The sequence below is a fragment of the Sus scrofa genome, chromosome 12 (genome assembly GCF_000003025.6).
Source record: "Sus scrofa isolate TJ Tabasco breed Duroc chromosome 12, Sscrofa11.1, whole genome shotgun sequence".
NCBI classification, from domain to species: Eukaryota; Metazoa; Chordata; class Mammalia; order Artiodactyla; family Suidae; genus Sus; species Sus scrofa.
Genome location: NC_010454.4, coordinates 24,148,297 through 24,279,690, shown reverse-complemented (window position 1 = coordinate 24,279,690; position 131,394 = coordinate 24,148,297). Strand labels below are relative to the sequence as shown.

At 51.4% G+C, this 131,394-nt stretch overlaps 4 protein-coding genes and 1 long non-coding RNA gene across 10 annotated transcripts; 2 read left to right on the top strand and 3 right to left on the bottom strand.

Moving 5' to 3' along the window:
* Window positions 45,223-55,429, bottom strand: CDK5RAP3 (CDK5 regulatory subunit associated protein 3). Of its 2 annotated transcripts, XM_021067091.1 has the most exons (14): window positions 55,304-55,429; window positions 55,035-55,080; window positions 52,835-52,966; window positions 52,452-52,552; window positions 51,787-51,835; window positions 51,307-51,485; window positions 50,703-50,839; window positions 50,351-50,495; window positions 49,612-49,722; window positions 49,099-49,177; window positions 48,434-48,522; window positions 46,184-46,389; window positions 45,623-45,794; window positions 45,223-45,532 (listed from the first exon to the last, which is right to left on the bottom strand). In XM_021067091.1, the coding sequence occupies exons 1-14, from the start codon at window positions 55,307-55,309 to the stop codon at window positions 45,467-45,469; spliced, it is 1,518 nt and encodes a 505-aa protein (XP_020922750.1). In that variant the 5' UTR covers window positions 55,310-55,429; the 3' UTR covers window positions 45,223-45,466. The 2 variants fall into 2 exon arrangements, 1 of the variants encoding a protein (XP_020922750.1); XR_002337148.1 differs by having other exon boundaries at window positions 45,623-46,389; window positions 55,304-55,427.
* PRR15L (proline rich 15 like) lies at window positions 69,586-75,880 on the top strand. 2 transcript variants are annotated; one of them, XM_021067089.1, is made up of 2 exons: window positions 69,586-69,836; window positions 74,735-75,880. In XM_021067089.1, the coding sequence occupies exon 2, from the start codon at window positions 74,751-74,753 to the stop codon at window positions 75,051-75,053; it is 303 nt and encodes a 100-aa protein (XP_020922748.1). In that variant the 5' UTR covers window positions 69,586-69,836; window positions 74,735-74,750; the 3' UTR covers window positions 75,054-75,880. The 2 variants fall into 2 exon arrangements, with proteins under 2 accessions (XP_020922748.1, XP_020922749.1); XM_021067090.1 differs by lacking the exon at window positions 69,586-69,836 and adding an exon at window positions 70,959-72,027.
* Window positions 78,272-86,843, bottom strand: PNPO (pyridoxamine 5'-phosphate oxidase). 3 transcript variants are annotated; one of them, XM_021067085.1, is made up of 7 exons: window positions 86,571-86,840; window positions 85,260-85,384; window positions 83,540-83,639; window positions 81,855-81,908; window positions 81,487-81,615; window positions 81,094-81,164; window positions 78,272-80,885 (listed from the first exon to the last, which is right to left on the bottom strand). In XM_021067085.1, the coding sequence occupies exons 1-7, from the start codon at window positions 86,706-86,708 to the stop codon at window positions 80,717-80,719; spliced, it is 786 nt and encodes a 261-aa protein (XP_020922744.1). In that variant the 5' UTR covers window positions 86,709-86,840; the 3' UTR covers window positions 78,272-80,716. The 3 variants fall into 3 exon arrangements, with proteins under 3 accessions (XP_020922744.1, XP_020922746.1, XP_020922745.1); XM_021067087.1 differs by lacking the exon at window positions 86,571-86,840 and adding an exon at window positions 86,235-86,453; XM_021067086.1 differs by lacking the exon at window positions 81,487-81,615 and having other exon boundaries at window positions 86,571-86,843.
* Window positions 86,887-106,758, top strand: LOC102162548. Of its 2 annotated transcripts, XR_002337147.1 has the most exons (5): window positions 86,971-87,026; window positions 87,788-87,915; window positions 88,016-88,241; window positions 105,489-105,598; window positions 106,414-106,758. It is a non-coding gene; the product is annotated as an uncharacterized LOC102162548 (long non-coding RNA). The 2 variants fall into 2 exon arrangements; XR_002337146.1 differs by lacking the exons at window positions 87,788-87,915; window positions 88,016-88,241 and having other exon boundaries at window positions 86,887-87,026.
* Window positions 93,793-125,604, bottom strand: SP2 (Sp2 transcription factor). The gene is given in 9 exon segments (XM_021067084.1): window positions 93,793-95,038; window positions 97,166-97,359; window positions 97,559-97,733; window positions 99,405-99,717; window positions 107,009-107,148; window positions 107,151-107,982; window positions 109,039-109,115; window positions 123,862-123,974; window positions 125,498-125,604. Coding segments are annotated over 8 exon segments (1,839 nt in total). The 5' UTR covers window positions 123,869-123,974; window positions 125,498-125,604; the 3' UTR covers window positions 93,793-94,937.

The following is a 131,394-nucleotide window of genomic DNA, read 5'->3' as shown; positions in this document are numbered from 1 at the left end:
TCTCTCCGCGTTCTAGAAGCTCCCCTTTTTCTCTTTCTCTGACACATACACTTTTCTTCGTCATGTGCAGAAGACCCAGAGAGTGTCTAATAGTCCGACATACACCCCTCGTTTCCCTTGACCCCCCGGCTAACTGCAGCTGCAGGTCCACGCCCCGCCCTGGCTCCGCCCCTTGGCGCCCGCAGCCGAGGGGAGCGTGGTCCCAGGACCGAATCCACGATCCTTTAGCGACATCTGGAGGGAAAATCGGGAAACGCGCTCCCTGCGGGTCCGCCTTTCCTTTACTAACTCCGCCCCCAGGGCGGGACCGACCCCTTCTCAAGGGAGTTAATCGCTGGCCTCTTACCCCAGCGGCTGGCGTTTCCCTAGTAACCACCCGGCGCGACCTGCAGGCGAGCTCCTAGCCAGCTAGAGCTCACAAATTTCTGCCAGCGACCGCTGAAAGCAAGTGCTGAGCCCTGGGTGTTAAATAGAGGCAGTCCCTGCGGGTTATCACGTCTTACATTACAAAACTCTGCAGGATTGAATATTTATAATGGGCATGACTACTTCTGTAATTAGAGAAAATGATAAAGATATAGTTAGGTAAACAAATCAGTTGTAAATACTGTGTTCCAGTAAAAAAATGCAAAAAGGCCACATCGGAAGGGGAGAAAAGAGTATTCAATTAAATGGTGTAGAGTTTAAGGGCCAGTGTGACGACGGGAAATGAGAAAATTTCCAGAAATACTTGAGCAAATGTTCGGCCTCGTCCGGTATCCGGCTCCATCCACCGCCTCTAAACGACCGACCGCAAGAACCAAATCCGAGGGGCAAATTCGCTTCCTAGCAACCTGGACGCCCCAGCCTGGGCCGCACAATTCCAGTTGTGCAGGGACCAGGATGGGAAGGCCCGGCGCTCCACACAAACTGACTCACCGAATGCTATGGACTATGCACTGCTATCCCCATTTTACGGACCGGCACACCGAGGCTCTGAAAGACTAAAAAGTATTTGCAACAGTTTCCGCAAAGGCGGGCTCAGGAGGAGGAACTGCTGGAGGGAGGTGGCTTTCCCTCGCCCCTTCGCCTAGGGCAGTCCGAAGCCCTCCCCACACAGGGACTGTACCGGGTTAAAAGGAATGAGCCGAAGGGGCAAGGCAATGCGGAAGGGCGACCAGGGAGATGTCCTCGCCCGCTGTGGCCAAAGGACTGTGGAACTGCGAAGAAGCAACCGACCCACCCCCGCGGCAGAGCTAGGGCAGCGCAAAGAGGGCTGCACTGAACCGCTGGGGGACCCAGGGAGCGCGGGCAGAAGGGGCGCGGCTCCTTCCCAGGGACGCCAGGTTTGCAGGGGTGGCTCTCCCCGGGCTGAGACCGAGGGCCCGCTGCGTGCCAGGCTCCCTCTCTGTGCCCCCAGCCCCGCGGAGCCGCCAGAACGGCGGGTCTGGCCGTCTGCCTTGAGCTCTGCCCGCTGGCCCCCCGCCTCTCCCAGACGCCTAGTGAGCGAGAGCGAAGGCGCCGTCCGCCGGGGGCCGGATTTCGGGAAGTGCCGTCGGTGGTTGCTGGCAGGAGCGGCCCTGGGGCCTGGCTTCCCGTCTGCTCTCAACCCCGGGGCTCCTGCCCGTCTTGCCCTCGTGGGCAGAAGCGGGTCTCGAGTATCTGTGGGGAAGGGGCTTCAGGACGTCCCCTTTTCTCCTGCCGAATTGGCACCGGGGCATTTCAGAAACGGAGACACCATGGGCCAGAGGGCTCACACTGTAGCATCAGCGGGACTCGGGTGCAGGGGGGCACGCTAGCCACCCCTAGACCCGGCCAGGGACACAGAAGCAGTACCGCCAGGCCTCAGACCCCCCTTATACCCTTTTGAGCCGGTGGCCCCCTCTCTGGTTCCGCCCCCCCCCCCCCCCGCTTTCCGGCCATTGGCTGGCAGGAAGGCGGAGCTGGTCGGATAGGCCAGTACCCAGACAGTGATGGATGGCTCCCCGCTGCCTGGACCACCGCCGGAGTGTATCTGCTCCGTGGCTCTGTTTGGCTAAGGCAGGAGCAGCGAGGCCTGGGAGTGGGTTGGGGGATGAGCTGGAGACCGGCTTAAGGCTCAGACTTTCTGTGCTCTCAATCTCCCTTGAAACTCTACAGAGAAAAAAAATCTTTTTTTTTTTTGTTTTGTCTTTTTAGGGCCGCACTCACAGCCTATGAAGGTTAGGGGTCGAATCAGAGCTACAGCTGCCGGCCTACATCACAGCCACAGCAACAGCAGATCCAAGCAGCGTCTGCGACCTACACCACAGCTCATGGCAACGCCAAATCCTTAATCCACTGAGTGAGGCCAGGGATCGAACCTGCAACATCATGGATCCTAGTGGGATTCGTTAACCACTGAGCCATGACAGGAACTCCCAGAGAAAAAAGTCTTACCCTAATGTCCCGTGGATATCCTTAACTCCAGAACCTGATGTAGGCAAAATTCAGTAGTTTCCCCAATGTAGTTTGCACACAACCCAGTGGACCTTCCTTTCCTTCCAAACTGGGTCTCGTTCTTTTAACAGTATTCATGCATTCCTTTTGTTTGCTCATTTGTTCGTTCTTTCATTCAAGTATTTGAGTATTTGCCAGGAGCCAGGCAGGAGGGAAAGAAAGGGAGACTGGTTAGAAAGTGATTGGGCCCAGCTGGGGCAGTGGGATGGGGTGGGTTGAAAGGAGAGAAGGGATTTGAGAAATATTTCAAGGTAGAAATACCTTTTAAAATCAAACCGCAGGGAGTTCCTGTCGTGGCTCAATGGTTAACGAATCCTTCTAGGAACCATGAGGTTGTGGGTTCGATCCCTGGCCTCACTCAGTGGGTTAAGGATACAGCGTTGCCATGAGCTGTGGTGTAGGTCGCAGATGCGGCTCAGATCTCGAATTGCTGTGGCTGTGGTGTAGGCCGGTGGCTACAGCTCCGATTCGACCCCTAGCCTGGGAACCTCCATATGCCTCGGGAGCGGCCCTAGAAAGGCAAAAAAAAAAAAAAGACAAAATAAAAAAATTAATAAATAAAATTAAATTGTGTTTTTTACCATGACCTGAGAGGTGATAAAAATTCACAGCGTTTGAGACTTTCCCTTGTGGCTCAGCAGTTAATGATGGACTCCCCATCTTTCCCCCTTATAGGGTACATCATCATCCCTGCCCATGCTCACTCCCAACAGCCCTACCCAGTAACAGTTCTGATGGATTCCAAATGAAGGTTTTGCTCTCTTAGGGGGACCGAAGGTAGACCAGACTTTATCAAAAACTGTAAGTCAGGAGTTCCCGTCATGGCTCAGCAGAAACAAATCTGACGAACCAACCAAAAAAAACCACGGAGCTTGTACTTAAGACATGTGTTCTTTCCTATAGGTAAGTCATACTTCAATAAAAAAGAAAAATAAATTAATCAAACAGCTGCCAAATTTTACTCGATTGTCAACATTTGTGTGGTCCTCATTTGTTTCTCATGTCTATATGGAAAATATGAGGAGGATCCAAAGAAATGGGTGACTGTGAAACACATGTGGACTTTCCGCTGTATGTACAGATGAGTGCCATCCCTCTAAATGGATGGCACCCTTGTGGTGCAGCAGGTTAAGGATCGACGATTGTCACTGCAGCGGCTGGGGTCCCTGCTGTGGTGTGGGTTGGATACCTGGCCTGGGAACTTCCACATGCCTTGGGTGCCGCCCCCTAAAAATGGACTCATTGGTAAGAAAAGCAGTATTGATAAAAAATAATAATAGCAGAAGTAAAATAAAGCTTCTTTTGGAATAAATTATTTCTTTTCTTTTTTTTTTTTTTGTCTTTTTGCCTTTTCTAGGACCAGTCCTGCGGCATATGGAGGTTCCCAGGCTAGGGGTTGAATCGGAGCTATAGCTGCTGGCCTACGCCAGAGCCACAGACAACGCAGGATCCGAGCTGCGTCTGCAGCCTACACCACAGCTCACGCCAACGCCAGTTCCTCAAGCCACTGAGCAAGGCCAGGGATCGAACCTGCAACCTCACGGTTCCTAGAAGGATTCATTAACCACTGGGCCACAACGGGAACTCCCTGGAATAAATTATTTCAATAGACATTTACTAACTGTCTGTTCTGAACCAGACACTTTAATGGGAGTTGATGGAGGCTTCTAAGACGCAGTCACTCTGGGGATCCGATTGCACCACAGTGGGAACTCCAAGATGTAGTTTCTGAGCCAAGGAGATCATAACTGGCCTGGGAACCAAGTTGTATCAGAAAATAAAGACATTGAAAAAAAGAAAAGAAAAGAAAGACATTGACAGAGGAGGTGGTGTGTTACACAGTATTTGGCAGAAGGAAAGTCAAAGACACTACAAAGGGAGAAATAGGGTAACCAAAGAGCCAGAGAATCTGTGTGAGGAATTGCAGGTAGGCACAGGTAGCAGGAATGGCGGTTGCGTACCTCTGTCGGGGAGGCTGGGGTGTATTGAGACTTGAAGCTTCTCCCTGTACAAGTTGTGGCCGGATAAAGGCCATGGTCAAAGGTCTACTTTGTGCTCCTTAGAAATCCTATTGCATTCAAAACAACCTAACCGGAGGGGATGCTGTTAGCCCTATTTTCACAACTGAGAGCCCAGGAATTTGGATTATTTGCCTTGGGGCACTGGTGAGAATTTTTTTTTTTTTTTTTTTTTTTTTTTTAAACCTGGGCTCTTCTGACTCCATTGCCCAATGCTCTTTGTCCCAGCCACGGAGTTGTTGTGTATTCTAAAGGTAATAAGGCATCATTAAAGATTTGCAAGCAAAGTGATATCAACGTTGGATTTGGAGCAAGGAACCCTGCCAGCAATGCGAGATGTAGATTGAAGAGGGAAATAAGAATTTAGGGTCAGACCCATAGAAGGCAGGCATTTGCATTACAGTCACTTTCTATTCTTTCTCTAAACAGTGCCATCCAGCTTGATTGTACATCTTGTCACCAAACAGCTTGCAAAAATCGAGTCCACTCAGAGTTTGCAGAGTGAGTGCTTTTGAATTAATTCAGATAATTGCAGGCAATCATTCCACAACAGGGCTTCTAAAGGGACCACTTTCTTAGGGGCCATGATTTGACAATTATGTTCTGAAAAGTAGGTTAAAAAGTAATAAGCCAGTGGTTACCGGTGGAGAGAGGGAAGGGTGAGGGGCAAAGGAGGGGGAGGGGATCAAAAGGTAAAACTACTATGTATAAAATAAATTCTCTGGGTATGGCATAGGGAATATAGCCCATATATTCATATATAGCATATATATTCATATATAGCCATATATTCATGTATAGTCTTTCAGATTAGGGATCAGATCTGAGCCACAGTCGCAACCTTTGTGGCAGCTGTGGCAACAACACTGGATCCTTAGCCCACTGTGGCAAGCTGGGGATTGAACCTGTGTCCCAACGCTCCAGAGACATCGACAGTTTCTTTGTGCCACAGTGGGAACTCCTAGGCAAAATTTTATAATAACTATAAATGGAGTATAATCTTTACACCTGAAATTTCCATAATATTGTACACCTAACTATATCACACTAAAAAATTTTAAAGTAATAAATCCACTTTGTAGCTTATATATTTGGTGCCCTCTTGTCACCCCTCACCTACTCCCATCCTACTCCCATTCTAAAAAATAGGTACATACAAATCAAATGAAAGAAAAATAGCAAGAGATATCTAATTCCTTTTGACTAGGCCCACAATTTCTCTTTGTCTAGATACCTGATTTTTTTGTTGTTGTTTGTTTGTTTTTTCTTCTCTCTCTCTCTCTTTTTTTTTTTTTGCTTTTTAGGGCCACACCTGAGGCATATGGAAGTTTGCAGGCTAGGAGTCAAATTGGAGCTATAGATGCCAGCCACAGCCACAGCCATAGCAACTCCAAATCTGAGCCGAGTCTGTAACCTACACCACAGCTCACGGCAAGGACGGATTCCTGACCCACTGACGGAGGCCAGGGATCGAACCTGCATCCTCATGGATACTAGCTGGATTCGTTTCTGCTGCTCCACAATGGGAACTCCCCAGACACCTGATTTTTAAGGCATTGAAAATACATTATTCCTGTGGTTGCAAAGAGCCCTCACCCAGGAAACTTGAGGATAGAAGAAAACTCTGGAAGTCATGGAGGCTATGCCCCTGCCCCCCAGGAAACAGCTTCTTTGTGATTGACAAGGGCTCCTGGGTTGGGTGTGTTGGGGACATATGGGGACATGTGTGGACATATCTGGAGACGTGGGATCACTGATGGAATGATTGGAAGAGGCTGGGCTCTGCCGTTTCTGCGTTTGGATGGATTAGGGATCAGTCCTTCCACTATGGAGGGTCCAGCCTGGTGCTGGGAAGGGTAGAGGGCTCCTGGAACAGTCTCTCATAAGAAATGGCTGGGAATGACCAGAATTAAAAACTTGGTTATGGGGAAGCAGGCGAGATTGTAAAAACTTCGCAAACCAAAAACATCTCCAGCGTTCTCTGAATGACTGCAAGTAAAACGGTTCTCACACGTCTGTCCAGAAGGTGGCGCCGTAAGACAAGTCCCGCTCCCTTCCTTCCTTCCTTCCCGGCTGCTCGGGATCAGGAGGGGTTGGTGGAAAAGCCTTCAGGAACCAGACCTAAAAGATGTCTCTACCACCTACCTGAGGCCGTTACTCCCACAGGGCTAAGCATTGGAGTCCTTTCTTAGAGATCCCCGTGACCACAGAGGTGGAGCAGAACCTTGCGGGAGGAGGAGGACCTTGGTGGGTGGGAGACCCCAGGAACTAGGGGCAATCGTGCTGGGGCCCTAATATCAAGAAAACCAGACTTCCTCCCTTCCGACACCTCAGATTATTTTTTCTTTTTCCGGTTGCACCTGGGGCATATGGAAGTTCCAGGGCCAGGGGTCGAATTGGAGCTGCAGCTGCCGGCCTACACCACATCACACCAAATCCCAGCCTCATCTGTGACCTATACTGCAGCTCACGGCACCAGATCCTTTACCCACTGAGCGAGGCCAGGTATCCAACCTGAATCCTCAGGGACAGTATGTCAGGTTCTTAACCCGCTAAGCCTCAACAGGAACTCCCCCAACACCTCAGATTGGGCCCCATTCCCCTGGTAGCTGGAGGTTGGGGAAGGGGACCGAGGGGCCCAGGCATTGAAGAAAGATTATACTTTGGGTTAGGAAAAGGAAGTTGCGTGGTTCTGGGAGAACAAGATTCCCTCAGCTGGAGAAAGTGGAGCTCAAAGGATGACTTACCACTGTCACGTGGCTAACAAGTGACAGAGCTAGGACAGCAATGAGAGTTTCCTATGACCCCAGAATCTCTGCAGAGCATCAGAATCTAACGTTCATTCACCAAAGTCCCATAGGAAAGAGTGCCTTCCTGGGCCATAAAAAACAAACAACAAACAGAAAACCCCCAGAGCTTCTCAATTCAAACCCCAGTTCACATTTTCTTTGCATGTTCTCAGATTTATGGAGGAATAATTTACATACACTAAAAATCAAGAAATTTGTCTGCACTGACCTCTGTCTATAGACAGTCTGTACAGTGTCCAGGTGTACCAACTCCAATAGTGTTTTAAAAATAATTATATTAATAAATGAGTGTCATCAACTGCATTTATTTTCAAACAAAGGAAGGAGAATTTATACACAAAACACAGAATAGAGAGTTCCCTTGTGAGGCAGCAGGTTAAGGATCCAGACCGTCACTGCAGTGGCTTGGGTTGCTGCTGTGACACAGGTTCGATCCCTGGCTGGGAATGTCTGCATGCCATGGCGAGGCCAAAAAAAAAAGGCAATAAAAGCGATCTATTACAGCTTTAAACATACAGCGTAACTTTTTTTTTGTCTTTTTAGGGCCACATCTGCAGCGTATGGAAATTCCCAGGCTAGGGGTCGAATTGAAGCTGCAGCTGCCGGCCTACGTCATAGCCACAGCAACACCAGATCCAAGCGCATCTGCCACCTACACCACAGCTCATGGCAACTCTAGATCCTTAGCACACAGAATGAGGCCAGGGATTGAACCCAAGTCCTCATGCATGCTAGTCGGGTTTGTTAGCACTGAGCCACCCTGGGGAACCCCCAGAATAGCTTGTTTCACAGGTTTCTTTTTTTTTTTTTTTTGGTCTTTTTACCATTTCTTGGACCGCTCCCGCGGCATATGGAAGTTCCTAGGCTAGGGGTTGAATCGCAGCTGTAGCCGCCAGCCACAGCAACGCGGGATCCGAGCCATGTCTGCGACCTCACCAGAGCTCACAGCAACGCCGGATCCTTAACCCACTGAGCAAGGGCAGGGATCGAACCTGCAACCTCATGGTTCCTAGTTGGATTCGTTAACCATTGCACCACGACGGGAACTCCACAGGTTTCTTCAAATAGGATTTATGTAAATAACTCACACTTGTCCAGTTCTATAAAGGAATTCTGTTTTCTCCACATATATAATTGTATTTGCACTCCCTACTGCTGTGAGGTAGGCAGGTGTGTCAGCCCCACTTGGCAGGTGGAAAAACTGAAGCTTGCTCTCTGGTCCTGGGAGTGGAAACAGTGCAGTCTGAAACTACGTGGGCTTCACTTTTTTTTTTTTTTTTTTTTTTTTTTTTGTCCTTTTAGGGCCGCACTTGCGGCATATGGAAGTTCCCAGGCTAGGGGCCTACACCACAGCCACAGCAACGCCAGATCTAAGCCGCGTCTGCGACCTACACCACAGCTCACAGCAACACTGGCTCCTTAACCCACTGAGTAAGGCCAGGGATTGAACCCGCAACCTCATGGTTCCTAGTTGGATTCGTTTCCGCTGCGCCCCGACGGGAGCTCTGACGTGGGCTTCACTTTGAAGAAAAAGGACTCTCTTCCATTTGGGCACTGCTCTGGACGCAACGGGCCTGCCTTCTTATTTGTTCCCTGGTGAACCCAGAATGTTTGCCAGAGTCAGCACGATGGAGCATCATGACTGACAAAATGGCTGGGATTAAGCTAATGGGTACGCGGGTGGGTGTGTGAGTGGAGGAAGGTGATGGAGAATCAGACACATTTCCCCGGATTCCAGGAGAAGCTTTGGAGGCAGTATTGAACTGGATCCGAGAAGGGAAGAGGGCTTGCAGAACCCTGTGCGCGCCCCCCGTGCCCCCCACCCCCAGCTCAGGAGGATCAGGATGTAGGGCATTTCCTTGCTCGCCACAAGGATGAAGCAAGTGTTTATGAAGGCTGCAGAAGCATGCCAGGATGCTGGTCCAGGCACTGAATGGAGATTAACACTGCTCCATCCTGAAAAACTGCAGGAAAAAAAAAGTATAGGTCTCTAGCTCTGTACCCACTTTCCCCGGGGGATGCATTTGGTGTCTCCTCCGAGGTCTAGCTGAATAAATTGAGAGATGCTAAGGTGCAGCGGTGGGAAAGAGACAAAGAGGGGCTAGACAGTAAAGGAAGAAGTGGCAGGGGAGAGACAGGGGCTCAGAGACAGCCCCGGGCTTGGGAAGGCTCTTGTTTGCTTTGCGGAGTGCGTGCATGCATGTGTGTGTGCATGCGTGTGTGCGTGCACAAGCGTGCCTTCCAAGATGAGGCCCTCCAGAGGATGCTTAGTTTAAAGCTGAGACCCTGGGCAGCAGCAGGGAGTGGGGAATTGGGGTGTTCCAGGGCAGATCGCTCAAAGGAGCTATTTGTAGACAGAGGCCCAGAGTCCGCTGTATATAAACTGCTTAAAGCTCTGGGTGACAGGAGAAATGAGCTTCCCTGATGACAGTATTTCTCCTCCTCCACTTTCTGCCTCTCTTCTTCTTGCATTCTCTTTAAACCTACCGAATCCCTTAGGCAGCTGGGATCAACATAAGCCAGAGACTGATCCGTGTACAAGGGAAATAGGGGAGCCTGAAAACAGCAGAACCTGGGAGAGGAATCCGTGTACAGGGCAAATGAGGGGAGCCTGAAAACAGCTGAATCTAGGGAGATGGAACTGCCTAGTGAGAGAGCAAGGGGGTTCTGGAAACTGCCGAACCCAGGGAGGCCAATTTGTGTACCGGGGAAACATGGGGGAACCTGGAAACAGCAGGATCTGGGGAGCCAGTTCGTGTACAGGGGGGCAGAGAGAGAGAGAAGCCTGAAAACAGTTGAATCTGGGGAGGTAGCTTCGTGTGCAGGGGGAGCAAGGGGAGGCTGGAAACTGCACAATCTGGGGAGATGGGCAGTGTACAGACGAAGCGGGGCAGCCTGAAAACAGGGGATGGATCTGTGCGGGATTACAGGGAGGGGACAGGGGGAGCCTGGGGAATCTGATGGGGCAGACGGGGACACAGCCAAGCACAAGAGTGGTCAGAGAGGTGGTGGTGTGGAATGAGGGGCACAAAGGACCCCCCCTTCCCTAGTAGGTCTGCGTTCGACTCTTTCGCAGCCCTTTCTGCATAGGGCAGGGTCGGGGAGTAGATCTCCAGTGGAGACCAAAGATTCCACAGGGCAAGGAGAGAAGCATTGGGAGTTCCCACTGTGGCTCAGTGGAAATGGATCTGACGAGCATCCATGAAGACTGGGATTCGATCCCTGGCCTCGCTCAGTGGGTTAAGGATCCGGCGTTGCCATGAGCTGTGGTGTAGGTCACAGACATGGCTTGGATCTGGTGTTGCTGGGGCTGTGGCGTAGGCTGGTGGCAACAGCTCCGATTCGACCCCTAGCCTGGGAATCTCCATATGCTGTGGATGTGGCTCTAAAAAGACAAAAAATAAAAAGAAGAGAAGGGTTTTGTGGGCAGTTGCTGCCTTGGTCCTAAAATGAGCAAAGCCTGGAATTCCCTAGGGGAGCGGAGGGGTGTGAGGAGGTGGGAACAAGGAGGCTGAAGGAGCCACGCTGCCCCCATCTTGGCGCTTCTGCCCCAGCCCTCTCTGAGAGGGACAGGCCTCTTTCTCCCTGTCCACCAACCAGCCTGACCTCTCCCCTGAGCTGTTCACTTCTGAGTGACACACAAAGACAGACCTGCAGACAGTTCACTGAGGGAGGCCCCACAAAAGCTCCCTCTCCTCCCGCCACCCCCAGAGGGCCCCTGGGCTAGCCAGCTAAGGGGAGCTGTCACTCCAGTGGAGCGCCTTCAGGTGACAAGCCTTCAGGAGACAGGGTGATGACGGGCTTGGAAAGGCCTAGATTTTTGGGATTCTGCCTGTGCCTCTTGGAAACCAGTTTCCCAGGCAGTTGCCTCTGAGAGGGGAAAGGGAGGGGCACCAGTGGCTCCATGGCCTGCTGCCACTCTGCTAGCGGTGGGATCTTGGGACAGTTATGGTCCCTCTCTGGTTTGGGGTTTGTTTGTTTGGTTTTTTTTTTTTTTGGTCTTTTTAGGGCTGCACCTGAGGCATATGGAGGGTCCTAGGCTAGAGGTTAAATGGGAGCTACAGCCACAGCCATAGCCACTGCAACGCAAGATCCGAGCCACATCTGTGACTTACACCACAGCTCATGGCAATGCCCCTACCCACTGAGCAAAGCCATGGATCAAATATGTATCCTCATGGATGCTTGTCAGATTCGTTTCTGCTGAGCCACGATGGGAAGGCCTGGTCCCTGTCTGGGACTCAGTTTTCTCATCTGTAAAATAAAGGATTGGTTTAGGTCTCTGAAGGCCCCGTGGCTCTAACATGAGGATTCCTAGTTGACTCAGGAACGAGTCCAGAGTAGCTTTTCTTCTCATTCACTGATTCTGCTCAGGCCTTCACAGGCAAACAAGGGGGCGGGGGTGGGGAAAGCTGGCATTTGGGATGTTGTGGGAATGTTTAAACAACCTTTCCTTGGCCTGGATGAGAACTTTCGCACTTCTTGTTACTCCGAGGGTCTCCCTCTCTTTAAACGAAATTCTTTTTTGCTCCAACCATCTTGGATTTCCTGGCTTATGATTTAGCCTGGCATGTGGAATCTGTACCCTGTCCCACCTGTTTTGCCTCGCTTCCGTGCTGGCCTCACCCCAGCCCCTAGGTCCTCGTTTGGCTGTGACCTCTGTCATTACCCTGTTTCTCCTGAAGCCAGGGATGTTTGGGAAGGCAGCTATGTTTGGGGTCTTGCAATGAAGCCTCAAAGTCTCAGGGAGAGGACCCTCCTCCCTCAAGAGAGACCTCCAAGTACCCCTGGCCCTGAGGCCTCACAACCACACCTTGCCCACTGCCACGCCTGGAGACGGCACATGTGCACCACTTACAAGGCTGCCTGCTGGGAGTTGTAGCCGAGACCCCCTGTAGACCTGTAGGCCACCGGACCTGGAAGCCTGGAGAGCACACTGTGTGTGTGACGTGGAGGGGGGTCAAAGAAACATGCGCCTAACTCAGGCCAGGCCTGCAACTTTTTTTTTTGTCTTTTGTCTTTTTAGGGCCAGGCTAGGGGTCCAATCAGAGAGAGCTACAGCTGCTGGCCTATGCCACAGCCACGTGGGATCTGTGCCACGTCTGCCACCTACACCACAGCTCATGGCAACACCGGATCCTTAACCCACTGAGCGAGGCCAGGGATTGAACCCGAAAGCTTATGGACACTAGTCAGGTTCGTTAACCACTGAGCCATACAGGAACTCCCCAGGCCTGCATCATTTGAGTAGCCACTTGGGCTACTCCTTCTCCTTAGTCTGAGACACCATTGGGTTTGAGGCAGGACTTGGACTGATGCTCTGGTTGCTCCAGAAACCCTCCTCACCTGCGATCTGTACAGAGCAAATCATTCCTAGTATTTTCAGAATCAGGAATGGAAGAGTCCTGCCCAGGTGGAGGGGGACTAGGGTTGCTTGCCTCACTGCTCTTTTGGGGATGGGAGGGCAAGTGACCTGCCTCAACATAACCAGGAAGGGGAAGGAGGAGGAGTCCCCAGGGGGAGAGTGCTGGGAGCTGGACTCCGGGAGTCCAGTGCCACCAAAGGTGGCCTCAGGTACACAGAACATCTGCCCAAGTGGAGCCGGTCATTCCAAAACTAGGGAACGCACCGCCTTTCTCTCACTCTGCTTTCCCCCGGCACCCGGATGCACCTGAGTTCTTACTGAGCCCCTGGGATGTGGGAGCTGGAGGGGTAGTGGGCTGGCCAGAGGAGGGTGGGTTCCGCCGGGTGTTAGGGAGGAGGGGGGAGGGGATCTGATTAGAACCCGGGCCGTATGGCAAACGCTGCAGAGATGGAGGTAATCACTGAGCGGGCGAGACAGCGCGCTCGGCGACAGCAGGCGGCCCGGCCGTCGCCATGGCAACCGCGGCCTCCGGGGCGCGCGGCTCGGCGCTGCTCCGCGGCCGCGGCGGAACATCTGCTTTGCACTGGGCTGCTGGGAGCCAGGGGGCGCGGGCGCGGCTGCTCCCCCCACCCGGCAAAAAAGAAACAAATTAGGCCAACTGTCCAATGAGGGGCCGCAAATGTATTTATTAATGCAAGGGAAAGGTTGTTCCGGAGCGCAGTTTGATTAATGTTTGAGTCTTCAGCTTGTCAGTCTGGTTTTGTCTCCCGCAAAAGGGGAAAGGGAGGGGTGGGGTGGGGGGCTGGAAGGGGAGTGGGGAGGAGAGAGACAACAAAGCGGGAGGGGATGTTAATAGCCAAATAGGCTCTTTTTCATGTTTCCCTCAGCCTGCCACCCTTGATGGATGGCTCAGACAGAGACCGGAGCGCATCAGGGAGACGCGAGCCCCTCCGGAGAGCTGGGGGGAGGGGGAGGATGGACGAAGGGGGCTGCTGGGCCCGGCTGGGGGCTGCGGGGAGGGAACTCCCGAAGGGCTGCAAGGAAAGGAATGGCCCCTGGAAACGGGCAACTCCTGGAGAAACAGGAAGGAGGAAAATTTCGCAAGCTGTTTCCAAGTCTCCCCCTTTTGCAACCTCAGGATCCCCTGAGACAGCACCGGAGGGTGGAGAGTGAGGGTATATGTCCCCTCTAATCGGGAGGGCCGAGAAGCTTCCACCCGTGGGGTTAGGGATGGGAGAAGGGCAGTTGGCACCAAATCCTTCTTTCTCGCCTCCACTGTTCTCCCTTTGCGATCACCCCTCTGGCATATTTGCTCCATCTTCCCTCCTTTTCTTTGTCTCTTCTCCTATTGTTTCTTTCCTCCATCTTCCCCTCCTCTCTTGGTGACATCAGCTGGCTGTGACAGGGTCTGCCTTGCTGAGATGTCTTCTGTGAACACAGTCTGAATACATACAATGCGCCCTATTTTGTCTCTTCATCTCTGGAGAGGGAACCAAGGGCTCCATTGGAACCCCAAACTTGAGCTGAATTGTGAGAAAACACAACCCCATCCCATCTCCGTCCTCCCCACCAAATCCTCCTCAACCCCTGCCCATGAGAAATGCTGGGTGGAAGCTGAAAACGGCAGATTTCTGGCCAGGCCTGAGATTCAGAAACACAGGAGTGGGTCTGTAAGTGTAAACCATTCTGAGATTAAAGCTTTCCTCTTGAGTATCCTTTGCCAAAATAAAGTAAAATACAATAAAATAACTCCCTTTTAAGCCCAGGCCAAATTCAAATGTGACTTTGCAGCTCGTTTCATCTTCTTTACGAGAAAGGACTGAGTGCCTACACCCAAAGAGCTTTGCAAGAACGAAGCTATTAAACAAAAAGCTGTTTGAGTACATCAGAACCCCACTTTCCTTGGGAGCTCCTTATTTATTATCATCAGCATCACGATTATTACTATTTAAAATCTTGGGGTGGAAGGATGACCTTCTTTGTGGCTGTAGTATGGTGGTGACGAGCCAGCCTCCAGAATCAGACTCACTAGCTGGATGACCACAGGCAAATTATTGAGCTTCTCTGAGCTCGTTTCCTCATCAGTAAAATGGGGGTTATAACAGTCCCTAGATCACGGGGTTGTGGAAGGGGTCATTTAGATAATCCGCATGAAGTGTAGAGCACTGTGTCTGCTGGTTATTATGTGCTCGATACATGTAGGCTGTTATATTATTATTTGGTTATAGACCCTTTGCAAACAAATACCACCATCACCAACACTGAACATACATTGCATTCCAACTATATAAATGGTATTATATTAAAGATCAGGAGTTCCATCTGTGACACAATAGGATTGGTGGCATCTCTGCAGTGCCAGGAAGTAGGTTCCATCCCCGACCCCACACAGTAGGTTAAAGGATCTGAAGCTGCCACAGCTGTGGTGTAGGTCGAAACTGTGGCTCAGATCTGATCCCTGGCCCAGGAACTCCGTATGCTGCGGGGAGGCCAGAAAAGAAATAATCATAATGATAATAATAATGGAAATAAACATGATGTTTGCCCTTGAAGAGCTCACGATCTTTCTTACTAGAAAGAGTAGATACATTAAAATTACAAATCACCTAACAAATCATGTGCCAAGTGCCGAAAAGGTAGTACAGATGCCAAATGCTTTTTTTTTTTAAGGCCGCATCAGTGGCATATGGATGTTCCCAGGCTAGGGGTTGAATCAGAGCTGTAGCCGCTGGCCTTTGCCACAACCATAGCAATGCCAGATCCGAGCCGTGTCTTCGACCTACACCACAGCCCGTGGCAACGCCAGATCCTTGACCCACTGAGCAGGCCAGGAATCGAAACTGCGTCCTCATGGAGGCTAGTCAGATGTGTGCCCCCTGAGCCACAACAGGAACTCCGAGATGCCAAATACTTTTAACTCTCAGCTCTGAGAGAGGTTGGAGGTCTTGGAGCCTGGGCCCCTCCTGGGCATGGAACCCAGGTCTCTAAGCAAGTGAGAGGCAGATGGAAGGGTGTGGAAGGGGAGGAGATGGCAAGAGCAAAGGCCAAGAAGGAGGCTTGGTCATGGCTGCGAGACTTTGGTTGTATCTAAAACGGAAACTTGGAGTTCCTGTCGTGGCACAGGGAAAATGAATCTGACTAGGAACTATGAGGTTGTGGGTTTGATCCCTGGCCTTGCTCAGTGGGTTAAGGATACAGCGTTGCCGTGAGCTATGGTGTAGGTCACAGACATGGCTTGGAACCAGCGTTGCTGTGGCCTTGGTGTAGGCCGGCAGCTGCAGCCCGTCTGACCTCTAGCCTGGGAACCTCCATATGCTTCGGGTGCGGCCCTAAAAAGCAAAAATAAAATAAAATTAAAAAATAAAATAAAATGGAAACTTGAGGAGTTCCCTCATGGCACAGCAGGTTAAGGACCAGGCATTGTCACTGCTGCAGCTCAGGTTGCTGCTGTGATGTGGGTTCGATGGGGAATTTCCACATGCTGTGGCATGCCCCCCCCAAAAAAATAAATAAAATAAAATGGAAGTGTGAGAGAGTATTAAACAGACATGTGGGGAGATATGTACGTGTGTATGTGTGCGCACATACACACATATATATGCGTATTTTAAGGGAAGATTAATCTGGTGATACTACAGAGAATGACTCAATGGGAGAGAGACTGGAGACCAGGGAGAAGGTCTTGGACCAGAATGGAGAGAAAAGAAGAAATGTGAGCAATGCGAGGAAGTCTGATGACAGGCTGGATGAGGACAGAAGACAGGGAGAAGGAGAGCACTAAGCACTAAGGCTTTGAACCTGGGTGCAGGGAAGGACATTTATAGAAACATGATTTGTGTCATTAACTTGAGTTCTGATTGCGTCATTAACTTGAGTTCTAGTTGGAGCCCAAGTCGCCTTAGTTTAGCAGATCCCTGTACCGCCGCCGCCGGCTGCCCCTGGGCTTGGTGATGCACGTTCATATTTATGGGCTGTCCATTATGGAGGGAGAAGGTGGGAAGTCAGTGTTATCCATCCTCCATCAGTGTGACACGTGTTTTGAGTTGTTGGGAATTGATTACCTTGTACATCTTCGTTTGCCCACCTACCTCCCTCATGACTGACCTTAGAGGTTAAGGGTTCATCCTATGGCAAGTATAAATAGCCCTTTGGGGGGGCAAAACCTGGGGCTCTGCTCCAGCAGCCCAGGACTTTTAACAAATGGGCCAAGAAGAATGTGTCTATTGTAGAGGCCTGAGAGCTGAGACTTGAAGATGGTGAGCAGTTTGGACCATATCGAGTCGTGAGGCAAATTTATAAGCCAGTGCTCAGCGAGTCATTCCTCTCTTTGAGGATATCCAAGTCCAAAGTCATCTCACCAGTTGGCTGCACTTGTTACAAATGCTTCCATTGCTTAAAACATTTGCGAAGGCTCCATGGGAATTACCTTCAGAGTGTGCAGCACATTTGTTTTGCTGTCCTCCGAGGTACCAGATCTTCATCCTTGGAAGGCAGGATGCTTTGTCTATTTTTCTTAGGATGGCATTTTTCAAAAAAAAAGTTTCCAAATTGCTTTCAGCAGTGTGTTGCAGTAAAAGAGCCTCCTGCAAAGAGCTTGACTCCTGAATGCCATGGATGACCCTAGACTGGCTCCCGGACTGGGGGTGAAGGGAGGGGGGTGGGGAATAACTGTAAAGGACATTGCTGAGGAAGTCGATGGGATCAGAATATGGACTGTGATTTACGCAGTACACTGGGAGCGCAATGATAAATTTCTGGATTTTGATAACTTATAAAGTTGTTTATATGAGAATGCTTTATTCTTAAGAAATACGTACTCAGTATTTATGGGAGTTCCTGTGTTGTGGCACAACAGAAATGAATCCGATTAGCAACCATGAGGTTGTGGGTTCGATCCCTGGACCCTCTCAGTGGGTTAAGGATCCGGTATTGCTGTGAACTGTGGTGTAGGTCGAAGACGCGGCTCGGATCCGGCGTTGCTGTGGCTGTGGTGTAGGCTGGCAGCTGTAGCTCTGATGGGACCCTAGCCTGGGAACCTCCATGTGCCACAGGTGCAGCCCTAAAAATGAATAAATAAATAAATAAAAGTATTTATGGGTAAAGAAACATGAGGTCTCCCCCTTACCCCCAGAAAGCTCAGGGAAAATACACATGTGTAAACCTGTGGCTAGAGAGGGAGAAAGCGAATGGAGATAAATATAAAGAGCGGGTGCGTCCGGGTAAAGGGCAAATGGGAGTCTTTGTACTATTGTAGATATTCTTCTGTACTTAAAATCCATCAAAATTAAAAGTTATCACAGGAATTCCCTGGTGCACAGTGGGTTCATGATCTGGTGTTGTCACTGCTGTGGCACAAGTTCAGTCCCTGGCTCGGGAACTTCCACATGCCACGGGCAAGCCCCCCACCCAAAAAAGTTATCACAAAACCAAAAAACCAACCATATCCTCTGTTTGAAGGAGAGACTCATTTAGGTGTTGATTCTTTCAAAACAGTCCATGCCCTCTGGGGCTGGGATGACGACATGGAAGACAAGCCCCTCAGATCTGTGGCTGGTACAGAGCTGGTTAATGCTTTGTGTGGTGGGCGCGAGATTTAATACCCCAGTAGGATGGGAACTTTGGCTCAAATGGAACACAGTGAAAGACATTAATGCTCTATCAGTGTTAGTTAAATTGTGTGAGAATTGAATGAGATAAAATTTTAAAAGGTCAAATGATAAAGTTTCATATTTATCACTAAAAGCATCAACTCAGGGTGGCACATACCAAAACAAACAAGTTTAGATGACTGCAACCTCAATATGCTGGTATGATAGAGAGGCTACTACAATCTGAAGTGGCCACACAAAATGAGAGATTCTGAGCTGCATTAATAGAAATACAGTATTCAGGAGTTCCTATCCTGGCTCAGTGGTAACGAACCTGACTAGTATCCATGAGGACATGGGTTCAATCCCGCGCCTTGCTCAGTGGGTTAAGGATCTGGCATGCTGTGAGCTGTGTTATAAGTTGCAGAAGTGGCTCCGATCCTGTGTTGCTGTGGCTGTGGCTTAGGCCAGCAACAGTAGCTCTGATTCAACCCCTAGACTGGGAACTTCCATATGCAGCAGGTGGGGCTCTAAAAAGCAAAACAAACAAACAAACAAATAGGACAGAAGGATGGGAATTACAGGGAGACTTAAGATGAAAAAGAATTTTCTAAGCATGAAAATAGCCTGAAAATGGAAAAGGTTTCCTTTGTGAAGTAGTGCGTTCCCTGTCATTGGAAGTATTCGAAGAAAGATATTATCAGGGCTACTGTAATAAGAATTCTTGCAGCAAGAAGGACTCTGGGTTAGAGGGGCCTCTCTAGTCCCTTGAATTCTGGAATTCTAGGCCATCATGTGTCTATCTAGAAAACAAACAAACAAACCCACCAATCTCATTACTCTGTGGCCTTTATTATATCATGTTTAGAGAAACTGCCCACAAACCCAGTGCTTGTATAAAGCTTGGGAAGCCTGGACAAGAAGCCTCCACATTTTGAATTCTGCCTCTCTGCCCCTGCCTCTCTTCCATCCCCGATCTGGGTCTTGCTTGCCTCCACCCAGAACTTTTCGCATCTTGCCTACAGAATGGGCCGTCCCTTGGGAGATTTGTAACAATGACAATTTTAGGCCATGTATCAGCCTCCTTTTTTTTTTTTTTTTTTTTGTCTTTTTGCCACTACTTGGGCTGCTCCTGTGGCATATGGAGGTTCCCAGGCTAGGGGTCGAATCGGAGCTGTAGCCGCCAGCCTACACCACAGCCACAGCAATGCGGGATCCCAAGCCACATCTGCAACCTACACCACAGCTCATGGCAACGCCAGATCCTTAACCCATTGAGCAAGGCCAGGGATCGAATCCACAACCTCATGGTTCCTAGTCGGATTCATTAACCACTGCGCCACGAAGGGAAATCCCTGTATCAGCCTCCTTATCTGGGCTGACTCTAACCCACATCTCCAGTCGCTTTCAGAACACAATTCCTGCATTTGAGGAATTTTCCTGGGCTTCCAGCACTCCTGCCTCAGGTGGCGGAAAGCAGGGCGGAGGTGGGTGAGTTCCAAACCCCAAGTGGCCTCAGTCCACCCTGTGGAGGGACTGCAAATCTTAAAACCAAAGGAAGGTAGAAAACAGAAATAAGGTGTTCCCGTCGTGGCGCAGCAGAAACGAATCCGACTAGGAGCCACGAGGTTGCGGTTCGATCCCTGGCCTTGCTCAGTGGGTTAAGGATCCAGCGTTGCTGTGAGCTGTGGTGTAGGTCACAGAGGCCGCTAGGATCTAGTGTTGCTGTGGCTGTGGTGCAGACCGGCAGCTACAGCTCTGATTGGACCCCTAGACTGGGAACCTCCATATGCCCTGGGTGCGGCCCTAAAAGGACAAAAAGACAAAAAAGAAAAAAAAGAAAGAAAGAACACAGAGATAAGAAATAGGCTCCCTTCTCTGCTATAGTCTCCCACCGACCCCAATTCTTTTCTGTTTTAATCACAGGAAGAATGATTAGTCAGCCGAGGAAGGACAGGGGAAGAAAGCAGATGAGTTTTATCTGGCTGGGGTCTGCCTGAACCGCAGCCATGTGACTACCTGGCTGACCTGGGGTCTCCATCATGTCCCTGCCTGTCCACAAGACGGATCAGGTTGCCTTGCTACCACTCTCTCTCTCTCTCCTCTCTCTCTCTCTCTCTCTCTCACACACACACACACACACACACACACACACACACACTCCGCCTCATTCCAGGAGAGGGTTGCTAGGATAATTATACCCTACTTGTTTCTCTCTCTCCTCTCCTACTCCTTAGGTCCAAGACATTTTTTGCTTTCTTTGAGGACTAAAAAACTTCTTCCACACTGTGGCAAACTGGAATCTGGAAAGTTCCCTCCAGCAGAAATAGTGAGGTTAGCGTCTCAGACACCATCCCTAATTTTCACCCAATGTTAACGGGGAACCTCTTACTTTATTCTTCATTTCAGCCACACACAGCCTTTCCCCAGGACTCAGGCGCTCTCTTATCCACATAGCTGCTCATCTCGGGGGGGGGGGGGGGGGGGGGGGCTTGCTCGCGCTTGCTCTCTCTCTCCCTCTCTCTCTCTCTCTCTCTCATATTCAGCATTGGAGTAAACAGGCCAGGGTTTGAATCCTTGTATCCATTGCGAGCTCTGTGACCTTGGGCGAGGTATAAACATCTTAGGGCATCAATTATTCTACCTGTAAAATGGGACTAATTATACCTACTCCGCAGACTCGCTGTAAAAAATCAACCAAATAATTTGCGTAAAGGTCTTAGCCCGTGAGTGGCCAGATCCTCAGGCTCACATTTTTCTGTGCTCAACGGACAAAAGTTGGTGGCAAAGGGTAGGGAAACAAACCCGGAAGGAGACTCAAAAGAAGAGAAAGGGATGGATTGGATGTGTTCACAGGCGGGAGGGCTGGCGGAGAAGGAAAAAGACGCCTGGGAGAAGGAGAGGAAAAAAGCCAGCTCCGTGGAGACGGACCTGCAGGGGAGAGAAAGGTGGAATGGACAGAGCGAGACAGAGCCAGAGACAGACACGGACGGACAGATGGGAAAGGAAGACAGAAGACAAAGATCGGAGGGAAAACCCAGCTGGCATGAGACAGACATGAGGTGCTGGAGAAGAGCAACAGAAGGAAGAGAGGCAGCCGAGGGGGGGAGGTGATCCAAATGAGATGGGGACCCAGGGGCAGGACAGACAGACTGAGAGCGAGCGGGGAGAGCATAAGACGGACAGACAGATGGCGGGGACGCGAGGGTGCCCTGGGTTGCCTGCATTCTGCTGTGTTTACCAGCTAATTGAGTTAAATTGTTGTCAGAGCTGTAATTAAAGGGTAGAGAGAGCTCTCTGGCAGGCCCGAAACAGATGGAGGGGGCTTTAATTGGTAATTAAATTCTTCCCTGGCAGCTGAGGAAGGAGCCTGTGCTTCAGCCTCACAAGGCCACGGGTGGCCTCGCCCCCCTCCTCCTGGCCCCTCTCAGGGGCTCTTCGGGGAGGGGGCTGCGCTCGGCACACCAGCAGCCTGGCAGGCGGGAAGGCCTGGTAACGGCAGGAGAATGCCAAAGCAACCCTTCCCGCCCCGGGGTTGGCTCAGCTCCCACGGGCTAATGCAAGCACCCCCACCCCCGAGCCTGCCCGACCCCTCCTGACCTCCCTGCTCCCACCCACCAAACCAACCCTGACCCGACGAATTCCTGCGTGGCCCCTACTGCTTCACTAGGGAGCTCGGGGAAGAATGATGGGCTCGGCTCCCACCCCGCCCCCCACCCCTCCCGCATGCCGATCGGCTTGGGGAGGGTTAGTTGGTTTAGCCAGGGACCCAGGCAGACCCATCTGTTGGCATGGCTCCCATGCGCCTCTCAGCATCTGCCCCCTCCCCACTGCCCTCCCTTCCAGGAGGCATCGTGCAACGATGCTAGGCTACCAGGCACATCCCTGTCTGGCGCTGACTCTGCGCGCATCCGCGACTCCCCCGCGCCCCCTCTCCCCCACTCTCCAGCAGTAACTAAGACAGGATGGGATCAGCAGCCTTGATGGGCAGATTGGTTAGACTTTCTAAGATGTAAGCATTTAGACTAATCAGCTTTCAACTCCAAATCTCAGTCTGACCTGCCCTGCATTGGAGAGGGACCCTTGGGATGGCGTATTTCTCCGAAACCCGAATGTTCTCGACGTGTTCCACTTCAAAGAAAGAGATAAGTAAAAAGGGAGCAAAGAGGCAAGGCTTTTAAAAAGAAAGCTGAAAGGGGAGGTTAGGCAGAAATAAAATCCAAGGCAGACAATGTGGAATTATTGTAAAATGCATGGCTGACTGTGAGTCAGTCATACAGCAGCCGCTCTTACAAAAGCAAGCTCCCCGCCGGATGCATAAATAAAGAACCTGGGGGTCATTCTCTCATTACAGCTCAGCTGATCAGACAAAAGTTCTTTGTCTTGCTCTGGACTCCATGGAGCCCAGAGAGTCATGGGAAGGGCCATAGAAATGACAAAAAAAAGGTTCAGCTCTGTGGATTTGCACTCAGGTCATTGAGGCCCACCCTGCTGTCTTACCTTCAGCCCTGCACGTGCTGTTCCCTGCTGGGAACCACGTTCTGCACCCTCACTCTCATTTCTTTCTTTTTTTTTTTTTTTTTTTTTTGTCCTTTTGTCTTTTCTAGGGCTGCTCCCGCGGCATATGGAGGTTCCCAGGCTAGAGGTCTCATTGGAGCTGTAGCCGCCAGCCTACACCACAGCCACAGCAATGCCAGATCTGAGCCGCATCTGTGACCTACACCACAGCTCGTGGCAATGCCAGATCCCTAACCCACCAAGCAAGGCAGGGCTCAAACCCACAACCTCGTGGTTCCTAGTCGGATTCATTAACCACTGAGCCATGATGGGAACTCCCCCATGCTCGTTTCTTTATGATGCCATCCCTCGCCCCCTCTCCCCAATCCCAACATCTTCCTTATCCCAACATCTCCCCTATCCCACATCCCAGCATTGCTGGTTTAATTCCGACTCCCTCACAAGGCTCTAGGCCTAAAGGCCAAAGATCAAGTCCATTTGTTCATTGCTGTCTCTCCAGCACCAAAGGACCTGGCAATTAGTAGGTGCTTAATTAATTTTTGTGGAATGAAGTGATAAACACAGCAGAGATTTAGGTTAGCTCAGAGATTTAGGTTAGCTGTAGGAAAGAACTTTTTTCTTTTCTTTTTTTTTTTCTTTTTAGGGCTGCCCCTGAGGCCTATGGAAGTTCCCAGGCAAGGGGCTGAATCGGAGCTGCAGCTATCAGCCTACGGCCACAGCCACAGCAAGGTGGGATCCGAGTGGCACCTGTGACCTACACCACATCTTGTGGCAATGCTGGCTCCTTAACCCACTGAGCAAGGCCAGGAATGGAACCTGCATCTTCACGGATACTAGTCAGGTTCTTAACCTGCTGAGCCACAAGGGGAACTCCAGGAGGAACTTTTAAAATCTGTCTCTGTTTGCTAAGGGAGAATGAGGAAACCTCCTTTAGAAAGAGCAAAAGGGCAGAGTCTGACTGGTGGTCAGCCCTGATTGTAGCTCTCTGTCTTCACAGCAGGCAGCTTCTTGAGAGTGAATCAAACACCAGAACCGCCCCCCTGCCCTTGGAGATTTTTAAATGAGGAAGTCTGGGGACAGGGGCAAGATATTGTATGGTTTAAGTCTTCCCAGGGAATTCTGATGACTGGCAGATTTAGAAACCACGAGCTGAAATACCAGCGTTCTTTCGGCTACGAACATTTGTTTTTCTTTTCTTTCGCTTGCCCCCACCTCCCCACCAGAATGAATCAGTCTGGCTTCTTCTAATAGGCCTGAAAGCAGGCAAGCTTTGGGAATATCGACTTCTGCATCCTTCACGGAAGCTAGGCAGGAGGGGGGCTGATTGTCAAGTGGGCCCTTTCACGGGAAGCAGCGTGAGTTTTGGTCCCTCCTGACCACCCTCTACTTTCTCTGTTGAAAAGAGTAAAATTTTTTGAGGGGAGGGCGCCTTTTTAGGGCTGCATCCAAGGCACATGGACGTTGCCAGGTTAGGGGTCGTATTGGAGCTGCAGCTTCCGACCACAGCTGCAGGAACTCGAGATCTGAACTAAGCCGAGTCTGTGACCTACACCACAGCCTATGGCAACGCCGGATCCTTAACCCATGGAGCGAGCCCAAGGCTTGAAACCCCATCCTCATGGATGCTAGTCAGGTTCTCAAGTCGCTGAGCTACAACAGGAACTCCGAAAAGACTAAAATTTGAAATGACTGTGATGTTAACCCTAGTTGAGCAGCCCCATTCCACAAAGTGGTACCAAAATGCAAAAACTGTCAAGACCAGGGACTGCAGGAGCTCAGGGTTGAGGCCTGTATTTGAATTCTGGTCTCCGCCTCTGCTGTTGGCAGCATCCCCAGTGCATGTGGGATGCTGCCAACATTGCACTTCCCCCAGGTGCTCCAGCTCTCTCTGTACCTGCATGGACCCTAGTGGCACGTCACTTCCCTTCATCCAGGAGATAAGGACAGTGGTGGGGAGGTGAGGCAAGGAGAGGAGGCGGATGCTGTGCCCTCCCCTAAAGCAGTCTCATCCTCCAGCCTCCTAGGAAGAGACCTCTCGGTATGAAACTGCTTCAGAGTCCACCAAAGCCTTGGGACCTGCTGCATGAGGCAATTCCTGGAGTTGCTTCCTGATTCATCAAAGACAACTTGCCCACTCAGCCAAGTTTTTTTTTGCCCTTTAGGGCCACACTCTCAGCATATGGAAGTTTCCAGGCTAGGGATCCAATCGGAGCTACAGCTGCCAGCCTATGCTGCAGCCATAGCAATGCCAGATCCAAGCCACGTCCTATGACCTACACCACAGCTCACGGCAACGCCAGATCGCTAACCTGTTGAGCGAAGCTAGGAATCGAACCTGCAACCTCATGGTTCCTAGTCGAATTCATTCCCACTTCGCCACAACAGGAACTCCCCCAGACAAGTCTTCATTAGCCAAATCCAGCTGTAAAATACTATCCTCTTTTCTGTTCTTCTTTCTCCCTTCTGTACGCCTCTGTGGCCTATAACTGAGACACACAGAATTTAGAGCTGGAAGGAATCTGAGACTTCCGGTGTGATAGTTTTCAAGTTCTGGATGGGGGTGAAGTTTGATGGGGAGGGGGCACTCCTGCTTCAACCAGAGCAATTCTGTTTTTCTCTGTTTTAAGACCCAAGACGTTAGAGTTCTGGTCAGTGGTGTGCTGGTAAAGGTTTAATAGATGGTTCCCACCAGGGTGGTGATGGAGAAGCTCTGATTTGTAGCACTTGCCAATTTCTGTGGTGTAAATACTCCCACCAAAGTCTCTTTTGAGCTACAGGCTGGAAGTCACCTAGTGCAAAGTTGGGAAATGCACTTAACAGGCTCTTGGGAACTCTTCTTTTTTAAAAATTGTTTTGTTTTGTTTTGTGCTTTTTAGGGCCACCCCTGTAGCATAAGAAGATTCCTAGGCAAGGGGTCAAATCAGAGCTGTAGCCACTGGCCTACACCACAGCCACAGCAACGCCAGATCCGAGTCGCGTCTGTGACCTATACCACAACTCATGGCAAAGCCTGATCCTCAACCCAATGAGCGAGACCAGGGATCAAACCTGCGTCCTTGTGGATGCCAGTCAGATTTGTTTCTACTGAGTCACAAAGGGAACTCCTTTTTTGGGTTTGTTTTTGTTTTGTTTTGCTGTATGATTTTTAGGGAGGTTCTTGGGAACTCTTGAGAGGCCAGTGCAAGCCGGCAAGTCACAGCACTAGTTCTGGGCCTTCTATTTAAAATAAGTGTGAAGACCATTGTCTAGCATTACTTTTTTTTTCTTTTTCGGCTGCACCTGCAGCCTATGGAAGTTCTTGAGCCAGGGATCAAATCCGAGCCACAGCCGCAACCTATGCCACAGCTTGGGCAACGCCAGATCCTTAACCCATTGCACTAGGCTGGGGATGGAACCCAAGTCACCTCAGAGACAACATCAGGTCCTTAACCCCCTGCAACACAGCAGAAACTCCTAGCACTACCTTTTAAGATGAGGCAGCTGAGGTACCGAAAGAGTAAAAGAGTTGCCGAGGGTCATACAGCTAACCAGGACCAAAATCCAAGCCTCCTAAGGGACCCCACAAATCCTACTCAGCCTGAAATCAGCAGCTGGGAGGGAAACCAGAAATCACCTCAGGCAGCACCCAGGCAGTGGCTCTGGGGATGGACAATGTCAAAACAGTGGCCAAAGGTCCTTGCAGGCAACCTCTGCTGGGTACCCAGCAAGACTAAGCTCCTCCTTAGTCTTCATGGGAGTGAAAAAAAAACCCCAATCAAAACCCCTCAAACTCAGAGTTCCTGTCATGGCGCAGCAGAAATGAGTCCGACTAGGAACCATGAGGCTGTGGGTTCGATCCCTGGCCTTGCTCAGTGGGTTAAGGATCCGGCTTTGCCATGAGATGTGGAGATGTGGTGTAGGTCGCAGATATGGCTCAGATCCCACATTGCTGTGGCTGTGGTGTAGGCTGGCAGCTGTAGCTCCGATTGGACCCCTGGCCTGGGAACCTCCATATGCTGTGGGAGAGGCCCTAAAAACAAACAAACAAAACAAAACCCCTCAAACTCAAAGAGCCCTATTTTCAACAAACCTCATTCAAGTCCTCAGGGAGTGAATTGCTCCCCACTCCTGGCCAGGATGACACAGGGAGCACCCTCACTCCCTGTCCCCAAGTCAGTCTAACTCCCAAACCTACTGAAAGCCTTTGGGGGAGTTCCCGTCGTGGCGCAACAGAAATGAGTCCGACTGGGAACCATGAGGTTGCGGGTTCGGTCCCTGCCCTTGCTCAGTGGGTTAACGATCCGGCGTTGCCGTGAGCTGTGGTGTAGGTTGCAGACGCGGCTCGGATCCCGCGTTGCTGTGGCTCTGGCGTAGGCTGGTGGCTACAGCTCCGATTCGACCCCTAGCCTGGGAACCTCCATATGCCGCGAGAGCGGCCCAAGAAAATGGCAAAAAGACAAAAAAAAAAAAAAAAAAAGAAAGCCTTTGGGCAAGGCGCTGTGTATGTTGAGGGTAGAACTGAGGGAGAACAAGCCCTTTCAGACAAGCTCAGGAATGATTCTTTTAGCAGTTGTTTTATTGTTGTTTTTGTTGTTGTTCTTACTGAGTAAGAAGCAAGGATGGAGTGTGGTGTGATGCCAAGCAAAGGGATTTGGTCTTCTAGAGCCCTGGATTTTAGCTCCAGCTCTGCTACTCATTTAAGTGTGTCTCTTGCCCTCTCTAGGCATCGTTTTCCCCATCTGCACAATGAAAAGTTAGAATTGATGCTTTCCAGGATCTCTGGCTTTTAAAATTCCATGAATTGGAAGTTCCCATTGTGGCTCCACAGTAATGAGCCTGATTAGTATGCATGAGGATGCAGGTTCGATCCCTGGCCTCACTCAGTGGGTTAAGGATCTAGTGTTGCCATGAGCAACGGTATGGGTCTGGCATTGCTGTGGCTGCAGTGTTGGCTGGCAGCTGTAGCTCTGATTGACTCCTAGCCTGGGAACTTCCATATGCCACGGGTGTGGCCCCAAGAAGCAAAAAAATGAAATAAAGTAAAATTCCATGAATCACGAAGGGGACAGCGTGTAGACCAGCCAATCTTGTTTCTTCTCCCCTGTCCCCACCAGTTGTCCCACAAAGGCTTCCGTCCCTCCAGTTTCCCAGGGCTTAGATAGGAGACTCAGGGTCTCCTGGGACTGCCTTGGGGCTGCCCCAGCCAGGCAGCTGGTCTCCTGTTTCCTAGAGAGTCTTTGTGTCTGAGTTTCTTCCTGAGGAGCTGGGGTCACGGTGCCAAGGAGAAGGAATGAGAGGTGTGTGTTGGGGGGGCGGGGGATCATCTTTTTCCCCATCCTCTGACCACCCCATCTGGTTGCCAGTAGAGGGGAGGGAGGGTGCAGGGGCGGGTAGTGGCAACAGAATCCTGTGGTCCCCAAGCCTGTCCTGTAGCTTCTCACTCCACTGTTCCCTCCACAGAAGGGTGACACCCACCAAAGGTCATTATCACCAACCTGGCCCCACTGCTGCCTGATAGAGCCCAGCCCTCCCCCGCCAGATCTCATTAAGGGGTCGCTGCATATGCTTCCCAGCCGCCCCCCATCCATCTTTGGCCACGGTTGACAGACTGGGCCCGGGAGGGCTGATGTCCGGCAGGTGACAGGGTTAATGGCAGAAGAGGGCAGAGGCCAGAGGCCAGCCAGCTCACAGTGGCAGGAGGGCAGCCTGGGGAGGCCTGGGCCCATTCCAGCTGGGCAGCCCCTCAAATTACAGCACCTGGGGGAGCGATGAGTCCTGGATCCATCCGTCCCCGGAGAGGCAAGGTGGGCCGTGTCGGCTGTCTTGGGAGCAGATGGTGGGTGGAGAGACTGTTAGCCTGGGAAGAGGAGGAGTAAGAAGCTTAGAGGGGGGACAAGAGCTGGAGAGAGAGGGAAAAGAATCCCATCTATGTGGGCTCAGTGAAAAAAAATTGCCTTTTGGGAGTTCCCGTTGTGGCGCAGTAACGAACTTGACTAGGATCCATGAGGACGCGGGTTCGATCCCTGGCCTCACTCAGTGGGTTAAGGATCTGGTGTTGCCATGAGCTGTGGTGTAGGTCGCAGATGTGGCTCGGATCCCGCGTTGCTGTGGCTGTGGTGTAGGCCGGCAGCTACAGCTCTGATTCAAGCCCAACATGGGACCCTCCATATGCTGCGGGTATGGCCCTAAACAAATTAAAAATAAAATAAAACAAATATTTTGCTGAGGTGAATGAAGTCAGGCGAGGGTTTTGGAGCAGATGCCTGTAACCCCCTCTCTTTCCCCTTCTCTGCTGCTGGTAACTGTGGCCCCAGGTTCCAGAGTCACATGAGTTCAAATCCTATTTAAATCCTTCCTGTGTGAGCCCGGTGAATTGCTTAACCTCTCTGAGCCTGATTTCCTCCCTCCAGGCAGGGTAGATCTAGTATTCTCCAGCTCCTGTGGGGGCGACATGACAGGCTGCATGGAAAAAAACACAGCAAAACTGGGCCAACGGGAGTGTTCGAAAAATTTCAGCTGCTCTTGATGGTTGACTATTGTTGCAGTATTGCCACCCCCTCAGTGGCCTCTCCCCCATCCCCAGGCTTTTCCCAGGCCTTCTGCCTCAGGACCTCCCCTCCTTTGACCTCCTACATGCCCAGGATCACCTCCTGGCCTGCTCTACTCACTCCCCGGGGGCTGCTGAATGCAGCTGCCCCCTCACAGCTCCCAGAGGAGAGGCCCCACAGGGGCAAGGGTTCATCCCTCCGGGCCTTTGAAGCCCAGGGAGGGGAGGGGCTGCCCTGTGCTCCTGACCCAGCTGCGGGGGGGGCGGGGGGGGTAAGCTCAGCCCCCACCCCCCCACCTCCCACCGTGGGAGGAAAACCAAGGAACAATGGGCAGTGGAGGCCTGGCTCCCACGCTGGCCAGCTGGCAGTCAGGCGAGGGAGTGAGGCGGGGGTGCGAGCATGCCCACCCCACAGCAAGCAGGAAGTCCTTTAGGAGAGCTGGTGGTAGCTGGGGTTCCCCCACAGGGGCCCTGGATGTCGAGGGTATCCTAGGGAGAGGAGGAGAGGGATCCTTGCAATGCCACCTCCTGGATGGAAGCTGTCCGAAGGCCCCCCCACCCCGCCCACTCCTGAGGGGATGCTGGAAGACCCGCCCCCTCAGTTCCAGGGACTCCCGTAAGTGCGCCCAGATCTCAGGGTAGGCAAAGACACCCCCTAGCACGTCTCCCTCTGCCCTCCTTCCTGAGCCTGGATGGAGTGGCTCCCCCAGTGCTGATGGCCTCCATTAGGCCCTCAATCTTGCGAGGATAATGCATGGCCCCGGCTGGACTGGGGGAGGAGGCCCCTCCGGCAGGGGAGCCAGGAAGCCGGATGCAGGGGCCTGAGCAGAATACCAAGCAGCCAGCCTCGGCCTCAGGCCACTCTTTGTGGCCAGCAAACCTGGGCCGGGCCTGGACAAGCATGGGGGCTGCTGGCGGGGGTCCTGTCCTCACCCTACACAGCCCCTGGCCACCTCTGAACTCTCATGCCTGCTCCTCCAACTCCCTATGGTGGCTGAATCTCAGGGCTAAGGGGGGGCTTCTCTGTGGGCGCCTCGCCTTCTTTGGGCTTGGCAGCCCTTTGTGGCACCAGAACCCTAGGTAGCAGGAAACAGCAGCATCTGCCCCACTCAGCTGGACCAGAGCCCTGCTCGGCTCGGAGCCTCTGTGGATGACCCAGCAAGACCAGAATAAAACCCACCTTGAAAAGGGCGGAAGGTGCAGAACTTGAGACTAATCTCCCCTGTCAGGGCCCAGCCGCAACTGTCAAATGAAATCAACTCTCAGGCCTCCTTCCTTTCTTTTTGTTTTCTTTTCCTTTTTGTTTAAGGCTATACCTGTGGCATATGGAGGTTCCCAGGCTAAGAGTCCAATCGGAGCCGCCGCTGCTGGGCTATGCCACAGCCACAGACCATGGGATCCCAGCCACATGTGTGATCTACACCACAGCTCTCAGCAAGCTGGATCCTTAACCCACTGAGTGAGGCCAGGGATCAAACCCGAATCCTCACAGACACTGTGTTGGGTTCTTAACCTACCAAGCCACAGTGGGAACTCCTCTCAGGCCTTCTTCCAAAGGGACCATTGCTATGATGCGGCCTGCTTGTTGCTAAATTCAGTTCCCTGAGGATGTGGCCCGCCCGCTTCCTGTGGATGGCAGGCCCCTAGTCTCAGTTCATCCCACCTGACCTCCCCTTTCGCCTTCTGTTGGGAAAGCCTTTTCTGCCACCGTGTGTGACTGCTGTGCACTTGACAGTGTCCTACCACTGCCATGAGCATGTCTGACTCTCTCCCCCACTGCCAGGTTGGGAGGACAGGTAAGTTCGTGCCCTGGAGTCAGACAAACTGAGGTTGCAAACCAGCATCCCTGCTTACCAGCTATGTGACCTAGACCAAGCTTTTCTGGGAGCCTGAGTTTCTTTATTTACTAAGTGGGGATTAAACTAGTATTATTATTATTTTCTTTCTTTTTTTAAATTTTTTTCATTTTTTAGGGCCGTACCCACAGCATATGGAGGTACCCAGGCTAGGGGGTCCAATCGGAGCTGCAGTTGCTGGCCTATGCCACAGCCACAGCAACGCCAGATCCGAGACATGTCTGTGAGCTATCCCATAGCTCACGGCCACACCAGATCCCCGACCCGCTGAGCAAGGCCAGGGGTCGAACCCACATTCTCATGGTTACTAGTTGGATTTGTTTCCGCTGCGCCACAACAGGAACTCCTAAGCTAATATTATTATATGTTGGTTAGGAGAATTTGTTGAAGAAGATAACACATAACAAAAGGCATTTAGCACAGTGCCTGACACATTGTAAATGCTTAAAAACGGCAAAGGGAAAAGACCTTTTAAAAGAAATCCCTATTGTAGGAGTTCCCTGGTGCACAGTGGGTTAAAGATCCGGCAGTGTCACTGCAGCAGCTCAGGTCGCTGTGGTGGCATGAGTTCGATTTTGCCTCGGGAGTTTCCACATGCCACAGGCCCAGGAAAAAAAAAAAAAAAATCCCTATTTTATAGATGAAGAAATGAGGTCCCAGAAAGTGAGCGATTGGGCTGGATGGTGCTGAAGAGACGTCTCCAGACACTCAGGTAAATGCTCTCTCCACCACCAAACCCAACAGGAGCCTTTCTGCCTGGGCTCAGCTGGTTCTTTCTCACCCTCCTGCCCCACCCCTCAGCCATGCTCCCCAGGTTCTCCTGCTTTCAACACTGGGGCACCAGCCCCACTCAAACGGTGAGTTCTCCCTGCATGGGAAAGGCTGACGCTTCCTTCCTGTCAGGACAGAGTGGAGCTGTTTGCAACAATGGGAGCAGCCATCAGAACTCAAGGTCCATAATTTACCAGTGATCAGACGTAGGGGAGGTGCCAGGACAGTTATATTAATAACTGTGTCATTAAAAACCAGCAAGTCATGTTCTCATAAAGCATGGGTTGGTTGGGGTGGTTGGGTTTGTTTATTTATTTATTTTTCCCTGTAGGAGCAAACAGGGCCACCGAGGGAGAACATTAAATTATCTCTTGCAATGATTCCAGTAATAAGTCGGGCAGGTTAGGAGAGCTGTCGGCAACTCCCACCAGACCTCCTGTGACCTTTCTCAGCTCCTATCTTTCACGAGGCCTGGGTTTATGAGGGGCCAATTACTCCCCTCTGACTTAGCTGTATCCCTTGTTTAGAGCTGCTGTCTATCTAAGCAAAATGTGCATTTCTTTTTTTCTTTCCATCAGCCAAGCAAGTGAGAGTGACCATATATTTTTCCTCTCCAGAAACCAGAACAGGCTGTGTGACATGGAAAAGAGAGGGAACTTGTAGGGACAAAGCTTTGAATATTTGAAATGAGCTGTTCTGGAAAATCCATGGAGACCCAATAAGACTCACATCAATAACCCTCGTAACTAACATTTCTGTAGTGTGGACAAGGAGCTCGTTTCCTCCTGAACACTTTGCGTATGTTAAACATTTGATCTTCCTAACAGCCCTGGGCTGTGGGTACTATTATTATCCCATGCTACACCTGAGCAAAGTGAGGTCTGGCAGCTGGTAGGTGGTGGAGCTGGGATTGAGTCCCAAGCCATTCTGTCTTTCCAGCCTGTGGTTCCATCAGCTGTGCTGCCTCCAATGCTCCTCTCTGGGGTTGGTGCCTCCCGATTTCTAGCTGTCTCAGAGGCACATTCCTGGCTTGAACTAAGCAGATGATTCCTGAAGCCTGAGAACTCCTTCCTGCCTCATGGTCACTGTTCTGGTACCCCAAGCTGGGCAGACTCTACACGCGGCTCAGCACAGACAGCCTTTCCCACTTCCCAAGCCAGGATTTTTATGTTCTAACTACTTCAGGATCAGATTGGACCAAGCCCCTGTTGCCAGGAGTTTAACTCATCTCTAAGATGCCCAGATTCCCAAGGGTGGGGTCCTAAGCCGGGTGACCCAGCCTGCCATCGGGCACCGACAGGAAGGCGCAGGGAGTCTTTTAATTTTACATTAGAAGAGGAGGTTCCCTCCCCCTCCCCCGCCTCAGCTCCCTTCCAATCACAGCGGAGACCCCAGAGGGGGCTTGACCTCTGGCCTCCGGGGAGGTCAGCCGGGGTGACCCTGCCTGTGTGCAGGATCCCGTGAGAGAGGCCCAGCTGCAGGCCCCGGAGGGCTGGAAGCGCACCCGGAAACGAGCTGGGGTCACCGGGGGCGGCCGGGCTGAGGGAGGGGCTTCCCTGGCCCTTTGTGAGCTGATGGGCCGGGGGAGATTAGTTCCACAGGCAGCCCCTGGGTCTCCAGAGAAAGGGGCTATTATGGAGCGACTCAAAATACGGGGCCCAGCCCACCCACCTCCCTTTTATCACCATGGAGATGAGGGAGGCTGTGGGGGAGGGGAGGGGTTAAGAGAGCAAAGGAGGGAGGGAGCCTGCGAGGCAGGTGAACCCGGGCCCAGGGTCCAGAGGGGGTGGGAGTGGAAGCGGCGGGGGGGCGGGCGGTGCGGGGAGGGCAGCGGGAAGGGCGCTGAGCCTTCCTCTACCCGAGTGGCTGGTGGGTTCTCTCTGTCACGGCTGCCTTTCCACATCCTGCCCGTGGGGTCGCAGACACTGCCCACGGTCCCCAGGGCAAAGAAGGGCTTTCCCACTGGCCCGCAGCCGCTGGGCTGTGACCTTTGACGGTGAGGGGTCCAGCCATCTGGGATTACACTGCGAAATGGCCACATGGAAGGCAGCTGGCGAACAGCTGCTAGGCCTTGTCCGGCTTCTGGACACACCAAGTGCCCCCCAGTCTTTGGCTCTCAGAGTCATCCCACCCACTCTCTGGTCCAGAGCAGCGTCCCTACCAGATATTGACCCAGTGTCGGCCCTCAGTAATGGTGACTGTCCTACCTGTGCCCTGTGGGGCACTTTTGGTTGTCAGAAAGGGCTTCCTTTTTTTTTTTTTTTTTTTTTTTTTTCTGTCTTTTTGTCTCTTTAGAGCCTCACCCATGGCATATGGAGGTTCCCAGACTAGGGATCAAATCAGAACTGTAGCCACCAGCCTATACCACAGTCATGGCAACACAGGATCCAAGCCTCATCTGCAACCCACATCACAGCTCACGGCAACACCAGATCCTTAACCCACTGAGCAGGGCCAGGGATCAAATCCACAACCTCATGGTTCCTAGTCGGGTTTGCTAACTGCTGAGCCACGACGGGGAACTCCAGAAAGGGCTTCTTATACCAGGCGGAAACCTGCCTCATTCTCACCTCCATGCACAGGCCTAGTTCTTCGCTCTGGGGCTGCACAGCAGAATAAGGTAGGCAAGTAATAACTATTGTGGAAAGAAAGGATAAAAGTCTGACACTTCTTAAAATGAAATCTTTGGAGAGTTCCTGTCGTGGCTCAGTGGTTAACAAATCCGACTAGGAACCATGAGGTTTTGGGTTCGATCCCTGGCCTCGCTCAGTGGGTTGAGGATCTGGCTTTGCCATGAGCTGTGGTGTAGGTCATAGACGCAGCTCGGATCTATCTAGCGTTGCTGTGGCTCTGGCGTAGGCTGGCGGCTACAGCTCCGATTAGACCCCTAGCCTGGGAACCTCCATATGCCGAGGGAGCGACCCAAGAAATGGCAAAAAGACAAAAAAAAAAAAAGAAAGAAATATTTGGAAAAAGCTGCTGAGAAGGTAATTATGTTGGGATACAAATATATATATATAATCTGTAGTTTAAAAATATCCAAAGCTAGGAATTCCCACTGTGGCTCAGCGGTAACAAAACTGACTGGTATCCAAGAGGACGCAGATTAGATCTCTGGCCTCGCTCAGTGGGTTAAAGATCTGGTGTTGCTGTGAGCTGTGGTATAGGTCACAGACACGGCTCAGAGCCTGTGTTGCTGTGGTTGTGGTGTAGGTCAGCAGCTGCAACTCCAATTCTACCCTAGCCTGGGACTTCCATGCTGAGCTCTAAAAGCATCAAAAAAAAAAAAAAAAAAAGAAAAAAAAACCAAAGTGGTTCCACTATGCAGTGGTTAGCTGGCAGTGGTGGATTGCTTTGGAGGTGCAGGTTCAATCCCTGGCCTGGTATAGTGGGTTAAAGGATCTAGCTTTGCCATAGCCATGGCGTAGGTCTAAGCTGTGGCTTGGATTCAGTCCTTGGCCCAGGAATTTCCATATGCCATGAGTGCAGCCATTTAAAAAAAAAAAAAAAATCCAGAGTAACTGGAAGTACTGGGATGGGAAGCCATTCCAACCATGAACACTGGGTGGGCAGAAGAAAGGGCATTTCAAGATGCCAGCACCCACAGTGCTATCCTAATGTCAACACAGGGCCTTTGCATGTTTCAGTAACGTAGGCATTTGGAGAATACCAAGCCCAATGGACAGAGATGGAGCCCAGAGTCAGAATTTGCCAGGGGACTATGGCTGATCTTTGGCTCTTAGTATCCCTACTGCAAGCTGGAGAAATGTCCTCCATCCCAAACAGGATGCTCTTGAAAAGAAGGGCTAGCTCCTAGCATTGGCCAGAGGCCAGTGTTTTGTTTTGTTTTGTTTTTAGGACCACACTCGTGGCATATGGAGATTCCCAGGCTAGGGGTCAAATCGGAGCTATAGCTGCCAGCCTACACCACAGCTCACGGCACCATGGGATCCTAAACCCACTGAGCGAGGCCAGGGATTGAACCCTCATCCTTAGGCACCCTTGTTGGGTTCGTTAACCGCTGAGCCATGAAGGGAACTCCAGGTCAGGTGTTCTTATCAGAGATGTAAGCAGAAAGGGGGTGCCTTCTTTGAGATCTAGAGGTTTCTCAGTAGAAAGATGTATGATTCCATAGTTGGGAGACACTCAAGGATTAAGGTGTCCAATTCAAGGAGTCCTCCAATTGGCAAGATGACAAGCTCCAGCCTGCACCCCAGGGGCCTACCTGGGAAGCCTCTGACCCTTTTAGGACCTTACTTACCAAGGAGGGGGAGGCTGTGAGTCATGAGGCCGGGTGGGGCAGGAGGGAGACTCCATCATGCAGGAAGAACTTGGGGCACCTGAGTTATCTCTTAATCCCTCTCCACACTGTACTGCCCAGGGAGGCTCTCAGAGGCAGCTTCCCAGGCATATTTATTTCTTTTTATTTATTTATTTATTTATTTATTTATTTATTTCATTTTATTTGTTGTCTTTTTGCCTTTTCTGGGGCTGCTCCCGCAGCATATGGAGGTTCCAAGGCTAGGTGTCAAATCGGAGCTATAGCCGCTGGCCTACACCACAGCCACAGCAATGCCGGATCCTTAACCCATTGAGCAAGGCCAGGGATCAAACCTGAGTCCTCATGGATGCTAGTCAGATTCGTTTCCGCTGAGCCACAATGGGAACTCCCTGGGCAGATATTTAGAACAGGTGTAGTTCGGGTGCATGAGGCATCAGAGATAAGCTGAGGCTTGTGGTCATGCTAACAGAGCCCACGTCCTAGGCTTGAGAACAGTTATTTCAAAATACCAGGCTTCAGCAGATGCTGGAGACGGCCCTGATTCTCACATTAGAAAGAAAAAGGAGATGAGTCCATGGCTCCCTGCTTAAGCTGTGCCAAAACCTCAGCTGTCAAGAAAGGCAGGCGTGCCTGCTGCGGTCTCTTCCCATTCAGCACTGGGGCTCCTGCCCAAATGCTCATGTCCAGATTGTATTTATGACTGTTTTAAGAAGGAGTGACAGAGCCTTTTAATATCCCTGACAGCCCGGGATGTTTTAATAGATGGCGGAGCTGGGCTGCAGGAGTTAAGAGAAGAGAGGGGAGTCGCCGAGCGAGCTGTCAGGCCTGGTTTCTATGACAGGCCTACTGATCCACTGGGCGACAAAATAAAATACGGGGCCGTGTCTCTCCTCAGCCCCGTCAGGTTGACAGACAGTCTGTCACTGCGGTGTGTCATCTTTCACCTCCTGATCACTCAGGCACCTGCCTTTAACGGGGAGTCCCTGGAGGATTTCTACCCAACCCACCTCCCAGGCCCCCATGTCTCCATCTCAACCGCGCTCCGGCTGGTGTTATATCCTATTTTCTTCATTTCAGTCAGAGCCCTTCTACCTACAGAGTTCTGCCTCACTTGTTGCTGTTTGTTAGAGGTGCTGATTGGTCTGACGGGGTGGCTTTATAATCTGTAAGATCGATGGAAGGAGTGGTGAGGAATGTTGCACAATGATGCGAATCCACTTAACACCACTGAATTGCACCTGCATGAAGGGTTAAAAAGCGGTAAATTTTATGTTCTGAGCTGGCTCAGATATCTTCTCTCTCTCTCCTCTCCTCCTCTCTCACACACACACACACACACCCACACACACACACCACACAGGCGCACCACACTCTGATGGAGTAAGAAACAGAGAGATGCCCTGGATCTTTGACCTCTCTTTTTTTTTTTTTTTCTTTTTTAGTCTTTTTAGGGCCGCACCCACAGCACATGGACGTTCCCAGGCTATCAGGTGAATCAGAGTTATAGGGGCTGCTCTGCACCACAGTTACAGCAATGCAGGATCCAAGACACATCTGCAACCTACAGTACAGCTCAGGGCAACACCAGATCCTTAACCCACTGAGTGAGACCAGGGATCAAACCTGTGTCCTGATGGATACTAGTCAGGTTCCACTGCTGAGCCATGACAGAACACCTGATTTTATTATTATTTTTCAAGCCATGCTCATAGCAGGTGGAAGTTCCTGGGCCAGAAATGGAACCCGCACCACAGCAGAGACCCAAGCCAAAGCAGTAACAAAGCAGTAACTCGATCCTTAACCACTGAGCCATCGGGGAACTCCTCTTTGATCCCATCTAACTTGGGTGTTCCACCCTGTAAGCCTATACTCTATATAAACTGTAGCAAGGGTCTCTACTCCATAAAAAGTCTGCCATCCGCCTCCTGCTTCTTAGCCTCTTCCCACCTCCCTCAGGCCAAGGTCATTTTTGGAGATGAACTTCTTTCTCTCTCTCTTTTTTTTTTTTTGGTCTTTTCTAGGGCTGCACCGGCAGCATATGGAGGTTCCCAGGCTAGGGGTCTAACTGGAGCTGTAGCCGCCGGCCTATGCCACAGCCACAGCAATGAGGGATCCGAGCCGAGTCTGCAACCAACAGCACAGCTCACGGCAACTCCAGATCGTTAACCCACTGAGCAAGGGCAGGGACTGAACCTGCAACCTCATGGTTCCTAGTCGGATTCGTTAACCACTGAGCCACAACGGGAACTCCATGGAGATGAACTTAGACGCGTGTTTCCAGTCCCAGGTTGGGAGCTGAGGCCCCTTTGGTCACATCATCAGCAGATCCTGACAGGTGAGACCTCAGGGGTTCTCTCACTCCTTTTTGGTGGGGAAAAGAAGGGCAGCAAATGTGGAGCCATGACCTTGCTCTTTCTCAAGTGGCTGAAAGAAATCCAAAAGTGGGCACAGAGACCTCCCTTCCCTACGTGTTAGGTTGTGCTGGATCTGCTTCCCCCACATTTGGGGCTCCCCTCCCTCTTATCCATGATGACGACAACGATGGTTAAGGGGCAGCACTTATGCTCCTCGATCCCAGCCCCCAGGGCTGCAGCTACAGGCAAGAGCCTCCACCCCACCCTCACCAGCCCAAGGCTCTGCGTTCGAGTCCTCTGCCAGGAGAGAGTTAAGGGCTTGGGTTTAATTTGCCCGTTAATCACAGTTAAAAGAAGTAATGAGCGTCTCCCCAAAGCCTGGGTGTTTCTCTGCAGATTAAGCAGCAATTTGCATAGCCCCTTTATTCATCCCCGCCTCCCCCTGTGGGGCGCTTGTCCTTTCAGACACAGCCAAGCGCAGCCTGCGGCGGGCGAGCGCTTTGACAAATGGCTTTGCTGCGCGCGGTTTGGGCGAGATCGAGGGAGGGGGAGGCCGGGAGGGAGAGGGCAGCTCCCGACACTAATGGATGGCTGGGGCGTTAAATAGTGCAGAACTTTTTATTAGACACACAGAAGAAGTTTAAATATTCAAACTGGTTTTCTCTGGAGCCTGGGGAATGAGAGGGGGTGGCAGGCAGGATAGGTAAGAGTTTACTCCGGGCTGATGGACCCAGAAGGGCCCTGCCCACCTCCTGAGTTGAAGGGCATCTGGAGGACACGGAGATCCGTGGTCAGCTGGCACCCCGGGCTCCATAGACCTGGAGCTGGCTTGACACCCTCCTGCTGGGCCCTGGGATCTGCCGGGCAGCCTGGGGGCAGCTCCTGGGGCCTGGTTACTCGGGGGTGCAGGACGGCTTGTTCAGAGCCCTGCATGTGGGCAGCATTCAGTAAGCCTTGGTGATCCCGGTGCGGCAGCCGACCCAGCCCAGCCGGGGCTGTGAAGCATGAAATCTCCAAGAGGCAGGACTGCAGCGCCTCCTCTCTGGAGGAGCCCTCGCCCAAACAGGGAAAGAGGAGAGACAGGCCCAGAAGGTCCTTGGGGAGGCCGTCTTACTGGACAGCTGTGGATTGGATTTTAGTCTGACCGTGGTTCATTTTATTTTTTTATTTTTCTATGGCCACCCCTGTGGCATATGGAAGTTCCTGGGCCAGGGATTGAATCTGAGCCGCAGCTGCAACCTATGCTGCAGCTGCAGCAACTGTCAGATCCTTTAACCCACTGCAATGGGCCAGGGATCCAACCCATACCTCTGCAGCGACCCAAGCCACTGCAGTCACTCTTAACCCATTGTGCCAGGGTGGGAACTCCCCATTGGTTTATTTTATTTTTATTTATTTATATTTATTTACTTATTTTTTTAGGGCTGCACCTGCAGCATATGGAAGTTCTCAGGCCAGGGGGCAAATTGAATCGAATTGTTGCCACAGCCAGAGCAATGAGGGATCTGAGCTGCATCTGTGACTTACGCTATGTGGCAGCTTGTGGCAACACCGGATCCTTAACCCACTGAGTAAGGCCAGGGATCAAACCCTCATCCTCGTGGATATTAGTCGGGTTTTAATCTGCTGAGCCACAACAGGAACTCCCCCATTGATTCTTCTTTTTTTTTTTGGTCTTTTTGTCTTTTTTTTTCTAGGGCCACACCCACGGCATATGGAGGTTTCCAGGCTAGGGGTCTAATTGGAGCTGTAGCCGCCAGCCTACACCAGAGCCACAGCAACGCAGGATCCTTAACCCACTGAGCGAGGCCAGGGATTGAACCCAAAACCTTGTCAGATTCGTTAACCACTGAGCCACGACAGGAACTCCTCCCCAACTGATTCATTTTAAAAGCCTACTTAAACCCAATTTTCTTCCAAAACTTCTACTGCTTGGTGGGACTCTTCCTTTTTTGCTAAGTCATGAGCCACGTGATGGAAATATTTTAGAGGTCAAAGTCAATTGAGAAATCAAGACAACTGAAGTTCAGAAAAGTTTGAGATTCCAAAGGGGACACAAAGATGAGTAAGACGCAGTCCCTGCCTTTATGCAACTCACTTTGGGGCCCAGAGTGTGGGAAGCCTGTTATATAGCCGATTGGTGTGCCCCAAAAGGCATCTACAAGGCAGCTTCAGGATGCTGCTAAGGAGGAAGGGACTCCTTCTGCCTGGGAGCCAGAAATGTCCACAGAGATGCTTTGGGGCCTCATCTAAGCTGGGTCAGAAAGGCCAGGAGGGGCCAAGAGGTGGGTGGGGGGCAGGCAGGTTTAGTGTCTTTTAAGTGGACACCCAGCCTGGAAAGGCAGATGGAGGACTGAATATCAGGGGCTGGCCTGCTACACTAGGAATGTGGGAAGCTGAGGGGCCCTCAGAGTAGGGGAATGGTGAGGGCGACAAAGCCCAGAGCACTTGGAAAAGGTGGATTAGAGCTGAGCCAGCAGACTTCGGGCATGCTGATAGACAGATAGGAGCAACCAGAGAGGGATGGGGTTCGGAATGAAGATGACAATGGGGCTGGTTTGGGACGCATGGGATATCTGGGACATGTGGAACCAGGACCGGAACACAGGTTTCTAACCTCGGTCCAGAATCTTTCTAGTCCAGTTCCCCCTCACAAGCTGACAGCTGAGTGAGTCTTCCTGTGCCAGGCACGGTCTAGGTGCTGTGCACGTTCACCACAGCTGCCTACCCTGAGGTTGGTAGTATCTTTGTATGTCTCACTGCAAGAGGAAATGAGGTGTCAAGAGGTCTAGGGACTCACCCAAGATCACACGAGTAGCAAGGGCAGAGCTGGGATTTGACCAGGAAGTCTAGATCTAGAGAAGATGCTAATTTCCACATTGCTTTGCCTGTCTTCCTGTTGCTCTTATTAGATTGTGTGTGTGTGTGTGTGTGTGTGTGTTATGGGAATGGGGAGGAGGGGAAAATAAACAAATGGCAATTGAAAGTTGAAATAGAACTTGGTAACAGGACAAGCAGGTATGGATGCAAAGGCAGCAAGAGCCACAGGACCCGTGTTTCTATGGGGTAAACTGTGTAAGCAACACCTGGGGAATTAATGAGGAAGACAGAAGCGAGTGAGTAGGTTTAGCTCCTGCTCTCTAAGGCCTGGGATCTGCTTTTCTTTGGTCCTTAGGTCCAGGCCAGTTCTCTGGAGCAGATAATTCTTTAGATGAGTGAGGAGATTTTCGGTCTGAATGATGCAGATAATTCCCTGCCCTGCACTGGCCTTGGGAAACTAGTTCTAGGTGTGTCCGACACCACAGCTCCCTGGTAAGCCCTTAGTGGGCAGCCAGAACCCAGATGAGTTCCCACTGTGACTCAGTGGGTTAAGAACCTGACATAGTGTTTGTGAGGATGCTGGTTTGATCCCTGGTCTCGCTCAGTAGGTTTTGGATCTGGTTTGCCAAGAGCTGTGGTGTAGGTCATAGACACAGCTCGGATCTGGCATTGCTGTGGCTGTGGTGTAGGGCCTACAGCTCTGATTCGACCCCTAGCCCAGGAATTTCATATGCAATGAGTGAGGCCCTTAAAAAAAAAAAAAAATTTACGAAACCCAGATGGACAATCATTAGCACTGCCCTTAGCCCACATTCATGGTCAACCAACACCAGCTGGCCTGCAAAGGAATCCTACATTTTGAGAACCACACTTGGAAAGGACACGGTAGAATCCATGCAGGAAGAAAGGCTTCACTGAGCAGAGAGATGGCAAGTGGGCTTGGGCAGTGGCTGGATTTAGCTGGGTGAGAGGACTTTGGAAAGGTGGCTCTTTGCTTATCTGAAGCAGGTAATGACTAACTAGTCTTAGGTAAGGAGTGAGAGCCTTAACTCATCTCTGGAAAGAGGTGGCATAAAAGTTAACACAAAAGTAGCATGTGCTCAGAGTTCCCATCGTGGCTCAGTGGAAATGAACCTGACTAGCATGCATGAAGATGCAGGTTCAATCCCTGGCCTTGCTCAGTGGGTTAAGGATCTGTTGTTGCTGTGAGCTGTGGTGTAGGTCGCAGACGCAGCTTGGATCCTGTGTTGCCTCAGCTGTGGTGTAGGCCGGTGGCTACAGCTCCGATTTGACCCCTAGCCTGGGAACGTCCATATGCCAGTATGGCCCTAAAAAGACAAAAAACAAAAACAAACAAAAAAAAAAAACAGTAGTATGTGCTCTGGAGTTCCTTGGTGGCACAGTAGGTTCAGGATCCAGTGTTGTTACTGCAGTGACTCAGGTCGCTGTTGTGGCATGGATTCACTCCCTGGCCTGGGAACTTCTGCATACCAAAGGCCCAGCAAAAAAAAATAAAATTAGAAAAAAAGCAGAGTGTGCTCTTGGCAATATAATTTGTATCAAACTACTGATTCTGAGGGTGTGATCTGAGCACATCTCCTCTCTCTCTCTCCCTGCCTGAATATTTTTTGGTTGTTTTTCCTCTTTTTGTGTGTGTGGCTTTTTTGGGCAGTTGCAGAAACCTGACAGCAGAGCTTGGTCTTCAAGCTCCACAATGGAAGTTCGAACTGGATGAAGTGAACTTGTCACTGTTTCACAAACCAAAAATGAGAGTTCATTGCAAAATAAAACTTTAAAATTAAAAAAAAAAAGAAGAGCTCACATTTGTCCAGCCAGCGCTTCCTCTGTGCCAGGCACTGTTCTAAGAGTCCTGCACATATGAACTCAGCTACTCCTCCCAACAACCTCTGAGGCGATCCTGAGAAAAATAAGCAGGAGCCCAGATGCAATCAGAGGGATGCTCCGGGAAGTCTGGGGGCAGATCTGGAAAGACACAGAGCTGCCTTCCTGTGGGACTGACAGCCAGGCGGGATCTCCAGGGCCTTAGGGTGGTCAGGAAGCAAGGCACAGGGTCAAAGGCCAGTGGGGCTAAAGATTCTGGAAAACAAACCCAAGGTCATGGGGTAAAAGCTTTTAAGAAACCAGTTACATACATAATTCCCTTTGTGGCTCAGTAGTTAACGAACCCGAGGACGCAGGTTCAATCCCTGGCCTCGCTCAGTGGGTTAAGGATCCTGCATTGCTGTGAGCTGTGGTATAGGTCGCAGACTTGGCTCAGATCTGATGTCGCTGTGGCTAGGGTGTAGGCCGGCAGCCGTAGCTCTGATGTGAGCCCTAGCCTGCGAACCTCCATATGCCGAGGGTTCGGACCTAAAAAGCCAAAAAAAAAAAAAAAAAAAAAAAAAAAGAAAAGAAACCAGTTACATGAACCTTGCACCAGATAAGCTGTGAAACGGGTCCGGTCCTTCTAGCAAGAACGCTTACTTACCAAGGAGGCCAAAATCTGCCGAGAAAACCTACCTAAACCCGCTTCTGGTTCTGCAAAGATGGCCAAACCTCAGTGCATCTGACATCCCCCATTGGCCTTGGGCAGGGCAGAGAAGGCAGGCAAGGCACTGCTCTGTGAGGGCAGGAGAGAACCCAGCTTGCCAGGGTCACATGACCACAGGGCTTGTCCCCAAAGCCCGTGTAACAGCAGTGACTGGCCGGGGAGACACTGGAGTGGGCAAGGGCAGCACGCCTCGGTGAGCTGACGGCGGCTGCAAAGGGGCAGGCCGGCAGGCCACGGGAGCCAGCGGCCAAACAGGTGGGGCAGGAGACAGCAGAGAGAAGGGGACCAGAGACACAGACAGCACCCGGGGCCGAGAGCCATCACAGCAGCCGAGGGCAGGACGCAGCCCACTCAGCCCCCTTCGTGCCCTCCTATTCCAAGGACAGTTTTACCTCACCATTCCACACCAAGATTTTTCCTTTTTCGGTCCTAGACTTCCAGTCCCCCCAAAAGGAGGTGAACAGGCCAAGATTGGGGGGAAGCGATGGGCTGACATTAATTGATAGGAGCGGCTCCGAGCAGTTCATGCCGCCTTATCTCTCTCTCCTCTGGATAGCGTGTGTCCGCCGGAGTCCGCGGGGTCGGTGATTAATAGGGGCCATCACTCACTGTCCAGGACGGCTGAAAGGCAGCAGGGAGGGGGCGGCCCTCCCCAGAACTGAGATAACAAGCAGCAGGAATAATGAGTGGTGTCACTCCACTTTTCATTTTGATGGAAAGTCATTACGGGAGTCAACGCCAGCGACAAAGAGCCATGAATCAACTGCTCTGCTATGAAATTAAAATCGAATTGCCGGCCACCCCCAACCCCTACCCTTCCTGGGAAACGGGGATGGGTAGGTGGCCGGGGAGAGGGGTGCTGGCTTGGGGTGGGCGCTACCCAATCACAGAGCGGGTACTTGGGGTCGGAAGTGGACGGGCAGCTGGCAAAGGTGACAACTCCTCTTTCCACCTTGTTTATCAGACCCTTCCTCCCCAAACCGCATTTTTCCCTCTGCCTGGAGGTAAGCTGTGATTAAAAGGAAAATACAGCTTTGCTGGCTCCAAAGAGGCTGCTACTTGAAGGCTCCCCTTGGGCTCCTGGTCTGAGTGGGGCAGTCTGGGCCTGGGCTAGGAAGAGAAAGCTCCCGGTCCACGCAGCTACCCCAGAACCCCTTGCTGAGGCCTTTACAGATGCTTATCTGGGGCCCTTCCTGGCACTAGAAGCAAAGAGAAAAGTACCCAAGCGGGCGCTCCGCAGGATCCAGAACCCCACGCCAATGCACGCCCAGCCAACCCCGGGCCCCGAGAAGGTCATGCTCAGTAGTGAAGCAGGAGTCCCTTCCTCTTTTATTAAGTGCAACTAGAGAATGAGAAGGAGCAGAAGCTGTGGTTTCAGGCTGATGGGCCACAGGACCACTCAAGACAGCTTCTTGCAGAGTACAGAGCGCCCAGGACACCATCCGGTGATGGTTCCATCCTGGGGTCTGAGCCCTTGCCAGGAGGGGCCCCTGGCTGTCCCCCCTCTGTCCTGAAGGCTGAGAAGACAGGCAGGAAGAATGGGGAGCGTGTCACAGAGAGGTTCCCATCAGGTTCACAGGGCGCCCGTTGTACCTCTTGGAAATGTCAGCTTCGATCTGAAAGACAGCGATACCGAGTGAGCGGGAAGCAGAGGCCGAGGGGCCTCGCTCTGCAGACTCTGGGCAGGTCTGCCTCTCCTGTCTCACCAGCTTCTGCAGCTCCTTCGTCTTCTCCAGCAGCAGGTCCAGCTTGGGCTCCAGAGCCGCCTGCTCCTGAAGCGCTTCCTGCTGCTTCTGCACCATCAGTTCTTTTTTCAAGGCCAGCAGCTGGGACTGCTTTAGCTTCTGCTGGAGGAGCTCCGTCACTCGGTCCACGTACCTGGGCAGGGCGCTCGGTAAGTGGTGTGGCTATGCAAGCTGAGCAGCCCCGGCCAACTGCTGCAAAAGGGGAGGCTTGGGAGACCAAGTCTCTCCTTGGCTTCTCAGCCTCCAGCCTCCAGCCTCCTTCAGTCCTTTCCTGGAAGGAACAGCACTCCCGCGTCCCTGTCTCCTCTGGGAAGCAGACCCTGACCGTGCACATCAGACCCCCCCGCTGCTGCCATCGTGCCCCAGGAGAACCCCCTTCCCAGCTGGGAGGGTGCAGTTGCGGGAGGCAAGGGTGAGGTCTGTGGGTTCATGGAGAGGAGGAAGCAAGGAGTCAGGGCTGCCAAGAAGGCAGCACTCTGCAGCATGCCCTCGGAGAGCCCAACATCAAGGGGAAAGGCAGACCTTGGTGAAGCCAGGATCATAAACAGGTGTTGCATTCGAAGGTTGGTGAGGCGGCCGATCAGATCCTGCAGAGCCGACACCATGCTCACTGTCTTCGCTTTGGTCTGGCCCTGCAGGATGGCTGGAGCCAGCTGGAACTGGCTCACGGACAGGATGTCGGCCTCCTCGCTCATCTCCACGGCTCTCTGCGACAGGAAGCTCTCGAGCTGAGGACAGAAGAGGATGTGCTTCACCCTGAGAAAAGGACTCGGAAGCGAGGCCCTCAGACTGCTCTGAATGAAGAATCAGGGTAGACTCTGGTGGAGGAGCCGTTATTTCCTCGGAATGTTTTGTTTTTTGTTTTTTTTCTGGCCGGCCTGCAGCCTGTGGAGAGCCTGGGCTCGGGGGTCAGATCTGAGCTGGAGCTGCAAAGCACAGCTGGATCCTTAACCTGCTGTGCTGGGCTGGGGATCGGACCTGCCTCCCAGAGCTCCTGAGATGCCGCCAATGCTGTTGCGCTGCAGCGGGAACTCCTCCTCTGAACATTCTTATCAGTAGAATCTCACCAGCGAGAACCGGGGAATGGGGGGTGCTTTCAGCCCCTCATTGCCATCTCAGGCCGCACCTGGCCCTGGACCCCCTCTCCTTTCCCCTAGCCTGTAGGTCAGAGAACTATAGTCTCAAGGGTTCTCTCTGCCCCAGGGAAGGTATTTTCTCTCCATGGGAAGCACGAGATTGAGGGAGTAGGAATCCAGGTCTGAGAAGCCCTGGGTTAAGAAAAGCGTGGGCTAGAGTTCCCGTTGTGGTGCAGCGGAAACGAATCCGACTAGGAACCATGAGGTTGCGGGTTTGATCCCTGGCCTCGCTCAGTGGGTTAAGGATCTGGCTTTGCCGTGAGCTGTGATGTAGTTCGCAGACACGGCTCAGATCTGGCATTGCTGCGGTTCTGGCAAAGGCCAGTGGCTGTAGCTCCGATGTGACCCTCAACCTGGGACCCTCTATACGCCACGATTGCGGCCCTAAAATACAACCAAAAAAAAAAAAAAAGAAGACGAAGGAAAGAAAAGGCTGGGCAGACTCTGAGAGCCAGTCACGTATCCTGTCCCTCTTATTAACCAAAGATACTTATCCCTTTTGTCCTCCTATCCCGTTGAGGCTGGAGGTGGCGGGGTGCTGGGGAGACAGAGGGGGGCCAGACGGGTGAGGACAAGGCCCTCCATGAGGCCCTCCCAGCCAGACAGCCCCCAGGAAGCGGGCAGACCCAGAGGCTGACAAAGACAGGCCCCCAGCTTCCCAGTCGCACACGGAAGGTCAGGAACCCTGGCTCCTTGTGCTTAGGCTGCTGGGCACCTTGGCCAAAGGGACGACACTGAAACACAAACGGGGACACATCCCTCCAAACCTCCAGAGGAAAAGCCAAGCTGCCGACGCTCTTCAGCTCTCTGAGCTCCTCCACTCGGCCACAGTGGCCGCCTCCTTTGTCACATGTGCAGGGCACACTCCTGCATCCATGCTTCGGCCTGGCAAACTCCTCCCCCAGACGCGGGCCTGGCTCCCTCTACACCCCCTGCCAGCCTGGACTTACTGGTCACCTTCCCAACAAGGCCTTCCCTGACCACCAGCATAAAGACACAGTTCCTCCCGGCAACCCCCATCCACCTCCCTGGCTTTTTTTCTCTGTGGCACTTAGTCAACACCTAATATACTGTATATTCTACTTGTCTGTCTTATTTCTTGTCTGCCTTCCCCACTTGAAGATAAGCTCCACGAGGTCAGGGACTTTGACTTTCTTTTTTTGCTTTTTAGGGTCGCCCCCAGGGCATATGGAAGTTCCCAGGCTAGGGTTCGAATTGGAGCTGCAGCTACTGGCCTAGGCCAGAGCCACAGCAACTTGGGATCTGAGCTGCATCTGCAACCTATACCACAGATCATGGAAATGCCGGATTCTCAAGCCACTGAGCGAGACCAGGGATGGAACCCACATTCTCATGGATCCTAGTTGGGTTCATTACCGCTGAGCCACAATGGGAACTCCACCTTTGACTGTCTTGTTCACTGCTCAGGTCCCACAGCCAGGAAGTATGGGATAAACACTGTTGAATGATTTGGCAGGAAGGGGGCATCCTAATACCTAAGCCTCTGTTCCAGAATGAGGACAGTGCTTAGCACCCTTCGCTCAAACAGAAAGGGTCAGGTCAGGTGTCTGGAGCAGTGCTGTCTCTGCTGGTGCCAGGCGCCCCCCACTCCCAAACACCCAGAGGACGAAGGTACCTCCATGAGCTCATCAATGAACTGATTCCGGGTCTCAGGGTATTCAAGAAGGGTCAGAGCATCTGAGCCCCTAGCAACACCTTCTGGAGCTGCAAGGAAGAGAGAGAAGCGGTAAAGCTGCTGCAGGCTGGGGAAGAAGACCCTCAAGTTTGGGAAGTCCTGGTGGGTTATTCTGGATGCGGACACTGCACTAAAGCCACTTCCTGTTTCAACCCAAGCCCAAGGGTTACCCTTTCTCATTTGCCTTGGCCCCCTAATCAGGCACTAGGGCCAACCCCAGTCCCTGAGGAGGACCGGGGAGCTGAGTGCCAAAGAAGGAAAGTGGGTGTGAAGTCTCATCCTGCACTGCCCTCTAGTGGCTAAGATCGCAGCTACAGCTGCTCGGCTTCTGGGGAGCTGAGTCAGTTCTGGCTTCAGAGCCAGTCAGAGCCTCTTAGAAGCCCCCCCAGAGAAAGGCAGAGCCACATTCAGTATCCAAAACGCTGAGAGTTTCTAAACCTAATTTAAGAACTTCTCTCTGCACTCACATCATCAACAAGATTTTGAAAAAAACAAAAACAAAAACAGGTAAACATCCAGAAACCCAATCTTGGCAGCACGTGTTTTCTTTGTTTCTAGAGACACGGGTCACCCTCTGCCAGGGCTGCAGGGAGTGGCTCACTCACCCTGGGTTCCGGCTTCCAGTACTGTGATCTGCAGAGCAGTGGCGTCGTCTCCCCAGTCTATCTCATCACCCCCAGCTTCCTGGGTGGAGAGCAAAGAACCTCAGCAGTGTTGGGAGAACTTTCCCCGGCAAAAGGAGCCAGAATATGCCAAAACCCTTTTTAAGTTCAGTGACGGCACAGTTCAACTGTACGAAGCACTTGCAGCAGCCCTGACGGAGGTGGCAAAGACGGCAGTGTGGGCTCGTGCATGCTGCTGCCCTCAGCCCTGCTTTGTAGCTACCCCCTGCCTCTCCCTCCACACCTGCCCCACATGCCAGAAGAAAGAGGTCAAAATTCTCATAGGTCCCTTTGGAAACTGCCCCCCGCCCCTCCCATACACACACCAGACCTCACCTGGTCCAAGAGCTATGAACTTCAAGTGATGCCTTTCAAGACAGAGACCACACTTTTCTTATCACCAAGGCAGCTGTCACAGAAAGTCATCAGAGAGATGGACTGAGAGAGCAGCCTCACCTTTGAGTCTGACTCCAGGGAGATGCCCCAGTCAATTTCAGCCGCCTGGGCAGAGATGCCAGAGTCGGGCCCTTCAGAGGCCACCTCCACCCCAAAGTCGCCCCAGTCAATCTAGAAAGAGGAAAAAGAGTTGGCTCAGAGAAGATGGGGAAGGAGGTGCCTACCCGAGGCCTCGGCTGCTTCAGGAGGGAGCTCGGGCGCACTGTTTAAATGTGATGGCCTCTGCAAAGCTTCCCAAAGGAGAGCCCGTCTCCAGAGAGCTCCTGAGACTGAAGTGTTCCCAGTTCAAAGGTGACCAGCTTGCCGAGGCTTTTCAGCGTGCATCTATTCTCTGGTCTCAAGAAAGCCAGGGAGTTCCTGTGATGGCTCAGCAGGTTACGAACCCGACCAGTATCTATGAAGATGCAGGTTCAATCCCTGGCCTCACGCAGTGGGTTAAGGATCTGGTGTTGCCGTGAGCTGTGGTGTAGGTCCCAGACGCGGCTAGGATCTTGCATTACTGTGGCTGTGGCTGTGGCCAGCAACTGCAGCTCCAATTCGACCCCTAGCTTGGGAATTTCCATATGCTGCAAGTGCAGCTCTGAAAAAAAAAAAAAGCCAGGGAAATAAGGGAGTAGGTCCTTCCCCCTAGTCTTTTTCACAGGAACACCCCTTTCTTCCATCTGGACTCTGAAATCAAATCAGGAAGTTCTGGACCATGCATCAGGGGAGGAGGCGGCTCTCACTCGGCCCATCTTACCGCGTCTTCTTCCACCTGCTCCGGGGGCTCCTCGAGGTATGGCCGCTCCACCACCGAGGGCTCGGTGCCCGTCCTCCACTCGTACACGGTGCCGTTCCCCCGTGTCTGCACAAACCGCAGCATGGGCAGCACCTGCTCCTCGGGGCTGCAACAGAGCAGGCCGCTGACCCTCCTGGCACCCTCTCAGGATGCCAGCACTGGGCTTGGCCTGGGCCCACAGGCCACATGGGCCAGGTTCCCACAGGGTCAAGTGTCTAGGAGGAAGCTCTAAGGTCATGTGGGGAAGGGCACACAGTCAGGGGGGGAAGAACTGTCCCCGTCACCGCTGGGGAGAAACTGAGGCCCCCGTTACCTTTCACACACAAACCCCACGCAGGCCTGGTACAGGTCGATGGCTTCCCCCAGGGACTGGGCTGCCGCCCCAATCTCGGCCAGCTGGCTCGGCAGGTCCTTCACCAGGGCCAGGAGTTCTCTTCGGACGTTGTCCCCCTGCAGAGGATCCAAGAGGTGGGCTTTGACAGAAGTGGTGGGAAGCAGAGGCCAACAGATTCCAGAAGATGCCCGAAGACCCGAGATAGGCAAGAAACTGGCCTGGGAAGGGCACAGCCAGGCTGCGGAGGAGCTTCTCAGAAGGAAGCTGTGGCGGAGGTCCTGTCGTGGCTCAGTGGTTAACGAGTCTGACTAGGAACCATGAAGTTGCGGGTTGGATCCCTGGCCTCGCTCAGTGGGTTAAGGATCAGGCGTTGCACGTGAGCTGTGGTGTAGGTCGCAGATGCGGCTTGGATCTGGCATTGCTGTGTCTGTGGCGTAGGCCGGCGGCTACAGCTCTGATTAGACCCCTAGCCTGGGAACCTCCATATGCCATGGGAGCGGCCCTAGAAAAGGCAAAAAGACAAAAAAAAAAAAAAAAAAAAAGAAGGAAGCTGTTGGGCCCAGAAGAGGCCCCTTCTGCTCACCGTGATGCCATACTGCTTGCACGAGTGGTAGAACTGCTCCCGCATCTCGGCGGCCCCCGCCTGGCCCTCCTCTTCCTTGCGGCTGTATTCTTGCTGCAGCTGCTGGCACTTGGCGATCTGTTTCTTCAGTGAGGGGATCTCGTAGTTGACGTTCCGAACCAGGAGGCTGGAGAGTTCCACTGAGAAGGGCCCAGGGCGTTCAGCCCAGACCCCCGCACCACAAGGCAGGCACGCCACAGGGACACGCACCCACATACCCCATGTGCCCCAGAGCCCAGGGCCCACCTCCCAGCTCCTCCCCAAGGAGGGAACTCCAGAATTCCCTCTTCATGGAATTCATTTTCTCACCTCACAAGCATCTACAGCACAGCCTCTGCCCACACCCCCCACATGAACTGTGCCTCCCTGAAGCCCACTGTCTCAGAACTCAGGGAGTGGGCTTCCCCGGGACGCTGGGACTCCCGGGCTGGGCCACCTTACCTAGGTAGGTGTTGTCCTTCTCATACAAGGCTACGATCTCCTGCCAATCCTAAGGAAAGAAAGAGGAAGTGAGCCAGAACAGTGCTCAGCAGCCACATCCTAGCTCAATTCCCCAACAGAGGAGGCTCGCCCAGTGTCCGTAGAGCATCGGATGCAAACTCCAGAGTTCCTGTCGTGGCTCAGGGGAAATGAATCTGACTAGCATCCATGAGGACGCAGGTTCAATCTCTGGCCTCACTCAGTGGGTTAAGGATCCGGTGTTGCCGTGAGCTGTGATGTAGGTGGCAGACGTGGCTCAGATCTGGCATTGCTGTGGCTGAGGTGGAGGACAGAGGCTACAGCTCCAGTGTGGCCCCTGGCCTGGGAGCCTCCATATGCCATGGGTGCAGCCCTAAAAAGACAAAAGGACAAAAACAAAAAAACCCTGCAAACTCCGTGCCTCTTTCACAACACTGGCTGGACCACCCACTTTAAGACTATGGTGCCAAAGAGCAACTCCCAAGGCGGTAGGTCTGAAAGCGTAAACCCAGGGCTAGGATCTACTTTGGGCATAAACCATTCGGATGGAGGGAAAGTTGGGGGAAAAGTCCAAGGAGGCATCTCCACTGGATCCTCAGCAAGACCAGATGGGCTCTGACCCCGGGGTCACCATCGCCCACACTTGCCTTCATCCGCTGTGAAGAGTACCGGCCAAAAATATTTTTGGTGGAGGCTTCGGTGCCTTTGAGAAGCTCCACAATCCTTAGGCAGTGGAAGTAGTGAATGTCTGGAAAGCAAGGAGGGGCAAAGACTTTGCGAACTGCCGTCTCTTCCCCACCCACTCTGGCCAACGCACACGGAGGACTCCTGTATGTGCCAGGAACGTTAGCGGGCGTAGCGCTCCCCTTCATCATTTCGTGTGGGGAGGAACCAGCATCTGTACCCCAAACAAAACTCTCCTTTTCTTTAGGGCTCAGCCCTATGGCTCAGCAAAAGGGAGCAACTCAACAGACACATGCCACCCTGGGAAAGAGGGGGGGGTCCAGGAACGTAGCCCCAAAGCGCTCACAGGATCCAGAGAGCAGCTGGGCGATCTCTTCGCTCTCTGGCATGTCCTGGATGGCAGCGTTGATCTTCTCTCGGATGGTCAACACCTGACTCTGCCATTTCAGGTTGCAGTGCCTTCTGTCCACCAGCCAGTCTATGTGAGAAAAACCCCAGTCACAGCATGCCCATCCACGTGGCCAAGATGCCACCACTGATTCAAACAAACTACCCTAAGACATGGGCTAAAAGCTGTATTCATACTGGTTAAGGTGTGGAGGTCACAGGAAGATGGGAATGAAGACAGGCCCAAAGGGATGCTTGGGGCTAAACAGATTCCAAAACCTGACTTTATCCGCAGTGTGACTTTTATAGAGCAGTTGCCTTGACAACAGGATAAAGAAAAACTTGAGGAGTTCCCGTTGTGGCTCAGTGGTAAGGAACCTGACTAGTTCCCATGAAAAATCAGGTTCCATCCCTGGCCCCACTCAGTGGGTTAAGGATCTAGTGTTGCTGTAAGCTGTGGCATAGGTTGCAGGCAATGCTGTAACTATAGCTCTAATGAGATCCCTAGCCTGGGAACGTTCATATGCCACATGTGAGGCTCTTAAAAAAAAAAAAGAAAAAGAAAAATTTTAAATTGGTCTTGCCATCAGTGACATTTTGGGAGTTCCTGTCATGGCTCAGGGATAACAAACCCAACTAATATCCATGAAGACACAGGTTCGATCCCTGGCCCCGCTTAACTAGTGGGTTAAGGATCCAGTATTGCCGTGAGCTGTGGTGTAGGCCGGCAGCCACAGCTCCAATTAGACCCCTAGCCTGGGAACCCTCATATGCCACAGGTGTGGCCAAAGAAACCAAAAACCAAACCAAAACAAAAAAATGTGCCACTTTGGGCCACTCTAAACTCTCCATAATATTTTTGCTTCCATGAGTGATTGTATCTTTCCTATCAACAGAGGTTGCTATTTAACTTCCACTTCCTCAGGGCTGGGATTAACCATGACAAAAAAAAAAATACAATATGGTTATGCCAAACCAGATGAATGAAGAACTGCAAAGCCCCTAACACCTATAGTGTCCTAAGGACTAAATAACAGCAGTCTAATCATACCAGTGAAGTACCATCCTGCACATATGAATACTAAGGTAACTGACCTCCTAGATTCTGGGCCCAGATTCGTGTTTTTAGTAGCGGGTATAGGTGGATGACAGCCAAGCACATTTCTTCAGTAGGCAGGAGCTAAGAGCTAGACTCTGGGGTCAGATGGACTTGGCTGCTATTTAGCAACTTTCTTGGGCAAAGTCCCTCAATCGCTCTGTGCCTCAGTTTCCCTACATGTAAAATGAAGATGCTAGAGACACTGAGTACAAAGGGGAATGAAGGTAAAACACCTAGCACATGGCAAGGGCTCAATGAATGGTGGTGATCTTCATGTTCATAACATCAAGCACACAAAACAGCACCTGGTAGAGCGCAAACCCTCGATACACAGTTGTTGTCTCATCAGTCCCTTTCACAAACAATAACAAGCACATACATCAAGAGCATACATGTGCCGGAGTTTCCGTTGTGGCGCAGCCAAAACAAATCCGACTAGGAACCATGAGGTTGTGGGTTCGATCCCTGACCTCACTCAGTGAGTTAAGGATCCGGTGTTGGCATGAGCTGTGGTGTAGGCTGCAGACGTGGCTCGGATCTGGCGTTGCTGTGGCTGTGGTGTAGGCTGGCAGCTGTAGCTCGGATTGGACCCCTAGCCTGGGAACCTCCACATGCCATTCAAACGGCCCTCAAAAAAAAAAAAAAAAAAAAAAAGGAAAATAGTAAAAATAAAAAAGGAGAGAAAGCTTTTTTTTCTGGCATAATACAAAAAGCATAGATGCTGGTGCCTGACAGACTTAGGTTCTAATTTCAGATCTGACATCTCAGTAGGTGACCATCTTCAAGGTAAGCCCTTCGCCTCTCTGCGCCTGAATGATCTGATTGGCAACACATGTTACAAACGTTAAGGTAGAAGACGCAGATTGAGTACAGACTTTATGAACGGTTCCTTCCTGCTCCTCTTAGCGAGGCAGGTCTGGGCACAGACGCGGGCACAGAGCAGGGCGAGCGGTCAGCGTCTGAACAGGGACCTTGGGATGTCTGGGCTCCAGCTGTTGGTGATGGGGCAAAGGGCCAGGCCTCCCCCTGACAGCCGGTTGAGCGGGGTGACCCCTCCTACCGAGCAGCTTGCTGGTCTGGATGTCGATGGGCACGTGCTGATGGTCCTAGCGGGAAAGATCGCGGGGGAACCGGGCGTGAGCGCTGGAAGGGAACCTGCCGCTTGCTCCATTTCGCCCGCGCAACCGCCACCCTGCGGAGCCACCACGCAGGAGTCGGGGAGGGCTGAGCCCATGAGAGAGCCGGGGAAGCAGATCAGGGAAGGATGGGCTGAACTGAGTCCAGGGGTCCCAAACCAGCCCCCCATTTTTCCAACTCCTGTCTTCAAACCTGCATCTTTCCTCCACTTCCGCTTCCGGCCAGCGACCGGGGCCCGCCCCGCCTACCACCAATCCAGATCTAGCGTGGCCGAGCTTCAGTTTAGGCACAGACAGGGCTGCTCCGGCCACGTCACCGCCTTCCTCTGAGCCAATCGGGGCGCGCACACCACCGGCCTCAAGCCCCACCCACCCCGGGGCTCCGAGTGGCTGAGCCCGGGAGGGGCGGGAGAAGAGGAGACGGCCAATAGGAGACGCGAGGCGGGCTCACGGCCAGGGAAGGGTGGGGGAGTCAGGAAAGGGCTGCAGCGGCGTCGCGATCCCAGTAGGCGGCGCTCTAGAGCGGCTCCAGGCGCTTCCGGCCAACAAGACAAGGAAGCCTCCCGGCAAGGAAGCCTCCCCGCAACATTAACGCGTCTGCGGGCAGGGTCCTAGCGCCGCCCAGGGTGACCCGGAGGCTGTTGCAAATCCCTTGCCGTCTTGCCTTGCTTTACTGTCCATCGATGGTTTGTAGGTCTCTTGTGCCACGTGTCGCACATTGCTTTCTCCTTCAGTTCATCAAATAGACAACTGTTGGGCAGCTGCTGCTTGTGTGGTTAGGGCTGATAACGGGAGGGAGGGAGGAAGTTCAAGGGAGGCTTGTTATCCCAAAGATAACACCTAAATTGAGTGTTAAAAGAAGAGCTGCAGAAAGGGTGATGTGGGAGGGGTGTTCTGGGTGGAGGAGACTATGCAGGCCACAAACCATAAGAGGGGTGCAGGGGACAACAAACAGGCAAGACGGGCAAAATGATTGTCAGCGACCAGAGCAAAATGAAAATGCAGAGCCCCTTGTTTAAAAATATAGACAATTTTCCAGCGTTGTTGTGAGCTGTGGTGTAGGTCGCAGACGTGGACTCAGATCTGGCGTTGCTGTGGCTCTGGCGCAGGCCAGCAGCAACAGCTCCGATTCGACCCCTAGCCTGGGAACCTCCATATACCGCTGGAGCGGCCCCAGAAAAGGCAAAAAGCCAAAAAAAAAAAAAAGAAAAGAAAAGAAAAAGAAAGATATATATATATATAGACAATTTCAAGAGGGCACAGCTTAGGTCTCACACTCGGGAAGGCAGCCCCCCAGGCAGCCCATCCCCTGTGCAGTGAAATGTTTGAGGCATGGGGTGGCTGGAGAAAAAAGCCTGTGAGGGGCATATCAAAAGATCTCAGGAAGCAACTTGTACTTCCCCCCTGCAGAAAGAGAAGAACCACTGGAGGGTTTTAAGGGTTTGAGGCTTGAGGCAGGGAGGAACGTATACAGGTTGGCTGCACAGAAGATGGATTTGTGGGAGATAAGACTGGGAAACTGTCAGGAGGTTATTAGACAGGAGTTCAGGGTTCACCTGGGACAGAGGCACTAGGAGGAAGAGAAGGCTGGATTTGAGATGTTTTGGAGGAAAATGGCAGTTGATTGGCTGTGTGGGTTTGGGGACTGGAACAGCAAGGATGACACAGAGGCAGAGTTCCTGTCGTGACACAGCAGAAACGAATCCGACTAGGAACCATGAAGTTGTGGGTTCAATCCCTGGCCTCGCTCAGTGGATTAAGGATCTGGCATTACTGTGAGCTGTGGTGTAGGTTGCAGACACTGTTCGGATCCTGTGTTGCTCCGTCTGTGGCATGGGCTGGCAGCTGCAGCTCTGATTTGACCCCTGGCCTGGGAACCTCCATATGCCGCAGGTGTAGCCCTAAAAAGAAAAAAAAAAAAAAAGAAGATGACACAGAGGTGGTTGGATGGGAGTGCCCCCACCTAGGACAGGGATGCAGGATGCTGAGCAGGAGTTGAGGAGGGTACCTCAGCTTTTAAATTGTGGGGCTAGTGGCCCTGGGAGACCCCCAGGTGAGAAAGTGGGCAAGAGGCGCTTGGGTTGGCAGCTTTGGAGTTCAGGGACTGGGGCCACAGCTTTGGAGAGCCACAGGCTGACAGATTTGTGGTCCAGGTGGTGGCTGAAGCTGGGAGAGGGTGTGAGACTGGGCAAGAGGCGTGTAGGCTGAGGAGAGAGGGTGGGCTGAGGATCTCACAGGGCTGGGTGTGCAATTTGCACCCCCCACCCCTTTCCAGGTTGTTAACTCCTCCAGGAGGCTCTGCCTGGGTTTTTCTAAATGACTCCCCTCCCCCTCTTTGCCCCGAGCATCACTTGGGGCTCAGTAAGTTGGGTTTTTTTTTTTTTTTTTTTGGTTTTGGGGTTTTTTTAGGGCCACACGTGTGGCATATGGAGGTTCCCAGGCTAGGTGGTCAAATCAGAGCTATAGCTGCTGGGCTACACCACAGCCACAGCAACACTAAATAGGAGCCATGCCTACAACCTACACCATAGGTTATGGGGACGATGGGTCCTTAACCCACTGAGTCAGGCCAGGGATTGAACCCACCTCCTCATGGATACTAGTTGGGTTTTTTTTTTTTTTTCTTGTCTTTTTTGCTATTTCTTGGGTTGCTCCTGCGTCATATGGAGGTTCCCAGGCTAGGGGTCCAATCGGAGCTGTAGCCTCTGGCCTACGCCAGAGCTACAGCAACGTGGGATCCGAGCTGCCTCTGTAACCCACACCACAGCTCACGGCAACGCCGGATCGTCAACACACTGAGCAAGGGCAGGGACCAAACCCGCAACCTCATGGTTCCTAGTCGGATTCGTTAACCACTGTGCCACCACGGGAACTCCTAGTTGGATTTGTTTTTGCTGAGCCACCACGGGTACTCCTCAGTAAGTTTTTTATCAAACTGCGTGATGGGATAGGCACTGAGAAGACCTAGATTCCTGCCCAGTGAGATCCTGGACCATTTCCATAAGCTCTCTGCCAGCCATGGTTTCCTCAATGGGGATAACACCTATCCTGACCATCTCAGGGTATTTTCTGTTCGCAGCCCTAAATAAATAAACATGCTAGATGCACATAACTCTTGGCAGTTTACAACATGCTTTCGTATATTTTCTCATTATTTGCAAACTCTGTGTGTGTGTAATAATGCGTTAATCATTATTGCTGTAGAATAGGTTGAAAATACTTCCCTAAAATGGCGCATAGGGCAGAATGAAGGGCCTCTTTGGGACTCTCTCATGGGAATTTGGCTCCCATCTCAGAGTCCTGACTCAGGCTCTAGGAATTACTGAGGCTCCCCCATGATTAAACAAACCCTTACTGGGCTCCAAGTATGTGTTCCTGGCTCCCTGAGACATCCCAAGAATCATGGCCCTGCTCCACCCTCCAGGTGCATCTCTCCTCCTTGAACCAACAGGCAGGGCAGGGCAGGATGAATCTGGAAGGCTCAGCCCTGGTGAGTTGGTGGAGGCAGAGACCACCAGCACTTCACCCCACCCACCCCACCCCCCCGTCCCGCCACAGCACCCCAGTGACTCACATGGAATAGAACGATGTTGATGGGTTTTTTTGGGGGGGTGTTGGCTGCACCCATGGCATATGGAGGTTCCCAGGCTAGGGCTAGAATTGGAGCTGTGGCCGCTGGCCTACACCACAGCCACAGCAACAACACATCTGAGCTGCGTCTACCACCTACACCACAGCTCATGGCAATGCCAGATCCTTAACCCACTGAGTGAGGCCAGGGATTGAACCTGTGTCCTCATGGATACTAGTCAGATTCGTTTCCTCTGAGCCACGATGGGAACTCCCACGATGTGATGTTTGAGAACAGTTCTGCCCAGCTGCTGGCCTCAGGGTAGTGGCCCCAGAGAGCATAGGAGTGTGGCGTTCGCACAGTATCTGCACTGTTTGTCCTCTTCCAAGGCCACAAAGAACCTCAGGGCAGAGAAGCGCACGAGTGGTCAGGCATGGAAGGCATCAAGGTCCTTGGACTCCCACCATCTGGAAGGTGCCAGGGAGAAGGATGTAGCGGCTTCTGACTGTGAATCTCTCAATTCTCTGCTGCTTTAGCAGGTGGGACACTGTCTGGGGAGGGGCAGCACAGGGGAAGGTGAGGAAGGACAGAGCAGGCCTGTGATGGCTTTGGATGGGAAAGCGCAGAGCCCCGGAGTGCTGTGTGTGCAAGCTGCCTGACCATCCTTTGTTGTTGTTGTTATTGTTAGCTTGCTTTTAAAGTGATAATCATCGGAGTTCCCCTCGTGATGCAGCGGAAATGAATCCGACTAGGAACCATGAGGTTGTGGGTTCGATCCTGGCCTCGCTCAGTGGGTTAAGGATCCAGCATTGCTATGAGCTATGGTGTAGGTCGCAGATGAGGCTTGGATCCCGAGTTGCTGTGGCTGTGGCGTAGGCCCGCAGCTATAGCTCTGATTTGACCCCTAGCCTGGGAACCTCCATATGCTGTGGGTGTGGCCCTAAAAAGACCAAAAAAAAAAAAAAAAAAAAAAGACTAAAAAATAAAATAAAGTGATAGTCACATGCCACGTACCAGTATAGATGGAAATGTTTTACAAGGATTATCTAATTTGATCCTTCCAACAAACTTACAATGTGGGTACTATTATTAGCCAGATTGTAAAGACCAGGGAGCCAAAGCTTAGGCAATTAAGTAGCTCGTCCAGGATCCTGATGCAGGTGGTAGTTGTGAGCCTGGGATTCAAACACAGGCCTCTCTGGCTCCCCAGGCTGCCTTCTCATTTTCTCTGTGGATTTGGCTTCTTGGGCGGCCCCGCCTGCTCCAGTCATGCAGCTCGGCCACCACAGCCACAGGCCTTTGGCCCGATTCCCTCTTTCTCTCCAGTTGTTGTGTCAGACACCTAGAAGCCCCACCCTCATAGCCCCTGCCCTTTTCCAAAGTTCTTTCTTACCACGCCCCGTTCTGGGCAAAAAGGCCCATGACTTATGTTCCTGCAATATCCATAAAAAGAAGTCGTACCTTTGACATTCAAATAATCCATTTCTGCCACGTTTATGACCTTGTGGGCCATGTCTTCTATGTGTTTGCTCACAGCCACGCTGTGTGTGTGTGTGCGTGTGCCTGTGTGTGGTATGTCTGCCTGCTGGGCTGACAGCTCTGAAAACTCAGCATCCTCAGCTGCCCTCTTGCTGCTTGTTGTGTGATAGCTGAGTAGTGTCTTTCAGTCTGTCTCCCCAGCTTGTCGGCGAGCACCCTGTGGGCACGGAGTACAGGTTTATTCACCTCTGTAACCCCAGCACCTGGCAGGACACCTGACATTGAGTGTCAGTACATAATGGATGCTTGTCAAGGAAGGAACAAGAGAAAGTGCAATGGGAGTTCCCTTCGTGGCTCAGTGGTTAACAAATCTGACTAGGAACCATGAGGTTGTGGGTTCGATCCCTGGCCTTGCTCAGTGGGTTAAAGATCTGGCATTGCCGTGAGCTGTGGCTTAGGTCGCAGACGTGGCTCGGGTCCCGAGTTGCTGTGGCTGTGGCGCAGGCCAGCGGCTACAGCTCTGATTCGACCCCTAGCCTGGGAACCTCCATATGCTGCGGGTATGGCCCTGGAAAAGACAAAAAAGACAAAAAAAAAAAAAAAAAAGATAGGGAGAAGAAAGTGCAACGGGTGCAGGAAGATGAGTGAGGACCATGATCACGTGGTCTGGGTGGAGGGCTGTGCATTCCCCGGCTCCACACTTCCTCCCTCCCTCCCTCTACAGCTTAGGACTAGGAGTTGCTTGGAACCAGAGGGAGGAATTCAAGCTGAAGATATCGGAGCTGGTTGGCTTCAAGAGTTGGCGCAGTGATTAACGAATCCGACTAGGAACCATGAGGTTGCAGGTTCAGTCCTGCCCTTGCTCAGTGGGTTAACGATCCGGCGTTGCCGTGAGCTGTGGTGTAGGTCGCAGATGCGGCTCGGATCCTGCGTTGCTGTGTCTCTGGCGTAGGCCGGTGGCTACAGCTCCGATTCGACCCCTAGCCTGGGAACCTCCATATGCCATGGTTGTGGCCCTAAAAAAACAAAACAAAACAACAACAACAAAAAAACAAACCATACAAACAAAATAAGAGGTATGCTGAGAGTGCTAAGGGAACAGAAAGGAGGGGTATCCAAGTCCACCGGGGGGTAAAGACGTGGGAGGGGGATGGAAAACCAACAGAGCAAGTGCCTGGGAGAAGTGACACTTGAGCCGGGTCTGTGGGACAGGAATGACGTGTGGTAGAAGGTGGGGGGTGGGGGAGCATAAGCATGGCGTCATTCTAGGAAGAGGGAGTCATTGACAGGGACAGAGCTCGTAGGTAAGAGAGAGCTCGGCTGTTTCAGAGGTTTATTAGGGGAGCATGGGATGTTTACAAGGAGAGAGGAGAAAAAATTAGGTTAAAGAGAGGCCAGATGAAGTCATGAGGAACCCTCAGGTCCATGACCAAGGGTTGAAATTTAATCCTGCGGACCAGGGTTCCCGACCAATAGGTGGCAGATCCCCGGAAAGCTCCAGAATGGTGCAAAGAGGCAAGGAGTCATAAAGGCCACTGTATTGTTTTAGTGCATGCTAGAAGGACAAGAGTCTCATGGGGAATGAAGTTTTCTATGCTGAGACAGGATCCTTTCAGAGAACAGGAAATCCGAATAGCCCAAACATGTATGAAAAGATGCTGGATCTTACTGAAAACGAAGCGTATAGTCAGCTTGGGCTGCTGTAACAAATTACCACCACTTAGGTGCCTTAAAATGACAGAAATGTATTATCTCAAAGTTCTGGGGGCCAGATGTCTGAAATCAAGGTGTCAGTAACGTCAATTCCTTCCAAAGGCTCTGAGGGACCGTCTGTTCCGGCCACTCACCCGGCTTCTGGTGGTTGCGGGCAGTCCTTTCTGTTCTTGCCTTGCAGCTGCACCACTTTGGTCTCTGGTTCTATTGTCATTCTCCCTGCAGGTCTCTGGGTCTCTCTTCCATAGTCCTTGGATTTAGGGCCTGTCCTAATCCTATATGGCCTTCAACTTATTATTATTATTATTTTATTTATTTTTTTTTTTGGTCTTTTTAGAGCCATACCCATGGCACAGGAATTTCCCAGGCTAGGGGTCAAATCGGAGTCAAATAGGAGCTACAGCTGCCAGGCTACACCATAGCCACAGCAAAGCAGGATCTGAGCTGGGTATGCAACTTATACCACAGCTCACGGCAATGCCAGATCCTTTTTTTTTTTTTTTTTTTTTTTTGTCTTTTTGTCTTTTCTAGGGCTGCACCTGCGGCATATGGAGGTTCCCAGGCTAGGGATCCAATTGGAGCTGTAGCCACCAGCCTACGCCAGAGCCACAGCAACTCGGGATCCAAGCCTCGTCTGTAACCTACACCGAAGCTCATGGCAACGCTGGATCCTTAACCCACTGAACAAGGCCAGGATTGAACCCACAACCTCATGGTTTCTAGTCGGATTCGTTAACCACTGCGCCACGATGGGAACTCCAGGAAATGCCGGATCCTTAACTCACTGAGTGAGGCCAGGGATGGAACCTGCATCCTCATGGATACTAGTTGGGTTCTTTACTGATATGCCACAATGGAAACTACCCCCTGCCCCTGTTTTTAGCTTAATTAATGATTCTGCAAAGACTCTATTTCCAAATAAGGTCACATTCTGGGTTCTAGGTGGACATGAGTTTGGGTGGACATTATTCAGTCCAGTCCACTAAGGAAATGCAACTCTATAAGACACCAAGACGACCACTTCACTGCCATCATACTGGCAAAAATTATAACCTGTGTCCCAGATCCTGTCCTCCAGAAGTCGGTGAAGTTTTGGGGACCAGATGCTCGCAAGGGGAGTTCCCATCATGGCTCAGTGGAAATGAATCTGACTAGTACCCATGAAGATGTAGGTACGATTCCTGAACTTACTTCGTGGGTTAAGGATTCGGTGTTAAGGATTGAGCTGTGGTATAGGCTGCAGATGTGGTCTGCACCCTGTGTGTTACAGCGGGAACTCCTGAACGTGACGGTATTTGGAAAGAGTCTTTGCAGATGTGATGAAGCACGGATCTTGCCATGAGGGGATTGTCCTGGATTATCTGGGTGGACCCTAAAGACGGTGACAAGTGTTCTAGCCAGAGAGAGGCAGAGAGACTAGACACGAGGAAGAGAGGGGATGTGAGGGCAGGGGAGGCAGAAACTGGAGTGATCTGGGCCACAAGCTAAGGAGTGCTCTTAGGAGACAAGGAACAGACTGTCCTCGGAGCCTTGAGAGGGACTGTGACCCTTCGAACACCTTGGTCTTGGCCAGTGAAACTGGTGTTGGACCTCTGACCTCCAGCACTGTAAGAGAATACACTTCTGTTGTTTAGAGCCGTCAAGTTTGGGTCACTTGTGACAGCAGCCACAAGCAACTGATATATCGAGTAGTAGGAGAATTGCTGGTCTGGTGCATCTTGGTAAACCCACTCAGAGGATCTACCTCGGGGTACAGGGAGGATTCAGAGGGCTCCCATGTCAAACTTTTTTTTTTTTTTTTTTTTTTTGTCTTTTGCCATTTCTTGGGCCGCTCCCACAGCATATGGGGGTTCCCAGGCTAGGGGTCCAATCGGAGCTGTAGTGGTCAGCCTACACCAGAGACACAGCAACACCAGATCTGAGCTGCGTCTGCAACCTATACCACAGCTCACAGCAATGCCGGATCCTCCACCCACTGAGCAAGGGCAGGGATTGAACCCGCAACCTCATGGTTCCTAGTCGATTTATTAACCACTGAGCCACAACGGGAATCCATTTTTTTTCTTTTTTTTTTTTTTTTTGGTCCCATGTCAAACATTTGGAGCCATCCCTGGAACACAGTTGGCTTCTCATACCCCACTACTCCCTGAGGTCTCCCTGAAGGGGAGCAACCTCAACCCCTCCAATGGCAACCTCTACACCCACCTCAGACCCACCCCTGTCTGCTCCCAGCTGTACCTGCTGTAGTCCCTGGAGACCTGCCTTTGGCCTTGCCCCACTATCCTCTCAACCAGGCTGGGCACCCCTTCTCCTGGCCTTCCAGAGGTAGGGAAATGCTGAGGAGACTGGGAGCCCCTCTCTTCTTCCTGCTTTGGGAAATAAATATCCCTAGAGCTTAGATCTACTCTCCGGGCAGAGGTCAGTAAGCGGGGAAAGAGCTGTTGGACCAGAATAAATCTGTAACCCAATGGGGCCTCATCACTCCATGTCTCAACCCGGCATCAAGGTCCCTGGAGCTTCCTTAGGTGTATTTTACTTTTTTTTTTTTTTTTTTTTTTTGTCTTCTGCCTTTTTAGGGCCACACCCGTGGCATATGGAGGTTCCCAGGCTAGGGGTCTAATTGGAACTACAGCTGCCTACCTACACCACAGCTCACAGCAACGCCGGAACCTTAATCCACTGAGCGAGGCCAGGGATCCAACCTGCAACCTCATGGTTCCTAATCAGATTTGTTTCCAATGCACCATGATGGGAACTCCTATTTTATTTTTACTTTTTTTTTTTTTCTTTTTACGGCCACACCTGCAGCATATGGAAGGTCCCTGGCTAGGTGTTGAATCGGAGCCACAGCCATAGCAATATCAGATTCGAGCTGCATCTGTGACCTACGCCACAGCTTGTGGCAACACTGGATCCTTAACCCACTGAGCGAGACCAGGGATCAAACCCACATTCTTATGGACACTGTCAGGTTCTTAACTCATTGAGCTACAGTGGGAACTCACCTTAAGTGTATTTTACTTGCTTTACACACCAAGGACAAATTTCTGAAAATGTGCGTACTGCATGTTTGTATACGGAATATAAGGTTGAACCTAGTTTTAGGAAGTCCATTAAAAGGTGGAAAACTGGGAGTTCCCATTGTGGCGCAGTGGTTAACGAATCTGACTAGGAACCATGAGGTGGTGGGTTCGATCCCTGCCCTTGCTCAGTGGGTTAAGGATCCAGGGTTGCCGTGAGCTGTGGTGTAGGTTGCAGACGTGGCTTGGATCCCGAGCTGCTGTGGCTCTGGCGTAGGCCGGCAGCTACAGCTCCGATTAGACCCTAGCCTGGGAACCTCCATATGCCGCAGGTGTGGCTCTAGAAAAAGGCAAAAAGACAAAAAAAAAAAGGTGGAGAATTTTGGGAGTTCCCTTCATGGCTCAGTGGTTAATGAACCCACCTAGGAACCTTGTGGTTCATTCCCTGGCCTTGCTCAGTGGGTTAAGGATCCAGTGTTGCCCAGAGCTGTGGTGTAGGTTGCAGATGTGGCTCCAACCCCGCATTGCTGTGGCTGTGGCCAGCAGCTGCAGCTCTAATTCGACCCCTAGCCTGGAAACTTCCACATGCCATGGGTGTGGCCCTAGAAAGAAAAAAAAAAAAAAAAAAAGGTGGAAAACTTGATAAGAGTTCTCTTGTGGTGCATTGGGTTAAGGATTCAGTGCTGTCACTGCAGCGGCTCAAATAGTTCCCTGGCTCAGGTCCTGTCCCTGGCCTGGGGAACTTCCATATGCTGTGGGCATGGCCAAAAAGAAAAAAAAAAAAAAAAAAGTAGAAAATTCTATAAAGCAATAAAGCCGCCTTATGGGGGTAATCTGTTTAAGAGATGTTCACAGTTTACAGCCTTATCAAAAACTCCCCTCCCAACCCTGTTCCTTCCAGAAATAAACCTCCCAAAGGTCAGGGGTGGGGTCTGACTTCCCAGACTGCCTTCTCTGTTTTCTTTTTTTGGACCACGCCCACGGCAGGTGGAAGTTCCCCAGCCAAGGATCCAACCCTTGCCACAGCAGTGACCCAAGCCCCTGCAGTGACAATGCCTGATCCTTAACCCACTGCACCATAAGGGAACTCCTTAAAGGGCAAACCATCTGGGCATCCACTGAATCTTGCCCACTGGAGCTCCTTCTCCAGTGTGGAGGTGAGAGAACAGGACTCTGGCCCGTTGGGTTCCAGACATCGGAAAGCCCTGCATTTTGAATTAGGGGGAGTGAGTGCTTCCAGCACAAACCCTGTCCTCTATGGATGGAAATGACACCCTGGCCCTTGCTTATGGTCCTCCAGGCTAGTTCTCCTCCCACCATCCTTCCAGTATCTTCCTAACATCTGAGATAAGATAAGTCTTTAGCCTCTTCTGGTGTCTTCTGGACTGGATACTCTCAAATACAGTAGGCTTCAGAGAAAATGATAGATCTAGAAGCTGTGGGCACCTTTATGTGACAACTGTGCATACCTCTCATGAGAGGCAGGGGGACCTTACAAAATAACATCCTCAATTCACACAGACCTCTGGGGAACTGATAACATAGCAGCAAGCCTGCTGTATCTGAAACCGTGAGAAGTGAAATAAATGGGTTTTCTCTCCTATTTACCTGCTCCAGGGAGAGTGGGACAAAGGCAACTGGCTACATTAAGAATTTCTTAGAGTTCCTGTCGTGGTGCAGTGGTTAACGAATCCGACTAGGAACCATGAGATTTCGGGTTCGATCCCTGGCCTTGCTCAGTAGGTTAAGGATCTGTTGTTGCCATGAGCAGTGCTGGAGATTGAAGACATGGCTTGGATTTGGCATTGCTGTGGCCATGGCCGTTGGCGGGTACCTGCAGCTCTGATTCAACACCTAGCCCTGGAACTTCCATGTGCCCTGGGTGCAGCCCTAAAAGGGAAAAAAAAAAAAAAGAATTTCTTAGGAGTTCCTTGGTGGTTCAGCAGGTTAAAGATCTGGTATTGTCACTGCTGTGCTTTGGGTTCAATCCCTGGCCTGGGAACTTCCACATGTGTGGGTACAGCCAAAAAAATTTTTTTTCCTTAGAATCAAGACAATACTTCTGTTTCTCATTTGTATATTTTTTTTTTTTTTTTTTTTTTTTTTTTTGCTTTTTTAGGGCTGAACTTGCAGCATATGGAAGCTCCCAGGCTAGGGTTTGAATCGGAGATGCAGCTGCCTGCCACAGCCACAGCCACAGCCATGCCACATCCGAGCTTCATCTGTGGATCTGCATCACAGCTCACAGCAACATGGAATCCTTTAACCCGTGGGCCAGGGATTGAACCCACATTCTCACTAGTCAGTTGGATTCTTAACCTGCTGAGCCGTAATGGGAACACCCTCTCATTTGTATTTTATTTATTTATTTATTTATTATTTATTTTTTGCCATTTCTTGGGCTGCTCCCTCGGCATATGGAGGTTCCCAGGCTAGGGGTCCAATCAGAGCTGTAGCCACCAGCCTACACCATAGCCAATGCGGGGATCCAAGCTGTGTCTGCGACATACACCACAGCTCACGGCAACGCCCGATCCTTAACCCACTGAGCAAGGCCAGAGATCGAACCCGCAACCTCATGGTTCCTAGTTGGATTCGTTAACCACTGCGCCACGACGGGAACTCCTCATTTGTATTTTAAAGGTTGCATTAAGTACCTACTATATGTCAGATCTGTATCAGGGATAGATAATTCTGGGCTCGAGGAGTTAAAATTCTGTAAGGGAAGCAAATACATGACCAGGTCATTGCAGTTTTATAAATGCGTGTGTGTGTGTGTGTGTACATATATAATCAATCATGGTATATAGCATATTAAATAGAAGCATGTGAACAAGCCCTGTAGGAACAAGGAAATTCCTGGTGGGTAGGGGGCATAATAATTAATTCAGGCCTCGAGGGACAAATAAAAATTTGTCTTGGTTTACACAAAGGGAAGGGACACTCTTCCTGACTGCATTGTCTTAGGCAGCCTCTGTATCCAGGAAGGTAGGCAGAAGAAGGCCCAGTATCCTCTTCCAGGGAACTTTGGGAGAGGAGGCTGCAGAGACCCCATCCTAGGAGGGCCGGGCCAAGTGGGTCCCACCACAGGCATGGGAGCCCTTGAAAGGCTGTCTACCTGAGGCCCAGGGGCAGGGGGGCATTTTGGGATGGAGCTGAACATGAACTCAAGAGGCTATGAGAAGCTGAACCAAGTAGAAGCAAGGCTGGAAATGATGGGCTAGATTTGAGAGTTGGTTAGTTAGAAGTTTAATTTTTTTAATTTTAATTTTTGTGGCTGCACCCACATCATGCAGAAGTTCTTGAGCCAGGGATCAAACCGGTGCCACAGCAGCAACCCAAGTTGCTGCAGTGACAACACCGCACTTAACCTACTGTGCCACCAGAGAACTCCTAGTTAGAATTTTATTTTATTTTATTTTATTTATTTTTCTCTTTAGGGCCGCAAGTGCAGCCCATGGAAGTGCCCAGCCTAGGGGTCCATTCAGAGCTACAGCTGCCAGCCTACGCTACAGCCATAGCAATGCTGGATCCAAGCCGTGTCTGGGACCTGCACCACAGCTCGTGGCAATGCTGGATCCCTGACCCATTGAGCGAGGCCAGCGATCGAACCCGAATCCTCATGGATACTAGTTAGATTCGTTTCCCTGCGCCATAACGGGAACTCCCTACTTAGAATTTTATTTTATTTATTTTATTTTATTTTATTTGTTTTTTGTCTTTTTGCCATTTCTTGGGCCGCTCCTGTGGCATATGGAGGTTCCCAGGTTAGGGGTTGAATCGGAGCCATAGCCACCTGCCTACGCCAGAGCCACAGCAACACAGGATCCAAGCCACGTCTGCAACCTACACCACAGCTCATGGCAATGCCGGATCCTTAACCCACTGAGCAAGGGCAGGGATCGAACCCACCACCTCATGGTTCCTAGTCGGATTCGTTAACTACTGGGCCACGACGGGAACTCCATCCCTACTTGGAATTTTAAATGTGACTTGGAGAGAGAGCCATGGGTAACGGGAATTGTGTATCTCTTCTTTACCCAGTGTCTTGCTCTAAGTCCATGAGGAAGGTAGGATTTCAAGGCCTCTAAGCAAGGGAGGAACAAATGAAGATGCTTGAGGTTGTGGTGGGTCTGGAGAGCCTGGGCTTCCTACCCCCTGCTCCTAGGGAGATTTTCAAGAAGGCCCCTCAGATCAGGAGGGAAGCATAGCCCCCCACCCAACACCCGCCTGAAGCTTCAGAGTGGAGCGAACAGCCTGGGAACCGGTCTGCCAACCAGTTTAACCAGGGACTGGTTTCGACTCCGGAGTTCAAAGGAGCTGGGTGCACCCGGTCCCTCCCGGCCAACCAACGGAGCAGCAGCCCTTAACCCTTTCCCGATTGTGCCCGGGGCCACATCCAGGTGGCAGTCTGTGTTAGAGAGGGGTCTGGTCTCTTTGGGGCATGAAATGGGTGAGGAGTGACCTTGGCTATGGCCGGGGTGGCAGCCAGGCACCTGAGAGTGGGGAAACTGGAGCCTCTCTCCCGTGTTCCCCCCACCCCAGACCTCCCTCGGGATTTCCTCCTCCCGGCTAGGCGTTCCCTGGAGGACCCTGGCTTCTGGGTGGGTGCAGGGGCGCTGGGATTGGATTTCTGGGGTGATGAATATTCATCAGCTGAGCCAGCCTCTGCTTCTGTTTACTTAGCCGGGAGGGGCTGGGTTTCAGGTTCACCTTGACTCCTGGAGCCGCAGCGGGGCAGGTACCCGCTCCTGCACCTGTTTCTCTTGCACCTGCTGCACAGCTGCTCCTACCCAGCTCTCCCGGCCCGAGCCTTGCCTGGTGTGCGGGTGGCACCCCGGAGGCACCCCCACCTCCCGCCAGTCTCCCTGGGGGCAGCTCCTACACTCTGCTCCTTCTCTAGGGCATCTCTCGACTCCAGTCCGGAGCAGTCAGGATAACAGGTACAGGCAGAGGGTGGGTGGGTGGGGAAACCAAGGCACAGACCCCTGCCAGGGCACCCCGTTCTGCCTCCACAGCTGACAGGCCCAGCTGGGAGGGGGAGCAGGCGTCTCTCCTTAGGTGGGCAGGCGGAAAGCCACTCATCCCCCTGGCTTCTTGGCATCTGTCCAGGCCTCCCGCAGAGATCCTTCTGGGAAAGTTTCACTCCAGCGCAGTTTCTCTATTAACTCTTGCTGAACTGGAGCCTACCACCTCCTACCCCCCAGCCTGGAGGATGTTTTCAGCTGTCCGGTAGGAAGATCCTCTGTCCACCCACGGTGCCCATCTTAGGCAGAGTGGAGAAGTACCATAAGGGCATTGCAGAGAGATGGCCTGGTGTTGGTGGCAGGGGTTCTGGGTTTTGTCTTAGAAATAGAAGCCGACTTGCTCCCTCCACATCCGCTGCCCCTTCTAACCTTCCACCTCCACCCCTAGTCAATGGTTAGCTTGTCCCAGCTCAGAAGGGGCCCGACCCAGTCTGGGCAAGGCCCTCAGGACAGCTCACAGAATGCAGCTGGCATGGTGGGGGGCTGTCCTGGGGTGCCCAAGTACATGCCAGGGTGCAAGCTGTCCCAGAAGGCCCTGTGTGGGTTCCCAAGCTGTACACATAGTGGAGGTGGAGCTGGCATCCTCAGGGCTGATTTTGATCACCCCGTGGATTACAATGCTCTGGGGCAAGGGCCCAGCCCTCAGCGGGGCTTGCTCAGGGCCCTGACTAAACAGACATGTCTCCAAATGCTAAGTCTCTCCAAAATCCAAGGTACACCCCCGCCCCTCCACTCCCCACCCTCCTGTGATTAGGCACAGCCATGTGACTGCAGGCATCTGTCCCTTTGCAACTTTGGACACCTGGGATATTGTGTCACTTTTTTTTTTTACCCTAAAGCAAATCAGATTTTACACTCTCTTGGGATAGTTCACTCTTTTAAAGAATCTTACAACTGGGTTATTTTGTAAAACAAAGAATAATTTGAAATTCTCATTGTAGCACATCGGAAACGAATCCGTCTAGGAACCATGAGGTTGCGGGTTCGATCCCTGGCCTCGCTCAGTGGGTTAAGGATCTGGCGTTGCTGTGAGCTGTGGTGTAGGTCGCAGATGTGGCTCAGATCTGATGTTGCTATGGCTGTGGTGTAGGCTGGCAGCTGTAGCTCCACTTCGACCCCAGCCTCCATATGCCACGCGTGTGGCCTTAAAACAACAACAACAAAAAAACAAAGAATAATTTATCTGCTGTGCAAATTCAGATTTCCATAGGTCAGTTTTGCCTAAAGGGCCAAACACCTGCTTACTGGTGCTGGCGTGTCCTCCTGAACAGAAATGATAGCAAGGTCTGGCAGACAGCATCTTGGAGAGACCAGAGTTCAAGGCTGGGAGACAAGGGCACCGATGCCTTGGTGCCATGATGGAAGCTCCAGGGCAGGGTCCCAGGGCTATTCCAACCTCTCTCTGCGGTTTTTCTGACAACTTCCTTGTGATCTGTTCCTCCTTTTACTCCAAGGAGAGTTAAGCCCTGTGGATGCCAAGTTCAAATAGCTATAAAAGTGGGTACATTTTAACTGGCACAAGCAGAAGCCACTTCCTCTCATGGAGCTAGGCAGTTTGGTGGTTACTGCTGGTTTAGGAGCTGGATCCTCCACTCTCCAAGTTCCTTGGCAGCCCTGGATGAGCAGTGGTGGGGCTGTGGGCCTTGCCCCAGACTAGGTGGTTACTGGGGCACCCACAGGCCAAGCAGGAGCCCTGTTCCTCCTTCCCAGCTCTCCCCACCACTCCTTCCAGAAACCCATTCTGGAACACCAAGTTCTGTGCAAGGCTGTGCTAAGCCCAGGTGGGGCAGGCGGCCAAAGCAAAGCTCTCAGGCTGTCCCCTTGGTGCGCTCACCTCTCCAGGGTGCCCTGAAAGTATTTATCTGACCACACACCCCTCCTTCACTCCCCAAGTGGGAGCTGCACTAGATCTCACCGGGATTCTCTTGCTACTTGAGCTCAGCCCGAGGGACAGAGCTGGCACCGTGGGATCTGCTTCCTGGGCGAAGCAGTGGGAAGGAATTGATGGGGCATGTGCTCTGGGCAAGGGGACGGGGATATGGAGGGACAGGGGACCACAGCCACAAGGGAGCCACAGATGTAGGCGCACAGCTCGTTCCACGTCTAGGTGAGCACCCTGCTTTCATTTTTCCTGATTTTGATACTCTCCCCTCTTAAAAAAAAAAAAAAATCCGACTCATTATGGAAAATCTGGGAGTCAGAAAAGTAGAGGAGAAAACATCCCCTATTCCGTCTACATAAATAAAGCCAATATTAATTATTTGTCATCTTTCTTTCCTTCTTTCTTCCTTCCTTTCCTTCCTTCCTTCCTTCCTTCCTTCCCTCTCTCTCTCTCTCTTTAGGTCTGTACTCACGGCACATGGAAGTTCCCAGGCCAGGTGTCAAATCAGAGCTGCAGCTGCCGGCCTATGCCAGAGCTACAGCAATGCCAGATCCGAGCTGCATCTGTGACCTACACCACAACTCCCAGCAACCCCCAATCCTTAACCCACTGAGTGAGGCCAGGGATCGAACCCGCATCCTCATGGATACTAGTCGGATTCATTACTGCTGAGCCCTGATGGGAACTCCATTTGTCATACTTCTTTCTGGTATTTTTAGAGAATGTAGTTAAGACCATCAGTTTTGGAGTTCCCGCTGTGGCTCAGCAGGTTAAGAACCCCACCAGTATATGACCAGTATATGTGGGTTCGATCCCTGGCCCCACTCAGTGGATAAGGATCCAGTGTTGCCATGAGCTGTGGTTTAGGTCACAAACAAGGCTCGGATCTGGCATTGCAGTGGCTGGGGTGTAGGCTGGCAGCTGCAGCTCTGATTTGACCCCTCGCCTGGGAACTTCCATATGCCATGGGTGCGGCCCTAAAAAGAAAAAAAAATAAATTAGGTATTTCCAAGAAAAAAAGACCATCATTTTCATAAGGAGGTGATATGTTTGCCTGGGCGTGGGCCTGCTCCCTGTCTAGCTTTCTGGTCACCGCCACTGTATTGCACCTTCTTCCCCACGACCTTCACAGCCCCCACCATGGGGTCCTGAGAAGCAGACCACCAATCTCTCCAGGCCCCAGAGGCGTCTCCACTTCTCATCTCTCTGCCTGTTCTTTTGTCGATCTGAATTCCTCCAGCCTGTGCTCTCTTGCTCTTGGGATGTCCAGGCAGCTTCATCTGCCAGATCTTCCACCAGCTCAGACAGCAACTTGGGCCACCTCTGTGTCAGGACACATCACGGTGTCGGTGGAGAAGCCAGGACTTCAGCCCCCTTCCCCCACCCTTGCAGGATGTCTTTACGGAGGGTCCAGCCTGTGGGAACCATACCCCACACGGACCTCTTGGCCCCACCAAACCTTCCAAATGCTTGGGTCCCCTTCAAACCCCTGTCCTCGTGGAAGCTTATGGGGAGAGGTAACCATCTCTTAATAATGATTACATTAGCATAAGTTTTCCTTTGCAAAGCATGTCTACAGGGCAGGGATTAATCTTAGAGACAAATGTTAGGGCTGGAAGGGATGGGTGATGCAATCCTTTGGGGGAACATGAGCAGAGGAGGGTCTGGGGAAGGGGTGGCCAAGGACACATCCCCGGAAACCATTTGAGCCAGGCAGCAGGGACAATGGGACAGCCACACCCCGCTGCCATGCAGCTTTGAGCCTCCAGGCCCCTTGGGTCTGTGGGGTATGGTGATCACAGGCTGGAACCTCCCACTCCCAGCCGATGTTCCTCCCCCTTAGAAAAACCCCAGCTGACCCACCACTGGGGAGTCCGAATTACTCTAAACATCACGAATCCTATTTAGGGAGTTCCCGTTGTGGCTCAGTGTTTAACAAACCTGACTAGGATCCATGAGGACTCCGTTTCTGTTCCTGGTCTTGTTCAGTGGGTTGAGGATCTGGCATTGCTGTGAGCTATAGTGTAGGTCACAGACACGGCTTGGATCCAGCATTGTTGTGGCTGTGGTATAGGCCGGCAGCTGTAGCTCTGATTAGACCCCTAGCCTGGGAACCTCCATATACCGAGGGTGCGGTCCTAAAAAGCAAAAAAAAAAAAAAAAAAAGACAAAAGACAAAAAAAAAAAAAAATCCTATTTAATTTTATAATGGATTCCAAGCAAAATGCACAGGTTGTTTCTGTCTGTCTGACACCAGCTAACCATCTACCCACTCCTGGCAGCAGGGCCTGGAGGTGTAGCAGGAGGAGCTTGAGAAGGTGGCAAAGGCGGGGTTGCTTTGTGACCTGGGTGAGCTGTTCACTGTCCTGCAGCTCCAAGGAGCTTGAAGTCTCAGAGCTGCGTGGCAGTGGGGTGTGGCTGTCCCATTGTCCCCACTGCCTGGCCCAAATGGCTTCCCCATGGATGTTTTCTTGGCCGTCCCCTCCCCAGACCCCTCTCTGCTCATATTCTCCCAAAGGACTGCGTCACTTACTTGAATGCTGGGTTCATTTGGCCCCTTCAGTTCTTTCACGTCCAGGCTATTTTTCTTTCTTCTTCTTTATACAGCCACTCCTGTGGCGTATTTAAGTTCCGGGCTAGGGGTCGAATTGGAGCCACAGTGGCCAGCCTACACCACGACCACAGCACCGTGGGATCCAAGCCACATCCCCAACCTATGCTGTGGCAATGCCAGATCCTTAACCCACCGAACAAGGCCAGGAATTGAATCTGCATCCTCCTGGATATTAGTTGGGCTCTTAACCTGCTGGGCCACAATGGGAACTCCAAGCCCAGGCTGTTAAAATAGCCCACGGTTCAGAGACTAGAAAGGACTGCTCCAAGGCCCCTTCTCTCTTCTGATCCCTTTCTCTCTGCACTCCTGCACCTGCAGAAAGCCCCACAGCGCCATGACCGAAGTTGGTTGGTGGAAGCTGACCTTCCTCCGGAAAAAGAAATCCACCCCCAAGGTGTTGTATGAGATCCCTGACACCTACGCCCAGAGCGAGGGCGGTGCGGAGCCCCCGAGGCCGGACAGCGGGAGCCCAGACAGCGAGTTTAACACCCGCCTGGAGAAGATTGTGGACAAGAACACGAAGGGCAAGCACGTCAAAGTCTCCAATTCGGGCCGCTTCAAAGAGAAGAAAAAAATCCGGGCCACGCTGGCGGAGAACCCCAGCCTCTTTGATGACAGGGAGGGCAAAGGACAGTGAAGGGGACCAAGGAGGATGCTAGGCACCTCCTGGCTCGCTGCCGTCAGCTGGCTCTGAGACGGGAGCTTGCCACGCTGGCCTCTTTGGCCACAGCTGAAGCCGTGGGGGTAGGTGATGCCTGCTGGCAGGAAAGGTCTGGTTTTAGGTTGGTATTTATGTGCTCCTGTGTTCTGGAAGGCCTGAGAGATCCCAGGCCTTCCCACCCTCCCCCGCCACACACAAAGGCCCTCCAGCTCAAGGATGGAAAGTCCTGGAAGCAGGGGCAGTGCCGGCAGGGTGGTGGGTATGACAAGGAATGGAGAGAGGGAGCCGGATCGATCTCACCTCCTCCTGGGTATGGGGTCAAGGGTGAGTGTGAACTGCTGCTCCCTCTACTTTCTCTACCTGTGATTGTTCCCCGGACCAGTTCTGAGAGTGTAGTTTCCAGAAGTCACGTGACGGTGGGTGGTTTCCGGGAGTTGAGCCCAGAGATGCTGAACTCGAGCTCACCTCCTAAGGCGAGTGGGACACTTCCTGGAACTTTGCCCCCAAGGTGTGCAGGAGGAGGGGGACCCTGGTACTCCAAGGGGGTGCTGCCAAAGGCCAGATTAGGGACCCCACAGGTTCCTGCACACCTTCAAAGGGAAGCTACATTTCCCCCACCGGCCCAAACTCGAAAAGAGGGTGGAGAAGCTTTAAAAGCAACCAGTTCTGTGTCCTCCTCTCCCTGCTAATATTTAAGAATGGATCAGCCCCAGAGATAAGTCCTGGAGCCTTGAATTTTGCTTAAAAAAAAATGATAGGTTTCTCTTTTTGTAATAAACAATGCTGCAAAAGCAGAGAACCTATTTATGCTCTTGTCTTGAATTTAGTAAGATGCTGTTTTTCATGCCTTTGCTCCTTTCATGTGAGTAAAATGGAATTTTGTGCTCAAACTGTTCCTTTTAAGCATCAGGAAGGGTCTTGTGTGTAAAAATGTCTTCCCTGGATCACTAACTTCACCACCAAGCCATCTTTAGCATCTAGGGATGGAGAGAGCAAAGGAGGGAGCTAGTTACCCCTCAGCGGTTAGTTTTTTTCTGGATCTGTTGTCAGGGACTCCAAGAGAATGGAGCAGACCTCTGGTGATTAACCCCAAAGTCTCAGTGGTTTGGTTTGGGATCAAGATTCGAATTCTGATTCTACTGTTTAGTAGCTGGGTGATTTTGAAAACGTTAAAAACAAACAAAAACAGGAGTTCCCATTGTGGTGTAGCGGAAATGAATCCCCTAGAAACCATGAGGACTCAGGTTTGATCCCTGGCCTCGCTCAATGGGTTAAGGATCTGGCGTTGCTGTGAGCTGTGGTGTAGGTCGAAGACGCAGCTCGGATCCTGTGTTGCTGTGGCTGTGGTATAAGCCCATAGCTGCAGCTCCAACATGACCCCTACCCTGGGAACTTCCATATGCCGCAGGTGTGGCCCTAAAAAACAGAATATTAATAATAATAATAAATAAATAAAAATAAAAACGAACAAACAACAATAAAAACCCCACCTCATCTGAGCCTCAGTTTGCTCTCTGTCAAATGGGCTCACAGGGAGTTGTCAATATCAAGTGACCCATAAGTAGTCCTGTAGGTGCTCAGTGAATATGGGTTTCCTTCCCTTTCTTTTATAAAGGAAGCCCACCCTAGCCCACAGCTTCCACTTAAGGACCAGGAGAAAGCTTACTCCCTATGCTGTTAGGTCCAAACCCTCCTCAAGCCCAGGAGCTGGAAACTGAGGGAAAAAAAAAAAAAATTGGCCAGATTTCTGGAGCTCACAGTGGGAACAGAGAGAGACCAAGGTGACAACTAAACAAAGTGATTCTGTGGCTTCCAGCTCAACTCCTCATAGGCTCCTGGGCCACCCACCACAGGGAGCTTAACCCAGGAAATTTATTACCAAAACAAACAGATCTGTACAAGGGGGCCTTTGTTTGGTGGCCTGGCTCAGGCCAGAGGGAACTCAGGATGAGTGAGAGACCAGGGGCTGGAGGGAGGGAAGGCAGGCTCCGGTGTGCTCTCTTCCCCAAAGCCTCTTCTATCCCCTCCCCACTACATGGAACTTTCTAGTGTCCCACCAATGACTCAATCCATAAAACCTCTCACGAAGGAGCTGACTTTCCCTGGACTGCAGCCCTTTCCAGGGTTAGCAGCTGACGCTCACAGAGGGCTTACAAGGGGCCAGGCCCTGTGGCGAGTACTCATTTAATCCTCTCATCACCAGTTTTTCAGGTGCCTTAGCCAAGGCTTAGAGAGGGTAAGTCACTTGCCCTCAGTCAGGGCTCACAGTGGGGCTGGTGCTGACCGCGGCACCACAAGACCCCTGCCAGGCTGGATTTTTATCTGCTCAGGGAGGGGAACCTGAGGCTTAGAACAAAGAAAGGAGCAAAAATCACCTTCTTCCGAAGGGGAGGTGCCTTAAGAGAGGGCCATGCCTGGGCCTTGGGATCCAGGGAGGTAAGCGCCCAACGAGAGGGCTGCCCAGACTCGAACCAGTCTGGGGAAGCCGACTAGCTTCAAGGCTGAGTGTCCTCTGAGATCTCAGCCTATAAGAACCTGCCCTTCAGCCATCCTGCAGCTCCCAGAGGCAAGGGGTGGGGGATGAGGCTGGGCCTGGGCTGACTCCTGTGTCTACCTCATAACGGTGCCCAGACTCGGCTGCTATTGCCCCTCTTAGGTGAGAGAGTCTGCGGGGCCCCTCTGCCCTGTGCCTGCGACCCCGCTCCACAGCCCCAAAGTGATGTCCGCGCGACTCTTCCAGGAAAACTCCACATATATCCCGAAGCTGGGGGACGGATGGGTGGCCATGGGGGCGGGAACTAAAAGCCAAAGGGAGATCTGGCTGCCCAGGGAGCTGCCCCTGCAGAGCCAAGGCAGCTCCAAGTTTTCATGAGGCTGGAGGAGGAAGCGAGAGTGCAAATATGTGCAGGAGCTGGGAGAGGCTACAGGTTATCGAGCAAAGTTTCACTGGGACTAGAACCAAGGCGGGGAGGGGAGGGGAGGGTTGGGGGCGGCAAGAACTGGCCTGCGCGCAGTCCACAAGGGGCCAACCTTGGGCATCGGGCTCCCCCTGCTGGACGTCCAACTCCCCTCCCCCCCACCGCCCCCGCCCATGTTCAGGGAGGAAAAGCCAGAGGGGGGTGGTTGCTTAAATTCTCAACTCCCTCCTTCCTGGGGGCTGGCGGGGCGAGACCAGGCTAAATGGAACATTAAAATTATGCACAGCTGACCAGCTTTTATTATAGATTTAGCACAGGGACTGTCAGAGGAAAGCAAAGAACAGCTGAGACCGGGCTTAAAGCAGAGGGGAGACACAGCCGCCAATAACACAAACAGGTCAAGGTAGGGAAGGGCACCCCAGCACCCTCCCCTGCACTGGGCCTTCCTGATCCCCCCGCAGGGGTTGGGGGGATGAACACCCTGAGGCCACCCTTGGAGGAAGTGGGTCTGTAACAGAGGCGGAAGCACACACCCATACAGTGGAATGGAACACAGTTTGCTGAGGAGCAAGTTCAATGCCAACGTGTGCAAATAGCCAGTTCTCTGATCCTGGATTAGTCACAGCAAACATTTGCCCAGCCTGGCTCCTCTCCACAGCCTATAGGCCACTCATGCAGGCTGTCCCTGGTCACCAGACTTGTGCTCAGAAAAACAAATACTACAGTTGGGCACAGGCCTCAGCTGAGGGTTACTGAAGAATCCAATCGTGAGGGTGGAAGGTGGCTGGTTTAGAGGTTGAAGTTCATGTATCTGATCACTGGGGGCAAGAGTGGTCTTTTTTTTTTGGCCTTGCCCACAGCATGTGGAAGTTCCTGGGCCAGGGACAGACAGACCTAAGCCATAGCAGTGATGCCAGGTCCTTAACCCACGAGCTCACCAGGGAACTCCTGGGGGTTGCCTTGTTAAAAGGAGAGCAGAATTCAATGGCTCTGGGGTGGGCTCCCAAGTGATGCTGGTGCTGCTGGCCTGCGAGTAGCCAGAATCTACTATCAGGGGGCTCGCAACCTTAGAGCCTAGGCATCAAGGTTTTAAAGCTTCTCAGGTAATTCCAGTGAGGATGAAAACCAGCGAATGAGGAGTCATCATCGCTAGAGGTGGATGGGGGGTAAAGGGATGTGTGAGTGTCAGAAAGGCATAGTCTTGGAGTTCCTGTCATGGCTCAGTGGTTAACACACCTGACTAGTATCCATGAGGACGCAGGTTCGAGCCCTGGCCTTGCTCAGTGAGTTAAGGATCTGGCATTGCCGTGAGCTGTGGCGTAGGTCCCAGACACGGCTTGGATCCTGTGTTGCTGTGGCCGTGGTGTAGGCCGGCAGCTGTAGCTCCGATTTGACCCCTAGCCTGGGAACCTCCATATGCTGCAGGTGTGGCCCTAAAAAGAAAAAAAAAAAAAAGGCATATTTAACTTCATATCTGGAAAGTGAAATGTATATGTATGCATGCATACACACACACAGTTTTAACAAATATAGAAAGTAAAGCTTGATGAAAATCTTTCCGGCCCACAGGTACCAGTGTAAGTCCCTTCTACAAAACTCCTGACAGAACACTCCCTCCCTCCCTAAGCTACTCCCTCCTAGGCAGCCCATATTCTTTGAAATCTCTGCCCATATTGAGATGAAAGGTACTTCTGTGCAACTTCCACTCATGGGTCCCTTGGAGCTAGAGAATAAGCGCCTCTTTTCCACATTGCTCCCCCCAGCTTTTTAGGGCTGCACCCATGACATATGGAAGTTTCCAGACCAGGGGTCGAATTGGAGCTTCAGCTGCCGGCCTACATCACAGCCACAACAAGGCCAGATCCGAGCCGAGTCTGAGACCTACGCTGCAGCTCACAGCAATGCTGGATCCTGAGCAAGGCCATGGATTGATCCTGTGTTCTCATGGATCTGAGTCAGGTTTGTTACTGCTGAGCCACAAACAGCTGTGCTTCAGATATTGGAAAGCAGGTATCTGCTGGGTAAGTGGTATAAAAATATCCTATGACGAAATGGGTTAGTTGCAAGCAACACAAACCGATTCTAGCTTGATTGAGCCAAAAAAAAATTTTTTTTTTTTTTTTTTAGAGATAATAGGTGTTTTGAGGTAGGAAGAGGAATTGCACAGCCCGGACATAAAAGGAGGGATCCAGGGGACAACGCAGTGAATTGTAAGGGCAGCAGCCTCAGGTGCTTCAGGCTGCCATTATTGACTTCGCTACAATGACTCCCAAGCTCTGGTCTCTCCATTTCACATTTCAAATGGGAGACAAGAAAAATTGATTGGCTATACCAGCTCAGGTGATTCTGCTGGGACCAATCAGCTTTGGCCAGCATGACTATCACATGAGAGTCACAAGATCACAAGGTTGCTGGGTGCCCACCCCCTGTCATCAGAAAAGGGAATCACACCCGATGCTACCCCTAGAGGGAGCTATTCTAGTAAATCATAGCCAAGGTAAGAAAATAATTAAGGGATTATTTTCCATTTGTGATCATCTATGCCACTGTTCTACTGCACTAGACCAGCTGACTACAGAGAACTCGGAGGATGAATTCTGAAGAGCTCCGAAGGTAAGAGGTGGGAGAGGAAAGAGGTTGAGTTTAGAGGGGCCTGGCTCCGGATCCCGCACCCTCTCTTAGCACAGGCCCCAGCTCCAGTCAGCACCCGCAGCCTGGGAGTCAGGGGGCAAGTCTCTCATAGAGCCAGTCTTCCTCCCCTCGGTGGGTCATGGGCCCCAAAGGGGAGTCTCCTGTCGGTGGGCCCCGTCGAAAGATGATCCGGTCGTGCAGGCGGTTGGTCTGGCCTTGCCAGAACTCTATCACCTGTGGGTACAGGATGTAGCCACCCCTACAAGGAGAAGCAGAGGGCTGAGTGCTCAGGTCAACCCCCACCTCCCTCCGAACCATCCCAGGGCCCCCTCGAAGGCAGCTGCTGGCAGGCATCTGACCAGGGTTGCCAGGGAGGAGCAGAGCTGGAATGTCACAGACGGGGGTGCTTCACGTAAAGCGTCAGAGTCCCAGTGTCCCTTGCTAGAGGACCGCTGGGTATCACTCACCAGTATTTTGGCCTCGGCACCTCTTGCTCCTGGTAGAGCTGCTCCAGTTCTTCATTTTTCTTTCTCAGATACTGCCCAGGGGAAGGAATGCAGGGAGAGCCAGACCCAGTCAACGATTCATTTAATGACCACTTACTGAGCATGTGCTCTGGGCTAAGTGCTGGGGACACAGGTGAGCAAAGCTGCCTGGCCTCTGTCCTCCGGGGCCACTGGGATGTTTCGGGTCAGACAACACAGGAGGCCTGTTCCCTGCTCTCCCCATATCCACGTCCCCCCAGGAGACCATTCATCTCACTCTGCTGGGGAGATAAGGCCCTGGACCCCCTGGGGACAGACTCTAGGGCTGAGCCAAGGCCTTCCCCACCCAGAGGACTAAGGAGGAGCCCCACTCACCTCCCGATCAGGGATCACAGAACTCTGGTGACTGACCACAGCCCCAATCTGGCTGCTCCTGGGGCGGGAGTGGAAATAGCTCTCAGCCTCCTCCTCTGGCAGCTTCTTCACAGGGCCCTCCAAACGCACCTGCTCGGGGATGGCCCCGGTTCAACCGTGTTCAAGGCCGCCTGCCCTCTCTCCCCAGCACAGGCCCTGGCCCTCTCTGTTCTCCATATCTCTATCCCACTACACCTGACTCTAGCAAGCCCTGCTATGTGAGAGCTAGCTGAAAGGCAGGATGTTTGCCCAGCCTGGGGACCTTCACCAGGCTTGTCCCTAAACTCAGGCCCCTCCTGCCCCCAGCTGTGCCGCAAATACTCACTCACCTGACGGTTGAGGGGCTCCCAGTAGAAGACAAGGGAGGCGAAGGGATTAGAGTCCTGGAAATCAAAGAGAATCCAGAGAGCCATCAGGATAGGAGAGAGGATGGCTCCAGCATACAGGGAGAAGGCAGGGCGTCTGCAGATGCAGTCGCTGTAGCATCTCATTTAAATCCTCAAAGGTAGGCCTACCTTTCTAGGTGTGTAGACAGGCTCAGAGAAGTTAAGCCATGTGCCCAAGTTCACACAGCAGAGGGTAAAGCTGCATCGAAAACCTAAGCCAGGGAGTTCCCGATCTGGCTCAGCGGAAATGAATCTGACTAGCATCCATGAGGATACAGGTTTGATCCCTGGCCTTGCTCAGTGGGTTAAGGATCTGGTGTTGCCGTCAACTGTGGTGTAGGTCGCAGACACAGCTGGATCCAACATTGCTGTGGCTGGGGTGTAGGCTGGTGGCTACAGTTCCGATTCCAGCCTTAGCCCAGGAACCTCCATATACTGTAGATGCAGCCTTTAAAAAAAAGAAAAAGGAAACCTAAGCCAGATGGACTCCAAAATGAGGCTTGCCATTTCTCTTACTCAGATTTGCAAGTCCTCGGAAATGCATGTCTGGCTGCACTGGACTCATTTTGGATTCATTAACCTGAATGTTTACAAAGGGCCAACTCTGGGAGTTCCTGTTAAGAACCTGACTACTATCCACGAGCATGTGTGTTCGATCCCTGGCCTCCTCACTGGGTTAAGGATCCAGCATTCTCCAGCTTGTTGCAAGCTGCTGTATGGATCTAGCATTGCCATGGCTGTGGCAAGGCCGAAGGCTACGGCCCTGATTTGACCCCTAGCCCGGGAACTACCATGTGCCGCAGGTGTGGCCCTAAAAAAGAAAAATAAATAAATAAAAAATAAAGCACCTACTCTGTGTTCAACACCAGGAGAGGTGCTGGGGGTCCAAGTGAGACACCACAGATGCAGCCTCTGGCCCCAAAGAGCTTACTGTTTAGCAAAGGACGCAAAGAGGACACAAAGTTAATCACATAATCCCATAAATACATGCACAGTTAGAAACTTAAAAAGAGGAGTTCCCATCATGGCTCAGTGGTTAGCGAACCCGATTAGCATCCATGAGGATGCGGGTTCAATCACTGGCCTTGCTCAGTGGGTTGAGGATCTGGTGTTGCTGTGAGCTGTGGTGTAGGTTACAGATGCAGCTCAGATCCTGCGTTGCTGTGACTGTAGTGTAGATCGGTGGCTGCAGCTCCAATTGGACCCCTAGCCTAGGAACCTCCGTAATGCCGCAGGTTCGGCCCTAAAAAGACAAAAAGACCAAAAAAAAAAAAAAAAAAAAAGAAACTAAAAAAAATAGCAGAAAGGAAAGTTGTAGGTTATAATGACAGCAAACAGCACAAGGGGCTGACTTGGCCTGGGAGTCCTGGAGGCTTTCGTGGGGTGGTAAATGGGGGCTGCGACCCGGAGGAATAGGGGCTACTGATGTTACTGGATGGCAGAGGTGGGGTGGTTAGAGAGCACCCAGCCACGGCAGAGACAATGGCAAGTGCAGAGGCCCGCAGGCAGGTCAGTGCCTGAGCACAGCCGGCTAGGGGGTGGGGTTGGGGGAGGTGGCGTGAGAAGGCGACCAACGAAGCCAGGGCTGGACCCTGCAGGCCCAGGAAGGATTTACCATGAACCCTCACCAGCTCTTTTCCCTTTCGACTCTGGAAGTTAGTGAAGAAGCGGAAGCCATCCTTGCCGAAGCCCTTCAGCAGCACCATGCGGGCGGACGGCCTCCCATCTCTGGGCAAAGAGCAGAGCGCCACGGTCAGAACCCTTGTCAATGGCCTTGCTACCGCCCCTCCCCACAGGCTGTCTACACCTGTGCCCTTATTCTGCACTGTCTGGGCACTCAGGTTACCCATTCCCACTTGCCCCTGGGGATTTGTCCTGGAGGTGCAAGTATGACACCACTGCTCGGCACCCTGTTATGGACTGAACTGAGTTCCCCTAAAATTCAATTTTGAGGAGCTCCTGTCATGGCTCAGCGGAAATGAATCCAATGGAACTGGTGCCCCCCCCCCCTTTTTCTTTTCAGGGCTGCACCTGCAGCATATGGAAATTCCCAGGCTAGGGGTCGAATTGGAGCTGCACTTGCAGGCCTACACCACAGCCACAACATTGCTGGATCCAAGCCACATCTATGAACCATGCCTCAGCTTGCAGCAATGCTGGATCCCTAACCCACTGAGCAAGGCCAGAGATCGAACCTGCATCCTCACGGACACTAGGTAGGGTTCTTAACCCGATGAGCCACAATGGGAACTCCCTGATGTCTTTATATGAAGAGGAAGAGACACACAAAGGGAAGGCCTTTGAGGACACAGCAAATAGGTGGCCATCTGTAAGCCAGGAAGAAAGGCCTTACTAGAAACTGACTCAGACCGCACCTCGGTCTTGGTCTACCTCCAGAACCAGGAGAAAATACATTTCTGTTGTTTAAGCCACCCAGTCTGTGGTATTCCGTTATGGTAGCCTGAGCAAACTAACAAGGCTCAAAGGACAATGACCAACAATAATGCAATCAGCCAATGCTCAGGGATCACAGGAAGTGCAGTTATATCAGAACCTCTGCCCAGAGCTCTGGGGGATATCCAAAGGCAAAGTATAAGGCCTGATGCTGTAGTGAGTTGGGGACAAGAGGAGCCAAGTAAGAGACTAATACAAGAGATGTCTCAGAGTTCCCATCATGGCTCAGTGGTTAACGAATCTGACTAGCATCCATGAGGACACAGGTTGGATCCCTGGCCTCAGTGGGTTAAGGATCCATTGTTGCTGTGAGCTGTGGTGTAGGCCACAGACATGGCTCGGATCTGGCGTTGTGGTTGTGGCGTAGGCAGGCAGCTGTAGCTCTGATAGACCCCTCGCTTGGAAACCTCCATATGCTGTGAGTGCAGTCCTAAAAAGCAAAAAAAAAAAAAAAAAGAAAAAATTAAAAAAAAAGAGATGTCTCAAGGGGTTTATGATTGATTGTCATTTGAATGATACAAGCAACACTGTGCTAGATTTCAAGAGGCCTAGAGCTTAATGGAAAAGTTCCAGGAGATCTACCTCTTACAGAGTATATGGGAACTGGGGAGATGGGGAGATAGAGGAGAAAAGGGTGTGTGTATGGGGAGGGAGGTGCATCAAGGGCAGAGATGGATGAGGCCCTACATTTCATCACTGAAATGGAATTGAGTAAAGTCTAATCTTTGGTTTACAGGTAAGGACACTGAAGCCCAGAGGGGGGCAAGTAACTTGCCTGAGGCCACACAGCATGTTAATAACAGAACTAAAATCGTAGTTATCATCCATCAAACAGAGCTTCCTATGTTTCCTACTTCATCTACCCACCCCCAGAAGGGCCCCAGCTCTGCCCACCTGGTACAGGTAGCCAGACACATGGCATTGGCTTCCCCTATGGCAGGACACTGAACAGCTTCCTCAAACCAGGCAGCAAACTGCTTCACGGGGTCCAGGGATGTCAGCTGAGTCTCCTCAAATGCCTGGGAAAGGAGAGTTTTATTTCATTTAATTACATATAATGCTTACAGGATACACAGCACAGATCAAATGTTAACTCATTTAGTCTTCATAAGAATGATCTCATAACAAAAAACAGAACCTAGGAAGTAGGCTCTGTTAGCCTCATCTTATAGGTGAGGAAACAGACATAAAAAAGGGTCGCACAGCTAGTGATGGACAAGTCAGGGTTTCATGTTATGAGTGTCAAACCACTCACCCCTGGGAAGGCTAAAAAGAAAAAGACAGATTCCTGGGCTCCACCCTGCAAACTCTCATTCAGTAGATCTGAGGTTTAATGAAAAGCTGCCTGGTTTGGTTTTTTGTTTGTTTTGTTTTTGCTTTTGTCTTTTTGCCTTTTCCAGGGCAGCTCCCGCAGCACATGGAGGTTCCCAGGCTAGGAGTCCAATCGGAGCTGCAGCCACCGGCCTATACCAGAGCCACAGCAACGCAGGATTTGAGCCGCATCTGCGACTTACACCACAGATCAAGGCCAGGGATCGAACCCGCAACCTCATGGTTCCTAGTCGGATTCGTTAAGCACTGAGCCACGATGGGAACTCCGAAAAGCTGCCTGTTTAACAAGCATTTCTGGAAATGCTCACATGCAACCAGATCTGGTAACCGGGCTCTGGGCCCCAATTCCAAAATAGTTCTCTTGGTTTCTCTCCTAAGGAAGGAAACAGGCAATAAGAGCCAGGAGCTTTCTCTCCACCCACTAAGTTAGTCCTCCTCCCTCCATGTTACTTATTTATCAAACATTATAAGCCGATGATCATTGCTCTAGGCACTTTATAAATATCAAAGTCCATAACATCCCCATGAGGTCGATACCATGACTTCTCAGGTGAGGAAACTGAGGCCAGAAAGGTGAGTAAATCGCCCAAGGAGTGCGCCAGGCGACCGGCAGGATTCCACCCAAGTGGGCCTCAGAGGGAGAGCCTTGACCCCCTAAGACAAGCCGCCTCTGGAGTCCATCTTGATCTTCCTTTCCCCAGAACCCCTCCCCTGCCGGTTGTCTTTCAACTCCCCTTCTCCCACGGTGACGACTCCGAGCCCCATGGGGTGGACCAGAAACCCCGAAGGGTTCCTCCCATTCCCCTCCCCTCCGGAGATGACTCCGGTTCCCTGTGCTCCCGACCCTGCCGAGGCCCAGCCCCGCGGTGGCACCTCTCGCTCCCCGCAGTAACTCTTGCGCATCGGCCCCAAGTCCATGACTGCACCGCGACTGCACAGGTGGCGGGCGTAGCGGGGCCACTGGGCAGGTCGACCGAACGTCACGATGACGCCCCGAAGTCCACAAGTCATGGGGGTGCCGGCCACGTGACCCGGCGTCGCTCCGCGCTGTGTTCCTTTGGATTCGGAACCAGTTTCTTAGCCCGGGAATCTACCCCAGCAAGGAAGAACTTGCCCTTAGCCCTAAGTCCTCGGAGCCAATGGGAACCCAGGGTCGGTGGAGGGAGCCAGGCGCGGAGAGGCCATTGGCCAGAGCTTTCCAGGAGTGAAGCCAATTAGAGCGAGAACAAAGGAACCCGACCGCCAATGGGAGGCGCCTCCGGGGGCGGGAGCAGGGAGACAAGGAAATGCTGTCACCGCCGTTAACACGCACGTGGAGGTTTGTTAAAGGTATAGGGACTGCAGCAGCCCAGGCTGGGGGGGGGGGGGCAGGGGATGAGCCGCTGGGGGGCTTGAGGGGAGCGGTCATGTTCAGCGGCCAGCCCCTAGCAGGTGCCTGAAGAGAGGCTTAGTGCAGGACGTACCCCCTGGAGGAGGGTGGTAGCCTGGAAAGGACAAATGGAAAATGGAATTAGGGGCCAGACTCTGAGGCAAGGTGTAGGGGAAACACAGAAAGGGGCGATCTGATGAGGAAAAGAAATTGGGGTTGGAGAGTGGGAGAGGTTGAACTGACTTGTGGATCTCAGGGAACAGGTGCTGTGTAGTGTGTGAGCTTGGAGAGGCATTCTGAGGTCTGGGGAGGTGCAGTGGGGTCAGGAGGAGAATATGGGCAAGAAGGCTGAGTGGGAAAGGGGAAGAGGAAAATTTGGGATCAAGCCATCCCCAGACCAGAACTGTCTTCCTCTTCCAGCTCTGAATCCCTTCTCTCCAGCCTCACGTCTTTAACCTGGGTCAGAGCATGCTGCTCCCTTTCCTCGAGGTTTCCTCTTTTGTGGTTGCAGCAGAGTTCACACTAGCCAGTGTTCTGGTGGATGGAAAGACTGCCCCACCTCTCCAGGGCCACCCCCCATCTTTGCTAAGTTTCCCCATGTTCACATTTTGCCCTTTCTGGGAGTTTAGTTCCCAGGTCAGTGCCAGCCATAGCCGAGGGCACAGGGGTGCAGTCCCTTCCAGGCTGTGGACTCAGGGCTAAGAAATAGGACACCTGTCAGTGTCCATTACAGCTTTGACCTGGCTGGGGCAGCCTTGGATCAAGGCCTCTCTGTAATCCTGGTTTCCACCAACATCAGGAAGGGGAGCTGCAAGAGCCATCTAGGCAGGCACCCCAGGACTGTGCCAGGTAAGGGGAACTTCCTACCCTGCCCAGGTGCCTGCATTACAGCTAAGTTTCATTAAGCCCTACATAAGATACCTGTCATTCTTTATTATGTGCGTGGTAGCTTGAGCCAAAGAGAATCTGGAAGACAAATTTGCTGCGAAGAAATAATATACGTTTTAAGACTTAATGATGTTGATCTATGGATTTTCCGCTGGTTGAAATTTTTTCTGTTGCCGTCATTTTTCTCCACCAACATAACTGAGAGTTGACAGGACTTTGTCGCTGAAGTTGTCTTTCCACAAATAAGCATTGCTTCTGTCCTCCCAAGGCCCTGCTCTTGAACCTCGGTAAGCACTAATTAGTACCCTTCCGTACAGACGGTTTTGTTTATGGGGCTACCCTCTTGACATTGCTGGGCTGTGCTCCCCTGGGCCCAAGATTCTAAGGCACCAAGGATCATTTAAATGATTTGCTTAAAAGGCAAGGGCTCATGGGGGTCCCCTGGTGTGGTATCACTGCTGTGGCTCAGGTTGCTACTGTGGTGCAGGCTTAATTCCTGGCCCTGGAACCTCCACATTTTTTTTTGGCATGGCCCCCCCCCAAAAAAAAACCAAAGGCTCCATTTAGTGGGGTAGACAGGTGATAAAGGCTTCTTTTGGACCAGGCACTAAGCAAGGTCTGAAGATGAAGATGACATAGTTCCTGCCCGCAAGGGGTTTATAGTCTGTAGGGGGAGGCATACCCATAAGCTAAGGAGTTGCAGGAACTTTAATCGATGTTTTTGCAAGGTCAAGGGGAGCAAAAGGGAGGAAGTGGTGTTCAGGGGTCACACAGGAAAGGCTTCATAAAGGGAGCAGACACATGATTTGGGTAAGTGTTCTTCAGATGCACAGTGGAACAGGCATGCCAGGAAGAGAGTGACACTGCGGGAGCGACATGGGGGAGAACTGCCGGGCCAGTCAGGGAGGCAGAGACAAGGGCCAGGCTTTTAGACAATTATTCTAAGTTTTTCTCCTCTGCTGTTGTCAAGTGAGAGTGTTTGATTCCTGTATTTTAATACGTGGTAGAGAGAAAAAGTACTAGATGCTGACAGCGTCTTCCATCTTGGCTGTTAGTGAGACATTTGCAACTGGTTGCCTTTTTACATTTTCCCCTTTGTCTTGAAGATAATAAGTAGGCTTGTATTGTGCTTGTCTGCCTAGTGGGATTTGGTATCAAGATCACAAAGCAGGAGTTCCCGTCGTGGCACAGCGGAAATGAATCCAACTAGGAACCATGAGGTTGCAGGTTTGATCCCTGGCCTCGCTCAGTGGGTTAAGGATCCGGCGTTGCTGTGAGCTGTGGTGTAGGTCGAAGACATGGCTTGGATCTGACATTGCTGTGGCTGTGGTGTAGGCTGGCGGCAACATCTCCGACTAGACCCCTGGCCTGGGAACCTCCATGTGCCGCAGGTGTGGCTCTAAAAAGACAAAAAAAAAAAAAAAAAAAATCACAAAGCGTCTTCACAGTACAAACCAAAAGGGGGAACATACCTGCTGCTGGCTGTGCTGCTGCTGTTGCAACCCCAGCAGGGGCTTGTCTGCTTGGGAAAAAATGATTTTTTTTTCTTTTTTTTTTTACGGCTACACCCAAGGGATATGGAAATTCCCAGGCCAGGGATTGAATCCAAGCTTCTTTGACCTACTTTGTAGCTGCGGCAAAGTTGGGTCTTTAACCCAATGTGCCACAGCAGGAACTCCAAAAATGAAGTTTTTATTGTTACTGCTTTCTCTCAAACACTTTGCCCACCTACCCCCACCCAACTTTGTAAAATTACTAATCTTTTCTTGAGTGTCTTCAACAAATAGCAGGTATATTGCCATACTGTATTGTACAGAGGCACCCAGTTTCTCTATATGAAATTGAAGGCTGTGAGTTTGGGAACTAGGCCTTGCCTGTGTTCCTGATGTTTTTGCGTTTATGTCCTTAAAATCACCTTTCGGTCTGATTGTTTGATTGAGTTAAATATCTCACTTACAGCTTGGGGATTGGATCTGTGTTTTGGGCTGTGACTCTGGTAACCAAGTGGAGGGTGGGGGCGGGTGGGGTGACGGGGCTGTGGGGACATTGGGAGATGCTGCATGCTCTAAGCTGAAGCTGGGGGCGGGGCGTCTGATGTCTAAGTTTGGGAGATGGAGGGGTGGAGAGGAGGGATTCGACTCATCTGGATGGCATCAGGCGACAGGTGGGCAGTGCTGTGCTGTGCTTCGAAGTGGAGGCTTTTTTTTTTCTCTCTGTCTTTTTAGGGCTGCACCCTCGGCATATGGAGGTTCCCAGGCTAGGAGTCCAATTGGAGCTGTAGCCCCTGGCCTACACCACAGCCACAGCAAAGCTGGATCTGAGCTGCGTCTGCAACCTACACCACAGCTCATGGCAATGCTGGATCCTTAACCCACTGAGTAAGGCCAGGGATCGAACCCGCAACCTCATGGTTCGTATTCAGATTTGTTTATGCTGAGCCATGACAGGACCTCCCTAAAAGTCCTGTCTTAAGCTTAGTGAAGCTCAAGTACCTGGTGAGGAGGGCTCGGAGGTTTTGGGCACCTGGTGGGAGCAGGTTTAAGTGTCTTTGTTGGCTGGGGGGGAGTGTTAAGCTTTCCAAGGCTGAGCAAGCTGAGTGAGTTTTTGAGGCATCTGTCTTAGCCCAGACAGTGGCTAATCAGAGTGGGAGTGGGCCACAGGCAGGAGGGCACCTGGTGGGTTCTTAGCAGGCCCAACCGGTATGACCTGACAGCTCCTCAATTTCATTTGGAAGATCCTGGTCGATCCTGTTGGCCTGACCTGCGGTTCATTTCTCATTTCCTCTTGCCCACAACCTCGCAGGGCGGGGGGGTTGGCTTGTTTTTTGCTTTTTATGCCCGCAGCATATGGACATTCCAGGCTAGGGGTTGGATTGGAGCTACAGCTGCCCGCCTATACCACAGCCACAGCAGTGCAGGATCCACCTGTATCTGCCACCTACACCACAGCTCATGGCAACACTGGATCCTTGACCCATTGAGAGAGGCCAGGGATCGAACCCAAAACCTCATGGATGCTAGTCGGGTTTGTTAACCACGAGCCATGAAGGGAACTCCCCGACGAACAGGTATTTGAGGCTCCTCTCCAAGCCCTGATTCTCTTCCTCTCCCTCCGTTGTTTACTTTCTTTTCATCCACATCCCTGTTCTTTGCTCCATCCTTCCAGGCTCACTTCCTGCTCTTCTGACCCCTGATGACCTCTTTACTAGGAAACCCAACTGCCACCTGTCCTGAGATTATGCAGTTCCTTTGGTGGCTTCATCCCAGTCAGGAAGACCTTGGTCAGGTCACAAGAGGCCTCCGTTCCAAGGCAGTGTCTGATCCCCAAATTAGGTGGATCCCCTGGGATCCACCACCATGTAGACCTCAGCCGTGTTCCATCAGCCACATGTCCCTGATGGGTCCAGGGATGTGAGATGGTGCAGGTGGCTGTCATCATTAAACTCGAATGAGGGCCTCAAAGGGCCTTCAGAAGGTGATTGTCGGGGCGTTCCCTGGTGGTCAGTGGTTAGGATTTGCTGCTTTCGAACCCAACCCACTGCGGCCTGGGTTCAATCCGTGGCCTGGGGACTGAGATCCCACATCAAGCTGCTGCAAACTGTGGCCAAAAAAATGAGCGATTGTCAGGATGATGGACTTAATAGGTTGAAGGAAGCTTGAACTCTGCTTGCTGGTTTAGTTAAGAAAAAACAAAGTACTTTGCATGGATGTGCCTTCAGGAGAGGGGGATCTTCCCCGCCCCCTTTTCTTTTGGGCTTGTACTCCTAGTATCTGGGATGGGTGAGTCCCAGCGTTGAGCAGCACTGAGCAGACAGGAGGGGCCCGTGAGCAGCAGCCTCGGTGCGGGGGATCCTAGGGAGGGAAGGGGACAGAGGAGGGAACTCGGAGCTGTGTGGCCTGCCCCCAGATTTTCAACCAGGATTGGTCAGGTGTCCTTTGGAGACCTCTGGCCTAGGGTGAGCTTGGGCTGCGTCCCACCATCAACAGTCCCCACCCCCTGCAACTCTCAAGTAAATAGGGATGGATTAAAGCAGATGGAGGGCTGGGAGTTCCCACTGTGGTGCAGCAGAAATGAATCCGACTAGGAACCATGAGGTTGCGGGTTCAATCCCTGGCCTTGCTCAGTGGGTTGAGAATCCGGTGTTGCCGTGAGCTGTGGTGTAGGTTGAAGACATGGCTCGAATCTGGCATTGCTATGGCCCTGGCGTAGGCTGGCAGCTATAGCTCCAATTGGACCCCTAGCCTGGGAACCTCCATATGCCACGGGTGCGGCTCTAAAAAAAAAAAAATAATTCCTTCTCTCCACCAGTCCCAATTCAGAACACAGCAAGGCAGGTTTCCACTTGCACAAGCCATGCGTGAGGAGTGGGTTAACATCCCTCACGTCTTCCTCCTCCTGCCAGTGCAACAGGGAGATGTAGGGCTGCTGGGCTGGTTAGAAGGCTTCTACGTCAGGGTAGATTCAGTGGTTGGTCTGATATCACCCACAGGGCTTCTGTGTGCTTGAGACAGGAGTCCCTGCCTGTTAACAAAGACATGATGGGGGCAGAGAACTGGTGATCCGTCTGAGATCCATCTTTTTATTTCTTCAGCTGACGTGAGGGTGCACTGGCTCTAAGGAAAAGCTGTTTGCACAAACACAGACGGCCAGTGACAAAAGAAACAGAGAGAGGGAATGGATAACTCCAAATGAGCCTTGCCACTCTTACACTGGACTGCCACTCTGGCTGGGTCCTTTTGCGGCTGATTAAGAGGCGTTGTTGTTGGAGTTCCCGTTGTGGCACAATGGTTAACGAAACCGACTAGGAACCATGAGGTTGCAGGTTCGATCCCTGGCCTTGCTCAGTGGGTTAAGGATCCAGCATTGCCTTGAGCTGTGGTGTAGGTCACAGACATGGCTCGGATCCAGCGTTGCTGTTGCTCTGGTGTAGGCCAGTGGCCTCAGCTCTGATTAGACCCCTAGCCTGGGAACCTCCATATGCCACAGGAAGCGGTCCTAGAAAAAGGCAAAAAGACAAAAAAAAAAAAAAAAGAGGCACTGTTGCTATCAGAAAAGCATACTCTGTATGCTTGAGAACTCACCTTTCTTTGGCCCAGATGTGCTGCAGCTGCCCGCCCCCCGCGCACGCCACTAGGTGTAAACACAGGTACGGAGCTGGCTCCGATCTCAATCTGCATCAACCTCATGACCACTGATCTCCTAATAGCCCTGACCCACCCCCAAAAAGATCTCCATCAAAATTTCAGATCCCCAGAATACTTGCTAAAACCAAAATCAGCCCGCTGCCCTCCCCAGGGTGCTGGGGTGCAGGAATAGAAGAAAAACCATCTGGGTCCAGGGTTTTCTCTTGGGTAGAACTGGGTTCTGGTCTGGCCCCCCCACCCTGGGAAGGAGCTGGGGGAATTATGTTTGCTCCAGACTCTTCAGCCTTGAGGAAGTGACCTCTCTCCCAAGCTTCTTACTAACGGACTAACCCCAGGGGTTGGAGAGTTGAGTAGAAGCATTTACCTGCTGGTCAGGAAGGTGCCGCTGTTGACTTGAATCTCCGGGCAGAGCATGCCTGCTCTGATCTGGGCAAAATCTGGCTTATGGAACAAAGCAGGGACACGTGCCCTGGGCCCTGCCCTCTGGAGTCTCCCCACCAGGTGCTCTGGGGGCTTGTGCCAGGGCCATGAGGTCCGTGTGTGGCTGAGGCCCTTTTCGGGTCAAGGTCACAAGGCCAAGGTCCTGGTCCCAGGGTGGATGGCTCTGGAAGACCAGGGCTCCCTCCTTGGGCGTCCCCTCTCCGAGCCGTCCACACTCTCCAAGGGCAAAGATGAAGGAAGCTGCGCTGCCAAGTTGCAGATTTTGCCTCAGGCAACTAAATTTATTAGCAAGAAAAAATTTTTGTCAGCCTGGCGCTGACCAACAAAGTACATTGTTAATAAAGGATAACAAATCTGTCACTTAATTCATAAAACATACCTCAAGCAGTTACAACTAAAAATAAAGTTGGATTTCTGTTTAATTTAAAAGCCTCAAAAATAACAAGCAATATGTTTTTAAACATGTAGTAGACACAATTGTCTATTATACAATATACACTGTACACAAGTAGAGCTGGGGCTGGGCGGGGGGCGGGGGTGAGGAGAGGGAGGAGGCTCAGGAGGGGAAGGTGTTTAATCCAGATTCGAGTTGAAATGCTGTGTCATTTAGAAAAGAGAATCGCTAGAGTGAGAAAAGAAATTCATATGCTCATCATTGCCCCCCAAAACCCTAAACTGAAAGCAGGCACGGGGGAGGTGAGTAACAAGACAGGAAGAAGGGAGCAATTAAATAAAACGTCTTTAAAGCACACACAATACACAGTGTTCATCATCGGAAGTAGAGTATAAGGCAACGTTCTCCGTAGAAAAAGAGGGGGATCGGGAAGTCCTTGGGTAGCTTGACGTTAAATAGAAAGTTGGAATGTGCTGGCGGAGAGTTTGGGGCGGGGCAGGGCCGTGTGGAGTGGAGGCGGCCTCTGGGGTGGAGCTGGATGCCAGTGGTACCCTGGGTGCAGGGCCCGGGGCGTCCGCGGTGGCTGCTGGGGCCGAGGGCGGTGCGGGAGAGGGAGGGGCATGGCACGATGCGACTCCGGCAGTGTTGTGGGAGGGGCGGGGGGGGCTCACTTTGCTCCTCGACGGAGTGAAATTCATGTTTTTCCTTTGGAAATAAGGGTTCCCACTCGTCCTGGTTTAGAACGTCTCATTGGGCACGGCCAGGGTCCACGGGCTGGGCAGGCCGGGAGCTTGTGGTGAGAGGGGAGGGCCGGGGCGGAGCCAAGGGGCTTGGGAGGAGGTGGGTGAGGGGCAGCAGAGCCCCTCCTGTGGGGACAGTCGCAGAACGCGAGGGAGGGGCTGAGGGCCGGCCCGTGGCAGCCGCGGGCCTCCTTTCCACCAGGGGCCCAGGCGGGACACAGCAGGCGGGGGCTGCATCTTCAGGGCCGCCGGCCTCAGGCGGCCTTACAAGTTCTTTGTGACCAGGTGGGTCTTGTAATGCTTGGTGAGGTGGTCGCTCCTCATGAAGCGCTTCTGACACTGGGCGCACTCGAAGCGTTTGTCCCCTGGGAAGAGGAGAGGCCCGTCACACACCCGCCCGTGGGCACAGAGGGTCCCGGTCCTGAGAGGGGAGGAGCGGGCATGCCGTCGTGCGGGGGGGCACCTGTGAAGCCAGGCTGTCTGCCCCGTGGTCTACCGATCTGACCCCCCTTTGTCAGTTCTCATTTCTTTTTTTTTTTTTTTTCATTTCCTTCCCCCACATTCCCCCCCACCCCGTTTTTTGTTTTTTTGTTTTTTTTTGCTTTTTAGGCATATGTCGGGGTTCCCAGGCCAGGGGTTGAATCGGAGCTGTAGCTGCCGGCCTACTCCACAGCCACAGCAACGCAGGATCCGAGCTGTATCTGCGACCTACACCACAGCTCAGGGCAACACCAGATCCTCAACCCATTGAGCAAGGCCAGGGATCGAACCCATATCCCCATGGATCTTAGTTGGGTTCGTTAACTGCTGAGCCACAGAGGGAACTCCCTCAGTTCTCATTTCTCACCTCCCCCCTTCGACGTCACTCTCCAGTCGCCCCCATTTCCATCCCTCATCTCTGGCCAAACACACTATACTTATGCCCCAACCCCATGTAGGCTGTTGCCTGCTTTCTTCTGATCTCTGTCCCTCTGATGAACCCTGGTTCAACGTCCTCTTGTCACAGGAAAACCCCACTCCCCTCTGACCTGCCAGCCTGGGCGCTAACAGCTCGGGCCACACCCACCAGGCTGGGTCAGTTGTTGTTCTGAGTATTTACTCTTCAGCCTGCAGGGGGGGGAGGCAGGACCTGACCCACTACACGGGCCAGGAGCTTTGGGTCTTGTGTCCCCAGGCCGAGGACAGGGGTCTGCTCACTGAGGGATCTGCCACAGCGGCAGTTCTCAAAGCATGTGCTGGGGACACTGGGGATACCCTAGATGATCTTAGGTGGTGGATGGATGAACTTTTCTCTGCTTTATGGTTTTGTATTTATTTGCCAGTACATTAAAACATTTAGCTATGATCTCATGCCTGTGATGTTTTAAAGAAAATCATTCGGTAAATAATAGTAGGAAAGGCAATATGGGGTAGTGATTAACGGTGTGAACTTTGGGAGTTCTCTTGTGGCACAGTGGGTTAAGGATCCGGCCTTCTCACTGCAGAGGCTTGGGTTTGAACCCTGGCCTGGGAACTTCCATGAGCGAGTGTGGCCAAAAAAAAGAGTGTGAACTAGAGAGTCAGAGGGTCTAGGTTGAACCCAGCTCCACCAGTCCCTGGGTATGTGACCTGGCCCCCTCTCCATGCCTCAGAACAAGGGGTATAACAAAGATGCCGTCCCTGGGCGTTCCCATTGTGGCTCAGTGGTTAGCAAATCTGACTAAGAACCATGAGGTTGCGGGTTCAATCCCTGGCCTTGCTCAGTGGGTTGAGGATCCGGTGTTGCCGTGAGCTGTGGTGTAGGTCACAGATACGGCTCGGATCCTGCGTTGCTGTGGCTGTGGTGTAGGCCGGCAGCTGCAGCTCTGATAAGACCCTAGCCTGGGAACTCCATATGCTGTGGGTGCGGCCCTAAAAAAACCAAAAAAGGAGTTCCCATCGTGGCGCAGTGGTTAACGAACCCGACTAGGAACCATGAGGTTGCGGGTTCGATCCCTGGCCTTGCTCAGTGGGGTAACGATCCGGCGTTGCCGTGAGCTGTGGTGTAGGTTGCAGACGCGGCTCGGATCCAGCGTTGCTGTGGCTCTGGAGTAGGCTGGTGGCTACAGCTCCAATTAGACCCCTAGCCTGGGAACCTCCATATGCTGCGAGAGCGGCCCAAGAAAATGGCAAAAAGACAAAAAAAAAAAAAAAAAAAAAAAAAAAACCAAAAAAAAAAGTGCCAACTCTATAGAGTCACTATGAGGTTTAAATTAACGAGTAAAGTGTGTCATATAGTGCCTCGTACACTTCAGTGCCTGCTTGTTAAATAACAAACTATGGAGCTACCACAGGAGTCATCAAGGCTGCACAGTGCAAATGACCTCGCTTTGGGAAGCACTGCAGTAGAGATTTCCCGGGAGTCTTGCACTCGGAGTAGACAGGCTGTAGCTCTCGCTCGGTTTAGGGCTAGGAATCTGCATGTCACTGGGGACAGTGGGGTCGGGGCGGTGGGGGAGAGGCAGGGAGCAGACCTGTGTGGGTGCGGGCGTGTCGCTGGAGCTCGTCACTCCGGGTGAACCTCTTCCCACAGAAGAACCAGTTGCAGACAAAGGGCCGCTCGCCGGTGTGCAGGCGCACGTGAGCCCGCAGCAGGGACGTCTTGCGGAAGGTCTTGCCGCAGTCGGGGATGTGGCACACGTGCTTCTTCTTGCCCTGCTCTCCAGACCTGGGCATTGGGTTGGTGGGGGGGAGGGGAAGCAGGGAGAGTGAAGATGCAGAGAGGATGCGGGGTCGGGTCAGGGGGCACAGGAAGGGTGAGGAGGCCGGGTGGCGTGCGGCCGGCCCCTCTCCGTCTGTGTTCCAGGCAGGGCTTGGGGAGCAGGGCCCACACCAGGCTGGCCACCTGGCCCCTCTCATCGATTTACCTCTTGTCCCCATCCTTGCAGTTGGGACACGTGCAGGCCATGCGGCGCCGCTTCTCCCCGGGCTGGGCCTCCCCAGCCAGCGCCTGCTCCATCTGCAGCTGGATCTGGGTTGGGCTTAGCCCGCTGATGGTCAGGTTGTTCCCAGAGACATTCTGCACCGTCAGCTGCTGCTGCCCTGTGGGGGAGGGGAAGGGGCACAGTTCTGGGGGGAGGAAGCCGAAGGGGCAGAGGAGGCAGCCTGACCTCCTTCCTCCCTCCTGCACATGGTAAGGATGATAATCAAAGCAGCTAAGGAGTTCCCATCGTGGCTCAGTGGTTAACAAACCCGACTAGGAACCATGAGGACACAGGTTCCATCCCTGGCCTCGCTAAGTGGGTTAAGAATCTGGTGTTGCGGGAGTTCCCATCATGGCCCAGTGGTTAACGAATCCGACTAGGAACCATGAGGTTGCGGGTTCGGTCCCTGCCCTTGCTCAGTGAGCTGTGGTGTAGGTTGCAGACACAGCTGGGATCCCGAGTTGCTGTGGCTCTGGCGTAGGCCGGCGGCTACAACTCCGATTCGACCCCTAGCCTGGGAACCTCCATATGCCGCAGGTGCAGCCCTAGAAGAAAAAAAAAAAAAAAAAAAAAAAAAGCAGCTAGTATTTTGGAGAGCCTGCTATGTGCCAGATACTATTTTAGAAATCTTAAAATGTATTCGTGCATGTAACCTTCATGACCCATAAAGAGGTATCACCATTACCCTTTTACAGCTGACGAAACCAAGGCTCAATACCATGGCAAGGTCACACGGCTAAAAAGGGTATAACTCAGATCTGATCCCAGTCAGCTTCAGAGTCAATGCCCTGAACCACTGTACTAACTACACAGGCCAAATTTCTTCCAGGCGTTGCCCACATGGGTCTTATCCTGGAGTGTTTTCCAGAATCTCCTCTAGCCTCATGCCCTTGTGAGATACCAACTCCGCTCCCAGGATGGTCTCCAAGGATTTTTGTTCAGAGAGTGAGAAACAGTTCTGTGAGTTCTGGAACAAAACAAGGCCTCCAGGACGTGCATAAGGCCATCAAAGCAGGGGGAGCGTCCCTAGCCTGACGCTGGTATCCTTGTGAGTGCCCCCCCGCCCCCGCTGGGGCACTGACCCAAACACATAAAGTGCCAGGAGTTCATTTAAGGATGAAGAGAGGAGAGACGAGAGCTCTTACTACCTTGAAAAGCGCCCTTCACTCAGCTAAAGGATGCAAGGAGCCATTTTTGCTAGGGAGCTACAACGTCCCTTTGATTATCTGCAGGCCGCTTTCATACTGTAAACATGACCAAATATTACTACTGACCCAAGTGCAGCCCAAGCCGGTCCCACTGCCAAAGGTTCCCTCCTTTCCAACCTTCACTCGGGGCTTTCTCCTTCTAGAAGTCTTCAAGTTCCCTGACCCAGAGCCATCCTGGGGCATCTGTCTTTGGTCTGTACTACTTCGCATTCGTATGTTGGAGAATCTTCTTGAGCACAGGTGGGGCGTGTGAGTGTGTGCGTGTGTGTGTGTGTGTGTGTGTGTGTGTGTGTGTGTGTTTTGGCCTTGGCACACATAAGTTTCAGGGCCAGGTATCCAACCTGTCCAAGCCACAGCAGGGACAATGCCAGATCCTCACCCTGATGAGCCACCAGGGAACTCCCAACATGCTAAGGTTTTAAACTATGTCACAGAGCTACTATAAGGAGCAAGTGGATGAGCATTTAAGCCGGAAGGGACCAGGCAAACCCTGGGAATCCCTGGCTGGCCTGCAGTTCCCACGTGTGTGCAGGGCTGCACGGGCCCGCTGCCCACGCCCTGGCCCGGGGGCCTTCCCTCACCGCCAGTGTTGGTGATGGTGACAGGCACGCCCTGGACCTGGACCCCGTTGATGTTGATGGTCTGCATGGCCTGGGCCGCTGCCGCCAGCTGGGCTGCATTCAGGCTGATGATGCTCCCAGCAGGGGCAATCTTTGGCAGGGGACGCTCTTTCCGGAGAATCGAGGCCGAGTGCTTTTTGCTGGTCCCGCTCAGATGGGCAGCGCGGGGCGCAGGGCTGCTACAAGTGGTGGTGGCGGTGGTCGCAACTGTTGCTGGGGGACTGTCCTGGACGAGGACTGTCTGTACCTCCCCGGAAGGCGTACGGATGTAGACCTGGAGGGGGACAGACAGGAAAAGTCAGTGCCCCCTCCGCCAGGCACCTTTCAACGTGGTGCTGTCTCCCCGCCCTAGAGTGAAGCAGGAGTGCCCCTCTGTCCGCCCAAGTCTTCTCCCACCAGTCACTCGCCATGGATGTTCACCAAGAAGGGCTGATGGCACCCCTGTACTGACACATGTTGACTGTTGATTTGACACAAAACATTTCACATGCTTAGCAGGGAAAGACAGATGCCCAATCTCCAAACTGAAGAATCAGAAAGCAGCTACATCATGGCCTCACAGAAGACGCCCTGTGAACGCTCACCAAGCAAATGAAAACAGCCTTTAGAGGGCACGGCGAACGGAGAGACAACCGTCTATCCAGTTCAGACTGGCAAAGATAGAAAAATAAAACACAGCGCTCAGGCACGTGCTCTGACATTAGGAGGCGTGAAGTGGTATCAGCTGGCTGGAGGGCGGTCTGGGAACCTGTGTCCAAAGCCTCACAGATAGGCATGTTAGGGAGTTCCCACTGTGCCTCAGCAGGTTAAGAACCTGACTAGTATCCAGGTTGGATGCGGGTTCAATCCTTAGCCTGGCTCAGTGGGTTAAGGATCCGGTGTGGCTGTGAGCTGTGTTATAGATCACAGATTTGGCTTGGATCTGGGGTTGTGGGGTTGCTGTGGCTGGCAGCTGTAGCTCCGATTCAATCCCTAGCCTGGAAACTTCCATATGCTGCAGGCATGGCCCTGAAAAGAAAGAAAAAAAGAAGGATGTTAGAGCTGAGCAGTGTGTGTGTGGGGGGTGCATTTGTGGGGAGTGTCGAGTGGGAGCAGACGGAGAAACATGTCCATGTGGGAAGGTGGGTACGTATGGGGAGACGAGCTGGAAAGGAAATATATTAAGGATAATGGAAGTGAACTTTCCTTTCTCAGCCTTGAAAGAGGGAGTTACAAATACGGAAGGGAGAAAACAAGAATGAACCATGTGGTACGGACAGGAACTAGATGTATCAGTGGAAATTCTTAGGCGTCAATATAAACAGAGAAATACAGATATAAATGTGCGTATATATGCATGTGTACGTACGTATATATGTGTGCATGTCTACAGCTATCTAGGTGTTACTTATATATGTATATCTATATATACTTTTTTTTTTTTGTCTTTTTGCCTTTTCCAGGGCTGCTCCTGCGGCATATGGAGGTTCCCAGGCTAGGAGTCGAATCGGAGCTGTAGCTGCCAAGCCTTCACCAGAGCCACAGCATCTTGGGATCCGAGCTGCATCTGTGACCTACACCACAGCTTACAGCAACGCCGGATCCTTAACCCACTGAGCAAGGCCAGGGATCGAACCCGCAATCTCATGGTTCCTAGTTGGATTCATTAACCTCCGAGCCACGATGGGAACTCCTTATATATACTTTTTTTTTTTTTTTTGGTCTTTTTGCCTTTTCCAGGGCTGCTACCGCGGCATATGGATGTTCCCAGGCTAGGGGTCGAATCGGAGCTGTAGCCACCGGCCTATGCCAGAGCCACAGCAACGCGGGATCCGAGCCACGTCTGCAACCTACACCACAGCTCACGGCAACGCCGGATCGTTAACCCACTGAGCAAGGGCAGGGACCGAACCTGCAACCTCATGGCTCCTAGTCGGATTCATTAACCACTGCGCTCCTTATATATACTTAAAAAAAATTTTTTTTTGGCCTTGCTGTGCAGTGGCTTAATGTGGCATCTCAGTTCCCAGACCAGGGACTGCACGCAGGCCACACTGGTGAAAGTGCTAAATCCTAACCACTAGATCACCCCTATATAGATTTCTGAACTGTGTCCACTGAGAAGGGCTGAAAGCAGCAGCACTTTAGGAGCAATGAGCTCACTTAGCAGCCAGGTTTTAAGCCTCTAGATCCTGTGCTCCATGAAAGGAAACTGGGCTCCTGAAAGAAATAGCTGACTTGGAAGACTGCGGGCAGGGCAGGTTCAAAAAGAGCTGAGAACACCTGCTGTACCAGAACGTAAGAAACGGCTCAAAGAACAGTGGTGACACGTGAAAAGGATGACAAGGGCTGGCTTGAAGGGGCTCCCATGGGCTAAATATTTTGAACATCAAAATAACAATACTCGTGGATGTTAACTCAGTGAATAAAGAGGAACCTCTGAATCCACACTGACATAAATAAACAAATGGAGAAGAGGATGAGAGAATTAAAGAACTGTGATCACATCCTCCACTAAGAGGAACCAGGCCTCCTGGGAGGAATGGCTGATCCTAGGACTGGGGCTGAGAAGCTGCAAGGAATGAAGTAGCGACACCTGCTCCAGCAGGGACGGACCTGGAAAACTGCACTCAGTGAAAAACAAGCTGCAAATCATCGCCTATGTAAGGTTCCATTTACATGAAATGTCCAGAACAAGGCAAATCTATAGAAATGGACTAGTGGTTGCCAGGGGTTGGGGCAAGGGGGAAGTGAGGAGGTACCACTTAAGGGGTCTTTTGGGGGTGATGAAATGATTCTAAAATCAGATAGTGTTGGTGGTTGCACGACTTTGGGAATATACTGAAACCCACTCACCGTGTTGTACAGTTTAAAAGGGTAACGTTCATCGTACATGAAAACCTCAATAGAGCTGGTGAGAACAAAAAGAGGTGGGAGCACGTCGAAAGGATGCAAGCGCCAACCTGAAAGGGTACCAAAGAGCCGGCGCGGGAACAACGGAACAACGTAAGCCAGAAAATAAATAAGGCAGTGCTGGACTGTGACTCCACGTATAAAATAAATACACAGGAGCCCCTGCTGATAAAAAAAACATACATAATGGAATAAAAAAATAAATGGAGAAGAGAGAAATCTTCCTTAGAGAAGAATTCCGAATAACAGTAGGTAGATGCTTTCCCTTCCAGGATGCAGAGATTACTTCTCACACCCACTCCCACCTCTGAAGACGGGAGATTCGGCAAAGAAAGACTCCTCTTGCTTCCAAAGAAGCGAGACGAGGAAAAGGAGCAACTCTGAGGAGTGAGGAAACTTGGCAAACGCCACCTTAACCAAGTGGGAATGGACAACCCCAAGAATGGTCCGTCATCAGGGGTGCTGTGACGGCCCATGTACCCCTCACATGATGTGAGGAGAAGGGGCGTTTATTCTTTCGCAAACCCATCATTCCAGACCGGGGACAGTCTATAGGATACCTGACCAGTGTGGCTCGACTGTCAAGATCAAGGAAGGCAAAGACCAAGAAGCTATCCAACCAGAGGGGCCTGGGGAGACACGCCCACTAAGTGCAATGTGGTATCTGCACTGGATCCTGGAACAGAAAAGGGACATTAATGGAAAACTGGTGACAGCCAGTCAAGTCTGGAATTCAGTGAACAGTCATGTGCCAATGTCAGTTCCTTAGTTTTGGACCCATGTACCCTAGTATGTTGGGGGAGGGGGGAGACCAGGTCAGCGGTATAAGACACTCTGTACTGCCTTTATGCCCTTTCCAAATGTAAATATAAACTTCTAAAATAAAAAGTTAATTTCAAAGAAGTTTTGTCCCAGTAAAAGACTCTAAAACAAGGAGGCAAAATTCTGAGGAGGGGAGTTCCTGTTGTGGCACAGTGGAAACAAATCCAACTAGGAACTAGGTTGTGGCTTCGATCCCTGGCCTCGCTCAGTGGGTTAAGGATCCGGCGTTGCCGTGAGCTGTGGTGTCGGTGGCAGATTCGGCTTGGATCCCATGTTGCTGTGGCTGTGGTATAGGCCGGCAGCTTTAGTTCTGATTTGACCCCCAGCCTGGGAACCTCCATATGCTGCAAGAGCGGTCCTAAAAAAAAAAAGTCTGAGAAGGAATGAGATATTTACACAGAAAGCATCTCCCTACAAAATACTAATCCATTACAAAGAGGGAAAAAAAAAAAACTTTAGGTACAGAAATCTGTCAAATATCACTTTAATCATCACAAGTACCAAGAGAAATCAAAATCATGCACCCCCTTCTACGATGCAATGAGAACACAGCATCACTTCTGACATTTCTATTAAAAAAAATTGTGCAACTTGCATCTAGTCACGAGGAAACATCACACAAACCTAAACTGAGGAACAATCTGCAAAGTAACGGGGGCCTGTAGCCTTCTAGCGTCAAGGTCATGAACATTAAGTAAAGGCTGAGGGACTATTCCAGGTCAAAAGAGACTAAGGCGACGTGACAAGAAAATGCAGGGTGTGATCCTGGATGAGGGCCTTTGCCACAAAGGAATTACTGGGGCAAGTGGTGAGACCTGAATGGGGCCTCTGAATCAGACACTTGTGTGTTTCCGTGCTCATTTCCTATGTTTGATGGCTGTGTTGTTGTTATGTAGTATGACACACGTTCTATAAAACATTTAGAGGAGTTCCTGTTGTGGCGCAGTGGTTAACGAATCCAACTAGTAACCATGAGGTTGCAGATTCCATCCCTGGCCTTGCTCAGTGGGTTAAGGATCCGGTGTTGCCGTGAGCTGTGGTATAGGTCGCAGACGCAGCTCGGATCCTGTGTTGCTGTGGCTGTGGTGTAGGCCAGTGGCTACAGCTCCGATTCGACCCCTAGCCTGGGAACCTCCATATGCCGCGGGAACGGCCCAAGAAATGGCAAAAAGCCAAAAAAAAAAAAAAAAAGGAAATAGCGGGGGTGGGTGGGTGGGCATAGTAGTAACTTAAACACAAATGATGCAAGGAACAGAAGTTATTTGTTTAAAGAAAAACCATCCTGCTGGGCTTTTGATTGGGGTTATTTTGGATCCCCGGGCTATTTAGGACTGTTTCTCAAAAGCAAACCAACCAACCTCATGTTGTCTCTTAATAAACACACACCTCTTCCTCAGTTTTCTGGCATGTGCCCCTCTTGAAGAATCATTGCCATTTTTCTGCGTATCTGAAGTTTCTGTCACTAGGACATTTTCTTTTTATGATACAGAGCAGGGCTCAACATACTTATTCTGCAAAGGGCAGAGGAGTAAATATTTCAGCCTATGCAGGTCATGAGGTGACCTGCCTTCGTGGTGCAAAAACCGCACAAATGGGCACATCTGTTCCAATGATGCTTTATTTACAAAAACAGATTGGGTGTGCCAGATTTGAACTCAGGGCTCTGGGTTGCCAGTCTCTCTGATACAGAGTATAATAACTTTTATATAAATTAATTAATTAACCTATTTATTTATTTATTTATGGAGGCAAGCAGCAGCTTGATGTCGGATCTCGGTTCCCAGACCAGGGATTGAACCCGGGCTGCAGTGGTGAAAGCGCCAAATTCTAACCACTAGATCCCCAGGGAACTCCCTCTAATACATTTTAAAATTTTATTTTTATTTTTTAATCTTTTTGCTTTTTAGGGCCGCACCTGTGGCATATGGAAGTTCCCAGGCTATGGGTCGAATTAGAGCTACAGCTGCTGGCCTATACCACAGCCACAGCAACACCAGATCCGAGCCTCGTCTGCAACCTACACCCCAGCTCAAGGCAATGCCAGATCCTTAACCCACTGAGCCAGGCCAGGGATCGAATCCACATCCTCATGGATCTTAGTTGGGTTCATTAACCGCCGAGCCACAAAGGGAACTCCCAATACATTTTTTTTAAACATGCATATCCTTGGACCCACTTTTAGGACTTTATTTACCGGTAAGACTGCAAACAGCCTAGATCTATAATTAATGGGGTTTTAGTTGGATTAATGGCACCTCAAGACATTGGACAACTGTGTCATCATTAAAAAGTCATGTAGCTAAATCTGCATATGTATGATTGTCTCCTTAGGAAGCCCTGATTTGAAGCCCTGCCTCCATCAGTGTCAAGACAAGGGACCTCAGGGAAGGGACCAAGGATGTGGCACCTGAGCGGTACGGCCTCAGTTCTTCACCTTTAAGGTAGGTCTGATGAGGGCACCTCCCACGTGTGGTGACAAATTAAACAATTCATAGAAGATCACTTGGCAGTATTTGTATGCCGAAGGAAGGAGAGGCATTTGAGGGCAGGCTGCAGATTTCCACGTGCATGACTCAGTCCACAGCTCAACCTCAAGGGTGCTCCTTCTCCACCCAGGGGACAGCACAACTCCCACTCACTCTGATGCCTTGGTTGCTCTCTCCAGACAGATGGATTAGAATTTCCTCCACGGCAGGAGCAGATTTTATATATATATATATATATATATATATATATATATATATATAACAAAAATCCTTGCACAATTTTAATTGTAGCTCCGTAAGCCCATGTAATTATAATTTTTTTTTTTTTTTTTGCCATTTCTTGGGCTGCTCCCACGGCATATGGAGGTTCCCAGGCTAGGGGTCCAATTGGAGCTGTAGCCACCGGCCTATGCCAGAGCCAGAGCAACGCAGGATCCAAGCCGCGTCTGCGACCTAGACCACAGCTCACGGCAACGCCGGATCCTTAACCCACTGAGCAAGGCCAGGGATCGAACCTGAAACCTCATGGTTCCTAGTCGGATTCCTTAACCACTGCGCCATGATGGGAACTCTTAATTATAAATTTAAGTGCAGTCCACAAAAAACACGGTGAGCCAGGGTGGAATGAGAAAAAAGTGTGGGTCAGAAATCTGAGTTGAATCCTGGCCCTTTTGTCATTTGTGCTCCCTGAGATCTGGATATGCGATAATCAGTTCTCTGAGTTCACATTCTCTGTCTGCAACATGGGTGTAATCTCTGTCGTTAACTAGGCTTCCACGAAGCATAAAACCTGCCTGCAGAGCCAAATAAATCCAAGGGTGACAGCACCTCAGTATTACAAGAGAGTCTTGCTGAAGTTGACCGTCCCAGAGGCATCTATTCTAAATGTTCCCCCTATCAAGCTAGGCTGCTTCTTCCTAATTCTGTCCTGTCTTTAACAGTGATCAGCACATTTCTCATTAGGTTTCTTACTTTACATCAAATTCTATGGTTCTGACTGGAAATTTTTTTCATTCTTGCTACCATTCTGAGTATGTAATTCTAGAATAAAAAATAAACCTTATTATTAAAACCTTATTATTAAAAAGTACATACTGCCCCCTACTTATCCCCCCCACACACACCACCAAAAGACTCCCATAAAGAAAGCTTCCAAAACAGAGGTGTGGAGGTATTTAACATCTGATTCTAAAGATGAGCGGTCCATGACCCTATGACCTGGCAGAAACGGCCACTTCTTACCCACCCCAAATGGGAGAGGATGCATCAGCCTCATCTAGGAAAGCCAGCCAAGGGGGATGGAGCATTAGCGAGTGTGAGCTGAGGAGGAGAGGGGGAAGCGCGCACAGAGGAGGCGAGCGGTACCTGAGTAGGCGTCGGCTCAGCAGCCTGGATCTGAAAGTTCTGGGAGGGCTTCTGGGGGACGGTGGGGAGTGTGGCGGATGCCGCCTGCACCACCCGAAGGGCCTGCTGGGGGATCTGCACCACCTGCTGCTGCTCGGCCTTGGGGGCACCACCTGGACCTGCTGGACCACGGCTGGCTGGCCCCCGCCAGGGCTCTGAACGATGAGCAGGTTGTTGCCCGCCTGGATGATGTTGTCCGCAGTGGTCTCGATCAGCACCGTCTCTACCTGCTCGGCCACGGCCACGGGGGGCTGGGAGGCAGGAAGACTCTTCTTCCTGGCTTTCTTGTTAGTCTTAGACAGCGGGGCAGGGGGGCTCTCTGTGAGGAGCTGCGTGGGGGCCCCGGTGTCGCTGGTGTTCACGAGGTTGTTGACAGGCAGTGTGAGCGTCACATTGCCACCTCCACCTGTCAGCTTGACAACATTGGCCCCGCTCTGCACAGGAGTGGTGGTTGTACTTGACTTCTGGACAGGGGCTGGCTTGATGGGGACAGGCTTGTGACTGGATGGTGAAGGGGTGATGATGGCTTGATTGGTGCCAGGGATGATCTGGATCTGGTTTGTGAGGTTGGGCTGCACCTGGATGGTCTGGGAACTGCTCGCCTGAATCTGAGGGACCGCCTGGTACTGGATGCTGGCATTTGATCGGGTCCCTTTGTTGATCATGGTGGGATTCTGGATAGCGAACACCAGCTGCCCCCCAGGATAGGACGTGCTCAGCTGTGACCCCTGAATCTGAAGGATGTTTCCTTTGGAGGACAAGATTCCAAAGCTATTCTTGCCAGGACTGAGAGGGAGAGGGGCAGGTTTGATAGGGACCAGTTTCCGTGGTGTGGGCTGGGGGGGAGCAGGAGGCGTCACAGCAGCTTCCACAGCTGGAGGGCCAATTTTGCTACATGTCGCGGCAAGCAGGGCTAAGGGAGATGGCTGGGAGTCCTGCAAGACATCAAGCGGAGACAAGAGTGAGACATGAAGCCTCTCCCCAGCCGCCTCCCCTCTTTAGAAGCCGCTTCTCTTGGCAGGCAGGGAGCCAGCATCCTCCCCCTGCAGTGGCCCTGGCTCCCATTCCCCACCAGTATCCCTATTGAGTCGTTAAGGGAGAAAGGATGAGAAATGGCTTTCCCGGGAAGGAATGTCCCAGAAGGCCCTGGACAGGGTGAACTAATAGCATGGGCTGACCACTTACTTCCCACTGGCCCTGTTTCTTTCTTTCTTTTTGTCTTTCTTAGGGCCACACACGTGGCCTATGGAGGTTCCCAGGCTAGGGGTCGAATCAGAGCTACAGCTGCTAGCCTATGCCATAGCTGCAGCAATGCCAGATCCGAGCCGCATCCGCGACCTAAGCCACAGCTTGCAGCAACACTGGGTCCTTCGCCCACTGAGTGAGGCCAGGGATTGAACCTGCATCCTCATGAATACTTGTCAGGTTCTTAACCTGTTAGGGCACAACGGGAACTCCCCTCACTGGCCCTGTTTCTAATGGGGACATGGTATCACCCTTGGCTCATAGATGGAGCCCGGTTACCCACCCCAGGGATTAAAGGATCCCAAATTTATCACATGTGGAAGGACTGAGGGAGGGGAGGAAAGAGAAAGGAAGGGGATGGGAGGAATAAACCCTTTAGAAAAGTGTTTCCCAGTGGTTGGGACTTGACAGTTTTGACCTGGGAGGGCTGCTCTTTCAAGACCACAAGGAAAAAGCCTTGGGGGTGGGGATTTACAGCCTCGGTTTTCCTTTTATGGTCAGTGGGGTCTGATGGAAGGGACTTCGAATTTCATCCTGCTTTTCCCTCGATTCAACTGTGGTTCCTTAGATGAGTGGCCCTGGTTTCTTAGTTCAGAAAAAGTGGAAAACTGAACCCTCCCTGGTCTCATGTCCTCGTGTGGTCAGAGTGAGCCAGGGCAGAGCTCCAGCTGTGGTTTAATGTCAGCTTCTGTGAGTCCTTCCAGGCTGACGCAGCCCCCAACCCCCAGAGCCCATGGCCCACTCGCCTGGGTGGTGGAGGCGGCGGGCTGCAGGTAGTCACTGGGGCTGACAGCGGCAGTGGCAGCCATGCTGGTCTGTGGATCTGTTGGAAGAAAAGAGATGGAATGATACCTGTGATGCCCGAAAAGGACCAAGTCCCTAGCCTCGGACTGTCTTTTTGCCTCTCTTAGCAGTTGCTTCCCCACACTTCCCCACTCAAGGTTAGCAACCCTACAACTTTTTCAGTAGCTGACCTTCTCCCTTTTTCAGACTCAGCCATCTGGGGCTGTGGGGACAGCTGGTCCTGCCTCCACTGGACTGTCCCCTCCAGGCACCATAAAGTCTGGGATAACACGGGCTTCAGTCACTGAGCTGTGCCACCTCATGGAGCCCTCTCTGCTGGGCACTGCTGACTCTCCCCAGCTAGACTGCCTATAGGGTGAGCAGGGGAGCCCCCCCAGCTAATCCTAGAGCTCTGACTCAGGCTTCCAGCTCACTCCTGCTATAGCCAGATCCAAGCCAGCCTGGGAGAGAAGCACTGCTGGGCCAGGATCCCTGACAAGGACACACCCACTCAATGCAAAAGTCTTCAGTGCTTTGTGCTCAGCCTTCACCGCAAAGGCACAATGGCCTATATATAGCATAGGGGTAATTGCTTTAAGTGAATCTACAGTTTTCTGCAGGACAGTAGGCACAGCCCCAGAGGAATCACCAAGACTAGGAGAGCTAATAATAGAATATAAAGAGGATGAACATGTAATACATCAGACTTTTGCTTAAATGCATACATATTTCTGTACATGAGTATAGCAGGAAAAAGTTAAAAAAAGCTAAACTGTTAACTGTTAAAAGCCATTATTTCCTGGTGGCAGATTTTTGCTTCAAGAATTTTTCCTTTTGTTTTTCTCTATTTTCTCACTTTCCCCACAATGAATGCATTCTATTGTACTTTTGCGCAAACAAAGGAAAATAAAAAGGAGTTCCCGCTGTGGCGCAATGGGATTGGTGGTGTCTCGGGAGCGCTGGGATGCTGGTTCGATCCCCAGCCCGGCACAGTGGGTTAATGCTCCAGTGTTGCCACAGCTGTGGTTTAGGTCAGGACTGCAACTGGGATCTGATCCCTGGCCTGGCAACTCCATATGCCGAGGGGTGGCTGAAAAAGAAAAATAAAAAGGAAAATAAAGAATGTTGAGGAAGTAATACAGGGAATCTCTACTCTGAACTAAGAGAGTCTGATCTAAGAGAAATACAAGATAAATAAAATGGAAGTCAGGAGAATTTGGGGGAAAAGAACCTAAGCTATCTTATCGTTTATAAATCACTGAGAAGAACACCTAGCAGAGAGCCAGACGTGTATCCCAGACCTTTAGAAAGACGGTTTCGGGAAGTACAGAGGCAAGACGGGTACTTACTACTCAGAGACTCAAGGCAGAATGGCTTGGGCACGGGGCCCCGGATGGATATCTGGTAGGAAGAGGACAGACGGAGGTCAGGGAGGAGGTGGAACCTCTCACATTTTGGCTGGCCTCTGGCTTCTCTCTTTGAGAGAATGACTCTTTTTTTTTTCTTTTTGCCTTTTTAGGGCCGCACCCGCAGCATATGGAAGTTCCCAGGCTAGGGGTCGAATCGGAGCTGTAGCCGCTGGCCTGCGCCACAGCCACAGCAACACCAGATCTGAGCCACATCTGCGACCTACACCACAACTCAGGGCAACGCCAGGGATCAAACCTGCGTCTATATGGATTCTAGTCGGGTTCGTTGCCGCTGAGCCATGACGGGAACTCCAGGAAGAATGACTCTTAAATGGAAAAAGGTAAAGAAAAGGTGAAGGGGGAACTGCAACTAGTACCGAGGCTCATCGATGCCTCTAGTGGCTGCCAGGCCCTATGGCCACAGAGAGTGCATGCACTTCAGAGTTGGGAGAGACGGTGCGGGCACACCTGCGAACTGTGTGAGGAGCCAGAGGGCCGCTCTGGGCAAAAATCGTATAGATAGATCCTGAAATATTAGACATCGATCCTTAGCAAAATCCTAGAACAAAGAACAGAACAGCACAATTACTGAGAAAGGGAAGCAGTGATCACAAGAAACAAGCAGGGGGGTGGCCAGAAACAAGTCATGCTGAACAAACCTATTTCTTTTTTATGGGGTTTTGGATGGCAACATCAATAGGGTGGTACACACTGCACACTTTATATCAACCAGGCGTCTGACTGCAACAGTGTTATGAACAAGGAGGGAGGCATTCCCGTTGTGGCTCAGCAGTGATGAACCAGACTAGTAATGCATGTGATGCAGGTTCAATCCCTGGCCTCACTCAGTGGGTTAAGGATCTGGCGTTGCCGTGAGCTGTAGTGTAGGTCACAGACATGGCTAGGATCCCGCGTTGCTGTGGCTGTGGTGTAGGCTGGCAGCTGCAGCTCCGCCTCGACCTGTAGCCTGGGAATGTCCATGTGCCGCGGGTGCGGCCCTAAAAAGACAAAAACAAAAACACAAACAAAAACAACAACAAAAAAACAAGGAGGGAAAGTACTACAGTCAGGATGATAGTCTAGTTTGGGGGTTCAGGTGACCATGCGTCCATCTAAGGGCTGAGATCCAGGCTGCCCTGGGTGCTGGCTGCTGCAGGGTCAACCAGGGTCTCATGCTAGGGATGGGTCCCAGGACCAGCGGCTACAGGGTTCTCCTCAGAGGCTCATGCTTCCTCTACCAGAATGTTTCACTCTTGCATTTTCACCATGACAATCATCTTTTAAAAAAGAACACATTACCATAGATCACTGGGTGACTGCTGCTTAACTAAGATTTGCACATCTCTGGGTCTGTGTATGTGTGTTTACAACTGTACTGGAAGCAGGTGGCACAGCTCTAACTATATGGGCTAATTAATTCTGCACATTTAATTCAGGATGCACTTGGGCAATGGGAGGGAAGACGGCTCTTCAGAAGAGTGGGAGCACGGAGCTGCTGGGCACTGGACACTGGAAGGTGGGCACGTGGAGCTCAGGGCGCCCGGATTTCAAGTCTGTGCCAAGCTTACACTGACAGCAGCGATCTGGGTGTAGTCAACCACTGTCCTCCCAAAATGGATGTCGCTGATTTGAGTATTAATGGCTTTTCTGTAGTTCTTTAATTAATTTTATAGGGACTAGGTCAAGGAGTTGATAAACAGATTTACGTGCATACATAATTAAGGCTGTATGCTTATGATGAAAACAATCTAAAAAAATTAAAACAATCTAAAAAAATTAAAACAATCCAAGTTGACTCAAAAACATTTTCCCAGGAGCATAGCAGGTTAAGGATCTAGCAAAGTTGTCACTGCAGTGGCTTGGGTCATGGGTTCGATCCCTGGCCCCGGAAATTTCACATGCCAAAGACATGGCCAAAAACACTCCGAACAAAAACTTTCCCTTTGGAGCAGTAGTATTCAAACTATTTAGACCATGAACCACAGTCATAAAGACAATTTACATCAAGACCCAGTGTGCACATAGGCAACCCACACACACTTCCCTGTCCCATGCTCATGAAATAAGAACTTCCTGAAACAAAAATTTGCTCTTGCTACATGTGATGGGGCTTTGATATTTTTCTACTCAATTTCCTTTTTCAGAATACTGGTTATGACTCACTAAATTGGTTTTGTGCCCTAGAGGGTGGAAAACGTGGCTTCAGCGTAGTCTATCCACCACCCAAGTTTGGGAAGCCATGCAAAAGACCTAGAAGGCTAATTAAATGTATGGATGTCACAAAACGGAGGATTGTAAACACAATGGGCTCTGTAGGAGGGTTCAAAGAGATCCTAAAAAACTGGTATGTGCAGTGCTTAAGAGCATGAGGCTCCAGACCTAAATGAGAAGTGAGAACAAGGGATGGCTGGGGCGTTCCTCTCCCAGCCTTGCTGCACCGTCTGTAAAAGAGGTCACGGCATCCTTACAGGATTCTGGGAGGCGTCGGTAATGTGAAAAACATTGAGCACACGGGGTAATCAATGCACGGTGGTTTCAGCTTTGAAGCTGAGTAAACACGGCACTTGGGGTAAAGAAAAAAAAAAAATCACATGCCTATAGGACAGGAAGACAAGAGCTTAATGAAGGTTCTCGTGTGAAAAAGCCCCAGTGGTTCTGACTCCAAGTTAAATGGGAGGCAATAGAATCTAGATGTGGCTGCCAGAAAAGCAACTGCAATCTTGGACTGCATGCTCAAAAGTTCAGTCATAGAGGAAAATAACAGTCCGAGTCAGCTCTGCACTCAGGCCCCATCTGGAGTGTCAGCTTCCATCCTGAGGGACATTTTGAAAGGGGGGTTTTCAGCTGGAGCTCGTTCAGAGGAGGGCAGCCATGGTTGTGACCAGGAAACCAAAGCAGGGGTGGCTACCAGCTATTTATTTCATACACGTGTTCGATGGGTAGTAACAAGACTTTGGGGTAGAAATTTTAAGAAGGCAGATTTCAGTTTATTAGAGGAAAGAGCATTTAAAAGATGGAATCAGTTGCCTCCTGAGGTAATGGTCTCCCTTCTCTGGAATCGTGTAGCCAGAGGCAGGATGTGTGTCTGTCAGAGACGGGAAGTCTGGATGGCTGTGGGAAGTTGGACTAAATGATCTGGTTTGAGAATTCAACATTTGTTAATAATTCTCTTCCATGCACCCTGGTGTTCTCAGCAACACCCTTTACCATAGCCAAGACATGGAAACAACTTAAATGTCCATCAGCAGATGAATGGATAAAGAAGATGGGGTGTATATACGTGTGTGTACACACAGTACACAATGGAATATTACTCAGCCACTAAAATGAATGAAATAATGTCATTTGCAGCAACATGGATGGACCTAGAAGATTATCATACTAACCCAATTAAGTTAGAAAGAGAAAGACATCATATGATATCACTTTTATGTGGAAGCTAAATTATGACACAAATGAACTCATCCACAAAACAGAAACAGACTGAGACACAGAGAACAGACTTGTGATTGGCAAGGGGGAGGGAGGGTAAGGGATGGATGGATGGGGAGTTTGGGGTTAGCAGATGCAAACGATTATATATGGAATGGATAAATGACAATAAGGGCCTTCTGTCAAGAACAGGGGACTATATTCAACACCCTGTGGTAAGCCATAATGGAAAAGAATATGAAAAAGAACATATATAAAGATACATGTATAACTGAATCACTTTGCTGTACAGCAGAAATTAACACAACATTGTAAATCTACTATACTACAATAATTTTTTTTTTTTTTTTTTTTTACAATTCTCAAACTATGTTTCAGTAGAAACGCAAGATGAGTTAGCTGCTGGCAGGGCTGGGAAGGGAAGGCAGGGGCTCTCCCAGGAGGGCCCCCTGGGCTCTGGTTCACTTTGCTAAAAAATGGGGAATGATGCTCCCTCAGAGACCGCCTGTGATGAAACAGAAAGACACCAGAACGGGACCCAATGCAAACAAAATGAAAACAGGCCCCGTTCTCGCTCACTTCCCTTGCCCATCTCCCCTCTGCAGTCATTAGCACCCTGGACTCAAAACTGTCTGCAGACCTGGCCGGGCTCTGAGTGACTCTTCAGTTAGGAAGTCACGGAGGAGTCTGGACGTGAGCCGCAGGCTGCCAGCGCTCCACCCGCACCCCGCACCATGTCGAGTGGTTTTGTTTCCCTTCCCCGCTGGCCCCTGAAAACTCCTCCAGATCTCAAAGCCATGTAAGTATCTCTCCTTGAGTCACTCAGAGCTTTGTGGCCCCATGGGCCGTGGACCAGGGCAACCCAGAGACTAATCCCCCTGCCAGTGCAGAATTATATCCTGGGATTACCCAGGAAAGGGAAAAGAGAAGCGTTTCCAGCTGGTGTTTGGAAATACAAAGTGGTGAAGAAGTAGCTCAGATACGGAACTGCGGGACTGTGATCAAAGGTCCTTTAGAACCTCATTAATTTGGAACCTTATATTTAAAATGTGTAATCTAGACATAAGTGGTGCTTAACTTTTCCTTCATACTATTCAAAGTGAGGCTAAATAGTGTATGAAGATCGAAAGGGACTCTTGGGCAGAGTTAGGTAACTTTTATACCACTTGCAGTTTCAATCGTACCATTTGCTTTTAACAGCAGTTTATATCTGCTCATTGAAACCTACATTTAGCAGCATTGGTAAGTGGGGTTGACTGCGTATTGTTAGAAGAAAAGGCTGCATTTCCTTGAGGGCTATCTTTCAGGCTTTCATTAATTTGGGTTGGCTAAAACCTTCCCAGCAGTCCCTTGGCTCGTGAAGTTTTACAGTGATTTACTATACAAGCAATAGCAGCTATCTTAGGCTCCAAGGACATTTTCCAAGGCTTCCAGACAGGGGTGTAGGGGTGTCCAGTGCCTGATGGGACCACACACCTGACCTGCCTTTTCCCGACACTGGAGGCCAATTTGATTCCGAGACCAGAGGAAAAGCGTCCCCCGTCCCCCGAGTGTCCTGGCTCTTGACGTACACACAGATCATTCATCTCCACTTGCGTCTGCCCATCCAGCTACAGTCTGTCCTTCCTCGCTCCTTGGCCAAACAGTGGAAAAGCGGCCAGCACGTTGCTCTCCCCGGCCTTTCTCACGGGCTCACTTGGACTTGCACCCTGGCCCTCTACCCACACTGCACTTGACACCGCACTTGCCCAGGTTGAGAAGGGCCTCCCACTGTTAAATCCCAGAGACCCCCTGGAGCAGTTCCTGATGTTTTGACTGCTCCCTCCTCAAGATCCCGTACCTCTCCAGCCACCTCTTCCCTTTGGGGGCTCCCTTCCTTCTGCCACCCCTTCAATACCATGGTTCCTCAACACTCTCATTCTCACCCAACGCCTGTTCACCCAACATGGGCGGCTGCAGGTGACCCCCAGGCCTGTGACTGGCCTCCATCTTCCTCTGGATGGTGGATCAGGGCACCCAGCCCTCTTTGGGCCTTCCACTTGGGTTGGCCACAGAACTTCCGATGTTGAGCTCTCACCCCTGCCCCTTCTCTCCCCGGTGTTCTCATCCCCAGCCACCACGGGCCTCCTTCCAGATCCTTGAAGAGCTTCCATCTCTGCTGCTGCCCATTCCTTGCTTCAAGCTCTTTCTTCTGTCTTCACTAGCTAACACCTACTTCGGGTTTCAGCCCGGTTCTTCTCACGAGCCCCTTTGTCACATGTGGGTCATTTCCTCGGAGAGTCCTGACTCCTCCGGTAACTCACCACTCATTAAAGAACCATGGGCTTAATGTCTGTCTTCTGCACTCATAGAAGGGTAGCCCGGGTCTGTTTTCACTGCTGAACTGCTACACCAAGCCCAGCACAAGGTGCAGTGACACTTCAGTGCCGGCAGGTTGAATAAATAATGAATATTTTTGGTTAAACCGGCCTCTCTTGCAGTATTTCCAACCACAAGGAAACCTGTCTATCCCTGCTCTCCACCTGCATCAAGCTCCCATTAACCACCTTGGGTTCAGCCTGAAATGCTGCCCCAAGGCATCAAAGTGGCTGCCCCACCTCTGTCTCAGCCCCTCTCATCCAGCCTCCACAATCTGGTCTCAAGAATCTTTTTTTTTTTTTTTTTTTTTTTGCTTTTTAGGGTCACACCCTGGGCACATGGAGATTCTCAGGCTAGGAGTCCAATCAGAGCTACAGCTGCTGGTCTACACCACAGCTCACAGCTACGCCAGGTCCCAGCCGCATCTTCAACCTACACCACAGCTCATGGCAATGCTGGATCCTTAACCCATGAGCAAGGCCAGGGATCGAACCTGCATCCTCAAGGTTCCTAGTCAGATTTGTTTCTGCTGTGCCACGATGGGAACTCCTGAAGAATCTTTAAAGTATCAATCCCACCCAGCTACCCCCCTGAGGAAATTCTTCCTCAGCTTCCAGAGGAGCTAGAGATAAAGCCCAAACCAGCTCCTCCCTCGCCCTCCACCTCTCCTACTTTACCTCTTGCCCTCCCGACTCCCTGGACACACCCTTCAGTTTTTTCTATTTTTGGAACTACGATGACATGTCCTCTCGCTTGGAGACGAAACACTCTCTTCCATGACTGGCCAACCCCAGCCTCTCTTCAGAGCTCACTTAGAACTCATTTCCTGACGTCTTCCCTCCTGCCCCCCAACTCTGGGGCAAGGGCCCCTGCTCTGGGCCCGTTGTTTATGCCTCGCAGCACCCACCCCATGACAGAGCCGGGGGTGCATCCCAGGCCCAGGGCTCTTTCCATGGACTGGCTCAAGTGTAACAGGAAGAGGCCTCAGATGGGACCGCGGAACCCTGGGGCTGTCAGACCAGTGGCTGCTCCCACTGGTCTTTCACTTGAGAAGAAACTCCTGAGACAGGACAAGAGAGAGAAGGGATCCAAAGGAATACCACAGAGGCGGCTCTGGGAAAGACCTTGGCTCCAACTCCTCAGCCAGGCCTTGCGGGTACCAGGCTTTTTTCTTTGCCCAGTGGGATCCTACCAGCCTGGTTGTGGCTTTCTTGGCCACTACTGTGGTATTTCCCCTAGAAGAATCTACTCGGGGCAGACAGTCTTTCTGCTGGCTATTTTGGTCAGCTTGGCTGGGCCTGAAGCCAACAAAACAGTTTCTAAGCCCAGTCTTTGCCAGTTGCTTGGCCTGGAAGCATTCAGAGCTGGTACGGGAAAAGCAAGCTGTAGCTGGTTTTAGAGAACCAAGCTGGCTAGGGGAGGGGACAAATGGGCTGGGATGGAGAAAGCAGCCAGAGTCCAAACTGCTCTGAGCATTTCTGAGAAGCAGACCTCCAACAATCACAGTAACCATATAAAAGAGCTCCATAAGAGGAAAAGGAATTTCATTGACCTTCAAGAAAAGGGAACACTTCTGGGTGTGGCCAATGCCACAGGCCAAAAGAGGACGGCTAGGAAGAGATAAAGAACGGAGAGCTTGTCTCCACCCAGACAAGTTACTGAGCCCTCTCATCTTTCCTGCTCCCAATTTTGACCCCAGCCTCAGCCCAGGATCCTTGTGTGTGTCCGCATTTCATCAAGAAGTTAAAAATTCTCTTTATCAGCTGAGACCCATTATTTCTCTCCTTTTCAAGCAAAGCTCCTTGCAAGAGACCCCCTACTTGCCATCCCTCATTTCTCTCCTGCCGGTCTTTCTTGAACCTGTTCCAGCCAGGCTGCCCCCTCCTGTCCCTGCCCCCCGAACTGCTCCCACCACCAGTGACCTCCATGTTGCCAAGTTAGAAGGCTAATTCTTAGGCCTCAGTTTCTATGTTGATCTGAACATAGTTCAGTTGAGCCTCCTCCTCCTTGAAACACTTTCTTCAACTGGCTTCCAGGGGGGTCTCCTACCTCTCTGACTGCTTCTTCTGAGACTCCTCTCTCGATTTTTTGGGGGGAGAGGGGGTGCGGGCTGAGTCTACAGCCTATGGAGGTTCCCAGGCCAAGGACTGAGCCCATGCCACAGCACAGACCCAAGCCACAGCAGTGCCAACAGCGATCCTAAACCTGCTGAGCCACCAGGGAAATCCTTTCAAATTCTAAATGGTTGGGCTGCCCCAAGGCTCAGTCTTAGGACTTATTTTTCTTCTGTCTACCTATTTGCTGGGGAATTACATCTTGTCTCGTGGCTTTAGAAACCAATGATATATTTAGGTTTTTATACAGTGATGACTCCCAAACTTTTATCTGCAGACTGGTATATCAAACTGTCTACTGATATTTCCACTTAGATTTTTCTTTCTTTTTTTTTTTTTTTTTTCTTTTTTAGGGCCACACCTGCAGTATATGTAAGTTCCCAGACTAGGGGCTGAATCGGAGCTGCAGCCACCAGCCTATGCCACAGCCACAGCCAAACCAGATCCAAATCATGGTCTGCAACCTACACTGCAGCTCACAGCAAAGCTGGATCCTGAACCCACTTAGCGAGGCCAGGGATCAAAGCTGCATCCTCATGGATACTAGTTGGGTTTGTTACTGCTGAACCACAATGGAAACTCCTCCACTTGGATGTATTAAGTGACTCAAACCTACCTAGCCCCCCAACCAAGGCTCCTGATAGCTCCCTAATTCTGTTCCTTCGGATTTGCCCCCGCAGTAAAGAGAACTCCATCCTTTCAGCCGCTCAGCCCTAAAACCTTGGGAGTCACCCTCGACCCTTCTTTTTTCCACTGTACACCTGTCAACAAACACTTTCGGCTCTACCTTTAAGACAGATTCAGAATCTGATGGCTTCCACAACCATCTGTTATCAGCCAGCTTCAGGCCCCATCACCTCTCACTTGGACTAACTGTGAAAGCCTCCTTGCTGGGCTTCTGATTTTGTCCCTGCAGTTTATTCTCCCCACGCCTCCAGAGGGAGAGCCATCGGACTTCAATGAAATCATGTTACTCCTCTGCTCAGAGCCCCTCAATACTTCCTATTCCCAAAGTAAGAGCCAAAGACCCAGAGTACCCCCGTCACTGCTGTGGCTCACGTTACTGCTGTGGCACCATTTCCATCCCTGGCCTGGACACCTCCACACGCCGATGGTATGGCCAAAAAAAGGCCAAAGTCCACACCAGGACACATAAGGGCTGAGGTGACCTCTCAGACCGCTCCCCATCCCCCCTCCCCCTGACTCACCGCTTCCGCCAAGCGGGCCTCCCTGCTGCTACTGAACAAGCCAGGGATGGCCCCCTCTGCAGGACCTTTGCATTTGCCCTCCTCTCCCTGGAATTCTCACCGCCCCCCACCCCACCCCGCCCCCTGACCTCCCCACCCCAGGCTGAGCACAGTTCAACCCCTCCCCTCCTTCAGGGTTTTACTCAAACTCCCTTCCCCATCACCCCATATAAACCACACCCCTCATGGTCTCCTACCCTCTGTTTGCTTTTCCCCCTCAGTGCTTCTCACTGTCTGCTATCTACTAGTTACCCATTTCTTGTCTCCCACTAAGATGTAAGGGACTTCTTTTTTTTTTTTTTCCCAGTCTTTTTGCGATTTCTTGAGCTGCTCTCACGGCATATGGAGGTTCCCAGGCTAGGGGTGAATCGGAGCTGTAGCTGCCAGCCTATGCCAGAGCCAAGCAATGCGGGATCTGAGCCGCGTCTGTGACCTACACCACAGCTCACGGCAACGCCAGATCCTTAACCCACTGAGCAAGGCCAGGGATCGAACCCGCAACCTCATGGTTCCTAGTCAGATTCATTAACCACTGAGCCACGACGGGAACTCCGTAAGGGACTTCTTACATCCTAAGAAGTCAGGGATGTCTCCCTGCCTTACCTACTGACATGTCCCCTGACCCAGTACAGAGGAGATGCTTAATATGTATTTGTTGAATGGATGGATGAATGAATCCAGTTCTCCTGCTCAGGCTGCAGAGCGGGAGAGCCGTTGCAGAGCCAAAGAACCAAAGGACAAAGCCTGCCTATCCTGGCGCCAGGCTGGGATCCCCTCACTAGGTCAGCTCAGCCAATTCCAGTCCCAGAGGGAGCTCTCAACCCTGCCAGTCCCCTCACCTGGGGACTAGAGCCTGGGCACGGGCCGGCACAGACCCATCCCCATCCTAGACGGAAATCTCAAAGCACACACCTCAACAGCACATACCAGGCACCCCCATCTCAATGCTTCTTTCAGTTCACTCGTCCTGAGGAGTTAAGACGATGAGGGACCTGCCATCTGAATACCTCTTTAGCTGTCTCCACCCTGAATCTCTCTCCTGAACACCTGACTGTGTCCCTTGCTCATCGGCATCCTATCTTATGGAAGGGACCCTGGAGAAGTGAGTGGGGGCCACTGGGGGATGGTGAGAACCCTTCACTTGGACAGAAGTCATCCCAGGAAATAGTACAAAAAACACTGGGCCTCAGAATTCTGCTGAAAATAGGAAAAAAAAAAAAAAAAAAAAAGAAAGAAACCAAGACACACATTCCCCTGAAGAGTATCATTATGTACAAAAACATGCTTTCTCTGCTTTGGCACATTTATTTGTGAGTCACTCCGCACATGCATCCAGGGCTACAATCGGTTCTGAAGTGAGGGGTGACTTCATTTCCCCTGGGAAGAGAGGGCTGGCTCACCATTTGCTTTTTTGATGGCTGGGTCTGTTCTGAGGCTAATCTGAGAAGACTTCCAGTTAGACGCTGGCCAGCAAAATAGTCCACAGCCCTGCCTGCTGTCTCTCATTCCCTACTTACGCCCTCTGAAAGGCGGCTTTGTGATTCTACCACGTCCCCTAGGAGACAAACACCCCAAAGAGGAAGCTCTAGAAGGAGGACATTCAGAAGCAGGCAGCCCAGTGCCTGCTGGTTCCTGAGCCATTTTCACTGCATGGCTGGAATGAAGAGACTACCTACCAGCCTAAATCACGGCAAAGGAGCAGACTGGCCTCTCAGTGTGCTGGGGCTTCTGGCTTAGGGACAGCATGCAATTTTGATGTGGAGACAAACCAGCTCAGGGAAAGGAGCTGGCCAAAGAGGAAGGATTCAGACAGCTGGGTCAGCAAGCACGCTCTTCCCGCAGCACAAACAGCCCTGACGTGTCAACACCGCTTGGAGCTGCTCACATGGGATAAATGAGAAGCAGCAAAACCCGGCACTTAACTTTTCACACCCCTCTGCTCCTGAGCCGAGCTCATCTCCCAAGAGCATGCCGGTGTGAAGCCCATCCTGATGAGAAGCAGCCCCCTACGCCAGTGGCGGCCTCGGAGCATCCAGAAAGAGCACGTTCCAGACATGCGGTGAAGTGGCGGCATGCCCCACTCCTGTGCTTGCTCCTGGGCTCTCTTTTCAGCCTCGCAGGAGGCAGGAGAACAATCAATTTTGGAATCCTGTACCTCCCAGGTGGTACTACTGAACAAATCCACCAGTAGTACCACCTGGGAGCATCTCCCCAAGGCAAGCTCTAATCTCTTTCCTGTTCAAGCGGACAGGGCCCCGTGTTTTTACCCACTTCATTCATCCTCCTACTCAGCTCCAACAGATACCTGACAGCCAAGTGCAACCTCCCCACCCTGAGCTCTCCTAAGAGAACACTGCTAGCCAGCAAGAAAGCTGACCATTGAGGAAGCAGTTCTTAGAAGAGAAAGGGACTTTTTGACTATGTTTCAGAAATGGAAAGATCTAAGTGTGGGCTCCACGAAAGAAGAAATAGAAAGCTCTTTCCCCTCCTTCGACAAGTCTAGGAGCCACCCAAGGAGTTGCATGTGGATCCAAAACAAAAGCAGAGCAAAACAAAAAAAGAAAAACATCAACAGACGCATTCCATAATGAGGTCTATTTCACAGCCCACCTTGGTTTGGTCCAGCATGGAAGCCAATTTTAGAACTTGCTGGGAAGAAGTTCACAAAGCCGGTTAAGCAGCTCAAAGGGACCCTCTAGATGTATCGCCCAGGAGACTTTTGGAGCTTCTCCAAATAAGACTGGCCAGGTCTGCAGCCCACAAGTTTTCAGATTGGGCGGTGTTTTCATTTAAACTCAGAAGTGCTCACATCTTTACATTTTCTGATATTCTAACACACCCCTTAAAGCAGTGTTTCTCTGCATCTTTCATTCTGTAGTTATTGTCCATCTCCAAAATAATTCCTAAGTTTTCAATCTTTGGAGGCAACGCTTCCAATTCATTTGTCTACAGAGAAGAGAGGGGTTAAAGATAAGTCTTAGAAGAACATGCTATATGGAGTTCCCGTCGTGGCTCAGTGGTTAACGAATCTGACTAGGAACCATGAGGTTGCGGGTTTGATCCCTGACCTCGCTCAGTGGGTTAAGGATCCAGTGTTGCCATGAGCTGTGGTGTAGGCCGCAAATGCGGCTTGGATCCCAAGTTGCTGTGGCTCTGGCGTAGGCCAGCGGCTACAAGCTCTGATTTGGCCCCTAGCCTGGGAACCTCCATGTGCCGTGGGTACAGCCCTAGGAAAGGCAAAAAGACAAAAACAAAAACAAAATGTTACAGGAGTTCCGGCCACAGTGCAGCGGAAATGAATCCGACTAGGAACTATGAGGTTGCAGGTTGGATCCCTGGCCTCGCTCAGTAGGTTGAGGATCTGGTGTTGCCGTGAGCTGTGGTGTAGGTCACAAACGCAGCTCGGATCCCGAGTTGCTGTGGCTGTGGCTGTGGCCTGGCAGCTACTGCTCTAACCGGACTCCTAGCCTGGGAACCTCCATATGCCGTGGATGCAGCTCTAAAAAGCAAAAAAAAAAAAAAAAAAAAAAAAGAAAAGAAAAGAAAAGAAAAAAGAACATGCTACTTTTCCATCATAGAAATGGGTGTGAGCATGGTTGAGAAGATTGCTAAATCCAAGCCAATAGCGGGGTCTACTGGTCAGCTGTAAGAAGCTTAAATGTCTTCAAAAGGTCCTGGTTGGGCAATACTTGCATAAAGCAAGTTTGGGAATGATGACATACCTATTACAGCAAAGGAACTATTTAGATGACAAGAAACGATGCAACTTCTCCAAAAGGCTGCTATTCATCAAGAAAAGAACCAGGAAGTTCAAGGCCAAGATATCGAAATGAACTGCCCTCTCTACTGTTACGCCACGAGGCTCCTTTAACATCTGCCAAATCTTTTCAAAGCTTCTTCTCTCCTCTGACAGGTTCCTGAGGCCCAAACTTAACAGAATCTGAGAAAAGAGCCTGCCAGTCTATGTGCTGTCAACAGTGAGGCCACACTCTTCCTCCTGGAGTCAGTTCTCCCTGCTGAGCCGTCAGGCGACGCTCCAATTATTAAATAATTCTACTTGGGTCTCCTTGGTAAAGAGACTGTGTCTTTAGCAGCCTAGCTCAGGGGGTTCATAATTATGTCAGACCGACTTTTTTTCCCCTTCTCTCTCTCATTGTTGCTTCTTTTAAACAAAGAGGTTAAGCCTCTGTACAACCAAGTGGAAGAACTAGAAATAGACAACTTACCAATCATCCCAGCCAATGAGAATCCATTTCCAACAGGTATTAATGCCTGTTAGAAGCCACTGGAACACTGACATCATCAGCCCAATGGATAGGTTGTCTGACAGATTCGCGCCCTTCATAGCACACAAGAATTTAAAACAAAACAAGACACTGCAGTTATATTTATTATTGCAGACAACAGGTTTGTGTTATCAAATCAAAGTTACTCCTATGGTGTAGACTCCACCATCATTCCATTCAAAGCCTCTGTGAGCTGGCCAACACCCTAAACTTTCCAATCCTAAAAATTTTAATCTAAAATGCCAATTCAACACTTAGCCCTCCACTGTGATACTTAATGCCTTCTGGGGTACAGCATACAAGTTTTAGACAGTGCATGCCAATGTACCTTCTATTTCCAAGGAAACCCATGTAATGGGGGCCCGCATGGGCCAATTCATTGCTTAAAGCAGATCTCCTGGCTCCTCCCTCCCTTTCTCTAAGAAAACGATTAAGTGACCAAGAAGTAGCCTCAGAAGAAGAAACAAACTTAGGAGAATGTGCACTGAGAAAAGCCAGACTGAGTCCCTTCGGATCAGGTTAATTAAGAAACAAACACAACAGTATATTGGAATCAAAACCAAAGAATGCACTGAGGACAGGTTTCTCAACTGCCCAGAGGAGAAGACACAGTTCCTTTTCATCTAAAATTAGAAAGCCACCGGGAACATAAGCCAAGAAAGCATGGGTAGGAGGCTGAGAACCATAAGTCAGCAACGGGGATGGAGAGGGGGTGGAGGAAGAAAGTTAAGCATCCATTTTATTGCTTCTGTCATTCCTTCGGTTTGTTCCTGGCCTTTGGGATTCAGCAGTGCTCCCTCCCCCCGCCCCCCCAACGGGATGCCTGGTACAGGCTGGAAGTTCTGTTAACAAGTTCTTAAACGTCCCACAATTTTGCTAAGAGCTGGCAGATATCTAGCTGGAGGCTCAAGGATGCAAGTGAAATATTAAAAGGTTTCTGCCCACCCCGCAGTCTAAGCAGAGAGGTCATCTACCTAGGGAGTGCCCTCATGTCCTGACACCATCTCTCGACTGGGATACATCAGTAACTCGGTTGGCTTCCAAGCCCAGCAGTGCCCATGTGGTTGGCGCCCTCGGAATTTCAAGCATTCCCCCGCCCCTCTCTGCTCTCGGGAGAATCCTGAATCACTGGTGGGCAAATAGAGTGAGAATGCAAAAGGGTCCCCGAACACAGGGCAAGCGCACAGGGCGTCGACCGCCTCCTCGAAGCCGACCCAGGCAACGTCTCCGGGCCTGGCAGCGCTCAAGCGGGTCGGCCAGGCCGAGGGGGGTGCCAGGCCGGCCCCGGGTGCCCGCTCCTCTCGCCAGCCCCCGGAAGCGCCGCCCTCCCGCCCAGCGGGCTCCGAGGGGGCGGGGAGTCGAACACCCCCTTCCGGGTGCCTCCGCCCGGCTGGCCAGCCCCGCTCCTCCTCCGGGCGGGAATCCTCCCTCCCCGCCCCTCCCGGAGCCGGGCCCCGGCGCCAGGCCCGGCCCCAGGGGGGAACCCTCAGCCCCGGCTCCCCCTCCCTGCGGCCTCTGCCCGTCTTCCCGACCCTTGAGAGCCGGAAAGACCCCGCCGGCAGCGGCCAGGACCCACCGCTCATTACGACATCTTCCTCCCTGGCCTCCGCCGCCTCCGCCGCCACCGAGAGCCTGACACCGCCCGCCTAGCACCCACCAATCCCGGAGCCCGCCACCGCCCGAGCGACGGCAGCGTTCACCAATTAGAGTTCGGTACATTGGGGACCGACAGCAGTACTAACCAATCAAAGAGATGTATCTAGAGCGACGTTGGTTTGGCCAATAAACCTGTGAAATGTCACTGATGGACCGTAGAGGGCACCAACCGGAAGCCTACTGTAGAATGAACGACATGTCCGCCAGCCAACTGGCGGGAGGCAAAGTCCCGCCCACGAGGTGGTTGATGGACAGCAACAGGAAGCTGGATAAGGCGGGGCTTAGCTGAGGAGTGGTTTTGTATTGGTAGTGGTTGACCTTCCACCCACCTCTAACCCAGAAGATGACTGACAGATCTGCCCTAAAGCCAATCAGAAGTCCTCAGGGTGAGGCCGAAAAATGCCCTATAAATAGCATCTACTTTGCACCTTAATCGAGTGTTGCCCTGGCCTGGCGAGGGTTCCTGCGCTTCGGCCACTCAACTACTGCCTGGTGAGTGGAAAACCACCAGTCTCATTTAGTCCCTCACCCTTCATCGCTTCTGGAGAGGGGAATGAGCCCCGAGGTGACTTTGTACAGCGAGGCGTTGGAGTCGGACACAATAGCGAGAGTTGGGGCTGTGTGACTCTTCTGAAGTGAGGGGATTATTTTCATCGTCTCAGTTGAAATCCCTCTTAATCCTCACATGGTTATTTATTGCATCGACTCCTTGATTTGGGCACAGAATCACCCGAAGCTCTCCAAAAAGTAGATTCCCGGGGCCGCCTCATGTGTCCGGGGCAAACCTGGAATATGCATTCTAACCAGCGCCTCCGGTGGACAGAATTGGTCCGTGCCCGACTCACCTCCTTAAATGAGGTGCTGTGAGTACAGCACTTGGCAGGAGCTACGTGGGTAGGTTTCTCTTTCCTATGGATGCGAACTTGGGAAGGCATTCATTAGTAAGAAGAAATCCATTCTGGTTTCAGACCAGCCTGTATTTGAAGTTTTACACAGTCCACTTGCAGAGAGGCAGGGTACCGAAACTCCCTGCACCTTATGGAAAAAAGAGGCTAATTGCAACCACACCTTAGAGCAATGGCTTTTTTTCTTTACTTTTCTTCTCGTTTTTTAAAATCATAGCCCCACAGTGAGAAATACATTTGCATTATGACCTATTACACTTATAACTCCTGTGAGAGTATGATAAAAGTTTTCAGACACAATACTTACCCTTTCTACTTGTGATGCACTGATGTTTTCTAGCCTGTCCTCTTATTTTTTTTGTTTGTTTGTTTTTTGTTTTTTAGGGCCACACCTGTGGTATATGGACATTCCATGGCTAGGGGTCAAATTGGAGCTGCAGCTGCCAGCCTACACCACGGCCACAGCAACACCAGATCCGAACCACATCTGTGACCTACACCACAACTCACAGCAATGCCGGATCCTTAACCCACTGAGCAAGGCCAGGGATCGAACCCGAATCCTCATGGATACTAGTCGGATTTGTTTCTGCTGTGCCACAATGGGAACTCCCTGTTGTATTTTATTCTTTATTCCCTCCCTCCCTCCTCTTCCTTCCTTCCTCCCTCTCTCCCTCCCTTCCTTTTCTTGATCAAGACTGGTGGTTTGAAGACCACCCTCCTAAAGGACTCGTGTGATAAAATACAGCACAGAATGCCCCAAACATTGTAATTGTTGAATAAACGTTAATAGTCTCTTCCAGTCCACCCCTCTCAGACTTAACCTTTGACAAAACCAGACTTCAAAAGATACCACTCTTGGAGTTCCTGTCGTGGCTCAGTGGCTAACGAATCCGACTAGGTACCATGAGATTGCGGGTTCGATCCCTGGCCTTGCTCAGTGGATTAAGGATCTGGCGTTGCTGTGAGCTGTGGTGTAGGTTGCAGATGTGGCTCGGATCCCATGTTGCTGTGGCTCTGGCGAAGGCTAGCAGCTACAGCTCTGATTAGACCCCTGGCCTGGGAACCTCCATATGCCGCAGGAGCGGCCCTAGAAAAGGCAAAAAGACCAAAAAAAAAAAAAAAAGATATCGCTCTTCTAGTTAAGATAGTTAAGATTTTTCATTGGTGCAATTCCTGTTGTGGCGCAGAAGAAACAAATCTGACTAGTAACCATGAGGTTTCGGGCCGAGGGGTGCAGCCCTAAAAAGCCAAAAAAAAAAAAAAAAAAAAAAAAAGATTTGTCATTGGCTCCCAGCCTTCCAGCATCCTGCTGGATAACAAGCCCATACCCCTTGCTGGGCAATGTCCTTCACACTCTTTGTGTATCTCTCATGCTGTATGATCTCCCTCCACCACCCTGTTCCCCTTTCCCAAATTCCTACCTTTTTAACCTCAAGGAAAGATTCCACTATTCCTGAAAATCTGCATCTCTCTATTTTCCTTCCTACTTTACTCTTCCTTCATCTGGATGAACTCCTATGCCCCCTTCAAAGACCTACTTCAAAGTCTACAGAGCCACAGCTTTTTCCTTCTCTGGACTGCTGTTGCTCTTGGCAAGATGCAGAGGCCTTCCCTTGCCTCCTAGCTCATTACACAAGTTTTTTTAGGGCCTCACCCACGGCATGTGGAGGTTCCCAGGCTAGGGGTGGAATCGGAGCTACAGCTGCTGGCCTCCGCCACAGCCACAGCAACGCAGGATCTGAGCCATGTCTGCGACCTACACCCACAGCTCACGGCAACGCCAGATCCATAACCTGCAGAGTGAGGCCAGGGATTGAACCCACAACCTCATGGTTCCTCGTTGGATTCCTTTCTGCTGAGTCATGACAGGAAATCCCTGCACATTTTTATTTTTACTTTTGACTTTGCTGCTAGACTCAGAGCTGTAGTGGAAGGTTTGCAGCTGGTACTAGAGGACTGGGCAAGAGATGTTAAGCTGCTGTAAGCTGCGTTAAAGAATGAATATTTGCATACAATTGTATCTACATAGGACTTGTTTACATAGACCTTGCATTCTGTTCCCAGGCCATTTTTCAAGTTAAGATTGCTTCACTGTCAAGCCAAGGACTCCACCCAGATTCTGTGACTCAGCTATTTAGGGTGTAGGGATTTTTTTAAGGGGGGGGCGGGAGGAGGTGGGGTTGAATAGCCTGCTGGGCAGCTGCCAAACCTCTTGGGACGAAAGCTGGGGCAGCCTGCTTCTCCCACTGGAGAGGCCTGCCCCGTCATGAAGACAGCAGGGGATGGGGAATTTGCTGGGGGAGGGTAGCTGGGCAGAGTGCAAAAACTTGAATTTGGCAGCAGCTTTGAGTTACTTAGATGGTTCTTCCTTTTTTTTTTTTTTTTTTTTTTTCCCTTTTCTGGGGCTGCTCCCAGGGCATGTGGAAGTTCCCAGGCTAGGGGTCTAATCGGAGCTGTAGCCGCTGGCCTACACCACAGCCATAGCAACACTAGATCCGAGCTGCGTCTGCGACCTACATCACAGCTCACGGCAATGCCAGGTCCTTAACCCACTGAGCAAGGCCAGGGATTGAACCTGCAACCTCATGGTTCCTAGTCCGATTCGTTAACCACTGAGCCACGACAGGAACTCAGGGTTTTTTGTTTTTTTTTTTTAATTTTTTGGTTTTTTATGGCTGCACCCACCGCATATGGAGATTCTCAGGCTAGGGGTCCAATCAGAGCTACAGCTGCCAGCCTACACCACAGCCACAGCAACGCCAGATCTGAGCTGGGTCTGTGACCTACACCACAGCTCATGGCAACGCCAGATCCTTAACCCACTGAGTGAGGCCAGGGAATCAAACTTGCACCCTCATGGATACTAGTCAGATTTGTTTCCGCTGAGCCACAGCAGGAACCCCCTGGTCCTTCCCTTTTAAAAACTTCCATTTTTTGGAGTTCCCGTCGTGGCTCAGTGGTTAACGAATCCAACTAGGAACGATGAGGTTGCGCGTTCGATCCCTGCCCTTGCTCAGTGGGTTAAGAATCCAGCATTGCCGTGAGCTGTGGTGTAGGTTGTAGATGTGGCTCGAAGCCCACGTTGCTGTTGCTCTGGCGTAGGCCGGCGGCTACAGCTCTAATTAGACCCCTATCCTGGGAACCTCCATATGCTGCGGGAGCAGCCCTAGAAATGGCAAAAAGACAAAAAAATAAATAAACAAAAATAAAAACTTCCATTTTTCTTCATTTTACCAGCTCACAGCCCCCGAGGAAGGGGACACCTTCTAAGAAGAGGACCCCCCCATAGTTTTGTCGGACTTTGAAGTCTTGAGCCTCAATTACAAACTCTCTAAAACTACCGCACAATTTCTCTTCCCACGATCGCGTCTCTCGAGGTGGCCGCCATACTCCACAGAGAGCAAGGAAGCCAGGCAGCCAGCCCTTAATGCCTGCTTTCTCTTGGCCATTGCTTTAGACTCACTAGAGAGAGCTTTTTTTGGGGGAAGGGGGGTGGGATTGCATGCAGAATTTCCCAGGCTAGGGATTGAACCCCTGTAACCAGAGCCGCAGTAGTGACAATGCCAGATTCTTAACCGAGAGCTTTTAATACATTCTGAAGTCAATTTAATAAGTGTAATAAATCCTTTCCCAAATCACGGAAATCAGAATCTCTGGGGGTGCGACCCTGGTGACAAAATTCCTCAGGGAGTTCCCTGGTGGCTCAGTGGGTTAAGGATCTGGCACTGTCACTGCTGTGGCGCAGGTTCAGTCCCTGGCCTGGGAACTTATGCATGCTGTGGGCACAAAAAAAAAAAAAAGAAAAAGAAACAAGTTCCTCAGGTGATTCCAACAGGCAGCTAAATTAGAGAACTGCTGGTCATCCCAAAGGTGTCTTCCACTGAGGGTGCTCAAGTAAACCACCAGGAACTGTCTGTACCCTCTACCTCTACCCACTCTTGTCCCCCCCACCCCGGAATTTCTTCCCTGCCCAACCTACCTGCTAGATCTTCATGGAGCCAAGGCCGACAGGTGGTTCCAGAGGTGGGTCTGGAACAGCAACCGGGAGAAACATCTCTTCCTCAAGTGCATCTCAGGACAGTTTCTGCCTCGGTGATACTTCCCTTGTTTCCAACCATTTGCAGCCTCTTATTCTAAGTTGTCACTTTCTCCCCATTTCTAATTTACAAAGCTGCCCATTCTCTACCCCTAAAATCCCCGTATTTGTCTTGTCCACCATGGTACCTTCCACTGCCAGCACCTTGCTTGATACAGAGTGGGTACATAGTAAATGTTTGTTGATGGACTGAATGACTGCATCTTTTTAACATGTTTTATAACTCTATTATTAATATTTATCCTTATCCCCTTCTCTTCCAGACCCAGCTTCCTCCACCTCCATTTCCCTTCTCCTTCCATGTGTGCCTCTTCGCCCCCTTCCCTTTTCATTTTCCGATGCTTCTCCTGTTTCCCAGCATGGAGAAACATGCTTTATCCTTTTCTGCATGTGGCTGCCCTCATCTAATTCATCAGCACCAGACAGTGAGCATCTGTCCCCAAGGGGGGCACCTGAGGGAGGGAGGGATGGATGCAGAACCGCAGTCACTGTCCTTAAGAAGCTCCTCATTCCTTCGTGGGCCTCCCGTGAAAGGAACCAATGGGGCAGCGGGCACTGGATGTGCAGAAACTAGACGAAAATCCAAGTCCCAGCCCTTCACTGACTGTTAATCCTCGCTTATGGTGAGGTTTATGGCTTGAGCTTTATGGCTGTTGTTGTTATTGTTGTTTTAGGGCTGCACCCACAGCATATGGAAGTTCCCAGGCTGGGGGCCAAATCAGAGCTGCAGCTGCCAGCCTACACCACAGCCACGCTGGATCTGAGCCGTGTCTGTGACGTACAACTCCTATTGTTTTTTTTTTTTTTTTTTTT

Coding starts and splice junctions, on each gene's coding strand:
- PNPO (XM_021067085.1), bottom strand. CDS start 86,708: ATGACTTGTGGACTTCGGGGCGTCATCGTGACGTTCGGTCGACCTGCC. Junction 83,640..85,259: donor TGTCTGGCTACCTGTACCAG/GTGGGCAGAGCT, acceptor CTCTTTGCCCAG/AGATGGGAGGCCGTCCGCCC. Junction 81,165..81,486: donor CTGTGATCCCTGATCGGGAG/GTGAGTGGGGCT, acceptor TCCCCTGGGCAG/TATCTGAGAAAGAAAAATGA.
- PRR15L (XM_021067089.1), top strand. CDS start 74,751: ATGACCGAAGTTGGTTGGTGGAAGCTGACCTTCCTCCGGAAAAAGAAA.
- CDK5RAP3 (XM_021067091.1), bottom strand. Junction 52,967..55,034: donor CCAGACCAGCAAGCTGCTCG/GTAGGAGGGGTC, acceptor TTTCTCACATAG/ACTGGCTGGTGGACAGAAGG. Junction 49,178..49,611: donor CCCTGGAGTCAGACTCAAAG/GTGAGGCTGCTC, acceptor CTCTCCACCCAG/GAAGCTGGGGGTGATGAGAT.